Source organism: Poromitra crassiceps (assembly GCF_964638095.1).
Source record: "Poromitra crassiceps genome assembly, chromosome: 12".
NCBI classification, from domain to species: domain Eukaryota; kingdom Metazoa; phylum Chordata; class Actinopteri; order Beryciformes; family Melamphaidae; genus Poromitra; species Poromitra crassiceps.
Window position 1 is genome coordinate 6,343,395 of NC_139632.1, and position 105,000 is coordinate 6,448,394.

The window sequence follows — 105,000 nt, forward strand, 5'->3', positions numbered from 1 at the left end:
TGAGTGGTTGAGTGGTTGCTTGAATGGGTGCAGATTTTTCTCCATTAGTATTGTTTTCTCCAGGCACTCAGTCAGTCAGCAAGCATGAGAAAACAACAGGTGGGCTTCAAGCAGAGTTTGAGAAGTGACTTCCTTTCTTTGTGCAGGCTAGTGGAGGGTGTAGATCTTTGTGGAGGCTGGTGGAGGGTGTAGATCTTTGTGCAGGCTGGTGGAGGGTGGAGATCTTTGTGGAGGCTGGTGGAGGGTGTAGATCTTTGTGGAGGCTAGTGGAGGGTGTAGATCTTTGTGGAGGCTGGTGGAGGTTGTAGATCTTTGTGGAGGCTAGTGGAGCATGTAGATCTTTGTGGAGGCTGGTGGAGCATGTCGATCTTTGTGGAGGCTGGTGGAGCATGTAGATCTTTGTGGAGACTGGTGGAGGGTGTAGATCTTTGTGGAGGCTAGTGGAGCATGTAGATCTTTGTGGAGACTGGTGGAAGGTGTAGATCTTTGTGGAGGCTGGTGGAGGGTGTAGATCTTTGTGGAGGCTGGTGGAGGGTGTAGATATTTGTGGAGGCTGGTGGAGGGTGTAGATCTTTGTGGAGGCTGGTGGAGGGTGTAGATATTTGTGGAGGCTAGTGGAGGGTGTAGATCTTTGTGGAGGCTAGTGGAGGGTGTAGATCTTTGTGCAGGCTAGTGGAGGGTGTAGATCTTTGTGGAGGCTAGTGGAGGGTGTAGATATTTGTGGAGGCTGGTGGAGGGTGCAGATCTTTGTGGAGGCTAGTGGAGGGTGTAGGTCTTTGTGGAGGCTAGTGGAGGGTGTAGATATTTGTGGAGGCTGGTGGAGGGTGCAGATCTTTGTGGAGGCTAGTGGAGGGTGTAGATATTTGTGGAGGCTGGTGGAGGGTGCAGATCTTTGTGGAGGCTAGTGGAGGGTGTAGATCTTTGTGGAGGCTGGTGGAGGGTGTAGATTGGAGGGCAACAGCCCAACAATATCCCAAATCTTGTCTGGAAATATCTGAGGGATTGTGTAATGCCAGCTGGAAGCGGAGCACCACAAGATGAAAAATGGCCGACTGACATCAAAAACAAAAGACTGGGGAATGCCTACAAACTCCCCACACTCTGTAAAGACTGTGCACTTTGTTGAGTAAAATCCACTTTTACAAGAGTGTGAAGCTTCGTCAAGCAAAGCAGAAGTCAACCTAGTGGTCTGGCCTTTTGGTTATCATTTGACTGAACATCTCTGACAGACACACAACAGAGCTCAAACCATCAGGGCTAAGTGGGGTCCCATTTGCAGACAGGGAAATAACACTGCACCCCATCTCTCGAGACTCCCTCTTATTAAAACTTGAATATATGAGTAACTAGTGTTCATAACGAGTATTAAAATGAGAGAATGCAAGTCTAAGGCCATGTTCAGACTAGGAGGCCAAATCCGATTTGTGAACTTTAATGACCTCTTAATGATTCTATCCAGATTGGTTTTATGAGTCTGGACGCACCAAGTCTGATTTGTGTCATAAATTGAAGAGAATAACCACCGCACACTTAAATTGAAAATTGACTTACTGAGATTTATTCAGTGAACAACACATTTCACGGGTAGAGTCATCCGGTTCACTCATGATGATTTGTGTCACTTGTCCCAAACCACATATGGGGGTAGTTTCCAATCTGCTTTCGACTGATGTGACTTCAGTGTGGATGCGCTGATCACCCAAATCAGATTTGAGAGTGTATTTTGCAGGGGGCGGGGACTTGAAGAGCAGAGAGCAGACATGCAAACACTGCCCGAAGCATTGTATGTTGGCTCATTGGCTCATTGTATCTGGACACACAGATCCGACTTGAATACTTGTCCAAATCAGATTTGTGGCAGTGCGGACACACTCCAACCAATCAAGATAATGATGATTAATGACTTTAGCAGCAAATCGGATTTGCCTGTAGTGTGAACATGGCCTAAAGGACACAATTAAATCTCTTAGTTAGCCTACTAAACACACTCACCATTACTTATGATAGCAAAACTGTGCTCTTGAGTAGTGAAGAGCACCATAGATCAGACAGGAGAGACCAGCTGGCGCATCCTCCTGTTGAGCTTCTCAATCTCTCTACTTTTTGATAGAATATTTCACAATATATGATGAAGTGATGAAGTGACATCATAAATAACCTCTGTAGCAGTGGTTTGCTTCCCCCCCCCGCATGCAATCCACGTTTTCAACAACATTCTCTTTTCCCTGCTGATAGCGAGGTGAACAAAATAACGGGGAAAACACATGAAAAAGGACTTTAACATCGAAGCAACTAAATCGCAAATATGAAGGCAGCTACACAGACAAGACATATTGATGATGCCAGCGAGGTGTCGGCTCTGATCATCACGGATCACCACTTTTATACAGGAGTGGGTGCTGCTGGGACTGCATATATATTAGGGCTGTGAATCTTCACTGGCCTCACGATTCGATTACGATTCAGAGAGCTATGATTCGATTCTATTACGATTATCGATGCATCACTTTTTTCCGCAATACATGATTTATTTTTTCTCACTTTCTTTTTTCTCACTGTGTGGCTACTTTTAAAATAAAAGTGCATTTGGAATTGCATTGTATTATTATGATCCATAATTAAAATAAACAACTGCATGTACTTCCATTATATTTTATTTGATTATAAAAAACATGAACAAACATGTTGTCAACCTAGTGGTATGGCCTTTTGGTTATCATTTGACTGAACATCTCTGACAGACACACGACAGAGCTCAAACCATCAGGGCTAAGTGGGGTCCCACTAGTCTCGGCTCCCAGACATTTGGTGAGCTGCGCCACCAAACGTCTGGGAATTTCACTGTCAGAAACTGTGTCGCCGAGCCCGGCGAGAACCGCCGGCAGCAGACACGCCTACAATTATTATTAGAATTTTATTTGGTAGCAGCAATGCCATTTATCATAGTCCTAACACAGAGCATGAAGCTGATATGCTCCAAACTAAATTTATAGCTGTGGCTTATTTTACAATCATTTATCCTACCCAGAAGTGGTCCGCTTGATACTGTGAGTCATCAGCAGGCTCTTTACGTAGCCTCAGGAGTCGGGTTTATCACTGGGAGAAAGACCTCTAGCCGCCGGGGCCGGATGAAACACGTCCTATTTACAGGTTATGTTTGTTTCTAAGTGATTAATATGTTTCTCCGCAAATGCGACGATGTTTTGCGAGACACCGGTTCTGCATGAGAACTGCCCCCAGAAAGCAGGCCCGCCCACAACACTCATGATTGGTTCTCCGATGCAAGGCTTCCAACAGCGCCACCTAACGTTATGCAAAGATTTAAATAGTAATATTCTCAGTCTTACAGGAGTGAAACGGATAAAGACTGAGGGCTGAGTCTAGGGTCCCACAGAAACAAAAACTGCTAAATTATTCAATATGGCAAGGAGCGTCTTCGGTCTACCTTATTGGTACAGACTTAGGAAAAGTACTTCAAAAAGGTACATACATAGTATTTTAACCTTCCCGCCATGGCCCACAGTGGCTCCTCAGTCCTCACCCAGTCTTTGAATGTTCCTACAGGACACTAGAACTGAACTTCAGGGTATGACACACACACACTGGACCAGCCTCACTCCAACCAGACAGCCAGTAGAAGAAGAACAAGGTGGCACCCAAGCCAACTCAAAATAATTGCATTACTTATTCAAGAAACTCCCTACACACACCCACATACTGTAAACCCCACCCTCCACACACACACACACACACACACACACACACACACACACACACACACACACACACACACACACACACACACAGAAAGGAATGTTTTCATGATGAGAAAATGGTGAGAAATGGTTGTGCAGTGTCACTATTTTGGCCCAAACAACAATTTAGCCTGACGAAAATGGACGAGGCAGGGAGAGGCAAACATGAAAGGACAGATGTCTCCCTAAGCCTGCTGAGTGAGGCCATAGGTCACTCTCATAGTAGTGAGTATGAGTGAGGCCATAGGTCACTCTCACAGTAGTATGAGTGAGGCCATAGACCACTCTCATAGTAGTGAGCATGAGTGAGGCCATAGACCACTCTCATAGTAGTGAGTATGAGTGAGGACATAGACCACTCTCATAGTAGTGAGTATGAGTGAGGACATAGACCACTCTCACAGTAGTGAGCATGAGTGAGGCCATAGGCCACTCTCACAGTAGTGAGCTTGAGTGAGGCCATAGGCCACTCTCATAGTAGTGAGCATGAGTGAGGCCATAGACCACTCTCATAGTAGTGAGTATGAGTGAGGACATAGACCACTCTCATAGTAGTGAGCATGAGTGAGGCCATAGACCACTCTCATAGTAGTGAGTATGAGTGAGGACATAGGCCACTCTCATAGTAGTGAGCATGAGTGAGGCCATAGACCACTCTCATAGTAGTGAGTATGAGTGAGGCCATATACCACTCTCATAGTAGTGAGTATGAGTGAGGCCATAGGTCACTCTCATAGTAGTGAGTATGAGTGAGGCCATAGGTCACTCTCATAGTAGTGAGTATGAGTGAGGCCATAGGTCACTCTCATAGTAGTGAGTATGAGTGAGGCCATAGACCACTCTCACAGTAGTGAGTATGAGTGAGGACATAGGCCACTCTCATAGTAGTGAGTATGAGTGAGGCCATAGGTCACTCTCATAGTAGTGAGTATGAGTGAGGCCATAGGTCACTCTCATAGTAGTGAGTATGAGTGAGGCCATAGACCACTCTCACAGTAGTGAGTATGAGTGAGGACATAGGCCACTCTCATAGTAGTGAGTATGAGTGAGGCCAGAGGCCACTCTCACAGTAGTGAGTATGAGTGAGGCCATAGGCCACTCTCACAGTAGTGAGTATGAGTGAGGACATAGACCACTCTCATAGTAGTGAGTATGAGTGAGGCCATAGACCACTCTCACAGTAGTGAGTATGAGTGAGGACATAGACCACTCTCATAGTAGTGAGTATGAGTGAGGCCATAGACCACCACTCTCATAGTAGTGAGTATGAGTGAGGCCAGAGGCCACTCTCATAGTAGTGAGTATGAGTGAGGACATAGACCACTCTCATAGTAGTGAGTATGAGTGAGGCCATATACCACCCTCATAGTAGTGAGTATGAGTGAGCCCATAGGTGACTAACAGTAGTGAGCACGAGTGAGGCCACCAGTGATACTCAACTTGCGGCCCGCGGGCGTCCCCTGTGTGGCCCGCGATGGAATTGCAAGAAAAATATTTTTTTCATTTTTTTTATCTTTTTACAGTGCACCTGAAAGCAACATGCAAGATACCCGCTGAATAAGTGTCCAAATGTATTGTCATTCTGGCGAATACTCCACTTCTGTTTAGCATTTCAGTCTGGAATATGGAATATCTTTCAATAATCTATGATTTAGCTGCTAAATTGTCAAATACCGCCATCTGCTCGCTACCCAGGCACTTACGTATGTACTTAACCTAACTAACTTAACCTAACTAACTATCCGGTGTGCACAACATTGTCAGACTAAACTCCGGCTGACACACCCCAAAAACCTACAATCCGCTACAGAAAAATGTATATTGTTTGTTTATTAACTGACCCCTGGCCTTCTATCATTTCACAAAAGTGGCCCCCGGGCAAAGCAAGTTGAGTATCCCTGCCATAGGCCACTCTTGCAGTAGTGAGTATGGACTTGAGGAGAGAATATGGACTTAAGGAGATAAAAAGCACCCAAAGGACCCTATTAAAGAGAGTTTGAGAGCCACTTTCCTCTCACGTTGAATCAGTCTTTACAGCACCCAGTGGGAAGAATAGGAGGCATGGGAGCTCTTCGAGACGCCTGCAGCTTCCCTGACAAAATGTGACACTGTGGGTACAGTATATAACACCCTACACAAAGAAACACACCATTTATAGGTTTTTTCCACTGCATGACACGTCCTGGGCCAGTGGGCCTGGGTAAGGTTTGGGACAGTAGACATGTCCTGGGCCAGCGGGCCTGGGTAAGGTTTGGGACAGTAGACACGTCCTGGGCCAGTGGGCCTGGGTAGGGTTTGGGACAGTAGACACATCCTGGGCCAGTGGGCCTGGGTAAGGTTTGGGACAGTAGACACGTCCTGGGCCAGTGGGCCTGGCTAAGGTTTGGGACAGTAGACACGTCCTGGGCCAGTGGGCCTGGCTAAGGTTTGGGACAGTAGACACGTCCTGGGCCAGTGGGCCTGGCTAAGGTTTGGGACAGTAGACACGTCCTGGGCCAGTGGGCCTGGGTAGGGTTTGGGACAGTAGACACATCCTGGGCCAGTGGACCTGGGTAAGGTTTGGGACAGTAGACACGTCCCAACGACAATAGTAGGGGGCGGGGCTGCACCATTACGGCCAAAATGATCATCACGACTCGATAATTGCAGCTCACAATAGAGACAGTCCGCATGTCTGGGAACGCCCATAAAGGCTCTAGGAACGCCCACAATAGACGCTGGGTTAGCCTGGGGGTGGGGTCAGGGTGGGGTAAATTCCTCGTTCTATCCATTCAGCAAAGTTAGAATTTAGCTGATAGCCCAGCCCAGGCAGACACGATCGGGGATTTAACCACCGCAGTAAACGCACATCTGAGCAGACGTCCTGTGTTCTGCTCTAGAACCCCCAAACATGTAGTTTAGAGCCGCAGCACCGTCTTTTGGTGAGTCAGCCCATGAGATATATCGGCGGTTTTACCCCACTCGCGCGCCAGCCGTTTAACATTTTGTGGGCGTTCCCAGACATGCGGACTGTCTCTATTGCGCAAAGCGCTGCGCGAGCACCCCGAGGCACGACGGAAGTGAGCGCGCGAGGAGACTAGATTCTTCTGCGCTTTCTCATCTGCACAATTAGTGCTCATATTTCTCCCTTTTTCCACGTTCTTGCCGTGTTTTGTCGTCGTTTTCCATTGTTTTCTTTATGTTTTGTCCTTTTCTTTCTCTGACTTTCCACTTTCACACCAGTGGGGCATTTAAAACCACCGGTTGTATCTGACCTTTGACCCTGCGCATTGTTTGTGCGACACCTGTCGTGATGACGACAAAGCTGCCCGCAGCCTGATTGAGAGCAGATACAGAAGGGTGCTGCATCAACATGCCTTTTCTGTGTCCTAAACTCCACCATGATGACGATCTGATGGAAAAACACACTGAGCCGTGACAGCATGGAAAAGTGAAAACAACAGACCGCCTGTTGTAGGATGCCTCCAGGTTGAGGCCTCCAGTCTCAATACCAACATTTAAAATGAACAAGCAACAGACGATTCCAGTTCTGAGAACATTTGGTAAATGGGCACGCACACACACACACACTATTTAAACAGGACAAATCTGTATCCACCCATGGGCACACCTCAGAGACAAAGGTAAAACAGGTCTTGGCACTTGGGACTCCCTCTCACGTTCCAGAATGGCTGGAGTGACCTGATGATAGACTAAAGCCAGCACACAGCAAGGTCACATGCAGCACTACATTCCCTGTCTGTCCTGTCACACAAGTCTGGAGGAAATGGAATAGGCTCCTGAACAAATATATCAACGCAAGACATTTGTGTTGGCTCATTTTCATACGCTTACAAGACCATTTCTCTCTAATTTTGTTCACAAATTTGTTTACATCTGTTAGTGAGCAGCACTTCTCCTTAGCCAAGATAATCCACCCACCTGACAGGTTTTGCATATTAAGATGCTGAGTAAACAACATGATTATTGCTAGCAGTGATTCTCAGCCTTTTAGGACACCTCATTTAGTCCACATTAGGATCACCTCAATTTGACCCTAACCAGACAATATTTCTTATTGTTAGATATGATTTTGTGCAGAATTCCATAACTATCTGTATTGTAAGTAGAGATAACAGTGATATGAGGCTCAAAACACTCATTGTTAGTAACAATGGCCAACATTTTGGAAATAGCTAAATGTACCGATTGATAGATAAATCAATCAATCATGAGTGGATTCAGCACACTTTATCTGGGCAGATTGATTGAATCATTGCATATCTATTCAGACCTTAGGTCACCGCCCAAAACAAAGGTCGCCGCAAATGTCACCCCCTCAGAGTTTTGGCTTGCTGGCCTGGTGTAGAAGCTAGTGTAGCAGTTAGAAGCTAGTGTAGACTTGAGTGATTAAGCTAATAGCCATAAAAGCACAAATTGACCAAAATCTCAAAAATAAATATAGCCTACACAGTATTTACCCTAATGAGAAAAGGAGCAAAAACATTGATGTTTAAAACTGAATAATGACATCACAACAGTCTAATCCTAATGTTAATTTAAAATGAGATATTCCTCTAAATCTGGCTTCAAATGGCCAACATTTTAGAAATAGCTAAATGTCATGAGTGGATTCAGCACACTTTATCTGAGCAGACTGATTGAATCATTGCAGATCTATTCAGACCTTAGGTCACAGACGAAAATCTTTAGCCGGCGACCTTTGGTCGCTGCCGAATGTCGGCCCCTCAGAGTTTTGTCTTGCATGACGCCCCTGATGGTTACATGGTCTGATTGTGTTCACTTCTTGTAAATGAAATAATGCTGAAAATAATGCTGGGAACGCCCATGGATCAGCCTCAAAGACCCCTGGTGGTCCACGGACCCCAAGTTGAGAACCACCGCCCTATGGTCAGTGGTTCTCAAATCTTTTCACACCAATTAGACAACGGACCCCCATTTGATAGGATTTTGTCCCATGGTCCCCCATATGATAATAAGATTGATGCTTTTAGATGTTTTATTACAGAAAGTGTATCATAAAACCCATGACCAAAATAGTCATTGTGTTACTTATGAATGCGAAAATAAATGACCCCCCTCTTTGCTGGGGACCCCCTGGAACCCCCCCAAGGACCCCTGGGGGTCCCCGGACCCCCATTTGAGAGCCACTGCCCTAGGGTAGCTACTTGTAGGGCTGGGGCTGTATACCCTACCAGAACAAAACAAGAGAACAAGCCTGACAGGTTCAGTGCAGCTTGAACCTGAGCCGATCCAGATCTGTGAGAGCAATGCTGAGGTGAACATCTAAGCAGAAATTAACATCTTCTAAAGCGCACCAGACACTTGCGGCTGGCTAATATTCGTCATTTCCCCCGATGCCTTCATTGACTCATGTTGGATCGACACTGCACTTTAAAGGCTCGGGAACGAGACACCCATGCGATGAGTCATAATATGACTGACTTTAGGCTACATACTGTAGTAGAATATAAAGTCGCTATATAGCCTTCATCGGTTAATCACCTAACGCTATTTCCACCTTTTTTTCCACATTCCGCCAACAGGCAAGTTAACCTCCACAGACCATAACAGTAGAAACCCACGGAAACTGAAACTTTGCTGTGTAGCTAAATCAACAGTGAATCGATGTCTTTCTCCCTGTATTTTCCTTTATGATGAACGCAAGCAGTCCGTGCGCCCTCGCCGTGTCTCGTCGTTACCTTTAATGTAGTTGGACTTGGTCTCATCCAGCAGGCTGGACGCGGATATCCCCATGGTGGATCCACAGGTAGGGCTCTCACTCCTCAGGTAAACGCTGCCTGTCGCATCGATCGGCGGCGGCAGCGAAAGGAAGAAGGAGACGCCCTCCTCTCTCTCTCTCTCTCTCTGTCTGTCTCTCGCTCTCTCTCTCTCTCTCTCTCTCTCTCTCTCTCTCTCTCTCTCTCCCCCTCCCTCCCTCCCTCTTGCTATTCAATGACGGGCGTGGCGAGAAGACGCACCTGCAGGGCCTGATCACTCATTTAGCCCATTAGCCCACCTCTCCTAGTGCAAGTCATATGCATCAGATGGAGGGTAAACCCAGGCAAATCTCAAATTATCCACGCTTTGTGTGTGGAATAGTTTACCTTTTGTAGGCTGACCTAAATGATTTAGGCTCAGCCTACAAAAGGTAAACTATTCCACACACACTAAATATTTATGAACATTTATCGAGCTGATGTAAAGATATATTTTCAGGTGTGTGTGTGCGTGTATATATATATATATATATATATATATATATATATATATATATATATATATATATATATACATAATATATATATATATAATATAATATATATATTATGTATATATATATATATACATATACATATACATATACACACACACACACACACACACACACACACACACACACACACACACACACACAAATATATATAAATTATACACATATATAATCACTGATGCTTTTCTGAATATACAAAATGTTTTGTTTAGAATGGTGGTTAATAATCACTGGAGTTCATGGTTGAGAGTTTATGTTTATGAGTATTGATATATAGGATGTAATAGTATATGTGTGCCGGTCTGCCGGAGACAGTTTTTCATCAGTCCTCTGAGGAACATTTACTCCATGATAGGCTGCTTTATGTCCTCCCATACTTCCTATACATCACACTGTACATCATCACAAGTAGCAACCCCAGAACGCTCACCACACATCAGCTATCTCTGTAGAGGACTGAAAGTGCCATTTAGGTAATGAGAGATGATTGGGTGGCCAGGATGGAAGTGGGAATTTAGCCAGGGCACCGGGGTTACACCCCCTACTCTTGAGATGAGTGCTGATGGGTTCATGATTGACCAGAGTCAGGACCTTGGTTTTAATGTGTCACCTGAAGGACGGTGCTATCTCATAGGACAGAGTCCCTGTCTCTGCCCAGGGGGGTTGGGGAAATTATTCATAGGACCAGAGGAAATAGCACCTCCTACTGGTCCTCCAACACCACTTCCAGTACCAGGTGGTCTCCCATCCAAGAAGTAACCACATGCACAGCCAAACCCGTTTAGCTTCCCAGGCAAGGTAGCGATGCTGCAGGAGCTAATGGTGCCGACGTCAGGGTCAGGGATAACTGGAAATTCAGAACTCTGAAGTCTGCTTGAAACACGTCCACACATGTTCTGTCTCAGGCATGAACAGTGGCATTCAGAGGCTGCATGGGGAATGCAGGAACCACATTCTTGAGAATTCAGCAAGCTTTTATTACTATAAACAAGCCAAAGTATCGAACATACGAGAATTTGCCAAAGGAAATGAAAATAATTCGACTAGCAGTTGAAAGAATGGGCTCAGTGTTGCAGCCAGGGTCAGATAGACTTGCATTGAAATTAAAATCCTCAGTGGTTTTGGTTTGATCAAGGAGTTCCTACTTTTAACAGCAACTCCAAATAGAAAACAACTGGTGGGTATGAAAATAGAGTTAGTAAGCAGTATCATACAATAGTTTTATTCTAACACTCTTCGCATTCTAGCCTACTGTATGTCATACAATGGCACCACCTTGCCAGAATGGTGTAAAATACAATGCAAAAATAATTGCAATGTCATGTTGTGAATCAATGCTGGCTAGCACTTCTAGAATCATTTAAATAATAAAAAAGAGATTGTTCATGACGTTGGAAAATATCAGCATATTCAGGGACTGATACTCCTCTCTGGCTAGTATGGGGCCATCTCTGGGGATGAAAGTGGCGAAGAAAATGATGATTTTCAGTCTACATAGAATCAAGTTGAAGTGTGTTCTCACATCTTTCTCCATCTCGTCTCGAGATGATCATTGTCTGTGCTCAGCCACTGGACGGCTCCATTTAGTCAACATAAAGGGCACACCAATCTAATCCAGTAGTTCTCAAAGTAGGGTCTGGGGACCCCCAGGGTTACAACCTTTATCACACAGTCGCTGACAAATTTGCAAAGAATAAATCTGGGGGGGTGGGGATTAAATAGAAATGTGTAGGGTTGGTGCAATAATAGCAGATAGCATTAATAGTTGTGAATTTTAGCTGTAATTTTAGTATGCTAATATTACCCCTCCGCCCCACTTTAAAGGAGGACTTACCTCCAAAACACTTTTTTTCAGCTTTTAACCAATATATATGACTTTGGGGGTGATGTGTGAAGAATTCTGGTCAGAATTTCCACATTTGACACCAAACTGTTGCCATTTTACCATTTGTATCATTTTTCAGCAGCATATCTGGCATAAGCGCCCTCTAAGGGTCAAAGACTGCTTTTTTTTGTGCCCTCAAATGAATGGGATATTTGGTACAACCTGACGTCACGGTGGGTTTAGCGCGTGCATCTGGTGCATCTCCAAAGCCTATACAACTAGGCAAGATGGAAAAACCTTACTTAGTATAAGGCTCCAGAGGGCTCTAACTGAAGTAAAAAAAAATCTGTTTGCTCTTAAAATACTGAACCAAACGTCGGCAAAGTTGGCACATGTCTTAATTATAGTTAGTTTCCCGCTGAATGTGTCATTACTTTATTGATATCTTACCTGGATAAGCTCGAATGATGATGTTTATATTATCAGTCCGAGTTGCAAGCACTCTCTCCAGCCCAGGCAGGCGAGAGTCGTACTGTTACATGGACGAGCCCCAAGCTCCGCGGGCGCGCGCAGCAGGCCAGCAGCAGCTGGGCTCTCTGTACTCTGACACGGTAGAGTGAGAGCAGCAGAGAGAGCAGTCTGATATTTCCGCAAACAAATATGGTCGCAGTTTAGCGGACATGTAAAATATAACGCTATACTACGACGTGACAATGTGACAAAGCTTCTCTAAACATATCGGCTAATATAATATCATCACTGTGTACAAGCAACGCCAACTTTTATGGAAATCAAGTCAGCAGAGCAGAGCGACTGGCTCTGTCTCTGTGTGTGTGCTGCTCGGGGGGATTCGCATGGGAACAGTGTGAGGAGGAGAAGAGCTCTGCGCTGCCTCCTGCGTCCTGAGAGGAAAAATCAGAGGTGCCCCAAAACGAAAAGGTGGTAAAAAGCCCCAAAACGCAAATTAAAAACGGATTTCATTGCGCGGTTTATCTCTAGTTAGACGAGGGAATTACGTGGAGAAATCTCGCATTGTGTTACCCCAGAGCGAGAGGTTTGTCCTCACTGTGTGCTGTGTGCTGCGAGCAGCGAGGCTCTTAACGTAAGTTTAGACAAGCCACATGCAAGCCACGCACACACACATGGGACAAAATGGGACAAAAATAATTAAATTTCTAGTTCGCCACTGAATGGCCAAATTGATATAACTATCAACCATTTCAGGATTTTCTGTTTCCATACAGGCCACCAGCGTTGGCTAATTGTTGATATTTATAAAGATATCGCCCCTCTCAAATAAATTATTTTTGAGGCAGTAGGCAAACTGTAATGGCGTCGATTTCCGAAAAAAAATCTTGACTTAACACAGCCAAAGAGTCTAGTATAGACAAGAGTATATGTCATTTCTTGGTTTTTTCCATAGGTATTTTCAAATCACTGTTCTAATACATATCTAGGGGGTAAGTCCTCCTTTAAGACCTGTAACATGTTTGGGCAGGCAGATCTCAACCATTATAGCTTGCACCTAACCTGACATTGCCAGATGGGGGCGGTATTGTTTGTTTTCACAAACCAAACCGCACCCAGCTTGCTTGCAAGGTAGCTTGTACCCTCACTCAGTGACCCTACTTCCTTGTAACAGAAATGTGTAACAGCATAGTAGATCGGCTGAACAGCCTGTGATACAGAAGTAAGGGATAACTGGAAATTCTGAATTGAATTTCTTGAATTTCCAGTGCTGCTTGAAAACCTCCCATGTTTCAGCTTAGAAACACGTCCATACCTGTTCTGTCTCAGGCAACAACAGGAATTCTGAGGCTGCATGAGGAATGCAGGAGGAATCACAGAAATCAGCAAGATTCCGGCTTTGCAGCAAGCTTTTATTAGCATTAGACTGGAGTAACAACAATCAAGCCAACAGAGAAAAGAGAATCCTGGGAATGTCCCAGAAGACACAAATAAAAAGAATAAATAGACTCGCATTGGAAAAATTGGCTCATTAGCTGCAGGATCAGTTGACCGTAGTTTGCATTTAAATAAAAAATCCTCAAAATTGGTTCAGGTTTCATTACGGACTTTGTACTTCAGTAAAAGCGCATCCAAAAAGAAAGCGACTGGCGGCTATTGAAAATATCAGTGCAAGTCAGAACCTAATTTGGGTTCCAATAAACAGCAGGGTTGGTGTGTCAATTCAAAATGTAAAATGAAACAAGTTGCTGGTTACTGACAGTGGATTAATTTGGTTTCCAAACTGACTGAAGTTTTTTTTTTTTTTTTCTGAATAGAGACGATTTAGAGTGAATTGACCTCAACCCTGAAAATGCTTCCATTTTGATTCTCACAGCGGTTCCTCGGTGCTCAGGCTTGTCTGAGTTGCGGTGGCGTTGGAAGTGGGAACGCTGTATTTGGTGAGGACAGACTTGAACTGCTCCAGCGTGGCGTCGGTCCGGACCCCCGTGGGGTCAAAGTGAGTCCGACTCACCCTGAACCCATCCTCTGTTAGGTACTGGAGGAACTTGTTCAACCTGCAGGGAGAAAGAGAGTGTTTTTAAGGTCTAGATTTAAATTAAATCAATAAATAAATCACAATAATAACTAGATTTACAGAAGAGGAAGCCCATGGCATTTTTTTAGGGAATCAAATGCAATTCATGTATTTTCAATTCAATTTTCAATTTTCAACTATTTTTTTGTTTCTATGTGTATATATATATATATATATATATATATATATATATATATATATATATATATATATATATATATATATATATATATACACACACACATACATACATACAGTACATACATATATATATACCGGTACACACATACACATACATATATTTACAATTCAAGTAATAAAATGCAAAAGTCTTAGACTCAAAAAGATATTTACTGTAGCCTTATGTTGAGACATAGGCTCATTAAAACAGCTCTGTGGCCCTAACAGCAATGGGCCAATGACACGTTTTGGGTCAGAGCCCAGAGTTTATACAGCTTACATGTAGGCTCTTAAAGACCCAACCAACAGACTCAAGAGTGACAGTGAATGCATCGGGCGGTCCCTCACTTGGGCATGTTCATGCCTCTGATGCTGTGGCGGTGGATGCTGTAGTAGAAGGCTGGGTGCTCCAGAGATGCATCAGACTTCAGCTTCTTCACAACATTTCCTGACTCCTCACCTGACTTCCTCTTTCCTGCCGCAAAAAAAAATCGAAAAGTATATTTGAACAGAAAATTTAACTGAGGCACAAACACATCATCTTCATTGGGAATTCTCTATAGACCCTTCTCACGGGGGCCATTTTGTGCCGAAAAGGCAGGGTAAACACAGGTGCAAGCAACACACTAATGAGGGCTTCCAACTTCCATGATTGGAATTTGGAAACCCTCATTAGTGTTTTGCTTGCACCTGTGTTTATTCTACCTTTTCGACACAAAATGGCCCCCGTGAAAAGGGTCTATTGAGGGAAACACAGTATACTGTAGTTCAGCTTTAGGGCTAACCTGCCCTCTAGAGCAGTGGTTCCCAACCTTTTTTGTGCCGTGTACCCCTTGAGCTGTTTTGCCATGCCAAGTGTACCCCCTGACAGCGTGTTGATCATTCTCCCAAATTTGTTCCATTGATCTCATTCAACTTTTACTATCCAACACAACTGATTATTAAATTAAAACAATATAAAATTAAAATCGTTTTGAATGACTCCCCTTTAATACAAATAGCTATACACTTATTGAGAATGAACAAAATATTATATATAGCCTATATAGAGATAGATATATTCAGACTCACACAGTAACAGTTTCAACTATTTTTATTTAGTCACTTGGCACCTTTAAAAAGACACCTGAGCTAGTTTGTCTTTCATAAGCTTTGACAGTTCTGGGGACAGCTGTTACCAGGCAAAATATCACACATAAGATAAGTAGATCCAAAAAGCAAAAGTTCAAATCAGTGCACATCACACCAAAATAGCACACAAAAATAGCACACATATTAGATCCAAAAGGCAAAAGTCCAGTGCACATTTCCCAGTTCAGGATATTCCCTTTCAACCTCATAGTAAAACACTGCCAAGAATGAAGACAACTGACTATTAAACTAAAATCATTTGAATGACAAAACTCTTATGATTCAGTTATTTGGCAGCTTTAATGAGACACCTGAGCTTGTTTGTCTTTCATAAGCTTTGATAGTTCTGGGGGCAGTGTGGCAACAGCTGTTACCAGACTGTTCTCCACATTCAGTCTGTTCCTCTGCTTGTTTTTGATGTGGGTCAGAGCTGAGAAGGTCACCTCACACATATAAGTAGATCCAAAAGGCAAAAGTTCATTCAGTGCACATTTCCCCAGCTCAGGATATTCCTTTTCAACATCACACCAAAACTCTGTCAATGACTTTTCAGCATGTGCCATCTTCAGCCCACGATCAGAGGACATGTTAGGGCTGCTCGATTATGGCAAAAATCATAATCACGATTATTTTGATTGATATTGAGATCACGATTATTTAACACGATTACTCATTGACATTGAGAACATCATGAATTTATTGAACATTTACACTGCCTTTTTATTTAACATTGGATGTCTTTGGATTTTAGATATAATTGAAAATAAATAAGTGAAAATAAATAATAAAAGTGCAAAGATTTAGAAATAAAATAAAAACTAAAATAAATATACAGTATAGGCCTACTATGTTGCAGTGAACTGCCACAACCAACTGCAAGTATTAATCTACATTCAATATGTTGGTAAACATGAACTAGTAGTCCTTAAACCTCAAAACTAACCAAATGAGAACACTAGTAACGTTCGTTTACATTACATTAAATTACTTATTTGGCAGATGCTTTTATCCAAAGCGACTTACGTCGTTTAGGTTCATAATAGGCTATTGTTAATGTTTATCTGTGAGCTCGTTAGCTGTTGAATATGCGGTCGCATTGTAAAGAGTGTCCTGAATCGATGACTGTATGCGGTGGCAGTAACTAGATGGGGCTTTGTATTTTTGTTCGTTTGGCGTTTATTGCTTGGTCATAGACCACTTTGTGAGTGGATTTCAAGTGATAGGTTGTGTTGCGGAGTGCTGCCACGACCGCGGCGCGCATATCTTGCACTGTTTGTTCCAAGTCTGTGGCTGTGATTGACAGGTGGGTCAAAACTCGCATCGCAATTCCGTGCTGTATATTCGCATCGCTCTTGATGTGTGGACCTTAAACTCGGCGAAACCATAGTGTTTCCACCTCACATACGTTGTTTTACCTCTCCTCTCGACCAGCGGCTCTCTTTCTGTGACTTCTCTCATCTTATTCTTGTGCTACCACGGAAATAAGCGGGGAGGAGAAGTGCAGTGGCTCTCTGTTCACATGACAGTCATTCCCAACTCGAGCGGTGTGTGTGTGTGTGTTTTGGGCTTTGGGGGAGGGGCCGAGCACACCGCTGCAAAGGAAAGGGTGCGCTCGATTTACAACACAAGACAGAACGAGAGTGACAAGAGCCGCAAAATCGTATTAATCCTCAATCTTTCCGCGTACCCCCTGCAATGTGCTCGCGTACCCCTAGGGGTCCGCGTACCCCCGGTTGGGAAACACTGCTCTAGAGGACAGAAGTCTAACTGTTGAAGGTAAGATACAGTGTGTGCACAACTTTGGAAACATCCATAAATCGACAAATGACTCACCAGACTGGTCAGCAGAGCCTGAGTCCTCACCTCTCTGTAAGGTCTTAATGACCACACCGCATTCCACTGGAAGGGAAAGCAACTTAACAAATCACTCATTTGTGTATGTGTGTGTGTGTGTGTGTGTGTGTGTGTGTGTGTGTGTGTGTGTGTGTGTGTGTTTTTTGTATGTGAGCATTTTAGACAAACACAATGTTTTTTCCTCATAACAAAAAATGTCAGGCACACACATAGTGAGAACACAGGTGTTTACCTTGGTTGGTGAGAGCAGAGGGCCCATGGACAAAAGACTTGAGGGTGGTACAGTCAGACTCACAGATGAGACTTTTGACCAGAGGCTGGATGTCATCCATACTGTGCTGCACTGCTGCAAAGAGCATCCTTCTCAGGAAGCCAGTGTTAAAGAGGGGGCCTGACCTGAGAGGGGGGGCGCGCGCACACACACACACACACACACACACGATTACATAAGTGGGTTTAAATACAAGCTATTACATACAGTATAGAGACACTGCATGAAATAGGCCACGCCCATCACGGGGGAAAGCTCTCCATTCACTTCCATACACCAGTGTCATTTTCCTTGAATAAAACATAGCTAAAAGCTGTTGTGTGGTGGGCTGCGCAGACAACAAATGTAAAAAAAAATCGCCAATTTAAAGTTTTTTTGTACTCCCGAGCAAAACAAGGAAGCCATTGAGAATTGGCGAGAAGAAAAATGTGGATCTAGCTGTCAAGGAAGTAAGATGGAGTGTTCATCTTCCGTATATATGATCTTTGTGTGGAACATGTGACATAGGAGAACACCAGGATTGGGGTGGAGAGTTTTTGTTTCCCCCCCGTTTTGGGCCTGGTTTCTGAATGATGACGCACTCCACAGTGTCTCTATAAGTATGAGATGCACTGGTAATGGATCATGCTGAGCAGGGTACACACGTGGTGCTACACGCACAAACACCAATTGTAGTTGGAGGGCTTGAATACAGAGCGGGATTGTAATGTGCTTGATAATAATGTTGATGCTGTTGAGTTTTGGAGTGATAGTGAGAGGTTTACTCTACCATAACGGTCCCAGCTCCACCGCCGTCTTGCCCGGCATGCTCCCGTTGCAGTTACAGGGCAGTTGCTTATACAGGTTGTCTGCAGAGACAAAGAGTCCACCGGTGAACAGATTAGAACACGACTTCTTTACCAGTCACAGTATTTTACTACTAACTTTCTGTGCACGTTTTCTGGAGAAGAGAAATTGACGACATAATATAGAACATGTACAACACTTTAGGTCAACTCTGCTTCATTTGTCCATCGTTGTCAGTGCCTAGATCATCTCAGTGCTAGATCATCGTGAGAAGAAAGAAGCACGATTCTTTACTAAAATTGTAAGATGAGATGCCAGACAGTGCTCTCTTATGATTGTCGACTTTGTATAGTCATGAAAAAAAAAACGACTTGTAAAAAAAACTAAAACTAAAACTAAAAAACTAAATAACAGCTGCCTTGTCATAAAAGTGGTGCCCAAACAAACAAACAAACAAACCCTGAGCAACAGAACCATTTGGAAAATGCTGCAGGGAAGTGAAACCTCGACCACTTTGGACTCACTCACCATCCACCATGCTGCCTTCTTTGAGGAAGACCCTCTCCTCGCACCACTGGCAGTGGATGAGCTGGCGTAACCTCTTCACCGACTCGTCCGCCTGGGTGGGCCCCCGCAGGACCCTCACTACCACCAGGACAAAATGCTCCAACGCCACTGCCAGGAGCACCTCCATCCCTTTATTACAGCGCGCTGCTGCTCTGGAAGGTACAGGCACATATTAGAGACATTAGTGTCTAGGCCAGGGGGGGGGGGGGGGGTAACTGGTCGCATGCGGCCCCCGACCTCACTCAGTGTGGCCCCTGGGTCTATTTCATTTATTTATTTATTTTTTACAAGGCGGACATTTTTGGTTAGGTTAGGTTAGACCACCAAAATCTGTTTTTATTTTACTGTCCAACCCAGAACATGGCGCTAACGACGGCGTTAGCATTGTCCATCCACATACTGTTTAACGTTAGCATTTGATCTAATGCTATTTTAACAAACTGTCTATATCCAGGATGCATATTGCACATGCGCAACATGACTAATCTGATTAATATGACATATTTGGGTGATGTACCCCATCAAATTTATGTAGCGGGCTGTTTTAAAGCTAGAGCAAAGTTTCTGGTGTCATCTGAAGAATGGAAGAATTACTCAATTTGAATATGACAAAATATAAATGTTGGCATAATAAACTTTGATTACCAGTCCTTTTCATCAAATTAGTAGCTATAATTGGGAGTGATGGTGTTACAGTAGGCTACTGGTGGAAGTGCACGGTCACAATCTGGCCCTCTGGTAGCGAGGATTTTTTTTTTTGTGGCCCTCTCTATCATCAAGGTTGCCCATCCCTGGTCTAGCCTGACCTGCGAATTAAATACTGACAATGACAATGACAATGACAATGACAATGACAATGACACACACACACACACACACACACACACACACACACACACACACAAACACACACACACACACACACACACACAATAACATGTCTACCTGGCTACAGTGCCCAGTACCATGCGTGCGGCCAGCTCCTTGTAGTACTCTGTGCGTACAATGTGGCAGCTGTAGTGGCGCAGGGTGACGTTTGGCGACTTGGCGTAGAGCGAGCCGGTGTCTGTGGACGTTACCGAGATGATGCCCAGGTTCCGCACGTTGCGGAAAGCTGCGTCCAGGTAGTTTACCGACGTGCCGAACGGGTCCAAGTGACTGAGGGATTCAAGAGAAAAGTGATCCGTTCAATGAATCACAGCAAATACTTTGAAAATCGTATTTCTTTGATGTCGCATAATTTAAAAAACCTTAAAAGAAAATAGCTTGGCTGACAAAAATAAACTTTAGAGCAGCGTCATTTTAGAAATATAGGACCCGTTGCCATTTTTTTGTATTGTGCTGTGATCGTACTTACATATAGTCAAAGGGCCGCAGATGCATGACGACGTTGGCGTCCATCTTGGCGACCTCCACGGTAGCGATGGGCACACCCTCTACTTCGCTGCTTGCCCCGTCGAGCGGGCGAGAGCCTCGCGAGGCCGCGTCCACCCGGATGTGGTTGAGTTGGCAGTTCTCTTTGATCATTTTGACGCACGTCTCGCTGATGTCCGTTATGGTCACCTTGACTGCATTACGAAGGTGCTTCGCCCACTGGAGGCCCATGATCCCTGTGGCCAAAGAGGCGGAGAAGTTAGACACAAGTTCCCAGTTTGGTGGCGTGCAAGTATGCAGGTCAGGGATGCTATGCATGCACCCACACTATTCTCATCAAATAGTGTCAAAGCTAAATGTAGATTTAGGATGATTTTCAGACAACTTAGGCCATGTTCAGACTAGGAGGCCAAATCCGATTTGTGAACTTTAGTGACCTATTAATGACTTTATCCAGATTGGTTTTATGAGTCTGGACGCTCCAAGTCTGATTTGTGTCACTTGTCCCAAACCACATATGGAGGTAGTTTCCAAACTTTCCAATCTGCTTCTGACTGATGTGTCTTCAGTGTGGATGCGCAGATCCACCAAATCTGATTTGAATGTCACTCGCAACGCGACACACGTCATATCCAGGCGACAAAATGTGTTGTTATTATTTGGCGTATGCGTCGTTACCATAGCAACCCATGCAGCTGTTTAGGTCTGGACACAGGTCCGACTTGAAAATCTGATTTGTGGCAGTGCGGACACACTCCCAAATCAGTTTTGAGAAACCAATCAAGATAATGATGATTAATTACTTTATCAGCAAATCAGATTTGCCTGTAATGTGAAAATGGCCATAGATTGTTATATCTGGAGAAACTTTTTGCTGTGCATTTGAAAATAATAGCTGTGCAAATATCCCATAAAAGATGAAGCGCAATAGCTTGGACGAAAAGGAGAACAGGTCAATTGTTCATTTCTCACCTGTGGCCCCAAAAGCATCCAAACACTCCAAGGGGTTTCTCTCCTCCGCCAGAACAGCCAGTGAACAGAACACCAGCTGCCTGAAACATACATGCACACCTTTAGGTGCCTAAATGAACATTCCTAATGGCTAATCAATCATGATCAAAATGTATTTGTAATATGGCATGGGGCAATAACCTTTATGTCTGGACTAGCAATATTTTTGGAGCCAATCTGGTTCAACAGAAATGTGACTACTAACCGGTTGGTCTTCATCTTGCGGTTGAAGTAAGTGTCACTCTTCTGCGGGGTGGTATGGTTCGGCAGGAGCTGCACATTGGTTCCAAGCTCCTTCATGATCTCATAAGCCTGGCCAGAGGGGGCTGCCCAGGAAGTATACAGAGTACAAGACACAGATAAAACACTTTGATCATGACTTTTTGCCATGTCTGTTTTGTTGGAATGTGCAGTGTGGGAATAACCTGACGCTGCCAGATGGGGGCGGTATTGTATAGTGCCCAGGTGGGCTATCTCATGAAAATGGCCTTTCTTTGTGGAGTTTGCATGTTCTCCCCATGCTCCTCTGGGGTTTGCTGCTCCATACATCAGTATGGACCACTACTAAAAAAACACACGCAGAAGATTGTCACCTGACCAGCAACAACTTCACCTAAAAAGAAGGTCCATGGACTCTGTACACTAAAGAAAGCTGCCCACTGCTCCTGGCTGCCCCCCGGAGGAAGGACATGCCACGATGGGATAAATGCAGAGGCTGAATTTTACCGAGGCCCCTCAGCGTGTGTGTGTGTGTGTGTGTGTGTGTGTGTGTGTGTGTGTGTGTGTGACAATAAAGACAGACTTTTCCGTTTGGTTTCTGTTACTCTGATGTGTTAATTTTTAACAGGAGTGGCCAGTCCACATTCTTCCGGCATTTTTATTCCTTTTTCACCTGGTTTTCATGGTGTTTACCTGGCTCCTCAAAGGGCACATCTGAGCTGCCAGAGTAGCTGGCCTCTGTCTCTCCCTTGTTGACATGGCGTTTCAGGTGGCCGACCATGTCCGTCTTGCGAGCGATAGTGACAGAACAAACGACACAGTGGTAGTGAGCCACCTGTCTCCCTGATGCCTGGACGAGATTCGTACAAAAGACAGTGATTAGGGTATTTAGATGTGTAAGAGCACATATTAAAAAAAATGACACAAATATGCTATAGCTACTTTACTGTGGCAGGACCGAGGGGGCTTGCCAATTCAAACTGTGTATCTCACAAGACTAAACGTGTTTATTTGATATCCTGTACCACTCGGCAGCAAACTGAACAAAAGAACAAGAGGCAAGAGGAGAAAATGCGAAGAAAATGAGACATAAATAATTAGCAAGCTACCTCAGCTAATCATGCTTGACTCTGCGGTGGAAACCATGCTATTGTTCCAAAGTAAAGGTAACTTGAGCCGGAGACCGGTGTGCGCTTAATTTCTTACCTGGTCTCCACTGAGGCTGGGCTTCAGATGTCTGCAGGGCAGGTGGCAGATGCACATCCTTTGACCTGTTGACGGTTACAGGTCAAACTTTGACAAGAGCACAGCTATGAAAATGATGTTACATTGATTTAGATTTGATATGATCTTTAATCCTTCACCTATTTTTTGCTTAGCTTTTCAGCTTCAGTTTACTATTCACTGCTGTCATCACATTCACTACTACTATTATCAAGATTTTATGATTTATGAGTTTAATGTCCAAGGCAAGTGTTATCTTGAACATCTCAAAATGAATCTGAAAATAAACACAGCCTCCTCTGCTACACACTCCTACCCTCAAACTCCACATAGACTTTCCAGTGGAGGTTCTGGAGGTGCCGTCGAAGCTTGTGGCTGTAGCAGGCTTTAAACTTCTCCTCAGGACACAGAGGACATGACTTCCGGCCAGCTGGTGGATGGACACAGAAACACACACAATGGAGAGAATGAGGATACATTTTTATTCAAAACAATCTGGCATCTGAACTGTAAATAATGTGCATTTCATTAGGTCTCTTGGGATCAGTTGACTCACCACCATTGAGGTCAACCTGCGTCTCAAGGCCCTCCAGTTTGTTTTGAATGGAAATGTGTCTCTCTGTTTAGCAGCAAACAAAAATGTTCAGAATCAGTCAAATATAAAATATATATAAAAAATATATATACATATATATATATAGTCATGAAAACCAGTTTCATTAGCCCACTGTCCTGTTTAATTTTCCATCCAGGCTAGAGAAATGATCCTCACAAGCCGTAAACGGATGTACGCAGCTGACAATCAAAGCCCCATATTGGGATCTTTAAAACTATCCCTAATTTCAATTGATCAATACACAGAGGGAACTTTGACTAAATTACCAATAGTTGTAGTGGATGGTTTGGCATCACCGTCTCCAGCAGCTTCGTTCTCTATTGCATGTACTGCATCATGGTCATCATCAGTTGTAGGTGCTTCTCCACCAACACCTTTATTAAAATAATAATAACAACAATAATAAATAAATAGCGGTCACAGAGCTCATTTGATTACCATTCAACTGGTTATACCACCTACCATTTCCACACTGTTTTTGAGGTTGTATTGGTCCAAAATAATTTACACACACACACACACACACACGCACACACGCACACACACACACACACACACACACACACACACACACACACACACACACACACACACACACACACACACACACACACACACACACACACACACACACACACTCTCTCTCTCTCTCTCTCTCGGGTTGTCTTTATGCTGGCTGGCCTAATAACCTAATGACCAAAGGCTCGGTGGAATAACCGTGCGCTAGGGCAAAGTCTGTCTAAATTGTGCGCCTCTGCGGTCCTGTAGCGGAGCTCCGTGATGAGACCTTGTCATCCAGAAATTGAACGAGCATAATGCGAATTTGACCTTCTGGGCAACCCCATGCAAAGTGATGTATACGGATGTCAGAAATTGGTACTGCCAGCGTTTTTAACAATGGCTAATTTTCCTCTTGTCAACGTAATGTTTGACTATTTGGGCCCTATGGCGGAGCTCCGTGGTGAGGCCCACATTTACTTCAGCAGTTACAAACTCAAATTCACTGCGAATTTACCAGACAATATGAATGCTGCGTAAACTAAAAAAAATATCCGGGAGTTTACACTCTCATAATTTTCGTGCACAGAGCAAACTGTCACGGTTTCCTTACGTTTTATATCGACGTCCTCCTGGTGTAGCTGAACAGCGTCTCCTTCCTTGAGCTCCGCCATTACTAAACAGCCTACAGAAAATACGCAGGCACGGGTTTTGTGCTCAGCGTACGTAAAATGCGCAATTTTCAAACGTAAACGTTGTATTGAATTATGCAGGTGTTTGATTAACGTTAATAATCCACAGATAAACCTAGAAGAGAGTAAAACAAGAGACGAGAGAGAGAGAGAGAAAGTCATACAAACTCCAATAATAAACGAGACAGACTTTTAAGATAGGAACTACTTCCGAACTACACTTCCCATGATGCTAGTCGAGATACTACTGCAGTTACACACGTGACATCAGCGGATGTTTTGAAGTTTTCATCGGTGTGAGCAAAAGCATGGGCAAAAGAGGTTAACGCTAGCTATTTTGCAAGTCGACAAACTACATTTCTTTCACTTAATGGTGTAACGTTACGCGGACGTTCCAGATAACGTTACCAAAGTAAGTAACTATTGTTGAGTTCTCCCATTTCTCAATTGACGTTATAAATAACGGTTAGCTAGGTTAGCTAGCCGCTGCCTGTGTCACACGCGCTGCCACTCAACGGTAACGTTAAGTCACAGCATAAATAGTTTAGCTTTTGCTACAATGTATAACTTTAACGTATTATTCGGGACGAATTAAAGAGACAACAGCTGTTCGTTTAGCCTCTTCGTGAACCTGCAACGTCATTATAAGGTTAACGCGAGACTCTTCAGTCATTCTTCCCTTAGAAGGAAGAAGAATGACTGAAGAGTCTCGCGTTGAGGCTATTAAGGTTATCTCTCCGTCATGTTTTTTAGAAAACAAGTTTATTAAGGTTTTTTCAGCTTTCTCCCAAACCTATCGTAATATCATTATATCCATAAAGCCTGGAACAGAAGGAAACGTGCAACTTATGCATAGTGACACTGTAGATGGATAACACCAACTTGTTTTCATCCCCAAGCATTCTTAGCACATGTTGTTTATATTGTACAACATTGCATCACCATGTCTAGCCGATAACATCCAAGTCTCTCAGTCTTCTCTCTTATTCTCTCCTTGTTCTTTTCTCTCTGTCTCTTGCTCTCCTTCTCCTTCTGTGTTGGGGCAACCAGACACGAAAATGAAAGTATTCATTCATTCATTCATTCATATAAACGTGGTATTGTCTACCAGACATCCAATCATATACGCTAAGCTTGAATGTGACAGATGTGACATTAAAACCCACCTTGTAACGTACTATGCCACCCTTTTATCTTCCAAGGATGTGCAGAATGTGCTGAGATTAGAACAGTGGACTCCGACTCGCCAAAGCAGAGTCAAGGCAACACATGTTATGTCTTAAGTTCGAGGTTCCATAGACATCTCAGAGACATCCAGCAGCCACTCTGACAACAAGACCTGTAGCACAAGGGTCACAGTGAGGTGACCATACATCATGAAAACCTACATTCCCTGAAATGACCCCAGTGCAGCTGTTTATATACATATTGTTGAATTGGGATTAATGCTGATTTTGAAGTATCGTATCGTGGAGACCTAACATTGTTTTCTTAGTTGTTTTAATTTTCACATTATTTTTTTAGTGAAAATGATATTTTCCGGGCTTGCGTAAAACAATTTTTAAAAAGTCTGAAATTTGACACCAGGTGCACAAAAGTGGCGAGACTTCGAGTGAGATGCTGAGCAAATGTTCCGGTCCCTAGTCCCAGAAGTGACATTTAGAAAAATCCTTATATAACGAGTTTTAAGGCTTGAAACAAGCCAACCAGTCTTCCAGAGAATCGTGAGTGATTATGGTGACTTGTTATATATGAATGCTTCTGCCCAATGTTTGCGGTCGCTAGACACTGTGTATCATTGTGCCTTACGTTTTGTCACTGGTTGTAAACATCTTACACACCATTGTACCTTGTATGCAAAAGCCGACTGGCCGTCTCTGTATGTACGCAGGCGTAGCCATTGGTTGAGTTTTATTTATAAAACTCTTCTTGGATTGGTCCCTACTTGCTTGTGTACACACAGGCCTGCTCTAACTCATTATGCAGAGTACGCAGACTGCGTAGGGCATCACGTGACTGAGGGCACCAAAAAAAAAATTTTTTTTTTTTTTTTTTTTTTTTTTTTTTTTTTTTTGGTGCCCTCAGTCAGGCCACTCACTGAACAGCAGGCCAGGCGCCGCCTACTGGTTTACTAGTGGTTTTATTACTTTATTCAGGGTGCATCTCATTGTAAAATTGGACTCGGCCCAAATTGGGCTTCAAACGGCCCAAATTGGGCTTCAAGCGGCCCAAATCTGGCTTCAACCGGCCCAAATCTGGCTTCAACTGGCCCAAATCTGGCTTCAACTGGCCCAAATCGGGCTTCAGACGGTCCAAATCTGGCTTCAAACAGCCCAAATCTGGCTTCAAACGGCCCAAATTGGGCTTCAAACAGCCCAAATTTTTCGCCGCCGCCCTTCGGACGCCGGCACGCACGTCGGCCTGTATCGGCCTGGCCTGCTTGGTATCTAATGCCCGGCCTGAATTATGATCCCAGTCCGCCCCTGCTTGCATGTACAGTTTAACAATCACTTGTTTGCTGACATGTACAGTAATTCTAACAATTGTTTGTTTCCCACATGTAATGAAATGTGAGATACACTAGTATCGTTCATAATTAATGATTTTGCAGTCTTTCGTTTGACAGTTATTGAAAGTTTTGCGGGGGGGGGGGGGGCACCACAGAACAATTACGCTTAGGGCACCCAAATGGCCAGGATCGGCCCTGTGTACACACCTCCTCAGAAGCCAAGGCCATTATAGCCTGCGCTCACAAGATGTTCTACAGTTGACTGTTCCACGTGTTCGCACTGAGCTAGGTAAAACAGCTTTTAAATATGCTGCCCCTTTTACCTGGAACACCTTCCAGAAAGACTTAGAATTGCCAGCACTCATTTCATATGATGCCTTTGGTTAAATTTTAAAGGACTTGGAACGTGGAAGTATTGGAACTTGCTGCTGTACTAATCTCATTACGTATGTAATTTCAAGTCTCCCTTTTCAAATGTTTATTTGTGTGTCTGTATGGAACCTAAATGTGTTTGTTTTTTAGGCTGCCCTCTTGGCCAGGTTCCTCTTGTAAAAGAGATTTTAACTCTCAATGAGTCTTTACCTGGTTAAATAAAGGTTTAATAAAAAAAAAATAATAATAATACATTTCACTTTCAGCAAAAGTGATTTTTTTTTCTTTCTTGTTTTTGCTGAAAGTTAAATGTTTTATGGTCACTCACAATTCTCTGGAAGACTGGTTGGCTTGGAGGAGGAGCAAGTGAGCCCGCACAGCGGTCGAGCTGCAGGGCGGGCGAGACCGCGCAGTGGGCGAGCTGCGTATGCGAACTGCAGAGCCAGCTCGGCGACCTGCAGGGCGAGCGAGGCAGCACACTCAGCAGGCGAGCGTACAAATCGTGCCTAGTTCAATCTAAATAGGCTTTGAAATCGTCTTTGTGAGTGATTCTTTTTAACCATAAAATCACATGTAAACAATTATATACTGTACAAGATAAAATGCATGATAAAACAAAGCTTGTCATCAAATTAAAGTGCAATGAAAAATAAAACAATACAGAAATATACACAATTTAGGAAAACTGAATAACGGGCCTTTCGAAAGAAGAATGTTTAAAGAAGTGATTTAAAAAAGATAATGCTTTAGCAAGGCTGAGCTAGTCAAGGCTGAGCTAGTCAAGGCTGAGCTAGTCAAGGCTGAGCTAGGCAGGCACGTCATTCCTGAGCCAAGGGGCCCTGACAGCAAATGCACGGCCACACTTTGTCCTCAATACATGAAAATAAATAAATAAACACGTGTAGGATCATTTAAGTGTCCTTAAAACTCCAAATTGATCTAATTCTAGAAATATTCCTAAAATGATTTAAAAAAAAATAAGTCTGGCTGTCAAAGTATCAATTGAGACACTTTTTTTTGCAGTGGACGTAACTGACTGGATTTGAGTGTGCAAATGATCTCGACTAATTATACGAATATCCGTTTTGCCAGAGTTTAATTGAAGGAAATTATTCGTCCCGTCCTACTAAACGAGGCAGGTTTGAACCAAGCTTACATCTTCACTAGCTTTACGTCTTCACTAGCTTTACGTCTTCCCATGTCTCAATTAACTTCACAGGACAATGTCTAAAAAGAAGTCCAAAAAGAAGAAGAGTAAGCGGTCACATTCATCGTCAAATGAAGAGGATGATAAGGTGAATGTTGAAGAAATTGTGTCACCTGTGCTTGACAAAGATCTCCGAGATTGACATTTTGCCTTGCCTTGCTATTTAATAGGTGGGAGCTTTTAATGCAGTCAGTGTGCAGTGTTCTACCTTTTCTTACCTGAAGAAAAATGCAACGTTTCCTCCAGCTGCCAGTGTTTTTGCCTTCATGGCTCTTTAGGCTTTTTGCACAGGATGCTGTTAACAAGAGCGTTTGTGTTTATTACCTCCTCCTCCCAAAGGGAGGTTATGTTTTCACCCGTTTGTCTGCAGGATGTCCCAAAAAGTTATGAATGGATTTGCACAATACTTTGCAAAAAGCTTGGTCATGGGCCAACTTAGAAGTTATTTACTTTCCACATCCACTGGCCAACAGGGGGCACTATAATGGACGGGTGTTCAATCACAAAAACACCCCCCCCCCCCCCCCCGCAATTTTCTCCCCAATTGTACTTGGCCAATTCACCTTGCTGCCCCATTCGCTACCCCTTCTGCTGATCTGGAGAGAGCCATAGACACACACATGCTTCCTCCAATACATCTGCAGTTGCCAGCCGCTTCTTTTCACCTGACAGCGGGGAGCTTCACCGGCAGGATGTAGCACGTGGGACGATTACGCTATTCCCATCAGTTCCTCCCGTCTCCAAAAACCGCAAAACTTTGTAGAAAAGTAGGTCACGGGCCAACATAGAACTGATCTACTTTCCACACCCACTGGCGAAAAGGGGGTGTGGCAATGGGGTAACATGGCGTGGTGGAGGTGGAGTGCACTCTAGTTTTTCATGTTTTTTCACATGACGCTGTTAACGAGGCTTTTGTGTTTATTTTCCATGTTTCTTTCAGGCGTCCAAAGAAGATGTCACTAAAAAGTCCAAGAGTGCTCAGAGGGAGCAACATGGCAGCAGTCATGACAGGTAAGGTATCGTTGCCCAGTCAGAGTGCTCTTAACAACTAATGATCGAAACAAGATCCAATGTTGTTAAATTCACCATAGTCCATTTAAAATTTCTGCTTTTTTACATAATGTATAGATGCAGAGAGAAACGGGAAGATTCCCTTACTGTCAGAGATGCTTCCCAAAGCAGCCGTCAGTTCAAAAAGGCTGTCTACAGACTGGCAGAAACGGCAGCAACAGACCAGAGACGTTCTGAAAAGAAAAAGGAATGTGCACCAACTCAAAGTGTCTCTAGGCCTTGCCACGGACACAGTTCCTCCAGTCAGGCAAAGGCTCATCTTCCAGGGAAAGGTGTCACTGTGGGTAAGACTGTAGAAAAGGGACCCTCAAAACCAACACGCGCTCACAGTCCTCAAAGAACCGAGAAGACCTCCCAAGGCAACTTCCATCATCATCATGTGTCTTCCCAGAGGAGCCCCTCCAAGTCAACCAAGACGTCGACGAGTCATAGTTTTGTTTCAGTGGAGCGGAAGGACCAGAGGCTAACGTCAGTGAAGAGGAGGGGCACACCCGAGGAACGACCCAGGACTGAAAAAGACAGCAGGACTGCCAAGACCAGGGAACCAAGCGAGACCTCCACCCTTTCAGAGGATTTAAGGGAGAAGAGAAGGGCGCTTCTAAAGAGGATTAGCCAGGAGCACAGAGAAGAAGCTTTGAGGGCCAGAAGGACAACATCCTCCTCCACTGCTGCCACGGAGCAGTCTTGCACTTTATCCAAACACACGGTGTCAGATAGTAGCTCCAAGTTATGCAAACATCTCACCTCAAAACAAGGGAGTATCACACCACCGCTACCCCATAAGACAGCCAAGGTGCCAACTCCTGCTGCACCAACCGTGCCTCTCAATTACAAGATGGTACCACCACTACCACCTAAGACAGCCAAGGTGTATCCTGCACCAACCATGCCTCTCAATTATATGATGATACCACCACTACCACCTAAGACAGCTAATGTGTCAACTCCTCCTGCACCAATCGTGCCTCACAAATATAAAATGATACCACGACTACTACATAAGACAGCCAAGGTGTCAACTCCTCCAACACCAACCGTACCTCTCAATTACAAGATGGTACCACCACTACCACCTAAGTCAGCCGAGGTCCCAACTCCTGCACCAACCATGCCTCTCAATTATAAGATTATATCACCACTACCACCTAAGACAGCCAAGGTCCCAACTCCTCCTGCACCATTCGTGCCTTACAAATATAAGTTGATACCACAACTACTACATAAGACAGCTAATGTGCCAACTCCTCCTGCACCAACCGTGCCTCTCAGTTTTAAGATATCACCCCTACCACATAACACAGCCAAGCCGGTGTCAACTCCTCCTGCACCAACCGTGCCTCTCCGTTTTAAGATACCAAAAAAGGCTCAACCTTTGTCCGCTGCTGGTACAATTTGGAATAACGATGGCAGTATTCCTAAAAGCGAAATAAAACGCACAGGTGCAACTGAGCCTTCGCAGTCTGTGTCCTCATCAGTGAACGGCACCAAGCAGCCACCTGTCCAAGGTGCTTCCAGCTCTGCAGTTGTTACGGCTGCTTCTCCTTGTGAAGGGCAAGTTGAGAGATCGTCTGTGTCAGGCAAATTTGCACTGAAAAAGGGAGGCCACCTACCGACCTTACCGACCTTGACCCCCCCTACCAACACATCATCGCATCATGACCAGGTGATACGTCAGCAAGTAAGTCAAGCTTTATTTCTAGAGCACTTTCTAAAAATGCATGGGTACAAAGTGCTTCACGTAGAGACACTGCGGAGAGCGTCATCATTCAGAAACCACGCCCAAAACGGCGGGGAACAAACCCCCCCCCCCCCCCCCCCATCCATTGTTTCACACTTTTTTTTATTCATTTTCCTTGTGACAGAAATTCTTGATTCATCCGATCTAATTATAATGTACGATTTTGTTGACTAGACTAGGAACTATGTAAATTAGGCAGTGTTTGTTTCATCCTTTCCACCCTTATTTCTTTTTTCCTTCTGCTTTTTGTCTACAACAAATATTCATAGCATTTTGTTTACTAGTAGGCCTTTCTTTTTTCCTTCTGATGAAATATGTTGCAGCATCATGTCGTTGAAGGGCTTCACCTGGGGATGGATGAAATGCAGAGCTCTGGAGAACTCACCTGTATGGAGATAGGCCCAACAGAACAGGCAACCACAGACACACTAGGTGAGTTTGACTTTTTTTTTATAACACAATTGGACATCTCAATAGTTGTTTCCCAAACACATTCCTGGAAAGATTTAGTAAGCAAAGGGTGTGATGTAAAAGTACCAGCTAAGATTTATACCACCTCCATTCATTCCATATCAGCACCAGTGGCTCCTGCATGACATTACTGGCTTTGCTGGGGAAGCTAAGCAGGTCTCGCCTAGGATACTCCTTGGATGGGAGACTGGTGCTGGAAGTGGTGTTGGAGGACCAGTAGGGGGTGCTATTCACTCTGGTCTCATGAATAATCTCCCCAATGCCCCAGGGCAGAGACAGGGACGCTGTCCTGTGAGTGAGCACCGTCCTTCGGATGAGACGTTAAACCAAGGTCCTGACTCTCTGTGGTCATTAAAGATCCCATCGGCACTCTTCACAAGAGTAGGGGTGTAGCCCCGGTGCCCTGGGGGGTGTAACCCCGGTGCCCTGGGGGGTGTAGCCCTGGTGCCCTGGGGGGTGTAACCCCGGTGCCCTGGGGGGTGTAGCCCTGGTGCCCTGGCTAAATTCCCCACACAGGCCTTCCTTCAATCATGACCACCTAATCATCCCTCGTTACTTAATTGACACATTCAATTCTCAACTGTCCACCATGATAGCTGATGTGTGGTGAGCGTTCGGGTGCAAACTGGCTGCCGTGCATCACCCAGGTGGGTGCTCCACATCGGTGGTGGATGAGTTGAGTCCCCCCCCCCCACCCCCGATATGTGAAGCACTTTGAGTATCTAGAAAGGCGCTATATAAATACAATCTATTATTATTATTATTATTATTATTATTATTATTATTATTATTATTACATAATTTCCCCCTTTGCTTGTAATATGATTTAATGTATTTTTTAAACTTCTCTTAAGTCCTGCTTTATCCAGTTGTTAACTGTTGGTACAGTATGAATTCAACAGATGTGAATTTTGTGTTTCTTTTGCAGGTGAACAGCCTCTTCAGCAAAATGTCATCCTTGTTTTGGACACCAACATCCTCCTCAGTCACCTGGATTATGTGAAGAAGATCCAATCTCTTGGCCTTGGAGGTATTTGGATTGATCTTTGATCATAATAGTTTTGTATAGAATGATTTATGGCTCTTTTAGATGTGATAAAGGGTAGCTTCTTGCCATTTATAAGAAAATGCAGGTGACCCAGTTTATTTTAATGTTCACTGACTCTTATAAATATATCCAGTTATCACCCCTCTCCTCCTTTGTCTCTCTACCTCTATCTCTCTCTTCAAATTGCTACAGTCTTTTCTTTTCTATTCTTTCACCTTTATTTAACCAGGTAAGTCATTAAGAACAACTTCTTATTTACAATGGTGACCTGGCAAAAGGCACAGCCTTTTGAGGGATAGGTGGTAGGGGATCAAATAAATACAATGTTAAAACAATGTTAAAACACAGTTAAAACATGGCAAGACAAACAGAGCAAAAACAAAAGCAGCCGAAGCAGACAGGCAGGAGACAAGTGCTAGTTTAGGAAGCAGTTGCAGGTGTCAGTGAAAATGTCCATGATAAGAGTCTTTGAAAGCTGACTTGGAGATGAAATTGTCCCGTTTTAGTCTTTTTTGTAAATTATTCCAGTCTGTGCCGTGGGCACGTCAGACTGAAATGACGACTCTCCGATTACAGAATGTGTTTTGGGGATTTTCAGCAGGATGAGGTTAGCATGAGGTTAGCAGAACGGGTGTTGTAGGCAGCAGGTGCAGTTTGCAACAAACTACACAGGTAGGGGGGGGGGGGTGACAGACCCAGGAGAGCTTTGTAGATGAGCATGAACCAGTGTATTTCACGAAGGCTGTGCAAGGATGGACTTTCCAACTCCTGTCTCTTCTCTTGATCATCCTCTACTCGACCTCCTATCTGCTCATCCTCTCTCACCACCACACACCTCATCTCCTTTTATACTTTCGCCAACTTCTCACCAACCTACAGTATCTGCCTTTCCCACCTCCTTCCAAGACACAATTCGCAATTCACTGGCTTGAAAGCTTTCCCCCATTGCCTGTACTTTATGCTTTGGACTGATTATTACATGTTAAGAGTGTTGTTTGTGAACACAAGATATTTTGCATATCCCATAATTACATTTCAAGATAAATGAAGCCAAACTTGTTAAAAAAGTAAATAAGCAGTCATTGTTTCTTCTGTCCTTATGTCCTGGTTACCCTACAGTTCCTTAGACATTTTACTCAAACCTTTTTGGATTTACTCCCAAGCAGTGTTTTTCTCACATTATTAAATGTGGAGTTAGCAGTAGATGTCTCGTAATACTAGTTGCATTATAACTTTATGCTTTATTCCCTCTTTATCTTCCCATAGCCCTGGGATTCCCTGTTCTCCTGATCCCCTGGGTGGTGCTTCAGGAGCTGGATTCCCTGAAGATGAGGAACCGACGGTCCGATCCCCCACAGGGAGGAGAGGCCCACATGGCCACTCCTGCCATCAAGTACATTCACAGCTCTCTGCAGAGCCAAGAGCCACGCCTCTGGGGGCAGTCGATGCAGCAGAACGCGCAAAGCAGCTGTGAGTCCAGACTTCAACATATCACGTCCATATCAAGTGCATTGCAAGTTGCATTGATTTATCACAACCAAGAATGGAGTGTCCTCTGTACCCTTCTCTATAAACCCACATCAAACGTACCGAGGACAGTTTCGCGCTAGCGTCAGCTCGCACTGAAAACAAATTGGGATGGGTGAGATGGCTTGTACACATTTCACTCGTGGTCACAAATTAAAATAGGCAGACATTTTAGAAATGGCAAATAAATCGGATGACATAATTATAAGCAATTAATGGGAAGAGTAACAAGTGATAGTTCACAATGTTTGGCATACACACATGGGCGCCAATGCGACCAATGATAGTACATCCTTACAGTATGTCTGATAACAAGTTACTGTTTCACAGCATTTCCTTTCAAACAGTAATTATCTATTCTTCTGTCGTTGTCTTTTAGACTATTTGTATCAAATATTTGAATCAAAAATGTTACAAAGCTTTGCTTTATCGGTCTCTTACCCATACACATGCTCAAATCAAATATGCAAACGTATTCTTCTTTTTCTATGGTATTTTTGCCCGAAAAACTAGAAACATTCATTTCTCAAGAGTTGAAGTTGATCGCTCCAGCAAGATCCTCCTTTGCTCTTTTTATGTTGACTGTACTCTCTCTCTCTTTCTCTTTCTCTTTCTCTTTCTCTCTCTCTCTCTCTCTGTCTGTTTCTGTCTCTGTCTGTTTCTGTCTCTGTCTGTTTCTGTCTCTTTGTACCTCCTTGTCCTCAGATGGTCTGACTACTGAGAATAATGATGACCGAGTACTGCAGTGCTGCCTGCAGTACCAGAATCTATACCCAGAGTGCGCTGTCATCCTATGCACGTGAGTTCCCCTCCCACAAGCCTTGCCTACGATATACTGCTGCTCACTACTGCAGTCTGTCTGTGTGTGTGTGTGTGTGTGCGTGTGTGCGTGCGTGCGTGTGTGTGTGTGTGTGCGTGTCTGTGTGTGTGTGTGTGTGTGTGTGCGCGTGCGTGCGTGCGTGTGTGTCCTGCAGATATTGCACATGCATGCGTTCAGCCTGATAGTTGCAGTTGCGATGAGAGAAAGTGTCTGGCCCAGTTGCGCAAAGCACCTTAGGTTAAGATTTCCCTTATAGAGTCAGAGTTAAGGTGTCCATAAAATAGAATTGGCTCGACAAAACACCCTTAAATCTTCTCCATAACATTTTAAGGAAAATATAAGCACAGGATTTAAGGGTGTTTTGTGCAGCCATTCTATTTTATGGACACCTTAACTCTGACTCTAAGGGAAATCTTAACCTAAGGTGCTTTGTGCAACTGGGCCAGACAGAGACAGACAGACAGAGAGTAATGGGAAAAGAAGAGAGGTGCTGAGCAAAGAATTCCGAGTTCAGAAAATGTTTATCTCACTTATCATTTACGTTATTTTTCTTTTGCTCCATTTCTCTTTCACTACTTTAGTACTTCCAGTTTTTCCCATTCATTCATTGTTTTTGCGAAAGCAGGAAAAACTGATGGGCAGACATGGAAATAGCGTTCTACACAGACAGACCTGAATGATTGATAGACCTTTGTCTCTCCCCCTCTGTTCTCTAGTAACGATAAGAACCTATGCAGTAAGGCCCTCCTGAGTGGGGTGAAGGCCCTCAGTAAAGCTGACCTCGCGAAGGAGGCTGAGAGCTCCAGCCATGGTCTTCATCCCCCGCGGTGCATGCAGGCACCCATGCCACCTCAGCCCAACCCGCAGGTCCCAGCACCCATGCTGGGAGGAAGTGGCCTTCGTCAGTTACCGATGGAGAACGGTGAGCTTGCCTCAAAGATGTGTCACCTGAATCTTTCTCCTTCTTTCTCTCCTGCTGTACATATAGACAGCCATACAGAGCTTAGCTGCCATCCTCATTGATACGTCTTGATTTTGTGTCTCCCTAGTGTATACTGTTCAGTGAAGCAATCCCATAAAATAGCAATGTCGTAAAGAGAGGGGAAAAGCATACTGTTGTCATTAGGGATGCACCAATCCACTTTTTTCACTTCCGATCCGATTCCGATACCTGAATTTGGATATCTGCCGATACCGATATTATGCCGATACCAATATTTTTCTTGAATATACAGTATAGGCAAAGATTTGGCCAATTAAAGATTTTCTTTTAAATATACCTTGCAAAAAGCAGACAAAATTAAGAAAATATACAAGGCAAAGGAGGATAGTATTTTACATGGGCAAATTACGCCCCTCGCTGGAATTGCAAAAAAATAAAAAATAAAATATATATATATATTTTTTACGATCCGATCCGATCCGTGAATTAGTGCCAATATCGGCACCCGATACCGATATTGGATCGGATCGGGCCCATCCCTAGTTGTCATAATGTAGTGATGTTGTTTTCTGTAGGGGAGCTCAGCAGATGTGTTGCTGGACTGGAGGCTTGCCTGAGGGAGGCGCTGTCTAACGTCCTAGAGGTGGAGATGAAGGCCATTTACGAAGACCTCTGGCTAGAGGTAAAACTGTCTTGTGAATTTCACGTTATCTCATCTTAAAGTCAGCAAAATAGATTCTAATTCTAAATTTCAAATGATTCGTGTGATGAGTATAAAGAAAAGTTGAATGAATGAATAAATGCCTTTGGAACATGAATACATAATGTCTGAGATTCATTGAGTGAATAGAAGTGCTTATGGTTTCAGTTATGGTTTCAGTGCTAGTTGACAGGATATTATCAATGTGATCTTAGATTATCATCTTAGATTAGATTTGTGTGTGTTTTTCTGGAAAAAACACTAGATCAAAGCCCTCACTGCTTGCTATAAGGAAGGTGTAGGTCGCTAGGCTATATATGAACTCACTCAGACACATAGAACATCGACTTTTAGATTGTCTTAAAAGTTTTCATTGTTCAATGAGCTCATTGTGTGTTTTTTTCTTCTTCTGTAAACAGATAGTTTTTATAAAACCACCCTGGACTCTTGAAGATATCCTGCAGTGTTTGAAAAAACACTGGATTGCCGTCTTTGGGTTCATTGTCCCACGGCAGAAGCTGCAAGCTGTTTTAAATCTGATTGACTTCTTCACCTCAGGTAAGCATTGGCAGGACACCAGTGGGGGTGAGGTGAGGGGACAGCTATTATGTAAAGTATAAGGTACTACATATTACATCAGAGGGAAAATATACAATACTACATATTACATCAGAGGGGAAAATATACAATACTACATATTACATCAGAGGGGAAAATATACAATGACTCACAAAAGTGCTCGGAGATGGCTGCTGAGTGCACGGAGGCTGGCCGGAGGTCCTTCACCCTGTCAAAGTAGGGTGCGACAACACGCCTCCTCAGGGACACTGTAGAAAAGGCCCTCTCATACCACGCGACAGGGGTCTAGATCGAGGGACAGAATGTAGGGAAACAGTGGATGGATGAATCCAGAAGGAGGCGGTAATGCAACATAAAGGATGCCAACTGCCATAAAACACCACAGAAGAAGAAGAAGACTGGTCTGTGCTGTGTTGTTTGACTGCTAAGTACTTGATCGGCTGCCTTACCTCAGCCGGATTGCCCCAATAAAAGCTTAAAGACAAATCTGTGATTCTTATGATCACCTGCGGTGGGTTCCAATTCAAATAATCAAAAAATTAAAGACATCTCGGTGGGTTCCGATTCAAATAATCCAGCACATAATTGGAAGCTACAACTTCCTTACAGACACACACACACACACAAAGTGAAAAATAGGTTCTAGGTGTAGATGCATGCTGTGCTGTGATGTTCGAGCTAAATGGGGATGGTCTGACAGGGGAACGTTGTTCTAAGCTGAGGTTACTGTGACCCAGTAAATTGTCTTGTCTTTAGCCATAGACCCTCTGCAAAAGCATTTTTCCAGTTGTACAGTGGATTCACAATTGTCACTTAAACAAACAGTCCGTTTATTTGGCCATATTAGCTAGCTAACTATCCAGTAAAGAAGTCATTACATGTGCTCACCTTAATGTATCATTCTAAATTAATTTTGATAGCATAGTGTGTCATGAAAAATTGCGCCATTGACTAGATTAGATTTAGATAGTAATATGCGTCTCTCTGTCTCTCTCTCTCTCTCTCTCTCTCTCACACACACCTTACCATGCAAAATAGAAAAGACCTTTTCAGAATTCTAAAAAAACAAGTATTGTAGGCTACCGAAATATATTTTTCTTCCAATTTTCTCCCTGCAACATACCTGCAAATTACACCCGTATGACGGCCTGCAGGGAGTCGGTAGAGAGATGTGTCTCTCCCTCTCCTTTCTTCCACTGCCCAACTCAGCACAAGCCAAACTCCATGTAAAGTCATGACAAGCCAAACTCCATGTTAAGTCATGACAAGCCAAACTCCATGTAAAGTCATGACAAGCCAAACTCCATGTAAAGTCATGACAAGCCAAACTCCATGTAAAGTCATGATTGCATGCCTTTAGAACAACAGTGTGACGAGACAGAGTGAGATTTTATCTCTGGATAAACTGAAGGATTATTTGTGCAGTAAAGTGTAAAACACATCCGCAAAAGGATTGAAACTTTAAGTACAGAGCTCATTATATATCTACAAATATTTCCCATTTAGAAATTGTATCCATACTGGTTATTTCCTATATGATTTAACACTATATAACACTGTAAGGTAGGATGTAGGAAACGAGAGCTGAGCACTGCGTAATGGGCGCATTCCGAGGTTTCCATGCAGTAAATTCAGATGATTGAAACAGCCTGTCATGTTTTTTAATACCTTATAGTTCCTTATTGTTTTATCATTTATTTGCCCGGTTCTTTGTGCCACTTTTTTGCTCACGCACATTTGGCATTGACCCTTGAAGTGATGGCTACGCCTCCGTTTCCCCATCTTATAACATATTTTAGAAATTCATCCACAGATGCAGATTTTGTTGCAACGTTTTTGTTTTTGGTGATCCCCCATTGAAATAGCAATGTGCCTAGGTGCAAGTACACCTGGCTTTGAAAGGGAATGGAGATGGCACTCTTGAGTGGTTGAGTTCATGTTACACCCAAAACAGATGAATAATTAAGGGACTTAGGGACTGTCCGATATTTACGTGCAGTGGGGTTAGGTAAAATATGATGTATCATAAAAAAGAATCAACTGCCCTCCCCAACATTTATATTATTTTCTCTCTGCCCTCCCCCTCCACCTGTTAAAAAAAAACCGATCTGCCCTCCCTCTCTTTTTACCCCCCACCACCCCACCTAAATATCAGACAGTCCCTTAGTACAACCCCTTTGCTCCTTGCGTCTTACTTTACGCTCAGATTATGCGCCGTTTAACAAGCAAAAGTGGACTTGGACACACCGGAAAAGAAAGGATTGCTCTACTTGTTGTTAATACAGAATACAAATAGCCACACATCTTATTTTCTGCATAACCTCATATATCCAAAAAGTCCGCTTTTCTGGAAGTGGAAAACAGGCCAATTTCCTGATTGGCACAGTGACACTCATACATTTTTCTTTAAATATACATATATATACTCACAACAGGTCAGTGTAGATTTAAAGTTCTTTAAATATACTGTACATATATACAGTACTCACAACAGGTACCCGTATACATTTAAAGCTGAGGTTGAAATACCAGTATCTGCGTTTTTCATGGGACAGCAGTGTCCTGATTCTGTCCGGATGAGTCATCATCCCCCTGCTAAAAGTCCCTGTTCCATTGGGACAGGATGCTGTGTGTCTTGCAGCATGCTGTTTCATTGGGACAGGATGCTGTGTGTCTGGCAGCATGCTGTTCCATTGGGACAGGATGCTGTGTGTCTTGTAGCATGCTGTTCCATTGGGACAGGATGCTGTGTGTCTTGTAGCATGCTGTTCCATTGGGACAGGATGCTGTGTGTCTTGTAGCATGCTGTTTCATTGGGACAGGATGCTGTGTGTCTGGCAGCATGCTGTTCCATTGGAGCAGGATGCTGTGTGTCTTGTAGCATGCTGTTCCATTGGAGCAGGATGCTGTGTGTCTTACAGCATGTTGTTCCATTGGGACAGGATGCTGTGTGTCTTGTAGCATGCTGTTCCATTGGAGCAGGATGCTGTGTGTCTTGCAGCATGCTGTTCCATTGGGACAGGATGCTGTGTGTCTTGCAGCATGCTGTTCCATTGGAGCAGGATGCTGTGTGTCTTGTAGCATGCTGTTCCATTGGAGCAGGATGCTGTGTGTCTTGTAGCATGCTGTTCCATTGGAGCAGGATGCTGTGTGTCTTGTAGCATGCTGTTCCATTGGAGCAGGATGCTGTGTGTCTTGTAGCATGCTGTTCCATTGGGACAGGATGCTGTGTGTCTTGTAGCATGCTGTTCCATTGAGACAGGATGCTGTGTGTCTTGTAGCATGCTGTTCCATTGGGACAGGATGCTGTGTGTCTTGTAGCATGCTGTTCCATTGGAGCAGGATGCTGTGTGTCTTGTAGCATGCTGTTCCATTGAGACAGGATGCTGTGTGTCTTGTAGCATGCTGTTCCATTGGGACAGGATGCTGTGTGTCTTGTAGCATGCTGTTTCATTGGGACAGGATGCTGTGTGTCTTGTAGCATGCTGTTCCATTGGAGCAGGATGCTGTGTGTCTTACAGCATGTTGTTCCATTGGAGCAGGATGCTGTGTGTCTTGTAGCATGCTGTTCCATTGGAGCAGGATGCTGTGTGTCTTACAGCATGTTGTTCCATTGGAGCAGGATGCTGTGTGTCTTGCAGCATGCTGTTCCATTGGAGCAGGATGCTGTGTGTCTTACAGCATGTTGTTCCATTGGAGCAGGATGCTGTGTGTCTTGTAGCATGCTGTTCCATTGGAGCAGGATGCTGTGTGTCTTGTAGCATGCTGTTTCATTGGGACAGGATGCTGTGTGTCTTGTAGCATGCTGTTTCATTGGGACAGGATGCTGTGTGTCTTGCAGCATGCTGTTTCATTGGGACAGGATGCTGTGTGTCTTGTAGCATGCTGTTCCATTGAGACAGGATGCTGTGTGTCTGGCAGCATGCTGTTTCATTGGGACAGGATGCTGTGTGTCTTGTAGCATGCTGTTTCATTGGGACAGGATGCTGTGTGTCTTGTAGCATGCTGTTTCATTGGGACAGGATGCTGTGTGTCTGGCAGCATGCTGTTTCATTGGGACAGGATGCTGTGTGTCTGGCAGCATGCTGTTCCATTGGGACAGGATGCTGTGTGTCTTGTAGCATGCTGTTCCATTGGGACAGGATGCTGTGTGTCTTGCAGCATGCTGTTCCATTGAGACAGGATGCTGTGTGTCTTGCAGCATGCTGTTCCATTGGGACAGGATGCTGTGTGTCTTGCAGCATGCTGTTTCATTGGGACAGGATGCTGTGTGTCTTGCAGCATGCTGTTCCATTGAGACAGGATGCTGTGTGTCTGGCAGCATGCTGTTTCATTGGGACAGGATGCTGTGTGTCTGGCAGCATGCTGTTCCATTGGGACAGGATGCTGTGTGTCTTGTAGCATGCTGTTTCATTGGGACAGGATGCTGTGTGTCTGGCAGCATGCTGTTTCATTGGAGCAGGATGCTGTGTGTCTGGCAGCATGCTGTTCCATTGAGACAGGATGCTGTGTGTCTGGCAGCATGCTGTTCCATTGAGACAGGATGCTGTGTGTCTTGTAGCATGCTGTTCCATTGGGACAGGATGCTGTGTGTCTTGCAGCATGCTGTTTCATTGGAGCAGGATGCTGTGTGTCTGGCAGCATGCTGTTCCATTGAGACAGGATGCTGTGTGTCTGGCAGCATGCTGTTCCATTGAGACAGGATGCTGTGTGTCTTGTAGCATGCTGTTCCATTGAGACAGGATGCTGTGTGTCTGGCAGCATGCTGTTTCATTGGGACAGGATGCTGTGTGTCTTGCAGCATGCTGTTTCATTGGGACAGGATGCTGTGTGTCTTGCAGCATGCTGTTCCATTGGGACAGGATGCTGTGTGTCTTGTAGCATGCTGTTTCATTGGGACAGGATGCTGTGTGTCTGGCAGCATGCTGTTCCATTGAGACAGGATGCTGTGTGTCTTGCAGCATGCTGTTTCATTGGGACAGGATGCTGTGTGTCTGGCAGCATGCTGTTCCATTGGGACAGGATGCTGTGTGTCTTGTAGCATGCTGTTTCATTGGGACAGGATGCTGTGTGTCTGGCAGCATGCTGTTTCATTGGGACAGGATGCTGTGTGTCTGGCAGCATGCTGTTTCATTGGGACAGGATGCTGTGTGTCTGGCAGCATGCTGTTCCATTGGGACAGGATGCTGTGTGTCTTGCAGCATGCTGTTTCATTGGGACAGGATGCTGTGTGTCTGGCAGCATGCTGTTCCATTGGGACAGGATGCTGTGTGTCTTGTAGCATGCTGTTCCATTGAGACAGGATGCTGTGTGTCTTGCAGCATGCTGTTTCATTGGGACAGGATGCTGTGTGTCTGGCAGCATGCTGTTCCATTGGGACAGGATGCTGTGTGTCTTGCAGCATGCTGTTTCATTGGAGCAGGATGCTGTGTGTCTTGCAGCATGCTGTTTCATTGGGACAGGATGCTGTGTGTCTTGCAGCATGCTGTTTCATTGGGACAGGATGCTGTGTGTCTTGCAGCATGCTGTTCCATTGAGACAGGATGCTGTGTGTCTGGCAGCATGCTGTTCCATTGGAGCAGGATGCTGTGTGTCTGGCAGCATGCTGTTCCATTGAGACAGGATGCTGTGTGTCTTGTAGCATGCTGTTCCATTGAGACAGGATGCTGTGTGTCTTGCAGCATGCTGTTCCATTGGAGCAGGATGCTGTGTGTCTGGCAGCATGCTGTTCCATTGGAGCAGGATGCTGTGTGTCTGGCAGCATGCTGTTTCATTGAGACAGGATGCTGTGTGTCTTGCAGCATGCTGTTCCATTGGAGCAGGATGCTGTGTGTCTTGTAGCATGCTGTTCCATTGAGACAGGATGCTGTGTGTCTTGCAGCATGCTGTTCCATTGGGACAGGATGCTGTGTGTCTGGCAGCATGCTGTTCCATTGGAGCAGGATGCTGTGTGTCTGGCAGCATGCTGTTCCATTGAGACAGGATGCTGTGTGTCTTGTAGCATGCTGTTCCATTGGGACAGGATGCTGTGTGTCTGGCAGCATGCTGTTCCATTGGGACAGGATGCTGTGTGTCTTGCAGCATGCTGTTTCATTGGGACAGGATGCTGTGTGTCTGGCAGCATGCTGTTCCATTGGGACAGGATGCTGTGTGTCTTGTAGCATGCTGTTCCATTGAGACAGGATGCTGTGTGTCTTGCAGCATGCTGTTTCATTGGGACAGGATGCTGTGTGTCTGGCAGCATGCTGTTCCATTGGGACAGGATGCTGTGTGTCTTGCAGCATGCTGTTTCATTGGAGCAGGATGCTGTGTGTCTTGCAGCATGCTGTTTCATTGGGACAGGATGCTGTGTGTCTTGCAGCATGCTGTTTCATTGGGACAGGATGCTGTGTGTCTTGCAGCATGCTGTTCCATTGAGACAGGATGCTGTGTGTCTGGCAGCATGCTGTTCCATTGGAGCAGGATGCTGTGTGTCTGGCAGCATGCTGTTCCATTGAGACAGGATGCTGTGTGTCTTGTAGCATGCTGTTCCATTGAGACAGGATGCTGTGTGTCTTGTAGCATGCTGTTCCATTGGAGCAGGATGCTGTGTGTCTGGCAGCATGCTGTTCCATTGAGACAGGATGCTGTGTGTCTTGCAGCATGCTGTTCCATTGGAGCAGGATGCTGTGTGTCTTGTAGCATGCTGTTCCATTGGAGCAGGATGCTGTGTGTCTTGTAGCATGCTGTTCCATTGAGACAGGATGCTGTGTGTCTTGTAGCATGCTGTTCCATTGGAGCAGGATGCTGTGTGTCTTGTAGCATGCTGTTCCATTGAGACAGGATGCTGTGTGTCTTGTAGCATGCTGTTCCATTGGAGCAGGATGCTGTGTGTCTGGCAGCATGCTGTTCCATTGAGACAGGATGCTGTGTGTCTTGTAGCATGCTGTTCCATTGGAGCAGGATGCTGTGTGTCTTGTAGCATGCTGTTCCATTGGAGCAGGATGCTGTGTGTCTTGTAGCATGCTGTTCCATTGGGACAGGATGCTGTGTGTCTTGCAGCATGCTGTTCCATTGGGACAGGATGCTGTGTGTCTTGTAGCATGCTGTTCCATTGGAGCAGGATGCTGTGTGTCTTGCAGCATGCTGTTCCATTGGGACAGGATGCTGTGTGTCTTGTAGCATGCTGTTCCATTGAGACAGGATGCTGTGTGTCTTGTAGCATGCTGTTCCATTGGAGCAGGATGCTGTGTGTCTGGCAGCATGCTGTTCCATTGAGACAGGATGCTGTGTGTCTTGTAGCATGCTGTTCCATTGGAGCAGGATGCTGTGTGTCTGGCAGCATGCTGTTCCATTGAGACAGGATGCTGTGTGTCTTGTAGCATGCTGTTTCATTGAGACAGGATGCTGTGTGTCTTGCAGCATGCTGTTCCATTGGAGCAGGATGCTGTGTGTCTTGTAGCATGCTGTTCCATTGAGACAGGATGCTGTGTGTCTTGCAGCATGCTGTTCCATTGGGACAGGATGCTGTGTGTCTTGTAGCATGCTGTTCCATTGAGACAGGATGCTGTGTGTCTTGCAGCATGCTGTTCCATTGGAGCAGGATGCTGTGTGTCTTGTAGCATGCTGTTCCATTGAGACAGGATGCTGTGTGTCTTGCAGCATGCTGTTCCATTGGAGCAGGATGCTGTGTGTCTTGTAGCATGCTGTTCCATTGGGACAGGATGCTGTGTGTCTTGTAGCATGCTGTTCCATTGGAGCAGGATGCTGTGTGTCTTGTAGCATGCTGTTCCATTGAAGCAGGATGCTGTGTGTCTTGTAGCATGCTGTTCCATTGGAGCAGGATGCTGTGTGTCTGGCAGCATGCTGTTCCATTGAGACAGGATGCTGTGTGTCTTGTAGCATGCTGTTCCATTGGGGCAGGATGCTGTGTGGGAGGCTGGAGGAGGGGGAGGCTGGAGGAGGGGGGAGAGGGGGAGGCTGGAGGTAGGAGGAGAGGGGGAGGCTGGAGGTAGGAGGAGGGGGAGGCTGGAGGTAGGAGGAGGGGGGGAGGCTGGAAGTAGGAGGAGGGGGAAGCTGGAGGAGGGGGAGGGGGGAGGCTGGATGTAGGAGGAGGGGGGGAGAGGGGGAGGCTGGAGGTAGGAGGAGGGGGAGGCTGGAGGTAGGAGGAGGGGGAGGCTGGAGGTAGGAGGAGGGGGGAATAAACTGTGTGAGGCTAAGAAGAAATCCAGCAGTGGAAAAGTACTGCATCTCTTTTTCAAGGCTCCCCTGTGCAGTGTCTGTGTGCACGTGTGTGTTACACTGACATGCACGATTGTCTCTCTCCATATATATATATATATATATATATATATATATATATATATATATATATATATATATATATATATATATGGAGAGAGACACTATATATATATATATATTGTCTCCATATATATTTATATATATTGTCTCTCCAAATATATATATACTGTATATATATATATGGACAGAGACTATATATATATAGATATAGATAGATTGATCGATCGATATCTATATAGATAGCTAGATATATATATATATATATATGGACAGAGACAATATAGATATCGATCGATCGATATCTATATAGATAGCTAGATAGATATCTATATATATCTATATCTATATATAATATATATGTATATACATATGTGTGTATATATATATATGTGTGTATATATATGTGTATATATACTGTATATATATGGAGAGAGAGACAGACAGACAGACAAAATCCTCCATTTGCCCCACTTTCATATGTCTGTGTGTATTTGTGTGTACACTATGTATGTCTGTGTGTATCCGTGTACTTGTGCCCATTAGTGTGTGTCTCCATGTGCATCTTCCCTCAGGTCACACGGTGGAGTGGAGCACTGCATTAGTGGCTTTCCATGAGGCTAAAGAGCTGATGGAAGCCTTTGGGAAGAGGTCAAGCCACGCCCGCGCTGCTCTCTCTGTGCTGCACAACCTCGCACGCCCAACTCAGGTCAGCAAGGCTCACATGTGTCCCACTACTGCCTCCTGCCTGAGAATCAAACGTGTGACCACATCTACGGCTGAAATGATAAGTGTGTGTGTGTGTGTGTGTGTGTGTGTGTGTGTGTGTGTGTGTGTGTGTGTGTGTGTGCGTTGGATACGTTGTACGTCGGGTGAGTCGTTTGTGTACAGAGAGGCAAAGTGAACGTCGCTTCCTGCTTCAGCACTGTAGCAGAGATTTTCTTCCGCAATTTATTTTCCCATACAGATTTCGTAAAATGCTTATAAAAAGAGTTTTACTTGGTCAAACCAAATGGTTCGGCTATATTTAGAATCGGGAGAGACCATAGAACATTTCACCAAAACTTATAAAAAAATATATATATATTTTTTTTTCCCCCAGAGTGAAATGTTATGCGATCTCTCCTGTTTCTAAATATATCTGTACTGTTTGGTTTGAACAAGTAAAACTATTTTTATAAGCTTTTTATGAAATATCTATGGGAAAATAAATGGCGGATGAAAATCTCTGGTACAGTGCTGAAGCAGGAAGTGACGTTCCACTTTGGCTCTCTATAGTTATTGTGTACTGGTGACTGTGTGTGTGTGTGTGTGTGTGTGTGTGTGTGTGTGTGTGTGTGTGTGTGTGTGTGTGTGTGTGTGTGTGTGTGTGTGTGTGTGAGAGATGCTGTCTGTGTTATTATGTGGCAACAACAAGGGATTGATCCTTGAGGCACTCTATTCACTTTTGAACACGTAACCAGACACCAGGATGTATTTGCTTATTATAACATGCTTGTCACTGCTTATTAGACACAGGCTTTTATTTGATCCTCTGTATTGGATGTCATTGTATATTGTTCATAGTATATGACAGCATTATATCTGTCTGTTTTAGGGGGAAGCTCCTGACAATGATGCTGTTATGTCCGATGGTGAAGAGAAGCAAGCCACGGCCCCTCAGGTCTCACACCAGGAAGTGTGGACTCTGTTTGAGAAGATCTGGGCTAAGATGTATGAGACAAGGTGGGCATGTTTGAGAACATATCTGGGCTAACATGTATGAGACAAGAGGAGCATGTTTGTTCCATTTGTTTGAATATATGTATGGATGTTTGTCATTATTTGTATGAAACTTGGAAAACTGTCCAAAAAAAAGGGGGAGCATGTTTGAGAACAATCCAAAAAGGTTCATGACGTCTGACTTAGTTTACAGTATTAAATATTTCATATGAAAAGACGTTCAACGCCAAACCCACATAAACCATCCATATATACGTCACAGCAACATCACGTGACATCTCTGAAGAAGACTGCAGGAAGCAAAGCAGTCGAAACTGTCAGGTATGACAAAAACAAAATAACGTCTTTTCATATGAAATATCTAATAATGTTTGAGAACATCTGGACTAACATGTATGAGAGAAGCTGGGCATAACTCAGGGGTTTTGACAACAACTGCACTGTGGGGGATTGTTTACCTTGACCTTGCTTCTCCCTGTAGTACCATTGACCTGCTGATGTCCTTTTGGCTGTGACTTTCCAGCTTGGCTGTGTTTGAAGCTCTGCACTTTGACACGCACACCATGCAGAGCGCTCAGCCAGCGGGAGGTCCTCCGCCGCCGCAGGACGCCCTGGCCTGTTTGCACAAACTGTCCTCCATGGTCTCACAGCTGCTCCACGCTTTCAGCAGGTATCTTCAGCCTAACTAGACCTTCTTCCACATTCTGCTTCACTGCCTTAGGTTGTGTTCACACATTGCGGGCCAACAAGACGGGACAGACGACGTATCCGCTCAAGTCAGACTATTTCAACTCTTTGTGCGACCAACCGCAGCGGAAAAGTCTGCGTCTGCCTGCCTCACAGCCGATAGGTGAGCGCGGAATCTGCGCGCTTCCATACGCAATAATGCCATATTATTAAAATTCCTTCGAAGTCTGCGCTACATATTTGATGAGTCTGGACAGACATGGATGTAGACTGCAACTTGACTTGTTGACTGAGGCGTGCAACTGTGAGGCAGAGATGGGGACTTGGACTTGAGACTTGGACTTGAGTCGCACTTAAGTCACACACACACAGTGACTTGAGACTTGACTTGAGACTCGTCCTCAAACACTTGAGACTTGTCCTCAAAGACTTGAGACTTGTCCTCAAATACTTGAGACTTGACTTGGACTTGAAGGTTTGGGACTTGTGCACAATCTTTATTTTTGTTCGTATTAACATTAAGGAAAGGTCTACTAATAATAATGTAATCTAATCAATGAAATTAGAAGAAGAGAACAGTTGAATGTTGCTTCCTACTCACTATAGACCCTTTTCACGGGGGCCATTTTGTGTCAAAAAGGCAGGGTAAACACAGGTGCAACAAAACACTAATGAGGGGAAACCCTCATTACAGATTTGTTTTGAAAAATCAAACATACTACTGATTTCTCCCTCCCTGTCATTGGTGGGCATCTGTTGCTTCAACAAGCTCAACGTGTTCTGATAGGCTGATGACTAGAGCAGGTGTAATCTGCTGCGTTGTGATAGGCTGATGACTAGAGCAGGGCTAATCTGCTGTGTAAGTGCAAAGATTTTAATGAGTTTTATCACGTCTAGATTATGGAGAAGCGTCTGTCCGTCAATCTGTCTTCTTTTATTTTTTATGCCTCTTGATGTGTTGTCATCCTCCCGTGTGGTATCGAAAATGGTATCGACTATCGATATTTTCCTGGGTATCAGTATCGAAGTAGAAATTCTAGTATCGTGACATACCTAACATACACACACACACACACACACACACACACACACACACACACACACACACACACACAAAAACAGACAAACCAAACATCAAACAAGAGATCCAGTCAGAGTCAGTGCATTATTCATTTCTTCAATAGGATTCATTCACTGACATTTGTGTCTCTTTCAAGCCAGGTAAGTAGAAACAGCCTCCAGCTAAAGGGCAAAGTGTCTGTTTGATCCAGTGAACTCCCCTCTCTCTCTCTCTCTCTCTCTCTCTCTCTCTCTAGTAGGGCTGGGCGATTAATCGAATTTTAATCATGATTACGATTTGGGCTGTCCACGATTATGAAAACAAGATAATCGACATACAACGATTTTGCGGCTCTTGTCACTCTCGTTCTGTCTTGTGTTGTAAATCGAGCGCACCCTTTCCTTTGCAGCGGTGTGCTCGGCCCCTCCCCCAAAGCCCAAAACACACACACACACCGCTCGAGTTGGGAATGACTGTCATGTGAACAGAGAGCCACTGCACTTCTCCTCCCCGCTTATTTCCGTGGTAGCACAAGAATAAGATGAGAGAAGTCACAGAAAGAGAGCCGCTGGTCGAGAGGAGAGGTAAAACAACGTATGTGGGGTGGAAACACTATGGTTTCGCCGAGTTTAAAGGTCCACACATCAAGAGCGATGCGAATATACAGCACAGAATTGCGATGCGAGTTTTGACCCACCTGTCAATCACAGCCACAGACTTGGAACAAACAGTGCAAGATATGCGCGGTCGTGGCTGCACCCCGCAACACAACCTATCACTTGAAATCCACTCACAAAGTGGTCTATGACCAAGCAATAAACGCTAAACGAACAAAAATACAAAGCCCCATCTAGTTACTGCCACCGCATACAGTCATCGATTCAGGACACTCTTTACAATGCGACCGCATATTCAACAGCTAACGAGCTCACAGATAAACATTAACAATAGCCTATTATGAACCTAAACGACGTAAGTCGCTTTGGATAAAAGCATCTGCCAAATGAGTAATTTAATGTAATGTAAACGAACGTTACTAGTGTTCTCATTTGGTTAGTTTTGAGGTTTAAGGACTACTAGATGTTTACCAACATATTGAATGTAGATTAATAGTTGCAGTTGGTTGTGGCAGTTCACTGCAACATAGTAGGCCTATACTGTATATTTATTTTAGTTTTTATTTTATTTCTAAATCTTTGCACTTTTATTATTTATTTTCACTTATTTATTTTCAATTATATCTAAAATCCAAAGACATCCAATGTTAAATAAAAAGGCAGTGTAAATGTTCAATAAATTAATGATGTTCTCAATGTCAATGAGTAATCGTGTTAAATAATCGTGATCTCAATATCAATCAAAATAATCGTGATTATGATTTTTGCCATAATCGTGCAGCCCTACTCTCTAGGCCCACAAAACATGTGTCGCGGTGCAACTTTGCATCAGGAACATGCTGCTACTCCTGCAAATGACCTTTCTGTTCAGCTCAATTCCAAGAACGATTGCATTTTATTTCATTACGATGTAATGAAATATAGATTTGTTTGCATCTCCGTAGGCTGCTGTGAGAGGAAGACGTTTGCACATTTGATTATGGCCCTCCCCCCAATGAAACCCTGTGCGTCTGCCTCCAGCTATGTGCTGTAGTTATTCAATCATGTCTATGAATATGAACGCACATGATGATTAGTGTTTGCCTCTGTACACAGAGTAGTTTTACTTCAGGCTGTAGCCTATTTGCACCAACTCGTAAGTTGTGTTTTCATCAGAAACTGGTTTATATGTGTATGCACATTTCATGGTATATTCATAGGAAAATGTAGCGGTGAAAGAGTCAGAAAAGAGTGGGAGGGTATCTTTGTGAAAAGCGTGTGTGTGTGTGTGTTTGTGTTCTTACATGAGAATAACTTTAAAAAATGATTGTGCTGCCTCAGTGCCCTTGTAGCACAGATAACAGTCATTCTGTAAAAAACATGATGCACACACAAATTGTATTTGGGGAAATTTGGGCATGATGATTACAATCTTCCATACTTAGCTGTGAACCTTAGCTGTGGACCTGTGAATGTGAGGCATTTTGGTTATGTGTGTGTGCGTGCGCGCGCGCGTGTGTGTGTGTGTGTGTGTGTGTGTGTGTGCACGTGCGTGTGTGTGAGTGTGTGTGTGTGTGTGTGTGTGTGTGTGTGCACGTGCGTGTGTGTGCGCGCGTGTGTGTGTGTGTGTGTGTGTGTGTGTGTGTGTGTGTGTGTGTGCACACGCGCGTTTGTGGTTGCCTAGGAAACAGCCAGACTATTTTCTGTGTGTTTGGAGCAGAGGTATGATTCATTGCTGCCCATACACTCCTGCCCTCTTTATTTTTCACTCTGTGGACAGAAGATCCTTCACTCCTATATTCACTGACTTTCTCTTTGTCTATCCTGTTAAAGTGGTGCACGTGTGTGTGTGTGTGTGTGTGTGTGTGTGTGTGTGTGTGTGTGTGTGTGTGTGTGTGTGTGTGTGTGTGTGTGAGAGAGAGAGAGAGAGAGAGAGATTATGGATAGGGAGGGAGATTATGTATTTATTTTAATGTGTATGCACATTTCATGCTATAATTAAGTATTTCAGGGTTGTTTATTCAGATGGTTGCAGCTCCAAGTGTGTTCAGGTCAAAGTTGTTGTGAAAGAGTACGTCCACATTTTGAAACTCTGAATGCTTTATCATCATTGCTTTTGAAATCTGACTTGAAAATCAAGCAGGAAATAGTTTAAATGAAGACGAGCACTGAATCTGAAATTGAGGCTGAAAAATCACACGATAGAATTCTACGTCGGCTTCAGATCCTCTTCCTGTGGGAAGAACAAAGTCACATGATCAAATTCACTCAATAATGGCTGTGACATTTTCACGTCTAGCTTGACCCCACCCTACACGTGTGACCCCACCCTACATGTGTGACCCTACCCTACATGTGTGACCCCACCCTACATGTGTGACCCCACCCTACATGTGTGACCCCACCCTGCTCGTCTTCCCCCTGCTCTCCTTCCCCTGCACCCTCCCACCTCTCCTTCTCTGTTCTCTCCTCCTCTCTGTCCTCTCCCCTCTCTTACATTCCCCCTGCTCTCCTTCCCCTGCACCCTCCCACCTCTCCTTCTCTGTTCTCTCCCCCTCTCTGTCCTCTCCCCTCTCTCACATTCCCCCTGCTCTCCTTCCCCTGCACCCTCCCACCTCTCCTTCTCTGTTCTCTCCTCCTCCACATTTCCCATTTTCTCCCCACCCTCGCCCTAATCCGGGCCCGTATCCTACTCCCTCCCCTCCCCCAACCCTAGACCCTACCTCTACCCTGGCTCTCCCTCCCCTGCACCCTCCCATCTCTCCTTCTCTGTTCCCTCCTCCTCCACATTTCCCATTTCCTCCCCACCTCCCCCCTCTCACATTCCCCCTGCTCTGCCTCCCCTGTACCCTCCCACCTCTCCTTCTCTGTTCTCTCCTCCTCTCTGTCCTCTCCTCCCTCTCACATTCCCCCTGCTCTCCCTCCCCTGCACCCTCCCACCTCTCCTTCTCTGTTCTCTCCTCCTCCACATTTCCCATTTCTCCCCACCCTCGCCCTAATCCGGGCCCGTATCCTACTCCCTCCCCTCCCCCAACCCTAGACCCTACCTCTACCCTGGCTCTCCCTCCCCTGCACCCTCATCTCTCCTCCTCTGTTCTCTCCTCCTCCACATTTCCTATTTTCTCCCCACCTCCCCCCTCTCCTCCCTCACATCCCCCCACTCTCCCTCCCTCCTCCACTCTCCTGCTTTCTCCTCTTCCCGGTGTTCTTCCTCTTCCCCCCTTCCCCCACTACTCTAAAGCATAGTACACATTCTACTCCAAAGCATGGCACCCACTCTATCCCCTCCAATATTCCGCCACTATTTAAAGCATGGCACCCATGCTCTTAGTATTTCACCACTATTCAAAGCATGGCACCCACTCTTCCCTAAAGCAAGGCACCCATAAGCTCTATATGTGAACATGTGCTTATTTGGCAAAAGGACTCACTACTAAAGGCTTGCAGCCAATTAAATTAGGCATAGTTTGGTTGCTAAGAAATTGACATATGTCTGTTTGCAAGATGTGCGTCTATATTTCTCATTCTCTCCCCACCTCCTCCCTCCCCCTGCTCTCTTCTCCCCCACACCCCCCCCCCCCTTCCCCTCTCCTGCTCTCTCCTCTTGCTCCTTCCCCACCTCCTATACCCTCCAACATCTCCCATTCCCTCCCCACCCCATCACTCTCTCACATTCCCCCTGCTCTTCCCCCTTCTCCTGCTCTCTCCTCTGCTCTCTCTTCATTTCTATATTTTCTATATTATCAATTGTTCAAATGTTATCTTTATTCTGTATATTCTTGTTACTGTTGTGTCAGCTAGAATCAGCTAGACATACTTTCTGTGAAGCCCTCTGAGACATGCTTGTGAATTAGGGCTATATAAATAAACTTGACATGTGTGACCCCACCCTACATGTGTGAGTGTTCTCTAAAATCACCCTTTTGTTCCCCCCAGGTTCCTGTCGTCAGACAGTGGTTTAGAAGAGACCCAGGCCTTCCTCGGCTTCATCCAGTCCAGTGAGGTTGGTACCAATTCACAATTAATGACAATGCAATCGTAAATCATTGCCCTCGAGACGTTATTCCAACTGGAAAAGTAGAGTGCAGATCTCCGCCAGGCACCACTACACCTAACCATGGCCAAACAGAAACCCAACTGTTTGGCCTTGAAAATCCAGGAAGTGTTTATGTGTTTTGTCTTTATGGAAACAACAACAGCAGTTTGTTTTGGATAAATATAAGAAGGTAGAACTAAGAAGAGGCCACAGTCCAAAACTGTGCAAACCACAAAAGTGATGACCACTTATCACCCAAAATCAAGAAAACGCAGATTGTGGACCGTTATTCTACTTCTTAGCATACACCATTTGACCTTCTTCACCTGTCTTGCCTTTGCCATTTGTTTACTGTTAGCTCATATCCATTGTGTTTCAGATCATTCCTATGGAATCCAGATTCACAGCCAAAGACTTACTTGATTGTTTCTCACAACAAGAATACAGGTAAGGACACATGCACACACACACGGTGTGTATACCAATAACATACCTCAATCTAAACGCATGCACACACACACGGTGTGTATACCAATAACATACCTCAATCTAAACGCATGCACACATGCACGGTGTGTATACCATTAACATACCTCAATCTAAACGCATGCACACATGCACGGTGTGTATACCATTAACATACCTCAATCTAAACGCATGCACACACACACGGTGTGTATACCAATAACATACCTCAATCTAAACGCATGCACACATGCACGGTGTGTATACCATTAACATACCTCAATCTAAACGCATGCACACATGCACGGTGTGTATACCATTAACATACCTCAATCTAAACGCATGCACACATGCACGGTGTGTATACCATTAACATACCTCAATCTAAACGCATGCACACATGCACGGTGTGTATACCATTAACATACCTCAATCTAAACGCATGCACACATGCACGGTGTGTATACCATTAACATACCTCAATCTAAACGCATGCACACATGCACGGTGTGTATACCATTAACATACCTCAATCTAAACGCATGCACACATGCACGGTGTGTATACCATTAACATACCTCAATCTAAACGCATGCACACATGCACGGTGTGTATACCATTAACATACCTCAATCTAAACGCATGCTGTTCCTCACACTATCACCTCAATATCTATGTTAACCCAGAGGGATTCTTGAGTCCAAGTACATTACATTACATTATTTATCCAAAGCGACTTACAATAGCACATTTTGTCAACAGTAGTGAAATCAACAGTGCAACACAGTCTATGTCAGCTAAGCTAAGTAATAATACACAGAAGCTATGGCTGGAATCTCAGGAGTCGCTTTCTACAGGTAGCAAAACACATTCAAACATACTTGTACTTTTGACAACCAAATAGAGAACAGTCAAAAAGATGCCCACAATGACATGCTGTTGTGTTTCACAGTGTGACTCAGGTCAGCTACAGGCAGGTTCACAGTGTGACTCAGGTCAGCTACATCCAGGTTCACAGTCTGACTCAGATCAGCTACAGCCAGGTTCACAGTGTGACTCAGGTCAGCTACATCCAGGTTCACAGTGTGACTCAGGTCAGCTACATCCAGGTTCACAGTGTGACTCAGGTCAGCTACATCCAGGTTCACAGTCTGACTCAGGTCAGCTACAGCCAGGTTCACAGTCTGACTCAGGTCAGCTACAGCCAGGTTCACAGTCTGACTCAGGTCAGCTACAGCCAGGTTCACAGTGTGACTCAGGTCAGCTACATCCAGGTTCACAGTGTGACTCAGGTCAGCTACAGCCAGGTTCACAGTGTGACTCAGGTCAGCTACAGCCAGGTTCACAGTCTGACTCAGGTCAGCTACAGCCAGGTTCACAGTGTGACTCAGGTCAGCTACAGCCAGGTTCACAGTCTGACTCAGGTCAGCTACAGCCAGGTTCACAGTGTGACTCAGGTCAGCTACAGCCAGGTTCACAGTGTGACTCAGGTCAGCTACAGCCAGGTTCACAGTCTGACTCAGGTCAGCTACAGCCAGGTTCACAGTGTGACTCAGGTCAGCTACAGCCAGGTTCACAGTGTGACTCAGGTCAGCTACAGCCAGGTTCACAGTCTGACTCAGGTCAGCTACAGCCAGGTTCACAGTGTGACTCAGGTCAGCTACAGCCAGGTTCACAGTGTGACTCAGGTCAGCTACAGCCAGGTTCACAGTCTGACTCAGGTCAGCTACAGCCAGGTTCACAGTGTGACTCAGGTCAGCTACAGCCAGGTTCACAGTGTGACTCAGGTCAGCTACAGCCAGGTTCACAGTGTGACTCAGGTCAGCTACATCCAGGTTCACAGTGTGACTCAGGTCAGCTACAGCCAGGTTCACAGTGTGACTCAGGTCAGCTACAGCCAGGTTCACAGTCTGACTCAGGTCAGCTACAGCCAGGTTCACAGTGTGACTCAGGTCAGCTACAGCCAGGTTCACAGTGTGACTCAGGTCAGCTACAGCCAGGTTCACAGTGTGACTCAGGTCAGCTACATCCAGGTTCACAGTGTGACTCAGGTCAGCTACAGCCAGGTTCACAGTGTGACTCAGGTCAGCTACATCCAGGTTCACAGTCTGACTCAGGTCAGCTACATCCAGGTTCACAGTGTGACTCAGGTCAGCTACATCCAGGTTCACAGTGTGACTCAGGTCAGCTACAGCCAGGTTCACAGTGTGACTCAGGTCAGCTACAGCCAGGTTCACAGTGTGACTCAGGTCAGCTACATCCAGGTTCACAGTGTGACTCAGGTCAGCTACATCCAGGTTCACAGTGTGACTCAGGTCAGCTACAGCCAGGTTCACAGTCTGACACAGGTCAGCTACATCCAGGTTCACAGTCTGACACAGGTCAGCTACAGCCAGGTTCACAGTGTGACTCAGGTCAGCTACAGCCAGGTTCACAGTCTGACACAGGTCAGCTACATCCAGGTTCACAGTCTGACACAGGTCAGCTACATCCAGGTTCACAGTGTGACTCAGGTCAGCTACATCCAGGTTCACAGTCGGACTCAGGTCAGCTACATCCAGGTTCACAGTGTGACTCAGGTCAGCTACATCCAGGTTCAGTATGGTTTAGTGGGAGAACAAACCTGTTTGCACAAGTTGTTCTTCCATAAGGTCCACTGTGTCCAGATAAGTCAGGCTTTAACATCATGTATTCAACACACAACATCCAAGGGCTGATTGCATGGACACGATGGCTCTAATCTGGACTAAGATGTCCTTTTCAGTATGGTGTTAAGTGGGAAAAAAATGTTTAGTCACCAGCTGACTTTGAACATTCCCTGAATAATTTCATACTTGAACAACTCCATACGTATGTTATGTATGAGCATGAAAGCTCTGCCTCTGCCATTACATGGTACCCATAATTGGTTGTCTAAGACTTAGAGTCCAAATGCTATTTTCTGACTCGTGTAGAAGCACACATCTTTCACCTTTTTTTTGGGGGGGGGGGGGGGGTCATACACACAATCACCAACAAGACAGAAAAACAAAACAGATGCACGTAAGCAGGTAGACACACACAGCCCGTCATTACAGCCCCATCATGATAGGGTTCTGAAGCTACATTGCACACTGTAGTTATGACCATAGGTTGAACCCAGCTGCTGCTATGGAAACAGGCCTGAGATCACCCCCTTTTTGTATCATCTATTTTACTCCAAACGAGCGAGTTATATAAAAAAATGACCCCCCTATAGTTGTTATGAAAAGGTGAAGTTAGCTATATAAACCAAAACTGTTTCGCCCCGAACTGGAAACATGTTTAATTCTCTTACACAGTTGGGCATTTTAACATGGGGGGGAATGTCTACTGCCCTCGAAGCCTAGTGGCCATTCGAGGAACTACAGCTTTTCAATTCACTTCCACATCTTCAGAGGGAAGGGGGTGGGCTCGCCCACTGGTTTTAAACACATCCAGGAAATATGAGTTGACTATATGGAACCTTGTGTGCATAACTGTTTGTCATGTTTTCTGTACATGCTCCATGTGTCTGTTTATGTGATGTTCCTGGCATTTGTGTATAGAAACATGTGCCTGTGTCTTTGTATATATAATTGTGGTGTGTGTGTGTGTGTGTGTGTGTGTGTGTGTGTGTGTGTGTGTGTGTGTGTGTGTGTGTGTGTGTGTGTGAGACCACTGCTTTTACTGAGCGTCATATTCTTTGCTCTGTGGAGATGTCATTATGCCTCAGGGCTGATGCTGGGTGGCTTTTCAGGACACAGCTACAACCACTGTTTACCTCCTATCTCGCCTATCTTTCCACTGTACTTACATAATGTGCGTGTGTGTGTGTGTGAGTGTGTGTGTGTGTATGAGCGTACGTGTGTGTGTGTGTGTGCATGTGTGTGTGTGTGTGTGTATGAGCGTACATGTGTGTGCGTGTGTGTGTGTGTGTATGAGCGTACGTGTGTGTGCGTGTGTGTGTGTGTGTATGTGTGTATGAGCGTACGTGTGTGGGTCAGTGTTGAACCTCCTTATCGCTTCTCTTACATAATTCATTTTCCCTTTCTCAGACACATAGCCTCTTCTCCATAGCGCAGTGGTTCTCAAAGTGGGGTCCGGGGACCGGTTCCAGGGGGTCCCCAGCCAAAAGGGGGGTAATTTATTTGAGCTATAATTCCATTCATAAGTAACACAATGACTATTTTGGTCATGAGTTTTATACACTTTCTGTAATAAAACATCTAAAAGCATCAATCTCATTATCATATGGGGGACCGTGGGGCGTGCTTGCTGCGGCTGGCACGCCCGCGGCATCCACACAGGCAGCGTGGCTGGTGCGTGCAGCTGCTGCGCTGCTGCCTGTCTGCCAACTATCTTCCTATAGAGTTTACCTTTTATTAAATTTGCTATAAACAATACAATGATGATTTTAACTGAAGATCGCTTGGGCTCACTTCAGAATCGAGGCAGTATGATTTGTGTGTGTGTGTGTGTGTCTGTGTGTGTGTGTGGTGGGGAGGGGAGGAACGAAGCCACGTTGTAGCCATGTGGTTTTCAGAGGGCAGGAGAACTGCAGCTGTGAGCTCAGCTCATCCTCTCGTCTCAAATCAAAACGAGCCTTGATTGGCTGTGGCTGCCCCTGTAAAATATCATTTTAATGTCTTTTTGTGTCTATTTGTGTAGAGACACGCTAGACACACGCGCGCGGTAAAAGGAAAAAATAGGCTTCGCTTCTATTCTCTAGATGACGCGCGTCTCACGCTCGCAAGACACGCGCTTGAGACGCGCGTCTGATGCCGGTGGTGTGGCTGCTGTAACCTGTTAACATGGGAACCGAAATGAAAACGCCACGCAGACGCACAGCACACGCAGGTTGTGTGTCCCGGCCGTTAGTGAGATGTAATAATGATCCAGCATTTTCCAGTTGGTCGGTTATATCCAGAATGACCTTGTGAGAGCGCCCGGTGCCAGCTTGCATTCCTGCATGAGCCACTGTACTCGCTATGAGTCACACTGCACAGGTCAATGTTTCACTTTCAACTGGAAAAGAGCAGAAAAACAAAGCCAGCCTTTAAGCTTCATATCAATTCTATTCAGTCAGGAGACTAGGATGCATGTCAGAAGGTCAGCACAGTGACTGGAATGACAGCAGCATACGGCCTAGATCAGAATCAGAATCAGAATCACTTTTATTGCCACAGTATGCAAGTTACATATGAGGAATTTGTCTTAGTGTCTGTATGCAGCGTAGCGGTTACATCAATATACAGGGATAAGAAGTAGGAAGATAACTAAAGACAATCACAAAGTTGCAAGTGCAATCAAATCGAGTAAATATATACAATATGTACATGAGTGGTGAAGTGTTCTGTGGATAATAAATATGAATTCACGTTGGATTTACATGAGATTTACAGACTGAGTTAAATAGACGTTAAATAGGCAGTGGATTTACATGAATTTACAGTCGGAGTTAAATAAGAGTTTACGTTGAATGTACATGAATTTTACAGGCTAAGTTAAATAGGCATTAAATGTGCAGGGAATTTACATGAATTTACAGTCCCAGTTAAACAGGCATTACATTAGATATGAGTTACAGTTGTATGGGGGGGGGGGGGGGGGAGTTCAGTTGAGTTTAGGAGGAGGTAGTGAGTTTGTGTGTGTGTGTGTGTGTGGGGGGGGGGTTGTTGGTGAGGTCCTTGGCGGAAGGGGTTTCCGGGCCTTGTTGGTGAGGCTGATGGCGGTTGGGAAGAAGCTGGTGCTTCTGGTCTTGGCAGACCTCAGTCTCTTGCCATGGGGGAGTGAGAGAAGGCCAATAGCACAGAAGGTGACATGTACTGTTTTACACTCCCATCACGGTGGCTATTTGGAAAAGAGAGGGAAGTGTACTGTTCACCAACTGAATGAACGATGAGTCTTTCTGATTGAAATTGCGTAATGCTTCGGTTAATGATAGCTTTGCTGTTGCTGATTGGCAGGATTCTGACCTCCAGGTTGCTTCAAGGGGGGATGGTTGCTTGACAACATTGTTTGGAGGTCTCAGGTTGCTGCTTAAAGGGGGGATTAAATGGTTGCTTGACAACATTGTTCGGAGGTCTCATGTTACAGTGTGTCAACAAAGACAGTGTAGCTCCTAGTTTTGGTGGCCACCAGGCCGAAACGTTGTCCTTTTATTAAATTCATTGCATTGGAGCCTGAGTGTGCGCTTTCTATTCTTCCTGCGGATTCTTGTCCGTCTCCGGCACCTCGCTGAGATTTCACGGTGTGCATTCTCTCCATTTTTGACAATTGTGGGTACCGCAAGAGTGACATCACCGATGATGCCATAACCCCCAGTTCTCTCAACAGTGACATCACAATTTTCGTTACACCGTCAGCCATGACATCATCGCTTACGATCGTCGTCAAAACAAACGCAAATCGAAAAACTTCACCGATTTGGCTCCTACAGACAGCAACTGCTTACTGTAATGTTAGCCCTACACCTCTAGTATGTTAGTACTTGGCAATAGTAGGACTACTAATAGGTGAAAGTATGCTGAAGTAGCTACACGCCAAAATTTTGGAAGAGAATAGTAATAAATAAATAAAAACTGAGAATAACACGATTGTACCAGCTTTCAGCTTGCTCACCAATAATGTACTTTTTCCAAGAGTGATATCTCTTAAAATCCTCCTCTGGAGAGGAAGCAACCAGCTGCATTACGGCCACCAAACATATTGAACAGCAGACTGAGAAGACAAAGAGTTGGTCACCATGGCAGCTGAACCATGTGCGAACAGGCAGGTTCCTTGTCGGATAGCACAGCAGATCGGATTGGATGCCTTCCGTTGAACTGAACAGCTTTGATTGGATGGTGGAGAAGAATAGCTGGTTATGTCATCTCGTCTCACCACCACATCATGTGGCCCCTACGTTCAGTTAGCTGCAGATCCATACAGTGTTGTCCCCTAGGCATGTTGGCTGGAAGTTCATTAGCAGCCAAACACATATAGCCTATTCTATCTAATGCAAAGCAGGAGCACGACCCTCACATTGGTCTATCAGGCTCAGTGAATCATGTGTTCTGTGACTGTGTTTCCACATCCAAATGCCTTCATGCCATTTGAACTCAGAACCAGTGTGTGTTTGTTTGTCACACGGTCACGGGTCCGTGGCTGCTGTCAATGTAAACACATTGACAGCAGCCACGGACTCGTGACCGTGGCTGCTGTCAATGTAAACACATTGACAGGAGGAACTTTGACACAGTTCCTCTCCATGGAGAACAGAGGAGGGTGAAGCTAGGTCAGATGTGACGGGCGCTAATGGTCCATAACGCAACCTGTCATTGTCTGCAGGTTGCATAAACACACGATCTCCAGATTCTCCACACTTCTTGGAAGAAGACGGGAAGGGGGATGGATGGATGTATGTAGAGGGTAAAGAGAGGGGGCGCCAAACTGTCGACAGATTCCTCTCTTCGTCCCTCCTTTTCTCTCTTCCCCCTGAGGTTATGTAACGTCCCGATGGAAACAAAAGCAGAGGAGGAAACAAACAAGTGTCCTCTGTGTCTCTGCTGCCCAGCAGCCGTTGCCACGACTATAGAGGCCCATTTGTGTGTGTGTGCACTGTGAAGACTGGTGGTGTGTGCTTGTGCATATTATATATGCATACATTATGTATAATGTGTGATGGTGTTGTAACCAGAAAATGTAAATCCATTGGAGAGAAGTGTCCATAAATAGCTGCTGTTAAAAGCCATGCCTTCTACTGGAGGCTGTCAACAGAGGCTCTTTTGTCTCTTGTGTACATTCTGCACAGAACATGATAGAACATTCAGTCATCAACCCATCTCTTCCATCCTCTGTCCCTGTTTGTAGAACACCCCAATATGCCCAGCCTGGTGGCCAGTGGTGACTGATGATATCACAGTAGACATTGTGACATCATCAGTGATGTCATAGACTGAATTGTGGTGTGGCCACTGGTGACTGATGATGCAATAGCACACATACCCACACTTGAGTGATGACGTCGTACGCACCAATGATGTCATAGACATTGTGACATCATGAGTGATGTCATAGACACTGTAACATCAGTGATGTCATTGACTGAATTGTGATATCATAAATCACTGAATGATGCCTTACCCACTAATGATGACATAGACATTCTGACATCATCAGTGATGTCAGACTGATTGTGAAGTCATACAGATTTTCTATCTCATACAGCACTGACGCCCCCCTCTCTCATAGCAAGAGGAGCGTCACATCATGGAGTCATACGCCATACTCAAACTGTCTATTCTGATTCAATAAAGATTGTTAAAATGTCTTACAAGTCTCTCATGATTGAAGTGTAGTCTTAGACTGAATTTCAATCATGGAAGACCAAAAGGCATAGGTAGACACCCCATGCTGTCATACCCCTCAGCCCAAATGACATCACTAAATGACGTCACCATCTCCGACGTCACCTTCTCTATGATGTCACGTCAGTTGCTCAAATGACATCAGTTATGACATCATAAATGCCCTTCTCCCAAATGACATCAGTTATGACATCATAAATGCCCTTCTCCTGGTACTATATAAAGCCCCATCACCACAGCTTAAATCACACTTGTGCAGTCATCACTCACCTCGTGCCAGCATTCCGCATTCATCCAGCATCTCCAGAGCAAAAGCTTCACCCCACCACCTCCCCAGATCACCACCAAGTAAATCCTTCCCTTCAGAGGCTATAAGTAGGAACCAGCAGGTCTTTGGACTGTGCTACTCTTAATTGACGAGTGATGTTTCGTAACCAGTATGACAACGATGTTACAGTCTGGAGTCCCCAGGGACGCATTCATCAGATTGAGTATGCAACGGAGGCAGTAAAGCAAGGCTCTGCAACAGTGGGCATTAAATCTCGCAGTCATGCAGTCCTTGTTGCCTTGAAGAGAGCTCAGTCAGTGTTGACCGCCCACCAGAAGAAGATTCTCCATGTCGATGCCCATGTGGGGATCTCCATTGCCGGTCTCACGGCCGACGCAAGACTACTTTGCAGCTTCATGCGTCAGGAGTGCCTCGACTCCAGGTTTGTTGCCGGGCAGCCTCTCCCCGTGTGCCGATTGGTGTCGCTCATCGGGAGCAAAACCCAAATAGCTACACAGAGATATGGAAGGAGGCCTTATGGTGTGGGGCTCCTCGTTGCCGGATATGACGATAAGGGGCCACACATTTTTCAGACCTGCCCTTCCGCCAACTACTTTGACTGCAAGGCCATGGCAATAGGAGCCCGCTCCCAGTCCGCCCGCACCTACCTGGAGAGACACATGGACACTTTCCCTGACTGCAATCTGAACGACCTGGTGCTGCATGGTCTTCGTGGTCTAAGAGAAACTCTGCCCTCAGAGCAGGGTCTCACCACAAAGAATGTGTCCATTGGGATTGTCGGCGAGGAAACGGAGTTCACAATCTATGATGATGATGATGTGGCCCCGTTCCTTGAAGGCCTTGAGGAGAGGCCAGAGAGAAGAGTGGCCCAGCATGACGAAGAGCCTGCAGCATAGAGAGGCCAGAGAGAAGAGTGGCCCAGCATGACGAAGAGCCTGCAGCATAGAGAGGCCAGAGAGAAGAGTGGCCCAGCATGACGAAGAGCCTTGCAGCATAGAGAGGCCAGAAGTCACTGCCCACATTAAAAAAAAAAACTAAAAAAAAAAACTCATGGCTTATACAGTTTCTTCAAAACTGTCACTCAACCTCAACGTTCATGTTAAAAACAAGTATAGACTATTTATTAGTGGGTGGTTTTTTTACACCCACCATTTCATTTTCTAGCTGTACAATGTTAAAAAATGAATAAAAAAATGCCGTTATTTTTTTCATCTGAAAATGTGTTGAACTGAATCTTTTTTTTTATGGTTCGATGGAAAAATAAATAAAAATAAAATAAGGACCGGTGCAACTCGAGATCTCAACATCATCATTTCTATGCATAAGTGATATCATCAGTGAGTGACAATTGCTCGAGTGACAGTGGAACCCTTATAGTGTGTCAAAGTCACGCCCTCTTCCGGGTTGGGCGTATGAAGCAAGGGACTGCACTGCATCCGCCATTCATTTTCCATCAACATTTTGTCAACTGCTTGTAAAAATAGTTTTCTTGGTCAAACCAAATGATTCAGCTATATTTATATTCAGGAGAGGCCATATAATGTTCCACTTGGACCAAAAATACAAAATAAATGTAACCTCTCCACCTCTTTCTCTACCTGTTTCTCTCTTTCTATTATTTATTGTTTGTGTTTGTGTTTGTGTGTGTGTGTGTTCCCAGGGAGAGGCTAAGGGTAGGGGGGACCCAGATGATGGAGCTCAAAGAGGCCCTGGAGCACTGTGTTGAGGCCATGGTTCGGCACCCTGGAGCACTGTGTTGAGGCCATGGTTCAGCACATCACCCAGCCCCAATCGGACCAGTTTCAGGGAGTCAGCCAACCAGAAGCCTTGAATAAACACATCTTTTACTTGAAGTAAAACTGTAAGTTAAAGGGGTTGTTACTATGTGACTGTGACTGCACTGGTTCACTTTTTTTCTTGTAAAATGTATATAAAAATGTGTGTTGAAATATAGACTCTGCTGAATGCATGGCCATCATCCAGGAAAGTGGTGAGTTTGTTATTTATGGTTTATGGCGTACTCACACAGCATTGTTGTTTATTTTGTGTATTGGGCTGTTTTCTTTGGGTCGGTAAAGTTCAACGGACCTGCTGATTTTGACGTCAGGTTTGTGCTGTCAAAGCAGCACCAGGGTGACAGGACTTCTGAGCACCGATGTAGTATCAGCTTCCCTGGCCTAATGCTTTAACCATTACGGACCGGACCACACCCTACTGTCTCCCTGTTATGGCATGCTGCACATCAGGCTTCAGGCTTTGTGTTGTGAGAGACCTTGTTGTTTTAGGACTAAATTTGGGATCTGAGATACTCAAACTCCTCTGGACCTCACATATCCACCTTATTTTTGAATGCCCTGCTGTAAAATGATTATGAGTGGGGGAAAAAAGTTGCTTGTCACAATAAATACGCTCGTTTGACGACTTATTTGGGGGAATGTAATAATTGTATCTATCACATCCGCTATTTCTGTTGCTCTTTGAACTGGAGGATTTCACGTAAGGCATCATGGCAGCTAGAAATAAGGTGGATAATGTAAATGTAAGAAACACGTCCACATAATGTATGTAAGAAACAATAAAAGATGTAGCAGAGTAATCTCACTACTATAATAAGGCGGTCGGCGTTCTAACAGGTGAGCCACCGGGACGCCCCGAGAAACCCGTAGTAAATTACATCCCCCCCCTCCAATATCCTTTTCATATCCATAAAGGTCTTATGGAAGTTCAAAGTTTTTCTTTGAAACGTTGGAAAGAATGTCTGGTATCTTTAGTACTACGCTGACTGTTTTGATTAGTTTCTATTGTCCTCTAGACTATTTCAGGTTGAATTACTTTGTTAAAATTACTCCAGTTACAAAGCTTTGTTTTCATTATTACAATCAAAAAGTGTACCATGTATGTACATACATACATACATACATATGGCAGAGGTTCTCAAATGTTTTTCAGCCAAGGACCCCTTACAACATAGAAAATATACCGGGGACCCCCTCATTCTGATTTGTGATTTTGGGCTAAGATTAATTGTTTCCACGGTAACGTGTTTGACTTTTAAATTTATAGGTTTGTTAGATTAGAATGTAATCCATGAGCCATTTTAGATTTAAAACATAAAATACTTTCGTTGAACTATGAAGGTTTTGCAAAACAAAAAAAAGTTTTTATTTTTATTTTCCTGAAAACTTTTCTCTGACCCCCTTGCAAAGTGTCATCGACCCCTGGGGGTCCCCGGACCCCTATTTGAGAACCAATGACATGGTATACTGAACAAAAATATAAAGACAACACTTGTTTTTGCTCCCATTTTTCATGAGTTGGAAAAAAAAGTTATTTAAATCTGTGTTGTACAGTTTTATTCTTGGAAAAAAGACATGTTTTGGGTGCTGGACTATGGATCTCACATGACTAGGGCTACAGATATGCATTTTTTTGAAGACCAGTCGCCACGTCATGTGGATGCATTATCTTGGCAAAAAGAAGTGCTCACTAACATGGATTTCAACACATTTGTGAGAAATAAGCCTTTGTGTGCATAGAAGAAGTCTTAGATCAACTCATGAAAGATGGGAGCAAATATTTATATTTATATGTTTATATATTTGTTCAGTACACATACAATACATACATGCTGTGTACGTTATTTATTTAGTGATATGCAGGTATGAGTGTTTCATATGTGTATTTGCCGGTATGTTTGTGCGTGTGTGTGTGTGTGTGTGTGTGCATGCGTGTGTGTGTGTGTGTTCTTGCTCTTCAGACTAAGCTCTACAGACCAGCGAGTCTTTGTTTTAATATAATCTATTTTATAATTATTATTATTTTGACACCTTTTTAATGTTTGTTCAAGATATATAATTTTGCTTGTTTTATAACAGAAATGTAAATATGAGCCAAAATAATGTAAATAGTTCAGAGCATAGTTTTATGTATGAAGATATTGTTTACTTTATGGCAACAAATTAAACTGTTTTTGACAGCCTCATCTTGTCACAAAAACGTCCCATTTTCTGGTCTGCATCACTAGCTTACAGTGTTCTCTGGACAGAGGTGTATGTACAAGAGGCAGGTCATCCCACACAACTACAGAGGAGGAGTTCAAAACCCTGTCATAACTTTTACTTTGACATGGAAACAACAATCTTGTGTTGTGCCTTCAAACTAAGAATCGGCCACAAAACGTATTGCCTGTAGTCTTTTCTTTATTAAATGCTCAGCAGCCCTGCATGGAGTGTGCTGTGCTCCCAATTGTCAATTGTTAGCTTCCAGCCTGTGTCACTCTGTGTGTGTGTGTGGGGGGGAGGTTACCTAAGGGGATTAGATTCAGCAGGTGGAGGAGAGAGGGAGGGAGGACCTCCTGTAGGAGGTCGACAAGGCGGATGACGATCGCTGCCACCAAGCTCAGCTCACTGCACTTCCTGCCTCTCAGATTGTCACAGTAGACAGAAGCTAGGAGGACGCAGCTCCACTGAACAGTCAGATTGTGTTCCATTACAGATGAACCACGCATCTCCTAAATCCTACATCTATATATGTGTGCTGATGTGTGCCAAAACATCTGAGGAAAAACTCAAGCTTATTTTGTCCTAATGGGACCCTTCCTCATCCATTCAGCCTCCCATAATCAAAAGTCCCTCTGCTGTCAGGATGAAGCCTTTGTATCTAAATACATTGAGTGTCCTATGCTTATCCGTAAGCTATGAAACAAATTGTGATCAGTAAGTGGCTAAATACAGATTTATTACACTTATTCTTAGGTAAGCATCCTACTTGTTTCTTTCAAAGGAATGTGCCCTTCACCAAGGGCATTCTTCCCCCACTCCCCACTCAATTTGTCTCCAGCTCTTTGTGGCTCAGTCTTGTCCCCTCTGGGAGTCATCTCAATCAAACACAATGCAGCAAAACTGGCGGTAAAATCAATGTTGAGCACAATTTGTTCTCGTTTAAGTAGGGTGTGCTTCTTTGGGATTGGACGCCAACCCATGGACATTGGCAAAAGGCCAAAAGGCCAGGCCCAGAGACCATGCAAAACGGGGGGATGGAACATCCCCCCCAAAAAAATCCTGGCATTCTCCTATGTCACATGTTGCACACAAAGATCATATATACGGAAGATGAACACTCCAACTTATTTCCTTGACAGCTAGATCCAAATTTTTCTTCTCGCCAATTCTCAATGGCTTCCTTGTTTTTGCTTGGGAGTACAAAAAAACTTGGCGATTTTTTTTTTTTTTTTTTACATTTGTTGTCTGCGCAGCCCACACCACACAACAGCTTTTAGCTAGGTTTAAATCAAGGAAAATGACGCTGGTGTATGGAAGTGAATGGAGAGCTTTCCCCCGCGATGGGCGTGGCCTATTTCATGCAGTGTCTCTCATCAGGTGAACCGGAAGTGGCCCAGCATACTTAAGTGCGTGGCTGCTCATCTGCGTTGTCCGGGTCTTTCAACGCAGATTAGAGGCAGATTTGTGAATGGGCACCTGTCCGTGTCCGACCGAGGTCATGCCAGATGCAGCCGATTCAAGGCTCCTGCAGCCCCGGAATAACTCGTCTTCCTCTTCCTTTCCTGCCCGTCATGTCTCTGCTAGCAAGCTTAGTGTAATCTCCCCCCAAATTAGACACTTGGGGGGGCAGGAAAAACCCTGGCTTACTGGGCAGCAGGAACCAGGACACACGGTAATGACCTGCCACCATGACGAGCAAGAGGGGGGAAGTGCTCATGCTATATTTGGAGGCCATGATTGAGCTGCTGTCAAGGCCTGCGCCATCTAGAACTGCACAGGGTATATATATAGTCACGACGGAAGGCTTCAAATGGAAAGGCCTATAAGAGTAAACCCATAGCCAGGACATCTCAAGAAGTTTTTCCTAATGCTGTCAATTTGCTGGCCCCCTTTCCAAACTAAATCTAATGTCACAGTCTTATCTAGGGGCTATGCACATTTATTTGTTTTGAATCAAGGAAAATGGGCGTGACAAAGACATCTGGTTGAAATGGTTTATTAGTTAAGAAATAGCTTGTTACAAATGTGATACAATGTTATCATTCTAACATTCCTTCCAAGAATCTATGCCAATGCCCGACACTTTTTAAAACACAAGGAAAAAAGGATCTTCAGTAAACCGCATCTCTAGCCATCAAGTCAAATCATAGTAACAGAAGATTTGGTTAGCAGAAGCATGGTTGTGCGTGTGTGTCTTGTGTGTGTGTGCGTGCACAAAAAACGTGTTACTAAAACTGGCACTGGTTAGAGATTCAACGACTTCGTGTGAGTCATGTGCGCGCGTCTGCTACTTTCTTTATTGGTAAATCAGCAGTGTATAAAAATATAAAAAAGGCCATCATTTAAGATTCATAAAGCAATCCAGCTTTAAGCTTAAAATGACACAAAAAAGCCATGACCGGTGTTTCTCCACTCGCACTTTGAGTAAGGCGTCAAAAACCAAAGATCTTTAAATACCTGCAAAATGACAGTTTGAGAGAGAGAGGAAAAAAATCTGAATCATCTTTCAAAAATCCCATTTTTCTCCAGTACGTCACCACTGCAGCTCGTCTGAAAACCTTCAATGATAAACGATACACAACTTGTCAACTCTAAGGGAAAAGGGGGCACTAAATGTGTATTTCAATGTTGGCATTTGACAAAAATGAGGAAAAAAATATATATATATACAGCACAGAAAATATTGTATGCAATATGCAAAGGCGCCATGTTGCTTTGGGCAACACACCCCACCCCCGACCCGTTGGATATAAGCCAGTCTTCACTGAAGACCCCTCACCCTCTGGAACCCCCCCGTCCGCCCCGTTCCCACCCACACAAATCCGCTCATACACACAGAACGTCACAAAACACGATTACGTCACTAAGCCTGTTAGTTTGGAAACTCCCCCCCCCCATCTCCCCCCCCCCTCAGGCAGAGCTGAAGGACAGGGCCTCGGTGCAGTCGCTCCACTCGCCCGCCTCGGGGTTGTACAGCTCGATCGTGTTGAGGAAGTCGTTGCCGTCGAAGCCGCCCACGGCGAAGATGACGTCGCCCAGCACGGCCACGCCCGCGTTGCTGCGTGCGGACGTCATGCCGCCCAGCATCCTCCACTCGTTGCGGGCCGAGTCGTAGACCTCCACGCAGCGCAGCGCGTGGGAGCCGTCGAAACCGCCGACCACAAACAGTTTGCCTAGAGAGCGGGACAACGCACGCACGGCATCAGCCACATCCCACTCCTAACAAATTGGACATTTCTGCCAAATTCCAGTGTCGTTGTGTCGCAAAAGCTTTAACAACTAAAAAAATATATATATAATATATATACCATATATATATAATCTATATCTATATACACACACAGTATATATAATTTCAATGTAATCTGTAAAGTTTGCTTCTTGTCTAGAATCAAGGCATGTTCATGGCAAGTCTGGAACATTTTACCACACTGTCAATAACTTAGCAACTTGCAATAGGCTACGTGCACAACTTCTTTACTTCCTGAAATTACACTATTGGATGAACTGATTAATCAGGTGTGCCTGATCCTTGTTGTGACTGCAGCACACCTGACATTAATCAGTTCATCCAATAGCGTTGACAGGAAATAAAGAAGCTGTACTAATTTCAGGAAGTAGTGGAGTTGTGCATGTAGCCCATATAGCTGAAGCATGTCTCTCGTCCCACCCGACCTCTCTCTGGTGGTCTTACCTTCGTAGACGGCCACGGCGGCCCCCCTGCGGGCGACGTTCATGGGTGCGATCAGAGTCCAGGTGTTGTTGTCGGGGTTGTAGCGTTCCACGGTGTTCAGGCAGTTCCACGACTCCGCCCCTCCGATCACATACATGAAGCCTTCCAGCTCACACACTGCTGCCTGGTGCCTCCCTAATGACAGCACAACATAAACACGGGTTTAGTTCCTGCTGCTGCTGCAACTGAAGACCTACAAGTCTTTATTCAAAATATAACTACATGTTCTGTGCATCTGTCTCCCATCTTGTACACCTGTATTATGCAATGTGAATAGCTGGCAATGCACACTGTTGTAATCTGTTGTACTTGTGTTTTTATCGTCTCAACTACTCACTATTTGTCTCAACTCTTATTGATATCCTGTTCTCTCTCTGCTGCAACATGACAATTTCTCCAAGTAAATAACTAAAGCTTCATCTAAATGTAAAATACCCATTCAGTAGTCTTAAAATAAAACCACAAAGTCTGTGTTATGTAATATGATTTAATTGACATCTGATGGTAAAGTTTGGAATGTCGAGTGTGTGTGTGGGCCTGTGTGGTACTGGATACGTACTGATGTTGAGGGGGGCACAGTTGGACCAGCTCTTGGTTACCGGGTCAAAAGCGTCACAGTTCTTCAGACCTTTCTGCCCGCAGGGGTCTGACCCTCCCACAACGTAGAGCTTGTTGTTCAAGGAGCAGACACCTTAAGATAAATCAAAAGAGGTGAGCTCACAGAACCAATTAACACAAAACCGTGCATAATACAGTTGAGACTGGTAGATTGACCAGTACGATGTGTTCCATTTCTCATGCTGATCAATATCCTAAACTACTCGCTCAGTGAAAATCCTTTTATTCATCAAAGCGATGATGATAGCAAATCCATGGCAGACTGACCTGCGTTGCAGCGGTTAGTCCGGAGCTCTGGTACTTGAGCCCACTCGTCGGCGTGCGGATCGTACGTCTCCCCACAGCTCAGCTCGTCTGAGTGGCCGTTCGAGCCGCCCATCACATACAGCTGACCCTGTGAGGGGGAAGGATTATTATTTTTAGCTCACTGGACGCCGATATTCAAAATGTCCCTGTATCCTAGTGTCTATTTTTAACTCACTGGATGCAGATATTCAAAATGTCCCTGTATCCTAGTGTCTATTTTTAACTCACTGGATGCAGATATTCAAAATGTCCCTGTATCCTAGTGTCAATCAATCTGAGATAGAAGGCAAAGGAGGAAAGTGTACCATGAGCACTGCCATCTGGAAGCGAGCCCTAGGAGTCCGCATGGGAGCGATGAAGGTCCAGCGGTCCTCTTTGGGGTCGTAACACTCCACAGTCCTCAGACACTCCTCTCTGTTGTAGCCTCCTGCAGGGACATTGAGATGCATCAGGCGTTCAAGTTGACCTCTGGGGTCCCCGACTGTTAAAATGATTTCTGGGGCTACAGTATATATAGACTTTCCCCTACACTTCCTTTACCCCCCCTTCCTAAAAAGGGTGGGGGGAAATTACCCACGCTTTTCAAGAAACACAGATACCTAGGTTCCATTTGTCCATGGTTAGCTTCAGTAAAACAGCTTTTCAAATACCACAAAAAGCATTCGCTTGACGCTAGTACTGAAGTACCTCATGGTTATACTGATACACATTATATACACACACCAAATGACTCCCAAGCTCCTAGGATGCAGCAGCACACTAAACTTTTTCCAGCCTCACGTGTTTTCAAAGATGCAGAAAAAAGCCTCAACCTCCATCTCGTCTCCATTAGAGATGCTGTGATCCGATCATGTGATCGGATATCGGCGCGATATCAGCCAAAAAACATGGATCGGATCGGATCGGATTCCAGCGAAAATGACCGATCCAAGGCTCCGATATAAGCACTCCATTCCATGACTCCGCTCCAGGATTTCTATCCAGCATGCAGCACACTGAGGCCGCGTTGAGCCTAGGATGGCCAGGGCCAAAACGTTGTCTTGCTTCAACATACATCGCATCGCATAACCATTTCCACCCGCAGGTTTGAGGAGTAGCTAACATAAACGTCAGATAAATACTCTCTATAGGCTAACGTTACCCACTGAGGCAGCTAACATGGCTAATTAGCTAGCTAACACCAGCTATCTTTCTCCTCTAAACTAACGTTAACGACACGTAGTTGACTGAGCGAACGGCGCTGTACAGCAGGTCGTTATCAAAACGTATTGCACTGAAGAGAAGTAACATTAGAAAATGACAAAAGACTCCTCCAATCTGGCAGTGGAAATGTATGCACAAACTTTGTGTGTAACTTTGCGAGACTCAACTGAATGACGGATGAGTCTCGCGTTGAGCCTAGGATGGCCAGGGCTTAGATCTGCGTGAGCACGACCCGTCGTAATTTATCCAATTCAAGGTACATTAAAACGTTGTCTTGCTTCAACATACATCGCATCGCATAAACCATTTCCACCCGCAGGTTTGAGGAGTAGCTAACATCAACGTCAGATAAATACTCTCTATAGGCTAACGTTTCCCACTGAGGCAGCTAACATGGCTAATTAGCTAGTTAACACCAGCTATCTTTCTCCTCTAAACTAACGTTAACGACACGTAGTTGACTGAGCGAACGGCGCTGTACAGCAGGTCGTTATCAAAACGTATTGCACTGAAGAGAAGTAACATTAGAAAATTACAAAAGACTCCTCCAATCTGGCAGTGGAAATGTATGCACAAACTTTGTGTGTGTGTGTGAGAGACAGGGACAGGGCTGTGTGTGTGTGTCCTGTGTGAGACAGAGTGGGGGTGTATGTGTGAGGAAACAATAATTATTTGTGTCCAGTGTTCACCCATTACAAAATAAGTGTTCAAAATCGTTTACATACTATATTACCAAAGCACACACATGCATACCTAACCCTAAAAATGTTTGTTGCCTGCTAGCTATCAGACAGCATAGAGAGGCTTAAATATGTGCTGTATCGGTATCGGATCGAAATCGGTATCGAATCGGGTATCGAAATTTGATCGGAATCGGATCGGTTTTGAGGCTAAAATATCGGAATCGGATCGGAATTGAAAAATCTCGATCACAGCATCTCTAGTCTCCATCCAGCTCTATCAATGACATGGTACTGTTTTATTACCATACTGGTTATTATAAGCTGTGGGTAGGTACATTAAAATTTCCAAGTTCAGTGCCAACCTGCAGCGATGAGTCTCCCGTTGAGGGATGCGGTGCCCAGTCCGGAGCGGGCGTAACGCATGGGGGAGAGCGGTTGCTCCTCCAGCTCCTCGGGCGTGGCCTCGAAGCTGAGGCTCTTCATCAGGCAGGGGGTGGCAGAGGGAGAGGTCTGGGGGCTGCTGCGGCCGTGCAAGATGATCACACACAGCACGCTGTCCAGCACGGCCAGACACAGGTAGGTGTTGTCTACAGGGGGAGGAAGATGTCAAGTAGTGTGAATGAAGATCGAATCCAAGTTGGCTGTAGTGGCCACAAGGAGGCAAGGAAAATCATATTTAAACGGCAAAAAAAAATGTCTCGTGGTACTAATGTCTTAGTTTAGTACAAAGTCTCAATTTTGTTGTACAGTACTTAAAACAAGCCAAAAAAAAGTGTTGCACAAAGAAATTATTATTGTTGTTTGCAATTCTCACACACACACACACACACACACACACACACACACACACACACACAAACAAACACTTACTGGTGGTCTTCTCAGAGGCAATGTACTTCCACTCTCTCCTGGCGGTCTGTTTGGGGGCATTAGCTGCTTGGTTGGAGGGCGACAGGCTTCCTGAGGAGCTGCAGCTCAGCTGTCTCTGGGTGCTCTCCCGCACGGCTTTCTTCTGCAAGAGCACAGCGCAGCTACAGAAGCCGGGCACCACAGGCCTCATCGCTGGCCAACACCAGCTCATCATACCCCCCCCACAAAAACCCCTTCATCCAACCCATCAACTGGTGCATGTAGGCTAGAGAGAATGAACCTACTAAAAAAAAAACTAATCCAAGTATTGAAATCTGACAAAGCCATCTGAAGCCAACAGCACAGCAAAACACAGCAAGGTTGCCAGACCAGACTACAAGCTAATCTGAAAGCGCACAGTTCAAATCAGAACCAAAAATCAAGGACAAAAGATGATCATCGCTGACCATTCTTCTTGCTGGGCAAAAAATAAATTGTATAAACTTGATCAAAATATGATTTCACTATTATGCTCAACAGTAATGCAGCAGAGCAGCCCCTAATCCACTGAATTAACTTGCCACATTGTGGTGCTAAATAAAATATAATAATCTGGCTATAGCCAGGCACACGCTGTGTACTATTTGTATGCATGGGGCCAGGCAGGTACGAGCTGTACCGTTAACGCTACACATTGCTGGGCAGAATCTGAGAGAGGGGCCAGGCACAAAGTGCCATGTACCTGCACAAACTGTAGGTGGTCCTCCTCGCCACTAAACACCTCAGTGTGCCCCTCAATCAGCAGCCCTCCGTCCACCAGCCTGTGGTCAGCTGAGTAGTACAGCGTTTGCACCTGCAAGACACACAGCAACAACAACACCCATGTGGCTGTCTCCATGGCAACACTGAAACTCCCGTGTAGAGGGGAGGAGGGGGAGGGAGGAGGAGGAGGAGGGGCAGTGTTAAGAGAGGAAGAGGGGGGAAGGGAAGGCAGCCTGGGTCTTCAGTCGCTTGGATGGAGAGCTTCTTGTAAAAAGACAACACACACACGCTGCTGCTGCTGCTGCTGCACGAAGAAGTGTTAAGTGTTGGGATTCGAGGCGATGTCGTCTCCCGCGTTTGACGGTGGCTCTCTGGCTCTCTCCTCCCGTTTGCCTCTAAAAAAAGATGGGGAGCTGGTGAAGAGCATCTGGAAAGGTCTTCAGGGGAGAGGAATGAAGGAGGGAGAGGAGGAGGAGGGGGAAGGGCGGCCTTCTGTTCCACCTTGCTGCTTGGAAACCAGTCCTCTAGCTGGGGAAGTTGGTCATTGTGATGGCAGTCAAATCCAGGACGGACAATAGCCATGTGGTTAAAAAAATGTATCGTGCAAATACTCAAATAGATTTGGCAAAAAGGAAATCTCAAAAATTAAAATGATAAATAAACCAGTTCAACCCGCTATAAGATCAGGCAGAATTGGTAGAATGTGGAAAATACTGTGAAAACATTACAGGGTCAATAATGCCAATCTCAAGGGGCAAATTCCTCAGGGGCAAAAGCAATACCATGTGGATATTGATAAAGCTGTAAACCGTTAAGAGCTGCTGCAAATTATCATAATTTCCCACAGAGAGTTAAGACTTTACGAGAGCCGTCGGTCTAGTGAAATACAATGTCTGTGATGAGCATGTTATTATATATATACTGTTATGTGCAAAGCAGTTGTTTGTCCAAGGCTTTAATACAAGTGCTTACTGATGTGTCAATGGGCAGGTACGCTATTTGTATATGTACAGTATATGTATATGCGGTCAAGGGGCATTTGATTCCATGTATTTATTATGAAATAGTTGTGTGTAATGTGTTTTTTGTACATGTAGAAATGGGATGCCTGTTTTGTGTGCATCTGTATACAGGGTTCATACACACATTACAAAATGAAATGACTTTCAAGCACAATTTTTTTTTTTCATTTTCAAGGACTTCACGCAAAATGAAATAATTGATTTTCAAATATAAATTTGGCACAAAAGGGGCATCAAATTTGCATTATATTACATTACATTTTGTCTTTAACAAGTTCATTCTACCATCAATCTTGGGAACGGGCCGGGAACATATTTGTCTAAAGATTGCTTTGACTTTGAACAGATGCTCATACCTCAGTAAGCGCCTTTTGTCTTTTTAATAATACCAACTTTGGTCAAAATATAAGACGTGACGTCACTGACAAGACAGTGTTATGTGGTTCATGTGACATTCGAGGACATTTAAGCACCTTGTTTAACAGTGTGCGGGAGTTATTCTCGGGTTTTCCCTCCTCCGACGCATCTGTCATTTAGGCGTGCAGAAGCGTTTGCTCCTTTAAGCACCTCGTTAAAAAAAGGGGGCTATTTTCAAGGTATTCCGGGACTTTTCTTCTCTCAAAATCCAAGCACTTCAAGCACCTTGGCAGAACCCTGTGCATATGTGTTATGGACAGACAGATGGGAGCACAGTGTTGCTTGGCTGCAAAGAGAGGCTGCAGAGAGGCGGTAGTAGTAGTGCTCGCCCGCCCGCCCCCTCTCTCTCTTTTCTCTCTGACTCATTACCCTGGTGGCTCAGTCCTGGGCTCCTCGGTCGTGGTCTCCTGCTGCTGCTAATAAACCTAGAGGAGATAAATCAACCGGGGAGGGAGCGCACTGTTAGTACACCGAGCCACAAACACAAACCTGCTCAGAAAGAAAAAACGTTTGGTGAAAAGCAAGTGAGACGGCAGAGCAAAAAAAAAGGACAGACCTCTAAGAACCTTTTGCTTGTTGCGTTTTCAGAAGAGAACAGCATTGTAACACTGGTGTCTGTGGGTGGGGGGGGGAGGTTCAGGGGTTGTGTGTGAACCAACCACGTACCCAAAAGAGAAAACAGTGGAAAAAAACAAACAAAACAAAGAGCAAAACAGCAGCTCTTTTTGTTTCTGCTCACCTCTAAAGCTGTAGTATGGTTTCAGGGGGGGTACCTCAACAAACCAGAGAAAACAAAAAAGACAACAATCCTGACATAGCAGCACGACAACGGCATGCTAACCGCTACTTGAGCCGCTTAATGACTTCTTAAAGGTCACAAACAGGAGACAGAGGGAGGGGAAGGGGAAGGGGCGGGGCGGGAGGGAAGCAAATGTGTGGTGGTTGGCCTGAGCGTTGAGGGGGGGGTTCCACACGCTGCTGGTACTGCTACTACTGACCTCCTCCATCAGGCGTTCCAGTTGGTCTCCGTTCTCCCAGAGGCTGCGCTGCACCCAGTTCAGCACCTTGGAGTAGAGCTTGCCATTGCTGGGCAGGATCAGGTTGTCTTCTAGCATTACTTCTAACTGTAAACACAAAGGGGTTCGAAATAAGAGTTAGCTCCGTCTACAGTAGGACTATGGTGATTGGATTGCATTCTTAAGGGGGGTTCATTAATACCACGCCTTTATTGCCCACTGAATAGGCCTCAATGAAAAACGTCGTTTTACTGGCTGATGGCCCAATTACCTACAAGGAAAAAGTGTCATCATTGCCTAATCGTGCCATAAAAGATGGAATTAATCTTAATCTCATATTAGGTTAGGAACCACCAAAAACAATCATTACACCAGGAAGCACCTGTTGTTACAAAACGGAAGGCACAAGTGTCGAATTCAAAATGCAGACTGATATTTAAATAATTACGCCAAAATATTTGAGTCCGACTGCTTTCTAATAAATCCTTAAATAATATCCACTCCATCTTGCTACAAACGGCCCATGGTGGAAGTCAGCAATAGACTTAACAACTACGTAATACAAATGTCAGTAGTCATCAATGCGTTTCCAACAATAATCAATATAGTAATCAGCTAATGTCTCTAGGGGACACTTCAGGAAAGGATAAAAATATCCCCCCCCACCCCAACTAATTTCCAACTCTAAATCAGGGCTCTCAAACCATGTGCCATGGAAGGCTGAAGCAGTGCAGGTTTTTGTTCCAGCCAAAGACTTCACCAGGAGAGGAGGGGACACATGACTTCACCATCGTTGCTAATCTTAGGTCAAAGTCATAAAGCTAGAAATACATAGCTTAGTCCAGCAGGTGTTACTCAGCCATGGACCTCCAAAGCTGGCAACATTTAGTACAGCAGAAAAGGGGAACTAGAATAGCAATCTTACAAGTACAAATATATGTCAATATTCACTATATCCATGTGTGCATTTCATTGGCTGGTCCGTGCCCTTTCGAATCACTCGATACAAAGAATTTCCTACTATGGTCCCATGTAACTTCATAGGAAGGAAGGAATGGTACCTCGCTCTCTATTGGTACCAGCTATAGACGGTTTTAACTTGACAACAAAAGCATTCTAATTGAACCCCCGCTCACTTCCTGTTGCAGTGTTTGCTATGGACATAAAAGAAAAAAAACATTCAAGTGCAGGACTGACCATTCCGTGAAAACCGCCTATACAGCTGAGCAGCGAAAACAAAAGTAACGATGTCGAGTGAATATTTATGTAGTTTGCCGAATGCTGAGAAAAAGGAAGTGCGGTGGGGTTGCGCTCTGGTGAAAACCGTCTATACTGATGCACTCACAGTACTTGTCAGGAACTGTGGATAAAAGCGTTACACAAAAACGGCACACAAGCCCGTCAGGGCTCACCTTGAGGCGGGGAAGTTTGAGGAAGTCCTCCTGCTCGGACACGTCCAGCAGGTGGTCCTGGATGTAAGCGTCCACCTTGGCCAACACTCTGCCATCTCCCATAGAGCTGGCAAAGTTACGAAAGGAGATGGCGTTCTGGAAATCCATCTTAGACAGCAGGTAGTCCCCACAAATCTGTGAAGTGAGTGGGAGATACGAGTGTGAATTAGGGGTACACAGTAAGCCATTCTTTCTGGCCTGGTAAAAAAAAACATGTGGGGTCAACCTGTGTTTTACAATTACTGCACTGGAGGGCTAAAGTTAAGTTCAACTTTAACCTGGAGTGTCTGCACTGGAGGGCTAAAGTTAAGTTCAACTTTAACCTGGAGTGTCTGCACTGGAGGGCTAAAGTTAAGTTCAACTTTAACCTGGAGTGTCTGCACTGGAGGGCTAAAGTTAAGTTCAACTTTAACCTGGAGTGTCTGCACTGGAGGGCTAAAGTTAAGTTCAACTTTAACCTGGGGTGGCATCTGTGCTCTCAAATATGCAGAGGTCAAGTTCTCCTGGAGATGATGATGGACAGCTGCATGTGACATGATCAGGACCGGTCAAAATGATAAATTATAACATACCTGCTTGACTCGTTCCATCTTGAACCTTTTTGCTGCTGAGTAAACCTCCTTAACCAGCTCTTTGTCTGCCTTCAGTCTGTGGAAATGACAAAAACAGACCCTCGTCATTGAACAAGACAGATGGGTCCGACAGGCTGAGAGACACAGTTTAAAAGCAAATAGGTACATTTTGTAAAGAGATGGTTCACCCCATAAATAAAAAAATACATACTGTATTTGCCTCTAAAACTAATACGGGTAGTAAGAGCAAAATGTGTATTTTGGATTTGGAGGTGAACTGTGCCTTTAAGGTAACCTAGGTTACCAACGCAGCTCATCTGGAGCACATTATCTGGCTTTGAATGCTTTCCAGGATGCATAAGAAAACATATATATGGCTGCTATTAATCAGGATCCAAAGATGAGGTTTTTGCGATCAGACCTGACCAAAAAAAAAAGGTATTTAGGCCAAAAGGTTAGAACGGCAGAAGAAGACGGTGCTACTAACTGGGCAGTGTAGGCGTAGTTGAGAAGGATTTCCACAGCTTCCGGGTCCAAGTCCTCAAAGGTGACATGAGAGACTCCGTGAGGCTCAATGTCACTATTAAAGATCTCAAACAGGTAGGGACTGCAGCAAGCCAGCACAGCACGGTGAGCCATCAGCTCGTGACCACATACCTGGGTCATCAGAGAGAGACAGAGACAGAGAGAGAGAGAGAGAGAGAGAGAGAGAGAGAGAGAGCAGAGAGCGAGAGAGCGAGAGAGCGAGAGAGCGAGAGAGCGAGAGAGCGAGAGAGAGAGAGAGAGAGAGACAGAGAGAGAGAGAGAGAGAGAGAGAGAGAGAGAGAGAGAGCAGAGGTTAGACAATGGAGACGACATCATCTGAAGACCAACAACACACCAAAACTATTATCTTCTATGCACAAGCCCTTGTGTCGTCTAGCGGTTCTGTTGTCCCGCGTGGTAGTGTGCGGTTGGCCAAAACACACTGGCGCCGTTTTTGGCTTTGAGTCTTTTGAAGGGGAAACATTTTGCTAAGAAATAGCAGGGTTAGGGTGTGTGTGTGTGTGTTGTCAGCAGCATGAGGGTGAAAGGAAAAGAAAGAAACTAACTCAGCTCATTCATTTGGATCAGGGAGAAGAATGACAGTGATGAAAATGCAAGACGTGATGTGGAAGGAAATCTAGATGAGAGCCAAAGGCCTCTCACACACTCTGGTGCCTCGGTAACAACAACGTGATGTAGGTTCCTGGCTGGGTTGCGTAAGCAGTCTCCTTTAGAGGTCTGCATCATGTACTGTAAATGGTGGGAACATGTTCTCAACATGAGATATGGGAGCAATGGAAGCATAACAGGAAGACGGAAAGTAAATATTCAATTCCTTTTTTCCAGTTTGCGAGTTTGGCTGAGCTCACTTGGTTCACTCAACCCCAGTGAACTGTGCTGTAGGTTGTTTTTTTAACACCACAAAAGCAGACGTAGCTTCAGTCTGTCGCATTTCCCCAGCACTCCCAGTATAGAGAGACTCAGTGGACACTTTGATGGGTCTATATGGGTATGACTATGACAAGACTAGTGAAATTGCAGAAGGGGAGGTGAAAAGAGTGTGTGTGTGTGTGTGTGTGTGTGTGTGTGTGTGTGTGTGTGTGTGTGTGTGTGTGTGTGTGTGTGTGTGTGTGCGTGTGTGTGTGTGTGTGAACGGTGCACTGAGCCCATTACCTGCAGTCTAACATCGCAGAACTGTCCACTCTTTCTCAGGGCGTTCATCTTGGCCACGGTGGAGTCCAGGAAACTCTCGTCCTCAAAGATCAAATAACCGTTGGGAATCATCTTGGGTGAATTTTGATTAAGACGGCCTGAAGAGGAAGGGTAGAAAGAAATTAAATCATCCATGATGGTCAATGTCACCACCGCGCGCGTTGGGTCTTCTTTCTCCACTCTGTCCAACATGCTTTCAAGCTGTGTTGTATCGCTCCCAACAGCTGCTTTTATTAATTCATGGCCACTGCGGGGATTAGGATTATCTGCAACGTGTAACGTAACATACATTGTGTATAATAATCTGCAATATTGATGGACCTTACCTAATAGAGAATGACGTCAATCCGGGGAAGCGCTACTGCTGTTGAGTAGAGAACGGGAACCAAAAGGAGGACAGAAGGTAAAGCAGACAGAGAGACCAGGTCTTCTTCACCAGAGGAGAGGGGATGGAGGAGTCGTCAGAAGTAATGCCAGTCGACTACACGGGCGTGAGCAGAGGGGAGAGGGGGGGCCAGCCGCACACGACGCAAACTATCAGGCTTGAAGCGACTGTAATCAAGGGATCCCGTTGGCTATAGAGTTGTACTTTTTCTGTGTTGGTCGTACATTATAACCTGGAAGAAAGAGAGAGAGAGAGAGAGAGAGAGACAAGAGAAAAGGGACATGAGTTATTTCAGTCAAGTAAGTGGACACGGGGCAAACGCTAATTGGAAACCGGTGCCGCGGCTTGCTCTTGGCACCTGCTGCTCTCTAGCATGAGTCAGCTCCACCACGTGTTGTTGAAATCACAAGCTAGCTGCTGCGCCTGCTGGCATGGACCGCCTGCTCCCTCCTTCCTCCTCCTCCTCGCCCTGCTCCGCTCTCCAGAATAGGAGATCTAATTTAGAAGAAGCACCGGGCCAATTCGTGACCGCGCCACGAACTCCAGCGAATTCAAGAAAGACTGGAATTTAGCGTTCCTAGTCCCAACATCGTCTACACACAGCTAGAGGTTCCAGTGCTGCTAACTCAAGCCAACCATCACGTCTCAAGTCACTCACACGGCCCCTGCAGCATTCAGTCCTTCACGTCTGTCCACGCCACGCGCCACCAGGCTAAGAAAGACACGAGCGTCTAATCCAGCTCACGCTCCCGCTCGCTCTGAAGCAAAAGCCCCAGCTGACTCAGGCTTATGACACGCCCCTCAGGCTGGCTCCGCCCCTATAGGAACTCTTTCAATCAACTAGTCCCCTATAAGGAAAATGCACAGGGGGGCGGTTACTTGAGACTGAATTGTCACAGCCAGCCAGTCACTTGAGATACAGCAAGACTTTTTCCATCAAGGCACTCCCGTCAGTGTCAACCTGTGACCTACAAGCCCCGCCCAGTCTCGCGCGTCACATTTGACAAACATCGTCCCAGATCGTCTAAACCCAGATCCTCTAGACTCAACATAGCTTTTTCATATTGAGATTTAACTGGCAACCAGCCTAAGTAGAGCCACAAACTAGGCTTTAATCTCCAAGACCAGACACACACGAGCTCTGCCTTGTACAATGTATCAGCAGAGATGAAGACAGAGGAGCCAAAGTCGTGCCAAAGTAAACCAACTCACCACCAGGCCCATCTGGTGCTTTGGTAAATAAATCGCACTGAAATTCCAACAGTTTTCTTGTTTTATCACTCTCCCACGCGGGGCGGGGAAGGGCAGGGAGGAGGACGAGACAGAACACAGCAGCTGCCCCAATCTCTGAAACTGTATCCACACAGCATGTGGGAAGGTCTTCCTGGGTCTGGGTCTGGGTGGGTGGGTGGGTGGGTGTGTGTGTGTGTGTGTGTGTGTGTGTGTGTGTGTGTGTGTGTGTGTGTGTGTGTGTGTGTGTGTGCGACTGTGCATGTGTGGGGACAACTCGCATCGCATGACATTCTAACTCATTATAAGAGATGTGATTTGTCGAACCGGCGTGCATAAAATGTATTTGTCTCTCTGGCTGCCGTCATATGATACTGACTGCAGATACCAGTGTGTGTGCATGTGCATGTGAGTGTGTGTGTGTGTGTGAGTGTGTGCGTGCGTATTTTAGTAAATCCTCCAGTTCACCCTGCAAAAGTGATAAGAGCAGTAGTCATGGGTGGTGAGACCTAAAGGTCCTGTAACAGATAAAAGTGTTACGTCCTGTAATAGTCGCACCACGCCTCCAGTCCTCACCGCTGTAATAGTCGCACCACGCCTCCAGTCCTCACCGAAGCAACATGCGAGTGTGACATGTCACACCACCATCTCTCTTAAAAGTCACACTCGGGCCATATAGTGAGTGAAACCCAAGACCTGCGTTATCCAAATAGTGGCGGGTGTGGGTCCATAATATGCAAATGATTTGGAAAGAGTAAACAGCTAAATAGATCCTAGATCAACATTTATATTCTTATATGTACAGTTTAATTCCTGAAAAGAGTGTGTCACTGAGGAAATGGCTTGAAATTAAATATAATTAAGGAAAATCTGTGGCAGCTTCATTCTGGGCCAATTTCAGGTACATCTGCTAGTATGAGTACGGACAGCCAGTACAGGACAGCCAGACAGCAGACACAGGACAGCCAGACAGCACAGACACAGGAGCAGAACAAACACTATGTCCTTTGTACGCTGCTGGAAATAATGGCCGGCGTCTTCTCCACAGTCAGATGGCTCGGAGGAACGGCACACACACGCATTCTTGCAAACCCAAGGCCATGTGTGAAAGACACTTTTGTGCTGCTGGATTTCTCTTTCTGGGACATCTCGTCTTCAGCTGAAAGAGAAATGCTCACTGAGAGAGGGCGAGGGTGTCTGGCCATGTCTGCAGGCGTGCACACAATTGTGGATTGAGAGACTGTTTTTTTTAATGGTTTAAATAACAATTAATCTAAGCTATACCTTTGTTTGTAATAGCCAAAGTAATCCAATACCAGGAGCAACATTTGCACGAAAGGCGTCAACCAACTGGCCTATCGCAATGTGAATTTAGTGGCTACAGCTAATAATCACATCACACCAATCATCCCCTTTCCAATTAAACAGAATTATGTAACTAAATGCCAGTGAACCTGAACCTACTCTTTGATGTCCCCATAATAAAATCATCTAGCCTGATATTCAGACTGCATCGTCAATTCATAAACTCATTTCCTCTTCGTCTGAGATTGCGCTCACTTCAGAGCATTTCTATGAGGGGGGCGGGCTTCGGTCTTCCCTAACCAATCACTAGTAGAGACCGAGGTGTCCACGGCCACCTAACCACCTCGCGTCACCAGGCTCTTCCCGAGGCAACCGGCCGCAGCAGTCTTGCTAGTCGCAAACACAAGCTAGCGTAGCTAGCTAATGCTAGCCTAGTTAATGCTAGCTTGTCGTTTTAACGCAAGTCTCATCGTACACACTGCAGTAACTAATAAGACGTTCGTTAAAACGAAAAGTACAAAGTCGGCCCGACTTTGGCTGCTCAACGTGCAGACGCTGGCTAGCATTAGCTAGCTACGTTAGCTTTGGCCACAGCTGGGTCTGTTTCTGTTGTGCATGACTGAGAACAGCGTTAGCCAATCAGCGCCCGTGATTGGATTTTCAACCGGAGAAATATTGTTTGCACATGGCGATGCCAGACCAAGAAGAGCCAAGTCCAAAAGTGTGGAGTGGGCGTGGTTTCGAAGGTCTGGAGCCAGACTAAAAATCATCTGCAGAAGTCACGCAAATGTATATACATGGCATTCTACTAGCCTCAGACTGATAGTCTAGAGCAGTGGTTCCCAACCCAAAAAACAAACGAACATTACATTACAAACATTTTTTTACAAACTACAAACATAAATAAACGTCAACTTGAAATTATGTTTCAACTGCCACACAGCCTATAATATTATAGCCTATGTTTATAAAATTATATTTTTTATATATATATATATATATATATATATATATATATATATATATATATATATATATATATATAATTATTATTAATAAATTTGACAACCGGTCCGTGACTTTTTTTCCCCATCTATCTACCGGTCCTTGGCACAAAAAAGGTTGGGAACACCTGGTCTCGAGCACTGCATGTACTACTGTATAGTATGAGGAGGGTTTTACCGATACAAAAAGGCACAAGTAGAAAAAGTGAATTAATATTCCTCACTCAGCCTTCATCTGACTGCATGTTCTTTTTCTTTGCCACTTAAATTACACATAAGACTTATACAAGGCTTACACAATATAATCGAAGAGGGGAAAGAGGACAGAACAAAATGTACAGGGAAAGGATGGTGGATACATCAATCTTGAAGGAGGAGGAGGAATAAGAGGAACTATGAAAAATGAATTGCTTGGCTATGGAAAAGAACAGCGCACCACGTGACCAACAGTCATAGCCAGTTCAGCGCTGTTGTTTCGGGAGTTGGGTGGTGTATTCCACCCAGACAAATACTAGCTGTGCCAGCCTGAGTAAGAGCACGCTGCCATACGCGTGGGAATATGTGTAGTACTAATTGTGTAGGGTACGTTGGCCAAAGATGTGTGCGTGCTGCTGGTTGTGTAACACTAACCTGCATGAGTGTTGAAGTGTGGCAGAAAGATTTTATGGGTGCAAGCATGCTGGCACAAGCTGGAGAAGAAAGGGTCATATTGTAGGACACAGACACAGGATAGCATTTACAGCCAGGACCGGACTGGCACGGAGAGCTGCCCCGTGTGTGTGCGTCCATGAGAGGGTGTTACGCAACATCTGGCAGGAAGCGCCTTTTGAGTGGTCTCGTAACGGCAGACTCCTCCTCGAGGCTGGGTCCATCACACTGACCAGCCTTAGCCCTGATTCTCCTCCTCGAAGGCTGGGTCCATCACACTGACCAGCCTTAGCCCTGATTCTCCTCCTCGAAGGCTGGGTCCATCACACCAGCCTTAGCCCTGATTCTCCTCCCCGAAGGCTGGGTCCATCACACACCAGCCTAGCCCTGATTCTCCTCCTCGAAGGCTGGGTCCATCTCACACCAGCCTAGCCCTGATTCTCCTCCTCGAGGGTGGGTCCATCGCACCAGCCTTAGCCCTGATTCTCCTCCTCGAGGGTGGGTCCATCGCACCAGCCTTAGCCCTGATTCTCCTCCTTGAAGGCTGGGTCCATCTCACACCAGCCTTAGCCCTGATTCTCCTCCTTGAAGGCTGGGTCCATCGCACACCAGCCTAGCCCTGATTCTCCTCCTCGAGGCTGGGTCCATCGCACTGACCAGCCTAGCCCTAGCCCTGATTCTCCTCCTCGAGGCTGGGTCCATCGCACCAGCCTTAGCCCTGATTCGTCTCTCCTCTTTCTCCGTGTAGCCGGGCGTAAGCCTCACCTCACTGCTTCCCCCGGCCAAACCTCCCCCCATACTGATCATTCCTTTCCAACACCGAGCTGCCCGCCTTCATCGCTGGCTGCCGATTACATAATAATCCTCAGTGACTCTCGTGTGTAAACTGATAAAACAAGACGTGATCTGTGTTCTTCTTCCTGAGGAACTAACACATTATCTGTGTCGTTCTTCCTCAGGAACTAACAAGACGGCAATTCAGGAAAATTCCAATGAACCCCAGGAGATGGCCGCTGCAAAAGGTACACTTTGCCGAATGCAAACCAAGAAATTCAGCTCAATAACCTACATTTCATTAGCCTGATTTGGCAGTAGAGAAGTGGAATTCAGAGGAAGAAATGTGCTATGTTACGTGTGTCACACTCATATGTTAAGTGTGTCACACTCACTGTAGTCAGTGTTGAGGTTCAGTCTACTTCTTCTGACGCATGCTTGCTAAGCCCATAATGACTCATGTGTTCACAAGAACCATATGGGGCTTAAAGCTGAGACTAGAGTGAAAATGAAGAAGGAAGATGAGTCAGTCAGTGGCACAAAGTTATATATAGTATTGAGATATTGGGCAGAGAAGCAACACAGGCTGGGTGAGCTGTGCAGAGGCTGGGTGAGCTGTGCATAGCCGGGCATACTCGCCAACAAAAAGGGGACAAAGGAGAAAGGAGAAAAGAGAAAGAGCGAGAGTGTTCGCAACTTTGTCACAGAGGATAGTTTGATTGAATGTACTTTTTTCTCTCTCTCCGCGTTTCCATTTGGTTAGCCAGGCACAAAAGGTGCAGGTTGGCCACTGAACAATCAGTGCTGCTAGTTGCACCACCCCCCTGTGGTGAAGAGAGGGATTGTCAAGCCAAGAAGCCACATAATAATTCACGCCGTTTCAGCGCTTGGAATTTGAACATAATTCACTCTATGTTGAACAGGAATGTAATCAGGATCTTAGAAAAACACACGAGAAGCGGGAGTCATCTTCATAAGAGTCGTGTGTGTCCAAAAATATGGAAAAATTCTACATCCGTAATCAAAGCAGTAGTAGCAGCATGACCTCATTACCTCAGAAGAGATCAGTCCAAGGCATTCTGAGAACTCAGAAATTCCCCCATGTCAAGAGCAAGATACAAATATTAAGGGGAACCACTTGTACTGTCTATAATTACGTTGAATAATAAATATTAGCATAAGTATAATGTTACATCACTCTGAGACAATTTAACCTTTTAACTGATCTGCCTGGAAGAAGCTACAAAATTGCCCTTTGTTATACAATGAGAGCCAGGGTATTTATTACGAGTGGTTTCCAGCCCAGGAAGCACATTTCCACATCAAAAGCAGCAGTAACAAGCACAGTAGGTCAAACGCTCCTGCTGCTGAGCCGGTCGGGTGGCACTGGCTAGTAGAGGAGACAAGCTAATAAGCCAGACAGAGCCCTGAATTAGTGAGCATCGGCTAAAGCATTTCCTCCAACGAGACTATCAATACAACATAATCGATCATGCTCGAGGCTGACCGCGATAGTAGACGCGTCGATATTGTTCAAGACTGATGATAGCCCATCAAATCGGATACAATGTGTGTCTCTCTATAACTGGGGCGCTGGCAAAGGACAGCGTGTACCCAAAACTACCCCATGGTAAGGTACCAAACCGTTAAGTCTGATGATGATTGGACACCCAGCATCTGATCACGTGTCGTCTATTCGGTGAGACGCCTTCTTCTCCACGTCTCCTCTCGTAATGTAGCTAAATGCTAATGCCATGTAATAGATCAGAAATGTGCTAGAAAGTCTAGCTACATGCCATGATGGGACACAGTGTATCCCGCCACAAAAAATCAATCAGTGTGTCGAGAGAGCGCAAAAAGCCCTACGTTACACGCATCACTTTAGAGTCAGTACAAAGCCTCGGGGTAAGTTAACGTTAGCTAACAAGACAGGCGGCGTTCTAGCTAAACACCAACCTGAAGAAGGTGCGTGGCGTGCTAGTGTGGTGCTAGCCTGCTAGCTAGGCAGCCGGCTGGCTGGCTAGGACGGGAAGCCATGCGACATTCATCTCTTTGTCGAGAGAAAGTGATCCTTCACCACCTGGACCACGGGGAATACATGTTTGCCGTTTAAACCTATGGTTTAACACACACCAGCTTCATTGACAGCTATAACGTTACCGTTAGCTGGCAAGAATATAGCTAGCTGTCCTTGTCCTTGTCAACCATTAGCTAACGTTGTTACCGTATGCGGAAAGCCGCGGTTTTCTCGGTGACATTGCCCGCGCCGCCCAGATGGCGTTCAAAGCATTTCCAGCAGTTTCTCTGCCAACATCAAGAATAACCATCTACTGCAACAGACGCGTCAAGTAAATAACGTTACATCGATTGGGTCTGAAACAATAATAGTCACATTACTATCCACCGTGACGTTATACTGTTGGATTCTCCATAGGTTAACGGATTACATTACTACAACACCAGTAGCATCGTTTGCTCTCTAAGCAACTTTCTTGCATCATCTCTTGAGAAAAAGAAAATCTTACCTGGGGGGTTTGACACGATACGATATTAGACATATTTAATGCGAATTCAGTGTTGTTGGTTCGGATCAGAACGGAGAAGCAACGCGGCTGTTGTTGGCTCGATTAGCTGGGCTAGCAGGTCCTCCTTGTTCTTCTCTGACAGAGATGAACGTCTACCTTCCGACTAGTCTTCACTAGCTCTGCCTCCTGACTCACTGGAGAGAGAGAGAGAGACTGGTCGGTGGGTGGGGGCTGGACTGGGAAGCGTGCTCCCGACGTGACGTGCGCGCCGCCACACCAACACCGCCGGTGACGTCGCCAACGGAGGGCGGACCGGAGACCCGCCCACTTTCCACTTCTGCCAGAAAACAGTGCCTGTGTGGTATGTGATGTGATCAGGGGTGTGTGTGTGTAGTGGACTGGCTGCAAAACTGCAAACCCATCTAACCAAAGGTTAGGAATAGAATTGTGGAATAGAGTTCCTTTCAAGGCTGACTTAAATCTGTACGATGCCATTTTATAGCAGGCTGATATATGATGTAATATATAGCATCAAAACAATGTAGGTTTCAGTGGTTCTCTGGGCCCTGGGGTCCTTGAGGGGTTCTAGGGGGTCCACAGGAAAAAGGACAAGAATTACTTTTCACCATAAATAACACAATGACAAAATATGTGACTATTTTGCTTATGGGTTCCATACACTTTATGTAATCCAACGACCCCAACACCAGGCTCCTGCAAGACAGGGCCAGGAGAGTGGGAGGGTCACCACAAAAGCTAATCTTATCAGATGGGGGACCATGGTATAGCCCCAATGCAAATCCGGTAGAACCCTGAGACTTATCAATGCAGGTCCGTGGTTTGAGAACCACTGGGTTATATGATGATACTGTTTTTAAGAGAGAGAAAATAACGCTTTTCTCAAATGGCCACGATGATCAGGGGCTTACTCAACTTTTTATTTACCACTTGGTCAGTGATTAATTGATCCCAGTAGGAAAATTCCATCTCACTTGCCCTTCTTCAGCAGTGAGGTCAGACAGCAGGACTGCAGCCACAGAACAGCGCCCCCGGAGCTGGGAGGGATTCAGTGACCTGTTTAAGGACACTACAGCCATTGGCTACAGCAGGGCATCTGCTTCAATGCTGACATGGGATTGTTCCAGGTCCACTACAGTAATTCCCCCTTGGTCCGGGCTTTAATTCTTTCTTTTCCAGGTTGTCTGTTTTTGATAGTCATAGCCATTCAATTTACATAACATGGTGTCAAATGTATTTGCACTTGCCTTGTGGCTCTGTGTGCTAACCTCCACGCGTGAGGTTTGAGAGCATGTCAGGAAGAGCAGCACTATCATCAAAGTCCTTCCATGGCAATTAAGAGGGGACATCATCCAGGCTTAGCTGCTGTGCTCTGCTGGACACGTCATATTGTGAATGGAGAAGGAAGGAACCGTTCACCCAATCAGCTTCCCTGGCTTCATAGAGCTTTACTACGACCTCAGTGTGGCACTAATTAGATTAGTGGATAAGAGTCACTTATACCTGACCATTGTGCCAGCACGTGTAGCTGCGTGGTGCGTCTCCAACACTCCTAAATATGCACAAATAGTGCAGTAGTCGTACCGCAGTACCGTACTGCAGCTGCTACTATTACGGATGCCTAACGTTTAATTGTAAATTTAAGTGTATGTTTAATAAGGTGCCTAACGTTTAATTGTAAATTTAAGTGTATGTTTAATAAGGTACATGCTATTTGCACATGTATGTATAAAACGTCGAATTTGGAATGTCTGAACACGTCTAACGTATGCACATGACATGTGCACCTATGTGCAATGAATATGCCACTGTCGTATAAGCCACCGACTTGTCTTATTGCTTATAAGATGCCTATTTCTTATTGCCTTATTGCTGTCTTATTGCTTATTGATGCCTATTTCTTATTGCCTATTACTTATTGCTGTTGCCTATTTGTACTATGTCGTAAACGGAGTCCACTGCACAAGAATTTCACACGTGGTACTTGTACCATGGAGTGACAATAAAAAAATCTTGAATCTTGAATCTTGAACACTATAGAACTTGCACTGACATGTCTATCAGGCCATTTACACCTGGTGTTAACATGCGTTTTCTGTGATCAGATTGCAATCAGATTGTGTTTTACCACTTGAAATGCCAGGTGTAAACACCCCCAAAACGCAATGAAGAAGGATTGCAATCTGATCGGCCAAAAACCACCTCCGGAGGTGGTCAGGGATCCATTGTGTACACATTGAACACAAGTGTAAATGCAATGTGTCCTCTCAATCTGGATACAGCAACTTTAAGTGGATTGAGAGGACAACCATTTCTGCAATCTGATTGAAATCAGATTGCAGAAAATGCATGTTAACGCCAGGTGTAAATGGAATCAGGCCGAAGTGATAAAATACAATCTGATGGCAGAAAACGCATGTTAACGCCAGGTGTAAATGGCCAATATATGTATTGTATATGGGCATTCATCAGTGTGTGCAGGTGTTTTGCGAAAGCCTGACTACCAGCGTCATTTTGTTTCAGCAGCACAATAGCGTTTAACCAAAGCCTCAAAAAGGCACATCATTGTCCATTGTGTTGAGAACCATAGTGACAACAATCAAAGCCAACACACACACGAGGTTGATCAACACAGAGTATAATCTCCTTAGAACAGATATTGTGCAGGTATTATCACCAGCCCAGAACATATTGTCATCCCACCAGTGTCAGGGTGACATTCTTTACAAGGGAGTAAATATTTATTGCTGCTTCATGGTCATGAGAATGAATGGCTGGTTGCCAGCAATGGACACCTGCATCGCATTTCACCTCTAAGTGCTGACTCTTTTGTGTGCTGGTTTGTGTTTGTGTGTGTACCTGTACTCTCTCTAGGCCAAATGTCCCTCCTCCATGGAGACAAGCCTGGAAACCAACTCACCTAACACATGCCATCAGCAAGGAGGCATCATGGTATCTACCCTTTCTAACTGATTATGCCAAACAACTATGTGTTCTTATGAAATGTAAATATCAAAACCAATAGCTACTAGTGTAATAATAATAATGGCTTGAATTTATAAAGTACAGAGTGCAAACCCCATATCATCTTAATAGACCCTTCTCACGGGGGCCATTTTGTGTCGAAAAGGCAGGGTAAACCCAGGTGAAAGCAAAACACTAAATGAGGGTTTCAAACTTCCATGATTGGAATACCCTGGAAACCCTCATTAGTGTTTTGCTTGCACCTGTGTTTATTCTACATTTTTTGACACAAAATGGCCCCCGTGAAAAGGGTCTATTGAGTTTGAGTGAGTCTTAGGTTCTGCTGTGCCTTCTCTGTTCAACATGACAGTGTGCAGACACGGCTGGTAGCTGCTGCAGCCGCAGCAGAGGACACTTCTTGTCATTGAGGAAAATGAGGATCCCATCATGGCACTCACTCAGCCCATCTCTCTCCTCAGCACCACGGCACCAGGAGCCTCAGACAGACACATGCTGCTGATCGCAACTGATGGAGAGCAGCCAGCTGACGCAGCCTGACTCATGGGTTGCTTAGGGAGGAGTTTTTCCACACTATGGCTGCTGGGCTCCCAAAGGTGGGTCACAGAGAGAAGACATTACGCGCACAAATTAACAAATGACAAAGTGGGATCCAATGTAATGTTACCACCATCCCTTCAGTGTATGGTTTATAGGCTGAGTAGTGTGGTGGGCGGATAGGTAGTAACTAGCCTAAACACAGAAGATTGCCAGCATAAAAAAAAACAGCACCATCTTGTTATGAGGTGTGAGAGATGCTTTTCAAGATGCCTGTCCCAGAGGAAAAGTTAGGAAAACACCCACATCAGCAACAACATCACCGTGGCACCCATAGTGTGGTCAAAACAGTGGGCTAGCTCGGGGGTTTCATAGAGGAAGTGATCCTAAAGCTGTAGTTCCTCGAAAGGCCACTTGAGGCAGGACCCGGAAGTTCTGTCGTTGGGCGATCGGGGGGCGATCTTTTTTATATAACTCGCCCATTTAGAGTAAAATAGACAATAGAAATGACTATGTTTTGGGGGTGATTGACAGGTCGCCTGTCCAGTTGATTGTGCAGCTTGCCAATCACGGACCAATAGCAGGCGGGGCTGCGGCTCTGGAAAACCCCCTCCATCTCGTGCCGTCTCACGTGAACTTACTGCACAAGGACCTGTTCCCATTTCATTTACAGTCAATGAGTCAAAACCAGTAGGCTACACATACAAATTCCCCATTCACCATAAAAAAATAACGCATACCACTGCGGCGTACCACTGTACAAAGGCCATAAGATCTTCCCACTGTCTTAAACTAAACACACGCGCGCGCACGTGTACTCACACACACACAGACACACACACACACACACACACACACAAACTCTCTCTTACTGGGTTCATGGTTGGTACCATTGGTACGAATGGATTTAGGTCTTCTAGTTTCATTATGGTATAAGTATGATCATCACACTAGCTTTACAATTTATCCTGCCACAGCCTGACAGAGGCTGCGGATTTATTATTATTATTATTTTTATTTTTTTTGTTGTCAAATCCATGGCAGGCCAAAACAAACAGAGCATGGGTCCAATTTGGCCCACGGGCCCCAGCACGCACACGCACACACACACGCAGACACACACACACACACACACACACACACACACACACAAACACACACACACACACACACACACACACACACACACACACACACACACACACACAAACACACACACACACACACACACACACACACACACACACACACACACACACACACACACACACACACACACACACACACACACACTTTTTACTCATCACCAGAACCAGGAACATAATTGTGACCACATCCTGGAATAGAAACATGTACCCAACCAGTTGATCTGAGGTAACGGTCACGTTAGCACAGTATTTTCTGTCTTTTCTTTTCAGTGTTTCTCAGAATACAAAGAACAAAATGGAACAGTCCCAGACACAGGAAAAGGAGAAAAAGAAAAAAAAGGCATTATTACATAATAGTATATATTACATGACAACGTGGTGCTAGCAGCTGCGTGAGGTGCTTATGTGCTTGCAAGAGATATTGTACATAGGATCCCACGCAAGGGGTCCATGAAAAACCAGCCAGGCGAGTCTCCCCGTCGCCCCTAGCCTTGTCAAGGTAGGCCAGAAACGGGCCCCAGAATATTTTCTGTCATTGACAGAAAAAAAATGTACGACAAAAATCTGAAGGCCATCTGTCATTTGAACACAGGTATTCAGGTAATCATAGATTATGACCACATTCTTATGACCCTGTCTGTCAAAATGACAGACAACGAGAAAGCTCTGTGTAGTTATGTCACAGGCACTGGTGTGTTTGGTAACAGTTTTGTACAGATTATGAAAGTGCAGATTGTAAGATAAGATGTTGTGTCGCACATTGGAAATCTGAAAATAGTCCAAGAAGATATGCTTATTTGTATGTTCATATACTCCTAAAAGCAACATTCAGTTAAAACCGCAGTGAAAGCTGGTGAACAAGCTTAGTTTGCTAGCAAATGATAGTGATCTTAAAATTGTTGTTTGTTATATTGAGTGTGTTCTTCAATCAACATCTAAACTTGCGTAACCAGACTGTCTCACATACAAGTTAGAATATATACACTGCTCAGGTGTCTGAACATGCACTCTGAACAGCATCCTTTTCTGCTTTCAGAGAGTCAAATGTTTGAATAATTCTTTTTTTTTAATCCGAGCAAAGTGTTGCATTTACGTTTTTGGAGTGCTTCTATTTCCACTCATGGAGTGATTTTCATCTATAGTTAAAACAGCACGACCAGCATCTATACAGCATTCCCTCATTTCCATTATGTCACTTCCCAACTTCTCTTCTGCAACAGCACATGTGGCAATCACACCAGTATCCAATGGCCTGTGTGCCTAGTTATAAATCTATAATAATTATTATAACCTATAATAATAATAATAATAATAATAATAATAATAATAATAATAATAATAATAATAATAATAATAAATTTAATTTATAGAGCACTTTTCTAAAAACTCAGATGCTTTACAGTACATATACTATGAGCTCTGTTTTAGCCTATGACAGTCGCCTAAGTTGCCTAAGAACAAAAGAGTAGAAAGCTAATGATTAGGCTAAACCTAATTAATGCCTGTAATAGCCTGTTAAGTCTCAGCCCTAGTCCTGGGGGGGCAGGGGGTGGGGGGGGGGGGGGGGGGGGGGCAGAGGTGATGGACACACACCTAAAATAACACACCCAAAATGAATCAGGAAATAGCTCCTCAACCGGGCTTATAGCTTATGCATTTTTCTGGTCTCCTTTATGATATGATGATCTACTGAATCTAAAGCACTCTACACTCATTTGCATATTAATTTGTTGCAACACACATCACACACATGCAACACACATCCTTCATCGTGCTGAGTCATGTTCAGGTTGTTTAGCTCCTCCTTCATTCTTTCAGTCGGAGATATGTTCAGTGATGCTGCACAGACGCCTCCTGACAGGGTCACTATGAATCTTTTAGGTATGTAGGTCCGGCGCAGGTTAGTGCTGCTGTCTGGGCGTGGTGGTATGCTTTAAAGGGACAGCTCACCCTAAAATCCAAAATACATATTTTCCCTCTCACCTGCAGTGCTATTTATCCATCTATATCGTTTTGTGTTATTTGCCTGAGTTTTGGAGTTATCGGCCGCAGAGTTTCTGGCTTCTCTCCAATACAATGGAACTGGATGGCGCTCGGCTTGTGCTGCTCAACGTGCCAAATAAATACATTTGATAAACTCAACAGCAATGTCTCTTTCCAGAAATCATGACCCGATTAGATCAAGATAATCCACAGACCTTGTTATGAGCAGTTTCATGTAGGAACTATTTTCTTTTGAGCAAACTACACACCTGCTAGCTGCTAGCTAGTTCCTACAAAGGAAAATAGTTCCTGCATGAAACGGCTCACAACAAAGTCTGTGCATTATCTTGAGTAACTGGGTCATGATTTCTGGAAAGAGACATTGCTGTTGAGTTCTTAAAATGTATTTTTTGTGTGCACCACAAGCCGAGTGCCATCCAGTTCCATTGTATTGGAGAGAAGGCAGCCATCTCTACTACCGATATCTCCAAAACTCAGGCAACTAACACAAAACGATATAGATGGATAAATAGCACTACAGGTGAGAGGGAAAATATGTATTTTGAATTTTAGTGTGAGCTGTCCCTTTAGGGGGTGGGTGGTGGTTGTCAGGAATTTAGATAATCACTGCAGTGTTAAAAAAGAAAGCTGATGCTGATATTTGCACAAGCTATATCCTCTTCTACACTGTCATCTGTATTATAATGAGGCTGAACTGCGTGTGTACACGAAATCAACCTCTTTTTCTTTTTTACACTAGATTTATGGAATGAAGCAGGCAGCCTATAATTAGTAGAAAAGGCCTCATTTTTGCTGTATATTGAGTCAATTCAATGGATTATTATTATTATTATTATTATTATTTTTGTCAAATCCATGGCGGGCCAAAACAAACGGAGCATGGGTCAAATTTGGCCCACGGGCCCCAGCACACACACACACACACACACACACACACACACACACACACACACACACACACACACACACACACACACACACACACACACACACACACACACACACACACACACACACACACACACACACACACACACACACACACACACACACACACACACACACACACACACACACACACACACACACACACACTTTTTACTCATCACCAGAACCAGGAACATAATTGTGACCACATCCTGGAATAGAAACATGTGCCCAAGCAGTTGATCTGAGGTAACGGTCACGTTAGCACAGTATTTTCTGTCTTTTCTTTTCAGTGTTTCTCAGAATACAAAGAACAAAATGGAACAGTGGCAGACACAGGAAAAGGAGAAAAAGAAAAAAAAGGCATTATTACATAATAGTATATATTACATGACAACGTGGTGCTAGCAGCTGCGTGAGGTGCTTATGTGCTTGCAAGAGATATTGTACATAGCATCCCACGCAAGGGGTCCATGAAAAACCAGCCAGGCGAGTCTCCCCGTCGCCCCTAGCCTTGTCAAGGTAGGCCAGAAACGGGCCCCAGAATATTTTCTGTCATTGACAGAAAAAAAATGTACGACAAAAATCTGAAGGCCATCTGTCATTTGAACACAGGTATTCAGGTAATCATAGATTACGACCACATTCTTATGACCCTGTCTGTCAAAATGACAGACAACGAGAAAGCTCTGTGTAGTTATGTCACAGGCACTGGTGTGTTTGGTAACAGTTTTGTACAGATTATGAAAGTGCAGATTGTAAGATAAGATGTTGTGTCGCACATTGGAAATCTGAAAATAGTCCAAGAAGATATGCTTATTTGTATGTTCATATACTCCTAAAAGCAACATTCAGTTAAAACCGCCGTGAAAGCTGGTGAACAAGCTTAGTTTGCTAGCAAATTATAGTGATCTTAAAATTGTTGTTTGTTATATTGAGTGTGTTCTTCAATCAACATCTAAACTTGCGTAATAGGGGGGGGGGGGAGTGAATTTTCCTTTAGAACCTTTTATCTTGATTTGTGCTACTGTATTTCACGGTTGCCTACAGTACCCCTTTCACCAGACTGTCTCACATACAAGTTAGAATATATACACTGCTCAGGTGTCTGAACATGCACTCTGAACAGCATCCTTTTCTGCTTTCAGAGAGTCAAATGTTTGAATAATTATTTTTTTAAATCCGAGCAAAGTGTTGCATTTACATTTTTGGAGTGCTTCTATTTCCACTCATGGAGTGATTTTCATCTATAGTTGAAACAGCACCAGCATCTATACAGCATTCCCTCATTTCCATTATGTCACTTCCCAACTTCTCTTCTGCAACAGCACATGTGGCAATCACACCAGTATCCAATGGCCTGTGTGCCTAGTTGTAAATCTGCAGCCTATAATAATAATAATAATAATAATAATAATTATTATTATTATTATTATTATTATTATTATTATTATTATTATTATTATTATTATTATTATTATAATAATTATAATAATAATACATTTAATTTATAGAGCACTTTTCTAAAAACTCAGATGCTTTACAGTACATATACTATGAGCTCCGTTTTGCCATACTTAGCCTATGACAGTCAAGGAGTTGCCTAAGAACAAAAGAGTAGTAAGCTAATGATTAGGCTAAACCTAATTAATGCCTGTAATAGCCTGTTAAGTCTCAGCCCTAGCCCTGGGGGGGGGGGGGGGGGGGGGGGGGTCAGAGGTGATGGACACACACCTAAAATAACACACCCAAAATGACTCAGGAAATAGCTCCTCAACCGGGCTTATAGCTTATGCATTTTTCTGGTCTCCTTTATGATATGATGATCTACTGAATCTAAAGCATTCTACACTCATTTGCATAATGAATTTGTTGCAACACACATCACACACATGCAACACACATCCTTCATCGTGCTGAGTCATGTTCAGGTTGTTTAGCTCCTCCTTCATTCTTTCACTCTTAGATATGTTCAGTGATGCTGCACAGACGCCTCCTGACAGGGTCACTATGAATCTTTTAGGTATGTAGGTCCGGCGCAGGTTAGTGCTGCTGTCTGGGCGTGGTGGTATGCTTTAAAGGGACAGCTCACCCTAAAATCCAAAATACATATTTTCCCTCTCACCTGCAGTGCTATTTATCCATCTATATCGTTTTGTGTTATTTGCCTGAGTTTTGGAGTTATCGGCCGCAGAGTTTCTGGCTTCTCTCCAATACAATGGAACTGGATGGCGCTCGGCTTGTGCTGCTCAACGTGCCAAAGAAATACATTTGATAAACTCAACAGCAATGTCTCTTTCCAGAAATCATGACCCGATTAGATCAAGATAATCCACAGACCTTGTTATGAGCAGTTTCATGTAGGAACTATTTTCTTTTGAGCAAACTACACACCTGCTAGCTGCTAGCTAGTTCCTACAAAGGAAAATAGTTCCTGCATGAAACGGCTCACAACAAAGTCTGTGCATTATCTTGAGTAACTGGGTCATGATTTCTGGAAAGAGACATTGCTGTTGAGTTCTTAAAATGTATTTTTTGTGTGCACCACAAGCCGAGTGCCATCCAGTTCCATTGTATTGGAGAGAAGGCAGCCATCTCTACTACCGATATCTCCAAAACTCAGGCAACTAACACAAAACGATATAGATGGATAAATAGCACTACAGGTGAGAGGGAAAATATGTATTTTGAATTTTAGTGTGAGCTGTCCCTTTAGGGGGTGGGTGGGGTTGTCAAGAATTTAGATAATCACTGCAGTGTTCAAAAAGAAAGCTGATGCTGATATTTGCACAAGCTATATCCTCTTCTACACTGTCATCTGTATTATAATGAGGCTGAACTGCGTGTGTACACGAAATCAACCTCTTTTTCTTTTTTACACTAGATTTATGGAATGAAGCAGGCAGCCTATAATTAGTAGAAAAGGCCTCATTTTTGCTGTATATTGAGTCAATTCAATGTAATATATATATATATATATATATATATATATATATATATATACATTATATGTATATCTATATATATATATATGTATATCTATATATATAGATATTAGGGGTGTCACGATACGATACGATATATACAGTATATATATATATATATATACTGTATATAGGTTCAACTGGACAAAGCAACAGTTTTGTAACTGCCACCTCATTCCCAGCACTCAGCCCTGGCCTGGGGCATTGGAAAAGTAGTTTTGGTGCTGCGTGAGTGTGGAGTCACACAGTCCTCTGATAAGGGACTGATAAACTGTGTTAGCCTTCTCATGACAGACCTATGCCCTTCAGGGAACGAGAGCAGTGGGTTTATAGTATCTCATTGAAGGGGCCCAGCTCCACCTGCTTAGAGGTGTCAGTAGCAGCTATAGTTGTGCCCTACTTTATGCTCTGGAGGTCAGAGAGATAACACTACGCACTCATGTGCGTTTGAGGCACCGGCTTTCGCAGAATCTAGATTACCTTCCTTTCCTATGCATCTGCATTCCACACATAATAGGGAGCAAAAGCCAGTAGTCTCATTCTAGTCTCGCAGTGTGCTTCCAGCTGAAGAACAGCTGTTTTCTGTTTTTTTGTTTTGTTTTTCATGTTCCGAAAGCTGAAAATTAAAAAATAATAATAATAATGAGGAAAAAAATATAAAATATTATTATTCAGAATATTTTGGCTATGCAGTGGTATTGGATGTTTTGTCTGGCATAGGTTTCGCAGGTACAGATAAATTCATTGGCAGCTGAGCTAACTGAAACTGATTTACAATCAAGAGAAAGTACTGGCCCAAGAGTATTTGCTGTAAGCAAGCTTTTCATTATTCTTTGGATTTTGCTTCTTGGAAATACAGTTGCCTTCGCCGAAAGCATAAAGGAGCTATTGCAATAATATTGTGTAATAAAAGGCAATAACTCACCCAGTTCATAGCCTTGAGATGCAAAGGTGTCTCGGCGCAGATGTAGAAGCCGGGTGTTAGTTGGAGTGTGGAAGAACTCTGATGCAGCGCCGACCAGCTTGAGCCATATCAGCGTGTGAATGTAGAGTTCTGACTGAGATAATACGCAAGGGGTCCATGAAAAACCAGCCGGGCGAGTCACCCGTCGCCCTATAGCCTTGTCAAGGTAGGCCAGAAACGGGCCCCAGAATATTTTCTGTCATTGACAGAATTTTCTTTTAACTACAAAAATCTGAAGGCCATCTGTCATTTGAACACAGGAGGCATTCAGGTAATAATAGATTATGACAGAAGGCAACTCACCCTGTTCATAGCCTTGAGATGCAAATGTGTCTCAGTGCAGATGTGGAAGCTGATAGGTGTTAGTTTGAGTGTGGAAGAACCCTGATGCAGCGCCCACCAGCTTGAGTCATTTCAGCGTGTGAATGGAGAGTTCTGACTGAGATATGATATCAGACCAGTGGGCCTCCCTGACCACCTGGAATCAGAAATGCACACACACATTTCTGCACACTCATGTTCGCACACGCTGCACGCACGCACGTGCACGTGCACACATACACACACACACACACGCACACACGCACGCACACACACACACACTCACTCACTCACACACACACACACACACACACACACACACACACACACACACACACACACACACACACACACACATTCACAAACACAAACATACTCCCTATCTTATCTTTTCTTTCTCTCTCTCTCTCTGTCTCTATATATCTCTAACTGTCTGTATGTTAAGGTGAATGTGTCATTTAAATGCATTTTCAATCTTTGGGCTCGGTCTAAGAGTCATGAAAGCTTTCTGAATAACGAAGAGGACAGTGTGAGCTATCAGTTAGGCTACAAAAGATAGCGAATAGCCGCTAACACCTGCTGCTGAAACTGATAATCGGGACTATGCTGACGTTCACTGTTCTGTCCTCCCTGGCTGCCTTGTGGTTCCCACAGAACTGTGCCAGGCTGTGCTCACGTGCCGCCGGAACCGGCCCGGCCCGGTCCTGGTCCGGTCCTGTCACAAGAGTTTAGCTTTCTGTTCTGTGGAACAACACAAAAGTCCTCTCATACAAGTCTTTTCTGTGTCAAAAAAGGCTAATTTGCGGGCCTTCCTAACGGCGATATTGCGGGATCTCTGTGTAAATGTGGCTATAGTTTGGTGTACTGCGAGGACCTCTCCAGACATCAAACACACACACGCGTCAGAAGACAACCTTCTTGGAAGCCACACTGCTTTCGTATACCTCAGTCAAATGTAGGTGCTCTGATTAAGGGTGAAACTACAGTCTGTGTATAGGAGGTTTTATATCTTCATACAGTCTCCAAAATCAGAACGGTTACTGCAGTTATTAAGACTGCAGTCGTCCAGGTGAAGGACTTGTCTCCGTCACGGTCAGTGTCAGTCAAGGCTGCTATTTAAGAGCCGTATTAGACAGAGAAGACACATGCCCCGATGAAGTCAAAGACGAAAAGAGCGAGACACATCAATATGAGGACAAGCCCCTGCTACACATCATCTCAATGGACGCCAGAGTAAGTTCAACCTGTAGGCTCTCGTTCAATATCGCCATCTTTTTCCTCTTTATCTTTGTCAAATTCCAATGCTTCTCCTTGCACTGACGTTTGGAATCGCATGCTCCTGTAGTCACTACTACTGTAGTGGTCCGCGGACCACTGTTTGAGAAACACTGCTGTAGTGTGAATGACAAACTGACTTTACAGTAACTCACTGTTTGATATTCTCTGTTGTAATGATTTACCTAACCTATTCTTATCTTCTTCACCCATTGAAGTAGATTACACATTATGGAACGCCGTTGATTTGGCATGTTTGGGTTCAGTGGTTTATTTTGGGGCCTTTGTTTAACGATCTTCACTGTGTTCTGAACGACATGTACTGTGCCACCGCTGGCTATCTCTGTCTTTTCATTCTGCTTGGTTGTTTCTTAATGAGCTTTTTAGTATCTCACAGCCCTCCTCTTAACACGTCTGGGCACACTTGGTCTGTGGAGACAGTGGGGATGCTGGGTGGTCCGTGGAGACAGTGGGGATGCTGGATGGTCCGTGGAGACAGTGGGGATGACGGGTGGTCCGTGGAGACAGTGGGGATGACGGGTGGTCCGTGGAGACAGTAGGGATGATGGGTAGTCCGTGGAGACAGTGGGGATGATGGGTGGTCCGTGGAGACAGTGGGGATGCTGGATGGTCCGTGGAGACAGTGGGGATGACGGGTGGTCCGTGGAGACAGTGGGGATGCTGGGTGGTCCGTGGGGAGCTGCGAGCAACACTTCATTAGTTGTGTATCAACGGCTGGTTGATCTGTGCGTTCCATAATGAACTAGATAGCACCATATCCCTCTTGAGAAATAGTTCAGTGAAGTCTTGTGCAATGCCTGTCAAGGCAGTGATGTGTTTCCAGGCCATGCAGATGGACAGCTCTGTCAACATTAGTCAGTTATTTCATCATACTTTTGTACTAATAGTCTATGTAATATTGATTTTTGCTCCTGTTGCCAGTCCCCAACAACAAGAGTCCATAAGACTCAGATATGCCCACTTCCCTCAATGGAATATTCTAATATTGATTTGATTCCATTATGACGGCTTAAACTGTCATTGAGAGAATTTGTTGAACACTCTGTCCTCGAAAGGGAATTTTCCGCTCTTTAAAACGAGCAGTTCCCCCCGCAGGGCGAAACGAGGCTTAAAGTAGCGCTGCTGATGTTGCAATAGGATTTCTCTGTTTGACCTTTGACCTCCTGAACGGTGTTATCCCTACCAGGTGGCTTATTTAGCAACATGACCTAGGTTTCAGCTGCAGGGTCAGAGGTCCAAGGTCAAAGACCACTTTAAGTAAGACATGAGTGGGTGGATGCATGCATATACACACACACACACACACACACACACACACACACACACAAGCACATGCTGTGCGCACGTGCATGTAAAGTGAATACATATATGCACAGCAGCAGGCACACACACACACACACACACACACACACACACACACAGTGACTGTTGGCTGTCAGTGATATTCAATTGGTAAAGTGGTTTAACTTTTAACCAGTGTGCCTCCGGAGAGGAAGCCTTACATCACTTTGACCCACATCACATGCTGATACAGCAAACACGGATTGTGCCATTCCTGAAAGGTCACTATCAGTAACATATATACTGTATATATGTGCTGTGACTGCATATTAGTATTCACATTGTATCTGAGTTCCACCCTTATCAGCCCAAGTGTCTGGCTCAAGGAAACATTAGCTATAGAGAGGCAAAGTGAACGTCACTTCCTGCTTCAGCACTGTACCAGAGATTTTCTTCCGCAATGTATTTTCCCATAGACATTTCATAAAATGCTTATAAAAATAGTTTTACTTGGTCAAACCAAACGGTTCAGCTATATTTAGAATCGGGAGAGACCATAGAACATGTCACTCGGACCAAAACTTAAAAAACAACATCGAAAAAATATTTTCTTTAAACCTGCATTTTCTTTTTTACGTTTTGGTCCGAGTGAAATGGTATGCGGTCTCTCCTGTTTCTAAATATATCTGAACTGTTTGGTTTGAACAATTAAAACTATTTTTTATAAGCATTTTACGAAATGTCTGTGGGAAAATAAATGGCGGATGAAAATCTCTGGTACAGTGCTGATTCTGCTGAAGCAGGAGGTGACGTTCCACTTTGGCTCTCTATTACATTAGTATGCATTGCTGAATCCATACAAGGCACCTCCGTAAAGTTGCCACGTTAGATTTTCTACTTATTCGCATTTTATTGATGCTAAGCGCTTGGACAGCGGGAGTTGCAATGCCATCTATACAAAGCAGTAAGCAATGTTTAGGTTGCTCTTATTCCTATAGTGGCACTGT

The 105,000-nt window shown here is 44.7% G+C and overlaps 4 protein-coding genes and 1 pseudogene across 5 annotated transcripts in view; 2 read left to right on the forward strand and 3 right to left on the reverse strand.

Annotated features, from left to right (window-relative positions):
• Positions 1 to 9,568, reverse strand: part of niban1a (niban apoptosis regulator 1a) — a 38,742-nt gene extending 29,174 nt beyond the window's left edge. The window contains exon 1 of the mRNA XM_083648270.1: positions 9,458 to 9,568. Coding sequence (XP_083504396.1) covers positions 9,458 to 9,512 — 55 coding nt within the window. The 5' untranslated portion in view covers positions 9,513 to 9,568. The remainder of the gene's footprint in view (positions 1 to 9,457) is intronic.
• A 4,211-nt stretch (positions 9,569 to 13,779) lies between these two features.
• trmt1l (tRNA methyltransferase 1-like) lies at positions 13,780 to 24,855 on the reverse strand. Its single transcript, XM_083647124.1, has 16 exons — positions 24,744 to 24,855; positions 23,899 to 24,006; positions 23,573 to 23,635; positions 23,333 to 23,446; positions 22,999 to 23,063; positions 22,486 to 22,642; positions 21,779 to 21,899; positions 21,535 to 21,614; positions 20,546 to 20,798; positions 20,134 to 20,346; positions 19,150 to 19,340; positions 18,605 to 18,683; positions 17,797 to 17,960; positions 17,544 to 17,609; positions 14,928 to 15,054; positions 13,780 to 14,379 (listed from the first exon to the last, which is right to left on the reverse strand). The coding sequence occupies exons 1-16, from the start codon at positions 24,802 to 24,804 to the stop codon at positions 14,193 to 14,195; spliced, it is 2,049 nt and encodes a 682-aa protein (XP_083503250.1). The 5' UTR covers positions 24,805 to 24,855; the 3' UTR covers positions 13,780 to 14,192.
• Positions 24,856 to 31,530: 6,675 nt separating this feature from the next.
• Positions 31,531 to 65,050, forward strand: swt1 (SWT1 RNA endoribonuclease homolog; the record flags this gene model as incomplete). Its single annotated transcript, XM_083648329.1, has 14 exons — positions 31,531 to 31,659; positions 32,043 to 32,151; positions 33,119 to 33,220; positions 34,505 to 34,708; positions 35,471 to 35,564; positions 36,302 to 36,507; positions 37,104 to 37,210; positions 37,648 to 37,786; positions 46,663 to 46,796; positions 47,685 to 47,812; positions 48,333 to 48,479; positions 54,089 to 54,155; positions 54,568 to 54,635; positions 64,951 to 65,050. Exons 2-14 carry the CDS (start codon positions 32,073 to 32,075, stop codon positions 65,048 to 65,050), a joined length of 1,575 nt encoding a protein of 524 aa, XP_083504455.1. The 5' UTR covers positions 31,531 to 31,659; positions 32,043 to 32,072.
• LOC310786380 (proteasome subunit alpha type-1 pseudogene) lies at positions 63,425 to 64,186 on the forward strand (annotated as a pseudogene). The gene has a single exon. The product of its transcript is annotated as a proteasome subunit alpha type-1 pseudogene (transcript).
• A 5,151-nt stretch (positions 65,051 to 70,201) lies between the features above and the next one.
• ivns1abpa (influenza virus NS1A binding protein a) lies at positions 70,202 to 89,689 on the reverse strand (the record flags this gene model as incomplete). Its single annotated transcript, XM_083647046.1, has 15 exons — positions 89,532 to 89,689; positions 81,987 to 82,277; positions 81,622 to 81,758; positions 80,411 to 80,580; positions 79,924 to 79,999; positions 79,313 to 79,486; positions 77,883 to 78,008; positions 75,426 to 75,536; positions 74,705 to 74,846; positions 74,197 to 74,421; positions 72,254 to 72,375; positions 71,910 to 72,036; positions 71,584 to 71,715; positions 70,986 to 71,159; positions 70,202 to 70,464 (listed from the first exon to the last, which is right to left on the reverse strand). The coding sequence occupies exons 3-15, from the start codon at positions 81,730 to 81,732 to the stop codon at positions 70,202 to 70,204; spliced, it is 1,953 nt and encodes a 650-aa protein (XP_083503172.1). The 5' UTR covers positions 81,733 to 81,758; positions 81,987 to 82,277; positions 89,532 to 89,689.
• Positions 89,690 to 105,000: the final 15,311 nt, after the last annotated feature.

What these genes read in the sequence shown, in the direction of transcription:
- trmt1l (XM_083647124.1), bottom strand. Translation starts at nt 24,804, where the DNA reads ATGGCGGAGCTCAAGGAAGGAGACGCTGTTCAGCTACACCAGGAGGAC. An exon ending in GCAGGTTGACCTCAATGGTG is followed by an intron (nt 23,447 to 23,572) that starts GTGAGTCAACTG and finishes TCCATCCACCAG; the next exon opens with CTGGCCGGAAGTCATGTCCT. An exon ending in AGAGGCATGAACATGCCCAA is followed by an intron (nt 14,380 to 14,927) that starts GTGAGGGACCGC and finishes TTCTCCCTGCAG; the next exon opens with GTTGAACAAGTTCCTCCAGT.